We start from the raw sequence: 144,179 nt of genomic DNA on the forward strand, positions 1-144,179 counted from the left end.
AGACTGAGCCTTTAGGAACAGAAAAAGATACTGATAGGAGGGAAACCAAAAGCAGTTTTAAGAAAAGAAGAAGATCAGTGGTTGGCACTGGTCTCTGGACCGCTTTATGCTCTAAAAATTTTTTGAAGACCCCAAAGTGCTGTTGTCTTTGTGGGTTATCTCTATTGATATTTATTTATCAGAAGTTAAAGCAGAAAGAAATTAAATATTTATGTACTGATGTACTTAATATAACAGTAATAAACTTAATACATGTTAAAATAAATAAGAGTTTCATGAAAAAGTACTATATTTTCCCAATTATTGAGAAGTTATATTGTTATCTTTAATACCTGGCTTAATAGAACAGCTAAATTCTCATATTTGTTTTTGCATTCAATTAATTGATGTACATTTGTAAGAGAATGTGAGTGAAAGGCAAATATTATCTTGGTATTATTGTGAAAATAACGTTGACTACACAGACATCTTAAGTCTCTAAGGAACTCCCAGGAGTCTCTGGACCAGAGAGAGGTCAGGAGGAATAAGGATAGAAAAGGGGTTACTATTTGAGAGTTGGCAAGTATCAGAATTTGAGCAGGTAAAGAGCCATTGAACTGTAAATCAGATCATAACACATCCTCCCATTGTCCTTAGGGCAAAATCCAAAATCCTTATCAAGGCCCCTAAACCCTTGTATGATTTGACTCCTTCCTGCCTCTCCTTCCTCATCTTATGTCACTCTCCGCCACCCGCAACCCCCAGGACACTACTTATGTTCACTACACTCCAGATGCACAGGCTGTCCTTGTGTACCTTGACATTGCATATTTCTCATGTCGAATACCATAGTTTCTTTACTCGGTGCCTGGAATGCTAACTACTACTCTTTCATGCCTCAGATTAGTAGCCGCTGCCTCAGGGACGCCTACCTCAATCTAAATGGAGACTCTTCCGTTCTCTAGCCAATACTGTGTTCCTTTCTTTCAGAGCCCTCATCGTGGGATTGGTTTTGTCCATCTCCTGCCAGTGGACTGTAATCTCCACAAAGGCAGGAACAGATATGTTTTCTTTATCACTCTCTTCCCAGTACTTAGCACTGAGTAGGTACATAGTAGGTATTCTATAAATCTTTGCCTAATGAAAGTATGAATGAGAGAATGAAGATACGTATGGAGATCCTGTTTCCTTAATCTGAGAAGAAATTTTTCGTGTTTATTGTGTTGCATGGAAAATGATAGCATCTTAGTTCCCAATTTTCTTATAAAATGTGTTTAAAATCTGTTTATGATAGACTATCCTAATAATTGTTAGCATCTAATAGCAATTGTTAATGTATGTGGCTATAAAAGTCTTCTTATGGCCATGATTAAGCATGCATTTTAGAAGCACTAAATGCTTTAGTTATTTCAATACAAATTAATAGTTACCTGTACGTCAATCATGATAACAATTCACTTAAAAGGTTATGACGATGAGGTCAAAAGTTAGAGAGAAGTTCAAGTGCATTTAAATGCCAACAGAACAATCCTAATTGTTCTATACTCTTTTCAAATTCTTTTTCTGGAGCGTAATTTCATCTCTCAAACAGAAATCATGGTACATTTTGAAATCAGTATTTCCCCTTTTCAACAACTGTGATAGTTAAAGTGTGCCAAAAAGTAATATTCTTAAAAATATTTACGATAAAAAGGCAAACACTAGCATAAGGCCAGCTTTCAGATCTGCAAGGGAAGGTACTATGTCATCTTTATGAGGGTACAAATTATTGTTATTGCCATATTTTTATGTGTATGCATATCAAATATAAGTGAATTTCATATAAATTAAAGACCAAGGTGCCATTCTTTTAACTGTCTATAATTTTAAATTTAGGCAATTATTTGAATCCATTATATCAATAATACAAATGAATTGCCACTACACCCTATTGAGAAACCTTGGTTTCTGAAGGTTATGATTAATCTGTATTAGGGCTACATTTTATTTTGAGAGTAAGGTGCAGAGAGTAAGGTGCAGAAGCATTGATGGAGCCCTTCCAGTAAGGGATATTCTGTATGAATGTACACTTCCATGAACAGGACTTGCTATATGGAATACAAAGTGACTTGCTAAAGCCCAAAGTTAAAAAAAAAAGTATTTCACTTCTCCTTGGAACTCTAGCCAGAGAAGTGGATCCGGAGGATCCATTTGGGTACTAAATGGGGATAGGTAAAGAGAAGACTTGAATTGGTTTGTCTGTGGTTCTCCTGAGGCTTGAGAGTGAAAAAATGTGCCTATCTGCTCTGAACATATGGATGCAGAATCATGGCCACAACCTGTTCACATCCAGGCTCAAGTGAACTTCCTTCAATGTGGCTGCTTCCCCCAGAGGGGCCCATAGCTAACTGGAAATGGGCACTCTCTAGCAGCAAACTGGTGACTGCAATTTTACAACTCTGTTTATGAAAACTGTTTGGGTAGAAAATCATTAAGCTACCTTTCTTGCTTCCAATCATTGTAGCCAAAAGTTGAGGTGTCAGCACAATTCATAATCTCTGGTAGTTAATCTCTAGACGACACTGTTATCAGTTGCAATAGAAAATAATGGTTCAGCACAAGAAGTATGTATTGAAGGTGTGCCTTTGAAATCATCTTCCCATTAGACAAGCAACCAAACAAAACTCCTCCATTTCAGATGGTTCACATTGATTTTCTTTATGTAATTGTTATTGACTTCAGTCTTTTAATATTATTGTATTTACACTTTTACTTATGAGGGTACTTAGAAACAAGATTGAAATAAGTGATATTTTCCATTTTCCATTCTTTGCAGAGAATGCAACCTATGGATTAAACAAATACTTTAAAAAATCAAATCTAAATACTATTCTCTAGGACTGAATTGTTCTAGGTACATGGTAACATAGGTACATGGTAATTGTTCTAGGTACATGGCTTGTTGATTAGTGAATTGTTCAAAAATCTTTGAACATATCTTAGCTTCTGTAATTTCTTTACCTATTCTCAGTGCTGGCACTGTTCCTGGCACATAGTAGATGCTCCATAAGCATTTGCTGAATTGAATTATGGAATTACATTAGTTCTGGGAATAAATGTATAAGGGTGGGTATGCATGCGTGTGTGTGGTCTTTGTTAACGAAAAGGCAAATCTCTTTAACAATTCCTAGCAAATTATTTGAATAATATAACCCAGGCAACTGGGTAACTGTCTTACACAGACTGCATGCTCCATTACAATTGGTTATATTTTCCTTCACATTGGCCATTCTGAAACTAGCAATTTAGTGTGGCTTCTTCCTGATATCCACAGTTGAAATAGAAATTCTTGGTCCCATGAGCAAAACGACTTAAAAATTCTGCAATTTCCTGTTGCTTAAATGTGTCTAGGGAATCTCTAAAGTTGAATAAACGCTTTAGGAAATCCACCTACAGTTTCAGGCTATGGACCTCTAGAAGCAGTAAATCAGCTCTTTGGAAATGGAGAAAAGTCACCGAGCCCTCTGTACTTTGGAATTAGAAAGAGAAACAATGTTTTTGAAGGGACTAAAGGGAGACAGGCGCAGACCAAATGAATTAAGGACTCCAGGGAGCTGTGGAAGATGGATAAGGAAAATGAGAGGGAAGAACGTGAGAGAAAACAAAAGGAGGAGGCGGTAGAGGAGAGAGTTTTTAAAAAATGATCAAACAGACTGCCGAATCGCCAGGAGAGAAACAAGCTGAGTTTCCTTTCATGAAATCCCTGGGGATCAACTGTCCCTTCCTCCCTGTGTCTTCGAAAAGAGTAACAAAGAGGCAGCGAGTGTGAGCGTGATGATGATCATGGTTTTAAATCGTATATTCCATTTCCATGGCTGTTATGATTTGTCCAAGTCTCATTCTGCCAAAATTCCCTTTTCATTAATGAGGAGCTCTTTCTTTAATCATTGGTGACAGAGTTTCCTTAGACTCAGAGTGTTTCCAGTCACTGGAGAACTAACTGGCCAGATGTTTCTTTTTCCTCCTTCCAGAACTCTTAGATGGGAATTGGGGAGGTATCCTGAGTCTTTTCCCTCCACAGTTCATGTAGTTCTTAATGGGAAATCTTTATTTTATTTAGGAGATATATGTAAACATATCTCCTATAGCTCCTAAATATATGTTTTCGTTTTGTTTGGGAGGAGAGTAGGGGGTTTTAGGAAGGTTCGTTTACATATTGGTGGCTAGACACAGGTTTTATAGCCATCCCTTCCCCGCTGCTTTTTCAACCGCCCAACACAGAGATGGTTCTGGAAGCAGTTGCTATCCCCCTACAGAGTCGAGTTGTCATCTTTTGTTTCTTTGTCGGCAGAGCGATGGGGTGGGCGTGGGAGGGGTGATGGTGAGCGGCTGGGATCCAAACGATTCCTGCCCGAAGCTGAAGGCAGTGTTTAAAAAGGGACGATGGGAATAAACATGCTCTTTCTTCCCCGATTCTTACCCTGAGAGTGTTCAGCTCGCTATATTTCCTCCCCTCGTTAGTGTGCTGGGCTTACAATGCTCCCTCTTTGCAAATACCTGTATCAAAAACCAGGAAGATGGGAACACACGGTTCCGAGATCTATCCCTGGCGTCACCCTATACTCTCTCTTTTTAGGAAACTGAATCCGGTCCCCCTGCTAGGGAGCGCAGAGACCATCCAGCCCGGAAGCCGTTCTCACGCAGCTGCCACCACCCAGGGAGAAGAACAGCTGGAAGCTTTGGTGCGCGCCCACCGCGCCGCGTGCAACTCTTCCCGGTAATTAGCGCCAGCCAAGGCTCCAAGTGTGCCTCATCGCAACCCCTAGCGGGCTCTCAACTCAGCAGTAGCTTCTCGCTTTCCTGTCCCTGCTCTTGAGGAGAAAAATTACAAACATGCGTGCACACATACACATTCACACATGCCCTTCTTTCTTCACTCAAGAAAACCATCAGTAACGTCTGTCTCCTAAAGATTCAACTCTTCGCGCTCTCTTTTCTTTACCTAGAGGCTAGCAGTCCCTGCAAACACACACGAGGCTCTCTTTGCTGCTTTGCGCGCCCCCTACCTGCCTACGGCGGGGGTGGCGCTGGGGGGAAGGGGGTCTGGGAGTACGCTAGACTCCTGTTGGTGCCTCTCCCCTGGCTCGGCACTTGGTATCTCCCACGGTCTTCCTCTAGCTGGGAAGCCAGGAAGGAGAAGGCGACTGTGGGCGTCGCCGCCGCCCTTCACGGAACCGGAGCCAAACCCCAATCCCGGACCAACTTCTCCCACCTCAGACTCACATCTGGCCCAGCCGTGCAGATGTTGGCGGCTGGAGAGTTCCTCCACGCGAGGCGCCCCAAGTCCTGAGCATGCCCAGTAGGACTCCTTAGGCTCCCAAAGCGAGTTTCTGGGCATGCAGATTCCGCTTTTCCGCTTTTTCGAGGAAGCTGAAGACACTCGGGAAGGGAGGGATCCAGGGCTTGGGGCAGCGCGCTGGGTTCGTCCGGGTACTTGCCCTCGTGCCTGGCTGGGTGAGCGGTGGAGCGGGTTGGGGAGCCCAGGGACCTTGGCGGCCAGGCTGGGTCGAAGCTGGAGCGCAGGGCCCCTCTCCAGGGGGAGATTGTCAGCGCTGACCCGACGCGCCGCCAGGAGGCTGCTGCATGTGGCCGGCCGGCCTTGGCGCGCTGGGGTCACACTGTCAGCGGGAGGCAGTCGGCGGTGCTCTCACACGCACGCACGCTAGAAAGCTTGCGGGTCTCTTACGCACCGCACTCACGGGCTTGGCTTTTCTGGAAGGCGGGGAAGAGGGGGAAAGGAGGAATCCAAACAATTTTCTCTCTCTCTGTCTCTCTCTTTGCTTTCTTTCTTTCTTTCTTTTTTTTTTTTGCCAAAGTTATACTGGCAAGAGACTTTGCATTCTTTCTAAGTCAGTCCTCAGGCTTCACACATCGCGGTAGCGTTCGCGCTCCTGTGTGTGTGTGTGTGTGTGTGTGTGTGTGTGCAACAGCGCGCGCGTTTGTGTATGTCATGACTATAAAACACTGTTCCAGGTTGCTTTGGGGATGACAAACACTCCTCCGAACCACCCCCACCCCACCTAACCCTCCGGAAAAAATAGAATCTGGTCATGAGAGTACCCTGGCCGGGAACTCATTGTGGTACGAAATCTAAATTTTGTTGATCCTTATTTCCTTCCTCTGCTCCCACCCCCAGCTTTCTCCTTCCCTCTCTCCACCCTCTAACACCCTGATCTTTCTCATCTCGATTTCCCTTCCTTTGCCCGCTACCTGGTCCCTAAGCCCTCCTCCTCCGGAGCTCCCCCCCGCCCCCCCCATCTCAGCTGCGGCTAAAACCTGGAGTCTTAGTGGAAAAGGAAAAAAAAAAAAAAAAAAAAAAACCTTGGCTGTGGAGCTGTCAAACCGGGCATGCTCAGTAGACAGGGCAGGTTTTTTGGTCTCGAGTAGAAGAGAAACATTTTTTGCACCACCGCGACCAGCCTTAGAGCGCGGCGGCGGCGGCCACGGCAACATCAGCACAGCCATCAGCCGTGCAGAGGCCCCGCACCCGGGAGCGCGGCGGGCTCCGGCTTAGCCCGGAGTTCACCTCCGAGTGCCCCGGGGGCTGGGCTCACCCCTTCTGCTCGCACACACACGCACACTCTCTCTTTCACGGACACAAACGCGTATACACACTCTCGCACCCACGTACGACCCCGGGCGCAAGCACCCTCCTGGCAGCGATCGTCCGCTGGCGCGGTAGTAGCCAGGTTCGGTCCCTGCCCCCGGCGGCTGCCGGCTGAGAGCACCGCCGCCGCAAACCGGAGGAGAGCGATGCGGGGGCCCGAGCGGCAGCTCGAACAGTAATGAGGATTTACAGTCGTTTCCCGCAGGAACCGGCTGAGACGCCTGAGGTCCCGGGCACGGGCAGCGCCCGGCGGGGCTGAGCACCTGGTGAGGGGGCGGGGGACCGCACCTGGGGACGCCATCGAAACTTACGCCTGGACTAGGTAGGTGCGTTGCTGCCGGCTCCCACCTCCTTCCCTCTGGCTCGCGGCCCCCAACCCCCCACTTCCCACCCCAAGGACTCCCGGCGAACTTCGCCCCAAGGCTGCAGGCGGCGGATGGCGGTTCCCGGCCGTGAGTGGCGGGCAGCATCCGCTCTAGGAGTCCTGCCTGAGGTGGCATAACCTCGGCTCCTTCTTTTGCTCTTCGCCCGGCCCGGGGCTCTGGACCACCCGGGGGAGATGGGAGGTCGGCCTTGTTCTCAGTTCAAGCTTTCAGCGGGCCCTGGGGGCGCTGCCCTTCGAGGGCTCATTAGCCTTCTCAGGCGACACTTTTGCCAACCAACTCCTCCAGTTCTGAAAGGGGGGCCCTCTCCTCAGCTCTCGCTCAGAGCCCTGGCGCTCTAACAAGTGGACCTGGACGCTGGGAAGTGGGGGGTGGGCTCGGTCCGAGAAGAGACAAGGGGGCGCCTCTTCTCCAGCATCCTTCCCACCAGGAGCGTCCGCCAGGGGCTCGGCCACTCGGGTCCCGCTCCTGCCGTCTCTCTGAGAGAAGATGCTCAGGGGCTAGGAGGCACTTTAGTACCAGTTTGCTTTTGAATTTCTCTTTGAACCTCACTCGGGGAGCCCATGTTCCGGGGGGAACTGCAGGACCTCCTTCTAACCTACGCCGTCTGGGGCCCTACCCAATGCGTCCTTCCTACACCCCAATCTCTGTCATAAGAGACAGTCATTACGCAGCAGTAGGTGCTCTGGGAGCCGTCGGTGTTGGCTTTAACCACGCGCTTAAGCTGTGCGGGTTTGTGTGTTTTCGCATTTCATCCTGAGACGTGGTACCGGCAATCTAGCAGCGGCCAGCACCTCTGCGGACTGCCAATTACCCACTGGGCATGCCTGAGGAAATGTAACCTCACTTTCTTCCACTCCACAACGGGCGAATTGCCAGTTCAGTTTTAGGATGCTTTTCCTAGAGGTGGAGAAGGGGAGACTGTTAGCGCGACTTGGTGAGTGGATGTGTTTGCAGTCAGGAGTGTATTTAAAGATTTCAGCAAACCCAGTGCAGCCGGTTGTTTACAATTGCGGAGACAGACGATCTCACTCCACTAGTACAAGTCTTCTCGACATCAATTTCGCCACCGGGAGAGTAGGGGCGGGGGCGGGGGCTGGTTTGCAGCTCCTGCTTGCCGTCGGCAGCTTTGGGTTTAGCGGATCTGCATCACTGTTACGGGCGATATGATAATATGGGTAGGTCTTCAAAATGAAGCAATTGGTCAGGAGACGTCTTGAACTTTCCCGTTTTTTTTTTTTTTTCCCCTGGGTTGTTAATCCTGAGGAGTATTTGAGGTGGCCCGAAGAAATACAAAGAGAAGTTCCTAGTGCCATAGAAGGGAAATTAGTAGCCCCTCGGGTTTAGAAACCAAAAGGAAACGAAACACTCCAGCGGATCCTGTTAGGTACTGTTAGATTAGCACTTAATTGATCGCGTTCGTGGTGAGGGTCACAGACAGCTTCCTTGAATTTTAGATTGTTGTTCTATGATTATAATTAACAAACCAGGTACACTGTACTGTGAGAATCAATCGCTACTCTTAACCTGTTTGGGGAAAACATTGCAAATGTCTGCTCTATTATTATCTTTTGGCTGAAATATCCTTGTCCATCTTCTTAGTCCGAAGACTTCCGATTTGGAGCATAGGGTACTCCAGTGCTGCCAAGAAAGATGACAGTCTAAGAAGAAAGGGCTTATTATTATTATGATGATGATGATGAGATCCACAGCTTTACATTCTGCTCCATGGTTACCCAGCATTTGCTTGCTTGCTCACCGCCCCCTCACCCTTGCTCTTAATATTTTCAACGTGGGGAAAAATGAATTTTCATAAGGCATAGTATGACCCTTTAAGTAGTTAACTGGAAGAACAGAATCCTAGTTTTGCCATTTTTGTCCAAGTTCATAAGACTTTTTGTGTGTGTGATGCGTTAAATAATTTACCTTTGCAAAGTTTTTTTAAAAGGTAGTTAAAAGCTTGCAAGTATGCCAGTCATGTTGGAACCTTTTAATGATAATAAAAGAAAGTCACAAGATGCATTTTAAGGTGGTTTGGGTAATTTCTAAAATGAATCCATGCTCTAAATGTTATTTAAAAGTTTTCAGATTGTCCCCCAGAATGTTTTTGAAAAACAGGTGTTTCTGGGAAAACAACTCAACGAACAAATGTTAACATTTATATAATAAAACCAATAGAGTCTAGTCCCTAGAACCATGCCAGACACATAGTAGAAGACGAGTATTTTTTGAACACATGAATTAGTATTTACCATTAGTTCTAAGTCCCCATTATGAATTAAGAACCGTCATGTCATTTGACAAAATATACAATGGAGCTGAAGGAAAGAATGCTTTGTGGAATCATTGTGCTGTAAGATTAAGTGAGATTCCAAATATGCAAACAAATAGGTGTGTTAAAAAGTAAAATCAGATTGTATGTTAACTACCATCTCTTTCAAAGGCCTAATTAGAAATCTGAGTACTCTAAAGGTCTTGGTGTTTCATTTCAGCTATCATATGTGTAAATAATGCTGACATGATCATAGTTTCCCTTAGAGTCATTGCACCTTTCTGATGCTTTTAATACAAAGATTCTTGCTGAAGCACAACAGTACAACATTCAAGTTTATTCTGTACAATATGACTTTAAATTGTCAGACTGCAAAATATTCTTTAGATATGTTGCCTCTGAAAACAGAAGGCTTAGTGGAAATTTATTTTCCATGACAGCCTTAAAAACTTGGAAATGGTAAGAAGGTTCAGTATTAACAAAGATTTTTTCCATTTTATATTAGAGATAGCAATTAGAATCCATGTAAATTTTACTTGAAGCTTGCTTTTCTGGAAAGTCCATCAGTTTCAGTTTTCAGTATAGTTATCAAGTACTTGGTATAGATTATGGTTAATAAATTTCCTAAGGTTTCCCAAACAAGTGATTTATTTATCTATTTATTTACTTACATACTTACTGACCTGAGGTCAAAAGAAGACCAGTACTTTGAATACTTGACACAATGATTAATTATTTTAACGAAAACAGATTTTCTTATAATATTCACATATTTGTTCTAGCACTCTCACATACACACACACGTTTAGAAGCAATCTCATGAGAATGCCATGCATCAGATATGAGACATGTATGATAATTTTATTAATATTACATATATTTAAGTTCCTGTCGATTTACCCTTAAAAGTAGTAATCCATGCGTGCTTTTTTTTTTTTTTAAAGAAGCTTCCCATCCTTTACCAGAGTGGTTTGAATTGGATTACTAGCACAACTACAGGCAGATTAAATGATGAAGAATATTGTAAGGGATAGTATTTAGCAGTTATGATCAACAACATATATCAATAGCTAGAAATATAGCTGCTGATTATAAAAAAATAAAAGGAATCAGATTTCAGAACTATTTCCATATACAAAAACTGCTTTAAATCTTCTGCAGATTCTGAGTATTAGATTAAATCATTATTTTGAATTGAAATTAGTCTGTTTCCTTCCCCTAAATGGTAAAACATTCTGAATCCTGGCTTAATGTATTATTTCTTTTCCTTTCTGTTTTCCATCGATTTTTTTTTTTTTAGAACTGAGGAAAGTAAATATCAAATAGAACCAGCTAGAATTGTGCTTAGTTTGAGCAGGTGTATGCTATAAAAGCTTTCACACAGCTTTTGATTATTCCTAACAACCTTGATGGTCCAACCATATGTGTCTCTTCCAAATGTGGTACCCAGTTATGACAATTTATATAATGTATAGAGATTTTGTAGTTTGCTAGTTGTACTATGGTACAATTTAGCAAGACCAATGAAATTGCTTACATTTGGAACCCATGAAAAATGGGGCTGAGGAAATTGGAATATAATGGCCTAAACTGAAAATTGTTTTATAACAATATTTGTACTAATTGTACTGCTAACATTTCTATATATAATCAAAGCAAACTAGTTTTAATTGGAGCTAGTAAATATTTTTACAATTGATGTTGGATCACTAATGTTTTAAAAATAATAATTTAGAGTCTGATAAATAAAGCCTGTTAAATTCTTATGTAACTTCAGGACACATTTCTAGACCTGGGAGTATAATCTTGGATAATTTACAACTTAAAAAAAATTCTGACTTTTACTTCCTGTCCAGGTCTCCACTTTAGGTAAACAATAGCATATGGTGAAACATGCATATATGCCAACTAACCACTGTCTCTTGGATGATGTTTTCAATGTGATGTAATGATTCTGAAATATTGGGTTCTCCATTCCCACCTACTCTAAGTGGAGTGGAGAAGATAATTGGAAAGTGGACACAGGAAAATGTGTTAAATCATCTCTTTTTATATCAGTGAATTACGCCCTGTGAAGCTCTTACTCAGAGCCTTCATATCTGTGTTTATGGTAGGTATGTGCCAAGATTAATATTTTTTTCCTGGGTACTTATGACAGGTCTCTATGGCTGTATCTAGGTGACACCCAAATATGTGAGTGAAAAGTTCCGTCAACCATCCAGCTGTTTGAGGTGATGCAAACAAACATCTGGTTGGTTGAGAGAATTTTTTACTTAGTTTCTGGATGTTTTGGAGTCATTTAACAGGCTGATGAATCTTAATATCTATGTCAAAAAAGAAAGAAAAACATAAAATGAAACGCTTTAAAATACATGTAGAGACCCTTAAACATTCTTGGGTTACTATAAAATACATAATGAGCCAAATGCCATCCTGAATCTACAGTCTTCTATGAAATGTGTAAGGAGCTGTTGCTTGCATCCCTCAGCAGTGACAAAAACAGAAACACACTGGCCTTTTCAAAAAGCCAGGAAATAAAACACTTTAACTTCAGTTCTACCTCCCCGCCGCCACCCCCGGTACTGATTCATCAGCTTAAAGAAATCGACTTAAAGAGTTTGATATGTTGGCTTCTTACAGTTTCCTGCACCTCACTTTTCACCTATTCTTCTACTGCCATGGAAACTAGGTGGGACAGACAGCTGGGAGTCACTAATTCAGGATGGGAACCTGCTTGTTAATTTAATTTCATGCCAGCCTGTTGGTCCCTGAGAGTAACTGTAAAGGGCTGGGAGATTGAATTTGCGAGCAATAAATGATTAAGCAGAACAAAAATCAGTGCCATCTCTGTCATTTTCCTGAAGATTTTATGCAACCTACCTTGTCCCTACTCAAGCAGTTCTTTAAAAATAATCACAGAAATAGAGCTTTGATTTGTGCATTCCTATTGGTATTTATGTGTATGCTACAGAGAGTTTTTTGTTCTATGAGGACATTCACAGCTGTTAAATAGTTTCATAATAGCTATTACATTGAAAAAATATGTTCAGTCAAATTATGATTTTGTAGACTTTGAAGAAGCCTAGTTAGAGATCACAGTAAAGTTAAATATAAATCATGCTTGTATTTTCTGGTAAGATTAGTTATTTTTCCTTTTCAAGTATAAAAACAATTTTATTAAAATATCTGTGCCCCACTTTTTTTTTATTACAGAGACCAAATGGATTTGAATACATTTATTTGAAATCTGTAAAACACTCATTTTACCCATCACCATAAAGCATACTGATTGTTTTAATTTTAATTGACTAAGTTGTCAGTTGATAAGTAGTCAACAATGAGGAAATTGCCTTTTAATGTTTCTCATATTCTGTTGTAACATTTTTGTGGCTGATTATGACTTGCAAAATTGAACTTTGGGATCACAAACTCTAATATGAGCTGAATTTCAATCCATGTTAAGCCTTTTGCAATATTATCAGCTATTGGTTCTGATAAACTAATTTTTTTTGTCTGAATTTATAGCTGTAAACAAATTTCTGTATTATGGCTAAAAAGAGTGATTCCCAAAAAGGATTTTGGTAAGGAAAAAAAGAATGGAGATCTAAATCTATATCTATATTTATATGTCACCAGGTAATTTTCTGTTTTAAAGTGACTATAATTTCAAAATATAAATGTCCCAGACAGAATTATTAAAGATAGAATGAAGTAGGATTTAAAAGTTTAGGAAAAATTGGGAATTGCCTGGCAGTCCAGCGGTTAGGACTCTGTGCTTCCACTGCAGGGGGCCCAGGTTCAATCCGTGGTCGGGGAATTGAGATCCCGCATGCCGTGCTGTGTGGCCAAAAAAAAAAAAGTTTAGGCAAAATAATATTTTCATTTTTACATGTTAGAGAATATTCTTGATATCAGTATCCAGTTGTTGGGTATTGAATTGCATATATTTTGTTAACTGGTTTATTTTTGTTACTTGAGCTATATCTGAGTAAAAATACCAAAATATCTGAGTAAAACATGAAAAATTCAGTCAATCATCATTATTGAACATGTAGATTTCCTAGTATCTATCTATGTCATATCTTCTTTGTCATGTCGATTTCCTCTAACCTTTCAGCAGATGCTTGGCATTTGGATGTACAGTGAAAAAAAAAATTAGTCAATCATCTGAATAGTTCCAAAGATCTGATCAATGAATTTTAACTGTTCATCCAAATGATATTGTGAAGATACAGCCTCAGTTTCCCTTTAGAAATGACTGTATATTTACTTTTAAATTGTTTTCCTATTTAGATGAAAGGTACTGTAGATATTCAGAATGTTGATTGCATATATATATGTGTGTGTGTGTGCATGTATATGTGTGTGACTTTAAGTAGAACCCCTATATGGTTTTATCAAAGGAAATCCAGTTTCATTTTAATGTTTGGAATCACTGCTTAGTGTTTTTAACTGCCTGTCTGAATGAGGGTTTTTAAAGCAACCAAAATAAAAAATACGTTGCTATCAGTTTGCATACGTCAGGGAAAATATGATCGCAGGCTAAGGTCAAGGAGAAAATTTCCCAGTTCCAAGGTTTTGTATAATTGGTGGATTCTAAGTGTTTATATTACTTCTAATGCCTCTATCTGGTTTAGACACCTGTCAAAGAGAAGGTGCCAGATTAGCTGGACAATTGGTTTATTAGATATTGCCTTCCCTGTGTCCCAGATGTATATAGACATTTTAAGAAAACTCTTCAGTTGTTCAGGGAAATTAGAAAAAGATACTGCAGATGGCCTATCTCAGTAATCCAGGTTTTTTCAGGTACATTTAAAATTAAATGTCCTGAGAGATGATTAATTCAGGAAAGTTATTGATAATGAACTCATACTACACATCCTTTGCACCTATGATGATGCCTTATTAAAGGTGTCTCAATCTTGCTAATTACCACCTGTGTTTAAATATAGAGGTGTATAAATACACTACAACCACACAGTGGCTGGAAGCTTTCTAAACCCAAAGTGTTCCTAGCTAACTCAATTGCTATCAACAAAATGTTTCTTATCAACATTTTTAATTTATATCTGTGCATTACCCCCCTTTAGCATTAATGATTTTCTTTTTTTAAAGCTGCTCTGCTTAATTGCAGGCATTTCAGTGATATTGATGTGTGATCTCCTGCTCCATTAACTAGCCCCCAAATATACTTGTATTTATGTGTGTGGGGATGGGATTTTTTGACTAAAGGAATATTTATTAAAAATTATGTGTACATTTTTGATGTGGATTTTGCAAGCATCATTCACAGAAACATACATCACCTATTTGCTTACTGCGTGCTTGAAATGAATATATTTTTGTGATTGTGACTCATATCTTTAGAGCTTTAAGCGATGTAGGGAAACATTGACAGAATTGCTGTGCAAGTCAAATAAGAAACTCCTTTTATAAATTTCACTAATGAGATCTAGTGACCTCTAAGGGAGAAGGCTGTGCAGTTGGTTGGCCACTTGATACCTATTACTTCGACTTAAGAAGACTCTTGTACCTTGAAATACCAATAACATCACTCTCATTTCTTCCTCCCTCCTTCCCTTCCTTCCTTTCTTTTTCTTTTTCTTTCTTTCAGCTGTTTCCAAGAGTTGAGGTAGTATATAGATTTATGAGAAAAGAAACTCTGGGACATTCACTAAAGTTTTTGGAGTGATTAATCTTTTTATTCTTTTTCTAAATCTGACCAATTCCTTAGGTATATACTAGCGAATATAAGTATAAAGTGAAATATTATTTTTATATTGTTTTTGGCTCATACATTCTTTCAATTATCTTGGGTAGGAGCTAAAATAACATACCGATTTTCTGGATTGGTACCCTTTATTACAGATTTACTCTGTGCATGTATCCATTCATTGTGAGTGCATTTGTGATTGATCTTTCATGTTTAGTCTAATAAAATGTCAACCCTTAGGTGTGACATCATTATTTTTGGTTTCAAATACATGAAGTGTTAACACAAGAGTGCTACATTTTCTTTTTTGTTTTGTTCTTTTCCCCTATTTGAGCCATTGCCTTGATGAAACATTGGACAACTTGTGAAAGTGAGGTAATTTTAATACAAACAATTAGAATTCAGTGCAAGGGAAATATTTTAAGGGTAATTTAACACGGAATAGAGAAAAATTTAATGATATATTTCTGCTAAACATGGAGTAAAACATGTTGAAGAAAATGTGTAAAACAGCACTAGACTTAGTAAGAAGGGAACACTGGTCCTAGACATTTAGCAAAATGCTTGGGACTGTTTTGCTGTTGAAAAGGCAGAAGAAGAATCAATGTTTACCCAGAGCTCTAGGACAATGGGTCTTGAAATCTCAAGTGTTTTCCACAAAGACTCTCCAAGTCTCATGGACTGGCTTCTATTTTTACTGAAGACTTCAGTATTACAGGGTTTTGGTTATACATCATAAAACAATCTTCATGAAGAAAGAACTTCATCTGTTCAATCATTCATTCATTCATTCATCAAAACTTTTTAAATGTCTCTGTTTACCCAGTGCTGCAAAGACATAAAAAAAAACTTACCATCTAATGGGGGAGACAGACATTTGAATTGGCTCTTAAAGAATAGCTAAGAATTTTTCAGTCAGAGACTATGGAGACCCACAGTCCACAGGGCTAAAAGATCGTGAAAGGGTACATGGCTAAATTAGAATTGGGGAATACCAACCCAGGAAAATAGAGTGTCATTTTATTTCCTACCCAGATCTGGGGAACAGATGTTAGGGATAATGTCTTATTTTATTTCCTTACATGTGTCTGACACCCAGAGGGGGCTTAGTACATATTTATTGAATGACTGGATGTGTTAGGATTTTCCTGCATGGAGAATTATATTGGAGAATTGTGGTTTTTATGATGTTTATCCAAAATTACACAATGTAATGCATTGTAGCAGAATCTACTGAATTAGATGAAGGGCTTTAAAGTGAGGGGGGGCAGGTCACCAACTTTGAGTTTTAGAAAGATGGCACCTGTATGAAGGATGGATTAAAGTGCATTAAGAGTAGTAGCAGTGAGACATTAAGGGGCTATGTTGCAACGGTGAGCGGTTATGAAGGTGTGAACCATGGCAGTGACAGTAAAGATGGAGAGGAGGGGGAAAATTTGAAAGCCACTCATAAGGTAACATCAGTGGGACGTGGGAATTGATTACATTTAGAGGCTGAGGGAGAGAGAGGAAAGACACTGAGGCTTTTGGCTTGGAAAATTAGGTAATGCCATTAAGCAATACAGGGAACATAGAAGAAAAAGCCAGTTTGGGTGGGAATAATGAGGTCAGGTTTGGATTTATTTAATATGAGGCACTATCTTGACATCCAGATAGAGATGATTTGTCACAGATGGAAATTACAGATCTGAAGATCAGGTCTGGAAGTAGAGATTTGTGTGTCATCAGTCAATGTAGTAGTTGAAATCATAGGAAGGTGGGTTCACCTAGGGAGTATATGTAGAGGGAGAAGAGAAGTAAGGATGAAATCTCGAGACACACTGAACTAAAGAGGTTGGTGAAATAAGAGGAGACTTCAAGAGAGAGCAGGTCAAGAATAAGGTCAGAGACGTAGGAGGCAAACCAGGAAATAATGAAATAGAAGCTAAGGGAGGAAAGGATTTTGTAAGTGCCATCTGGGCAAAGGCGTGGAAAGCTAATTCATAAGAGGCAATTAAAATGGCTAATAAATGTGAAAAAAGCTCAGTCTTCAGTAATCAGAATAAATGCAAATTAGAAAAAATAAATACAAGGGTTGTTTTGTTTGTTTGTTTTGTAAGATAATGCTCGGTGTAATTGCTCAAGTCCCAAACCTTAGAGTTTTCTTGATTCCTTTTTTTTCACACCTGACATGACTCTACCTTCAAGCCATATCCTTTGAATCATTTGCCTCTCCTCTCATTCACCATTAGTGTTTTAGTCTAAACCACCATCACCGCTAGCAAATCTGGACTACTGAAATAGCCTTCTAATTGATGCCCTTACATACATTTTTGCCTCCACATAGTTTTCCACACAGCAGCTAGGGTGATCCTTTTAAAAAATAAATAAGATCTTCTGATTTTCCCACTCTGTCATCTGATGGCTGGCTTCTTATCACACATAAGATAAAATTTTTAAAATAAGTTAAAAAATCTTTACCATGTCCTACACAGTCCTACAGGATTTGTTCCCTATTTATCCAGTCTCATATCATTCCATTTTTCCCACCAAACCTTGCTCATAACATTCTAGCCAAACTGCCTTCCATTCTGTTCCGTAAACATGCCATGCATTTTTGTCTCTCAGGGCTTTTGCACTTGCTCTTTCGTCTGCCTGAAATGAATTCTCACTTCATTCAAATCTTTGATCAAATTTTCCTTCATCATAGAGGCCTTCCCGGACCATCTTATGTAAAGAGTCCTATCGTGGTTTATTTTCTATGCCTTTATCCGCTTCTGTTTTTCCTCATATTACTCATCACTACCTGGTATCACACTGTATGTTTGTTTATTTAGATTTATGAAATCTACTAACATACTAGCTCCCTGAGGGCATGGACTTGATGTCTGTTTTGTTCACTACTGCATCCATATCACCTAGCAAGCACAGTGCCTGGTACACAGTAGGTGTTTAATAAGAATTGGTTGAATAAATGAATGAATAATAAGGACATGATGAAATGTTAGTTGGTATAGATTTGGCAGTTTGCAGCAGAAGCATTAAAAATGCTCATACTATTTGACCCAATAATTCTACTTCTGGGAATTTGTCCTAAAGAAATAATGTGAAAGGCAGAAAAAGCATTATTTGCAAAGATTTTCACCAAGCATTATTTGTAATAGTGGAAAAAATGAAGGAACTTAAATGTTCAACAAGGGAATTGCTAAGTGATTTATAGTACGTTTAGACAATGTAATATTTTATGGCTGTTACAGATGATGTTTACAAATATTTTATGATAAAAGGAGAACGTTTATGTTATACTATCAAGGCAGGATACCAAATTATATATACCCAATAGGTAAGAAAAGAAAGACTGGAAAAAGATGCACAAAAGTGCCAAAAATAATTATCTCTGTTTGGAGGAGGTGGGTAATAGGTGATATTTTCCTTTCTGTATTTTTCAGGTTTTCTGTAATAAGTCCATATAACTTTCACTACAGAAAAAATACATTTATAAAACAAAGAGGAAACAAAAACACAAATATAAATATTGCCACCTTACAAGTGAGGTTTAGGTAATAAAAAACAAGGAGAATAAACCTATTCTCCTTGAGAGATGGTGCTGGAGGGAGAGGAATATACCAATTGTAATTGGGGCCAACTGTTCTGTGGCAGCTTTACTTTGAAGAGGTCCACAGCCAGGGAAAATAATTGAGATCCACTGATCCAATCTAGTCTTCACTCACTGGAGAACCAAGGAAGGTTGAGTTTATCATGTCAGGATTTAAACAGGATGTTCGAGGGAGATTAGGCAAGTTAAGTCTTCTTCATATTGCTGTGGAAAGCACTAGCAATTTGCTTCATGTAAAACAGAAGTGATTACTCACTATATTTCTTCATGTCATGTAGTAAAAACAATTAAGTGAAGTTAGACTATAGATTACTTGGCTATTCAGCCACAGTCACCTCTAATGGAAAAGAAGAAAAATAGCATTGACAAGTTTTGGCAGGTCTCATCATTAGAAATGCCCATATTGCCAGAAAAAAAAGAAGCTGCAGCCAATAATGTAAACCTAGATGTTCTCTAGGCCCTGAGGAAGAAAGTGACAATACAGAGTGTTGCAGCATTAATTGTCTGAGAGCACTGATCATTGTAATGGGGAAACTGTCTCTGTTATTAACACAATTATTTTCTACAAGGTCTTTGAGTAAACGTCCCATTAGAAAAATAGCATTAGGGGTGTCAAAGCATGTGTAGCAATATGTAAAGATACACTCATTAGTAAAATAAAGTGTGACCTGTATGCATCCCAAAGTCTTTTGAAAATATAGTGTTAATATAGGCGTTATAGTTATAATTAGTTTATAACTGAGTAATTATTGAAAAACAAGTTTAAAAAGTCCCATTTTCTAAATGAGTAGGAATTATACTTTTTAAATGCATCTGAGAAAGATATCTATCTATACACACATATATGCATGTTCATATATATGTATATATTTTTTGAACCAGAGTTTTAGACCTTTCTTCTGCTCACCTCCAGTTTATGCATTTTATCTCCATAGCCAGTTTCAGATGATAGTTTCATTTTAAGAAGCTGAGAACTGAAGGATGTAGTATATTATTCTCTAGGTGGGCCCAAACAAGAGGTAGTGGCACTAATGAAAGTTTGGGTTAGATGATCCCTTGATGAGCTTTTCCAATTTAGATTTAGGACTAGAGCTTGTTCTGTGAGATGCATCTCTAACATTTGTGGCCCCTGCTGCTTTTGCACTATTTGGTTGCGTTCAATGATGGGCCTGTCAAACATTCTAACTTGTGTTTACTCTAAGGGTAGCTAGCCCTCATGCAGTATTAAGACAGTCAACAGTTTCTTTTGTGGAAATGAATTCTTGAGTCAAACAAAGAGGTAAAAGGTGAGGGACGTGGTACATGTTGGGAACTGGTAAGTTATGGAAAGTAACCTGGGGTATCTTACATAGATCGTGTGAACTGGCCTTCTCTAATCATAAAGGGGGAGATAGACTCCTAAAGGCTTCAGTCAGAAGGCAATTGAGAAGTGAGCAGAGAAGAGCTATATGATTTTAAAGCCCTCTTGCTTCCCAGTCCTCTGTGGATCTCACCCAGGCAAAATGCTGCATATAGGGCAGTCTGTTTTTTAAAGCAATTTTGCTAGCTGCCTTGCAGAATCAGCCTGATGAGTATGAAGCCAATTTCTACAGAGTTGCTCTGGTGTATGTGGCAGAAGAGCCAGAAATACTTTTTGTAGTCTAGATCTAAGTACTTTCTGAAATGTCTTCCCTTAAAAGATTCTATCTTAGCACTGTTATGGAACTACATGAACACTTGAGCAGAACCATGTCTTTTCTGAGCAACATTAACAGTGATGAAAAATGCACATTGGGCAATTAGATTGCAACTAATCAAGAACACCACTTTAGTCTATTATGAATGATTTATATATAGTGTACTGGATATGGAGATCATTACTAATAATATTATACTCTATTATCATTGCAAGGTCACCTTGGTGATCTTTGTCAAAGGTGACAATGATGTTATTGACCTACATTTTTAAAAAATTGCATTTAGATATTGTCTTCTGTCTTGATTCACTGTGTAGAAATTTTAAATTGTTTGCCCTTATTACTAAGATTTTTGCCTCAAATATTAAAGAAATAGGTTTGGGAATTACTTGATTGATAAGTTGGGGCCATCAGGTTAATTGCCAGTCATAAAATATTGGAATGTTAATGTTTTCCTTTTTCTTTTGCTTTATAATTCATCACACTGCCTTTTCTTTTCTTTTTTAAAATTAATTTATTTATTTTTGACTGCGTTGGGCCTTCGTCGCTGCGTGCAGGCTTCCTCTAGCTGTGGCAAACGGGCTACTCTTCACAGAGGTGCGCAGGCTTCTTGTTGCGGTGGGCTCTAGGTGCGTGGGCTTCAGTAATTGTGGCACATGGGCTAAGTTGCCCCGAGGCATATGGGATCTTCCCAGACTAGGGCTCGAACCCATGTCCCTTGCATTGGCAGGCGGATTCTTAACCACTGCACCACCAGCGAAGTCCCCACACTGCCTTTTCTGAAATGGATTTTTGAAGAATTTAAAACATGTAGCTTTTTAATATATGGGTGATATAAGTTCATTTTAGAAAAATTAGAAAATAATGTGCTTTTTTGTTTATCAATATATTGTTAACATATTTCTATTTCAATAAAATATATATGTATACACACACACATACAGAGACAGAGAGACAGAGACACAGAGAGGTGAAAAAACAACCAAAAATGTAAAAAAATAATTGTAATTCTCCACTCCCCCCGCTCTTCCAGAGTATAGTTTAAAAGCAGCAAATTAAGCCATAGGTAGAGATGATATGGAATGACAATTAACATCCTGACAGTTCTCACATCATATTTAATGGCTTCGTAGTAAAACATCCTATGGTTGTTCCTTGATTTATTTAACCAAACTCCAATTATTGGGCATTTAGGTAATTTCCAGTATTTATGTAAAAAACATCAATGAAAAAATTCTTATACTTCTTTGTATACATCTCTGATAATTGCCTTATAAATATATAAACATGCAGTAAGTCGATTGAAGGGAGTGCATTTTTTTTTTTTTTTTTTTTTTTTTTTTTGTGCGGTACGAGGGCCTCTCACTGTTGTGGCGTCTCCCGTCGCGGAGCACAGGCTCCGGACGCACAGGCTCAGCGGCCATGGCTCACGGGCCCAGCTGCTCCGCGGCATGTGGGATCCTCCCGCACCGGGGCACGAACCCGTGTCCCCTGCATCGGCAGGCAGACTCAACCACGGCTCCACCAGGGAAGCCCGGGAGCGCATATTTTTAAGGCTTTGGGTACCTATTGACAAGTTCCCCTCCAAAAATACTGTACCAATTTATATTACTGCTGAAGGGTTTTTTAAAGTTCATATGTTAAACATCTATGTGACTTCATATTGGGCCCTATATAAATCAGAGGGAGAAGTATATCTGTCAGGTGGAATAAATTAATGGGGATCATTATAGGGTACACTTCCTGCCCTATTGCCCAGTACCAAGTGTGGCACATGGAGACATATGCTCCATTTTATAACTTGAATAAAGGAAGTCATGTGGGACTTGGGAAACCAAAGTGAGGAGACATGGATCCTAGTCCTGGCTCTGCCACTAACCACATTATGTGACTTTATGCAAGCCATTTAATCCCTCTGGGCCTCACTTTCCTGAGAATTAAATGAAATGTATATATGAAGGTTTTCTGTAAATTGTAAAGGACTATTTTAATATAAGAAATTACAATTATTATAAATTGTTTACATTGGTGAAAATTTCTTGAAATTGTGGGCATTTCATCTCAAAATGAGCGGTATATTGAGCAAAAATTGAATAGTATTAAGTTGGAAGAGTCTTTGTACGTGAGAATTCCATAGCCCTCCAGGTCTACTCATTCGTAATGAAGAAATTCTTTATTAGCAGCATAGTTAACATAATTGTTTGGAGTTTCAAGCAGATCTTTTAAGAAACTGACCCCTTTATCCTTTGTGAATTGCAAAATGAAGCCTAATATTCACAACTCCCATGCCCACTCCCACCCCCACCCCACGTGTCTCTTCCTTTCCCTCATATAAGGACTGCTTTGGACCTGCTTGTACATATGTTTGAAGGATAATTTGGCCTAATTTGTTTACAGGAATTACAAGGGTGACCTTTATTCAGCTGTCTCCTTTTTGATTCCCATAACTTCTGGATCTATCAAGGTATGTGCATTCTACACTGAAATTTACTTTGGAAATTGAACACATTGATATATAATGTGAAAAGAACAGAATGTTCCACCTTTATAATCAGTTATATTTATTGCGTGCCACGTGAATGAAATACATTGTTTTAAACTTTAAAAAACCCATCCGGCCATTGTATAGATAAGCTTGTATCTGTACTCCATAATTGCTTGAGTCTTTGCAAAACCAAATATGCAGGCTGCCCTCTGTATTTGAATGATTCTGTGACCTTTTCCACACACAGCTACTAAAACCAGGAGACTCTTTAACTAATGGGAATATCTGCAGAGTACAAGGGAACAGCAGTGGCCAACGAGGATGTTTGCTAAACCATTTAGTAGTTAACATTGACTGCAAATAAACATGGAATTTCTCCATAACAATGGCAAAAGTATTTCCATGCAGATAATTTTACTGACAAAACAAATATTTGCCTCCTGAAAAGAATGTTTTAATTTTTTAGGAAAGTCTGAAGTAAAATATCTGTATTGTCATGGTATTACATTAATTTATTTACCCTTCCATTTTTACTTCCTTTCATCTATCCATCTGTTGAACCATACTGGTTGCAAGTCATTGTGTCTTTTCCTTTGGTAAATATGCCAATGTAGATAGAATTCACCTGGAATATTGAGACAGTGACTGCTTCTATGTTCAGTCCTATGTTAGGTGAAATATGTGAGAAAATGTGGCAAGATGGGGGAGATTTTCAGATTAATCAAAATCTTCAGTTACTTAAAAGACTTCCCTCATTGGGCTTCATTCTTATTAGAAATATTCATCATTGTTAAGTTCTTAGTAAGTAGGGAATAGGAAGCATTGACTTTTTTTCTTTAATACCTGTATCTGGCACTGCTACGTATCGTTATTCAAATATGAATTCTCACCCATCAAAAGAATGACCTGAATTTGTGTTAAGTTTTTGGAATCACTTGATACTTCCTTTAAAGAACATTAAACAATGAAATTACATAAAAAATGAAATCTTTAAAATCTTGGAATTTGCATTGCCCTTCAAAAAATACACTACAAATACATTAAGGGTTTTTTTGTTTTTGTTTTTGTTTTTTAATTGGGCTCCAGTTAATTGAGATTAGTCTGTTAGGGAAATTTTAAATGGATTTGCCAGTTTTAACTCTGCGCTTAGTTCTATTTGCCATTCTTCTAGAGGTACTGCCTTTAAGGGGATACCATTGCCAAAAGTTCATTTCACTACAGGAAAAAAAAAAAGTAAGATCAGAAAATAAAATGACATTAAAAAAGAAACTTACTGGGAAGGAATAAGAGATTTTCGCATATTGTGTCATTTGTGAAAATAATTTTCTTAATTTGGGAATTGTGAGTCTGCCAGTTGTGTAATATTAACTGAAAGGTATTTTTTCATACTAAAAAGGTTTAAATGTGTGAAAAATGATGGTCTTGCAAAGAATGGGGGAAAAATGCCTAGCAGGCCAAAAGAACGCACACTTACGAAAATAATTGGCACTAAATATTTAAAAGGTTCAGAGAGCAGCTACTTTCCCTCCCTTAGAGAGACAACATGGTATAGCAGAAAAGCCCTTGCCTATCAATCAGAAAACATAGGATCTACTCCCAGTCTTATAAGAGCGATATGGTCCTCCTAGGTCACTTATCTGCTCTGAGCCTTGGTTTTCTCACATCTATAATAAAAACTTTCTTCCTGATAAAACAGTCCATGATTTTTAAAAAATTAAGGGCTCTTCTCAAGTATGCAAAATGGAGTCAAGATTGGCCATTAAGTTGGAATACACACACCAGTTGTTAAACTGGCCATTAAGTTGGAATACGCACACCAGTTGTTGACTGCTGCTTGTTTAAGTGGTTTAGTGCATTGGTAATAGAGCATTTATTTACTTTTTATCTTAAAGCAACTGTGTATGCTAACACCATTGCCCACCCCCCTACCCTCCACTGTGCACACCAGTAGTGGCATTATACTAAATAGATTCAAGTAGAAGTTTAGTTAGTAGTCTCATTTTCCTCCTTGATAAAAATGCTCAACTTTGGGGTGCTGTTGTGCCGCTCCTCTGTCAGTCTGTTGAAGTTCAGCAAAACTGTATGTTTTCTCCCTCTTGCAAGGTGGTCATTCAAGGTCAAGTATCTCTCTGAAACTTGGAACCAGCCAAGTGCATAACCCGATGACTTCAGACTCCAATGCTTTCAATCTGGCACCCTTCATAGCATTGAATTCATATTAAAGCACTTAAAATATATTCTCCTTCATCTACATATCACAGCAATAACACCCTGGGCACAGGACAGTGCCTGGGAGCAAATAACCACTTGGAGTTAATGATCTGAGGGGCAGCTGAAGGACCGTTGACTCTTCCTAGTCAGTCCTTCATCCCTATAAAATGCCTATTCCTGAGATGCCAAGCCTTCAATAATTTTTCTGTCTCACATCAGATTAAGTAGTAGCCATAAATAATAGCGTTTAATACATAATAATGAGATGTGGTAATGCAATAAAATGTCAACAATTCTAGTACTATATAAAGATGTCTATTCTGATCAAACCAAGAGAAGGAGCGGTAAATGAAGTTCATGAATCATAATATTTTAGAAGTGACTTTCCCCTTATTGGTTGAAATGAAATATAAATGAGAATTCATATGGTTTAGGGGAACAGTTCCCTTTCTTTTGCCTCTTATTCCACTGATGAATGATCCATTTTAGAAATAATTAAAAAATACCTCTGACGTCTATTTTAAATAGATTTTTTTAAATCGTGTATGTTCAGCTTCCTTCTCCCTTTTTAGCAGTAGATTCAGCTTTCGAGATACGTACAGCTCTGAAATAAGTAACAAATACAACTCTATGTTTTTTTTCGCCAGAGGAAGCATTTTTCATTTATTTATTACTGTGATAACAGTAAGTTTCTGCAATGTGCCAGGCATGGTGCTAGTTGCTGGGGAAACAAAAATCAGTGAGGGACACGGTCCCCAATCACAAGCTATTGATAGAGAGGTGAGGACTGACCTATATAGAAAGAAGTAAAATAATCAAGTGTTGTAGGTGTGGAATGCATATGAATTTATTTGCTCATGGCATTCATATTCTTTTTTCTAAATTAAAAAAACTTCACACATCAGAACCTAACCAGTAGCGCAGTGAGATGTATAGTCTCGATAACCCCCCACTCAAAAAATCTATAGGAATCACTGGTCATGGTAGGCAGAATGGCCCCCAAACGTGTCCATGCTCTAATCCCTGGAACCTGTGAATATGTTGCATCACATGGCAAAGGGGAATTAAGATTGCAGATGGATTTAAGGTTGCTATTCAGCTGACCTTAAAATAAGGAGATTATCCTGGTTAACTCGGCCTGATATCGCTGGCTTTGAAGACAGTGGCCATGAACCAAGGAATGGGGGGTAGCCTCTAGAATCTGGAGATAGTAAGGAAAAGGATTATCTCCTAGAGACTCTAGAAAGGAATGTAGTGCTGCTGACACCTTGATTTTAGCCCATCAAGACCCATTTATGACTTCTGACTTAGAGAACTGTAAGATAAATCTGTGTTGTTTTATGCCACCAAGTCTGTGGTAGTTTATTACAATGGTAATAGAGAACAAGTATATTGAGGTCTGCCCAATACAGAAAATCTGGGGAGAAGTCTCTAGTTGTTAGCAATTGCTGTGGCTGAAAGGTATGGTTTGTGCTGATCTTGGTACACAGAGATATTTGTCTAGTGATTATTTTTCCTGGATATCCATATCAGGCCCCTCTATTAGAAGTATGACCACTATGAGATCCCTGAAATACCTGGCAGTTCTCCTTTGCTCCCACCCCGAGTCTCAAGGAGAATGTAGCCCTCTTTCCCTCTTCTTCTGTAGACCACTTATGCCCTTTCCTCCCCTCCCCTTGCCCTTCCTCCCTCTGCCTTGAGGTCTAGGATGCAAGGTTTGTGGACAGGTGAAAAGTGGAAAATTATCTTGCTTTCATGGGGTACCTACAGCAGTGAGAAAGATGCAGGCACTACTATCTAATAAATTATCCTGGCAGGGGCTTTACGACAAGCATAAAGTTGGGAATTGAATATAGTATGAAACAGGAGTCTCAAGCTAGTGGCCTACTGCTCAGGATCATTCCTCAGATATATTTTGTTTGCATCCCAGGACTCTCCTCTTCCTCACTCCTTCCTCTCTGCTCCCCTTCCTTTTTAAAATGCTTATAGCTTGAGTGTGCCCTGTTCAATTCCATAGTGTCTGCCACCCCCCTACTGTCTTATTCCTTGCTTACCTGACTTGTGTGTTATGATCCTGGTCCCTGTGCTGTAGAGGTTAAGTGCAAATGCTTTGGAGTTTAAATAGGTGAGATGATTCAATTCTGCCACATATTGGCTGTACAACTTGGGCAAGTAGAATAAGCAGAGTCTTTCTAACTTTAGTCTTCTCACCTCTAAAATGGGATATAATTATACCTCACACCTCATAGACTTGTGAAGTTTAAAATAGCCTGCACGTGACACATAAAGCACTTTGCACATACAGCATAGTACATCCTCAATAAATATTAATTGTCACTCCCACTACTATTATCACCACTGTGAGGGCACAGAGGGGGGTTAATCAAGTCCATCTAGTAAAAGGATGAGAAGCAGGCATCTGAAAAGTTTTCATGGAGAAGGTAATGCTAGTACTGGAGCTGTTTCTGTAGGTATGCACTGGTGGGGGGTAGGGACTAGCAATTTGGTATTATCTGATGAACAAATGGTGGAGATAGGCAGATGTTCTATGCAAAAGAAGCAGTGGCACAAAAACACCAAATAGCCTGGTCTCTTAGAGGAACTGCAATCATCCTGTTCAGCTAAAGGGTGATGTAGAAGGTAGACATGAGAGAAGATGAGGCTGGAGAGGTAGGCTGGGGACAGATGAAGAGGGACTTCTCTGACCTAAGAACATCTCCTTTTTCCAGGAGGCCAGTGTTTTTTGTTTGGTTTTTTTTTTTTGACATCTTTATTGGAGTATAATTGCTTTACAATGGTGTGTTAGTTTCTGCTTCATAACAAAGTGAATCAGTTATACATATACATATGTTCCCATATCTCTTCCCTCTTGCGTCTCCCTCCCTCCCACCCTCCCTATCCCACCCCTGCATGTGGTCACAAAGCACCGAGCTGATCTCCCTGTGCTATGCGGCTGCTTCCCACTAGCCATCTACCTTACGTTTGTTAGTGTATATAAGTCCATGCCTCTCTCTCGCTTTGTCACAGCTTACCCTTACCCCTCCCCATATCCTCAAGTACATTCACTAGTAGGTCTGTGTCTTTATTCCTGTCTTACCCCTAGGTTCTTCATGACATTTTTTTTTCTTAAATTCCATATATATGTGTTAGCATACGGTATTTGTCTTTCTCTTTCTGACTTACTTCACTCTGTAGGACAGACTCTAGGTCTATCCACCTCATTACAAATAGCTCAATTTCGTCTCTTTTTATGGCTGAGTAATATTCCATTGTATATATGTGCCACATCTTCTTTATCCATTCATCCGATGATGGACACTTAGGTTGTTTCCATCTCTGGGCTATTGTAAATAGAGCTGCAGTGAACATTTTGGTACATGACTCTTTTTGAATTATGGTTTTCTCAGGGTATATGCCCAGTAGTGGGATTGCCGGGTCATATGGTAGTTCTATTTGTAGTTTTTTAAGGAACCTCCATACTGTTCTCCATCGTGGCTGTACCAATTCACATTCCCACCAGCAGTGCAAGAGGGTTCCCTTTTCTCCACACCCTCTCCAGCATTTATTGTTTCTAGATTTTTTGATGCTGGTCCAGGAGACCAGTGTTTTTTAACACTACTATGAACTTTGAAGTTTGGTGTACTGCCCACTGAGCTTTCGTCTTGTCTGTCAGGCAACCCTTGAAACAGGTTTACCTAGGAACACAGCTTAAAAGCCACTTCTATAGTCATAGAGGAACTAGGAAAGGACTTTAATAATCATATTCGTGATATAGAGGGTTCACCCTGGTGATAGTATGGAGAATGGATTGGAGGGGGCAGAACTTCTGATGGCCAGGAAACCAGTTAGGAAACTATTATTATAGGCCAGATGACAGATGACGAGGGCCAGGTGGCCGTTAGCAGTGGGAACAGTGATAAAGGGATAGGTTTGAACAGTGGTTCTCAAACTTGAGGGTTTGTTGGAGGGCTTGTTAAGTTGCAAATCTCTAGACCCTGCCTACTCTTGAGTTTCTGTTTCAGTTAGTCTGGGGTGGGGCCCAAGAATTTGCATTTCTAACAAGTTCTCAGGGGATGCTGATGCCACTGGTTCAGGGACTACAATTTGGGAATCTCGACATTTGAGATATGCTAACTGTAGAACTGACAGGCATGGGTCACTCAGTAGATATGGGGAGTAGGGGAAAGCTTTCTGGCTTGGGAGACTGAGTGGATGGTGATACCATTCAGTGTTACTGAGATCAAGTTTAGGCTGAGTTGAAAAATTCTTTTTCATGACCCTAGCAAGGGAACCTCAGCTAAAAATCTTTAAATAGGATTTAAAGGGCCCTCTTTTAGATATCTTGACCCTGTACTTTTGTACCAGTTTTTCCCAACCCTACCGCACCCCACCCCAATCCCATTTACCTGCCTTGGTGATAGAAGTGAAAGTAGAGGTCTAGGGGAGGTAGGTTAAGGAGTTCCATTTTATACCTGTTTGTTTAAGGAGCCTATGGGGCATCTAAATGAGGGAACCTCAAAAAAATAATTAAAGCTTTAGGGTTTTTTAGGTTTTTTGAATTTAAAATAAGTTAATCTCATTTCAGTTTGGTCATCATCTTTTCTTTATGTAAAAGCAGAATAGTCAAGGTATAGGTCCTGTAGTTAGATTGAGCTTTCATCTAGTGACTTCCTGTATATTTGCAGTCAGTCCTATAAGGATTTCTCAGTGCTAAATTTGCTCGTAGCTGACACTCATCCTTTTTATAGTATAGATCGGTGAATCCAAACATGTTCATTTTTAAATTCCCCTTGAACCCTCCTGTGACCTAGCTTTCTCTATATTGCCGCTTCACCTAAAAGAAAAATCAAAGTATGGCAGAATATCCATGCTGTTAAGTAGGGGAGAGTAAGAGAGTATCATTTAGGTTGCCCTTTTTTCTACTTTTCTTTTTTTGTGTGTGGCCTATTTCAGTAATGTTCAGATTTTTCACCAAAGCTACAAGCTATCTCTGTAAGGTTGAGAGTAGGCAAAGAAAAGATCTTACAATAGGATGAAGTACCTATGTGCAATGGTGAGATGAGGAATAAAACAGCCTATTAGACTTTGGAGAAGCAGAAGAAGTGGATACTAAGCAAGAAGAATTAAACCGATAGACTTGATTTTGTTGCAAGGGGGCAGTTGTACAGGTAAGTCGATCTTTTCTGGCATAGAGTATATCCTTACAGAGATAGATAGATAGGTAGACAGATAGCGACAGGTAGATAGAGATATATAGATATATATAGATTCCCAATTCACTTGTCAGCTTATAATTCCATGAAACTGTAGAATTATCTTAATTTGGGAGCAGAAATACTTAACTTGTAGATTCAATTCATTTTCTTATAGCATTTAGCTCTAATCTTTTTTTTTTTTTTTTTTTTTTTTTTTTTTTTTTTTGCGGTACGCGGGCCTCTCACTGTTGTGGCCTCTCCCGTTGCGGAGCACAGGCTCCGGACGCGCAGGCTCAGCGGCCATGGCTCACGGGCCCAGCCGCTCCGCGGCATGTGGGATCTTCCCGGACCGGGGCACGAACCCGCGTCCCCTGCATCGGCAGGCGGACTCTCAACCACTGCGCCACCAGGGGAGCCCTCTAATCTTTTTTATTTTATTTTATTTATTTGTTTATTTATGGCCGTGTTGGTCCTTCGTTTCTGTGCAAGGGCTTTCTCTAGTTGCGGCAAGTGGGGGCCACTCTTCATCGTGGTGCGCCGACCTCTCACTATCGCGGCCTCTCTTGTTGCGGAGCACAGGCTCCAGACGCGCAGGCTCAGTAATTGTGGCTCACGGGGCTAGTTGCTCCGCAGCATGTGGGATCCTCCCAGACCAGGGCTCGAACCTGTGTCCCCTGCATTGGCAGGCAGACTGTCAACCACTGCGCCACCAGGGAAGCCCTAGCTCTAATCTTTTAAGGAAAATGGAAGTATTGCTTAGTTGGTACTTATTCCTCTACTCCAGGAAACACACACACACCACACACACACACACACACACACACACACAATCACAAAACTGAAAACAAAGCCTTGGGCTTTTCCTAAGTGTTTCTAGATAAGCCAGAATCTGAAATGCATCCATTATTTCCCAACAGAAAGTCCAACATTGGATGTTTAGGATATGGAATCAGAGTTAATAGAAATGGCTCTTAGGGTTTCTGGAAAATCTCTCTGAGTAGATGATCTTCCTTAGGAGTGTTATTTCAGCCCCATAATATTGCTAACCTGACAGCCGAATGTGGCAAAGTGTCTTTTGGGTGAGGCAAAGTCCAGCCCTCCATCTCACCATTATAAATTTGAAATCACTATTTCTTCAGCCTAACATACTTACAAGGTATATTGAGAATCATTATATATTATTTTTTAAAAAGGTAAAAAAAATTGAAAAATCAATGACAAAAATTCTGAAATAAGTATAAAGGGGCAATGTAATCCCTTGCCGTGTGGTGCACTACCCGAAGTAGTCAGGGTCTTTTCTATAGGATAGGCATTGAATTGGTGACCTTCAAATATTGTTCTACTTTCGCTAGATGTCTGACATATGTCAGATGAAACTATTCAACTTATATGATTTTAAGTGGCTGTTTTCCGAGAACACATCAGCTACCTATTTTGTCCCAGACTCATCTGTACGACTGCATTTGAACTTTAATTTTGAAAGGTACACTTTAAGTGATATGGTTGACTATCACTGTGTGTAATAGATGACTGATTTGTTCTCTTCCTATTTGCAAAGTTCTCACCTGGTTAAGTGGGTTAGATATAATTCATAGTGTATGATGTAAACCTCCAATGATAAATTAATGTAAAGAATACAAGTTTTCAATGCCCTTCTTAATTTTATTTAATTTTACACACTGCTTTGTTCAAAAGCACTCTGATTCATGCTTGACTCTTTTGTATCCTGTGTATGAACACAAAATGAAAGATACACTTCTTTGCATGCCGTGATCTAAGCTTGCATCTACATACTGTATGATGTGAATGCTACCTATGAGTACTAATTTACATCAAGCTTATAGTTTTAATCATAAGAGAGCACATGAAGTTACTACTCATTTTATTGTTGACAGTAGTTTGAGGAGGTGGAGGAAGGAGCTGAAAGAAGACTGTTTGGTAATTCTAAGAAAGGCTGATTTTCAGTTAAGTACATTTTTGTAAGTCATTCTGTCATTTGGTAAACACACAATGATTATTCCTTCAGACAGATGAAATATTCATTAGAAAGAGTAGTGAGGAAATCACAGTACTATTAAAGAATAGCAAGGGAGTGGGAGGCCTGTCAAGAATACTCTGACCCTAGGAAAAAGAAATCAGAATTGCCATAGAGAGGGACCACAGAACGCAAACTTTCAAAAAGGTTATTTCCATAAAGTCTGAGGAAATCTTGGCCCCCATTAAGATTTTTGTCCCTGAGAGCCTGAACTGTAAGTATGGTATCTGCTTTGTCTGCAGAATAAAAAAGATCTTCACTTAATCATTATCCTGGGAGCTGAACATCCTGCTACATTTGAATAAAAATGCCTACTTCATTACTGATGGGAATACAGAGTTCAGTGTACCAAATGATCTACAGTAGAGCTTACTGACAGGGGTACCTTATAAATGAACGGGCTGTTTAAAGAATACTAGCTATTAATGTGTTTAGTATTAGATGAAGCCCACAAATTCTAAGAAATCTACCAAATGAGTGCTGTCTAGTAAAAAAGTAGTTCTATCATACCTTTAGGTAAAATGGAAAATGATGATGTAGAAAATAGATTTCTGATGCGTCAACAATGCCATCAGTTTTTTTCTCTAGTGAAATCTCTTAAAATGATGGAAAACATAGAGCTATGAAATAACTGAGCTGCAGAGGACCTTGAGAAATCATTTGCTCTAGGCTTCTGCTTTCAAGCATGTGAATGTCTATACAAAGGGTAAGGGAGTCATGTTGTCAGCGTTACGAGTATAGAATCCTTTATTTAGCAAATATGTGTATATATGTGTGTATATATATATATATATATATATATATATATATATATATATATATAGCATTTGTGTGTCAGGCACTGTTCTGAGCACTTAACAAACATTAACTGGACACATTTGTCATGGCATTGCTTTTCCCTCCTTCTAGTCTTTCTTTTTTCCCATAGTTTTTCTTAGTACATCTTTTTCTGCTTCCCTTTTCCACTGCTTGTTTCTTTGTTTTGCCACAGGCCTTCCTTAGCACTCTTCCAGGGTAATGAGGTTACTGAACTCTAGCGTAAGCCTCCTTTCTTCTCATTGCTTTTAAGAATGTCACGTAATTGAAGTTAAATTTCTTATAGAAATCAAAATAGATTATTTTATCATTTTGCCTTCATCTCTGTGACTTGTCATTTTATCTTGGAAAGGGATTAAATTGGCCTAGAATAATTTGATATCCAAATAGCATTGATAGTTACTTCCATTGTCTTAAGATCCTTTCTTTAATGATAGTACTTTTGGATAAGACTAGAATTGGAAAGGGGGCTGCATATAGACTATTCCTTAAATAATGATTTCCCATCTTAAATTTCCAGTTTGCCAAATCACATGAGAATCTTTTTTTCTCATTCTTGACATTTGGCAAAAGAGGGTGAATATACTTTCTTCATTTTATATTTTCTCTTCTCATTCTTGAGTTTGTGTTTTTTTTATTTTATAAACTTAGTAGGTCTTTATAAATAACTTTTCATCTTGTTCTCTCAGTTTTCTGCCTAGAAGATAGATAATCCTATGTGACTGACATACTTGTATTTTACATAATAGTAGAAAATTCAGTTTTTGACCTAGTATTTAAAAAATCATATAGAATTTTGTATGTGTTGCTTATTGACGGGTGTGATATAACAAATTATGAACAATTGCTTTACGCCAAGAACTATTCCATTCATTTTACACCTGTTATCTCATTTAATCCCCACAATAACTTTATGAAGCTGGTACTACTATCATCTCCAGTTATAAAGTTTAGAAGACAGAGGCCAAGAGAGGTTAAGTAATTTGGCTCAGGTTACAGAGAAACTAAGTGGTATGGCCAGTATACAAATATGGTTTCAGCTACTCTTATATCTCTATTTGTTACTAAATCAGTTAAGAAAAGAACTCTGGTTTTTAAAAATCTGACTTGTTTTTCTTGTTTTCTGACTTGTTTTCAAATTCCAAATTTTGGAATTCCTAAGTTAAGGCATCTGAATATTGGACTGGACCTTTGGATATGGCAGATGAATTTCAGACACCTGCCCAGAGAGTGCTTTTATTGTAGAATACCTCAACTAAAGGATCCTAATGTGATGCCTCCAAAGTATAATTCTAGTAGGTATATTCTGAAATATAGTCTTAAAAGTGTTTGCAGTAGTCTGAATAAAAAGAAAGGAAGAAAGAGAAAGAAAGAAAGGAAGAAAGAGAGGAAGGAAGGGAAGAAGAAGGAAGGAAGGAAGGAAGGAAGGAAAAGTGAATCAGAGTAACTTGGTTTTGTGGTGTCCCCTAATCTTTTGCCTACTCATATCACCATTCTGAGAAGAACTTGTTTGTCTTCTCTTTGCCTGATATCAGTGTTGTTCATTTCCCGTGAAGCTTTCTTGAGTAAAGAAAATGGAGATTTCTTCCTGGATTATTTTGTTTTTTATACTCAAACTATGGATATACTCAAGATCCATTATTTTTCTTCCTCTACCTTTTCTTCCTTGGAGATTTCATCTACCTTTATGAGTCTAACTACCATTTCTTATATAAATTATTTTTTAAAAATCTGTTTCCTGCACTATGGTCCCATAATCTCCAACTTCCTGCCACATATGTATGCTTGGATATTCTGCTGATGTGGGAAACGCATTGCGTTTCTAAAGGTGAGCACATCATGTTTCCGAGGTTGGAAACATAGAGGTTGGATCCCCTATTCACCTTCTCGCTTTCTGTCAGAAATTCCATTATTCTTCTAGCTACCCAGGCTTAAAACCTTGAGGCTTTCTTTGCCCCCTCCTTGTACTTTGCTTTCTGTATATAATCAGTCACTGTGTCCCATTGGTGGTTCGTAATGTCTTTCACTTCCCTCCTTTCTTTTTTATATCACTGCCATGAGATTTACCTCTAGTTTAGACAGTTTAGCATCTTGCTCATTAGTGCCCTACCAAAGCTTAGTGTGTTGCCTTGCCCGTAGCAGGAACTCAGTGTATTTTTGTTTTGTGATTGACTGAGGCACAAGTTCCCTCCTACCTCTAGCAACAATGAGCAAGTCACTTTTGGAACCAGATTTTTGGAAGTCCATCTTTTCCTGCACGTGCGCAATATTCCTTTTGTAGCCAAGTGTATATATTTTATCAGGGTCAGTATTATATATCTATCTTTTGTGAGCTGCTAGTGGGAAAGGGATTTAAATAGATCCTGAATTAATGAGTTCCAATGCTTTAGAAGGACAATCAGTACAAGACAAATCTTTAGAGCAGTTTAAAGTTCACAGCAAAATTGAGAGGAAGGTACAGAGATTTCCCATATGCCCCCTGCCCCCACCCCCCCCAGATGCACAGCCTCCCCCAGCATCAACATCCCCATAGTGTGGACATTTGTTACAAATAATGAACCTACACTGACATGCCATAATCACTTAAAGCCCACAGTTTACATCAGCATCATTCTGGGTATTGTATGTTCTGTGGGTTTGGACAAATGTAAAGTGACATGAATCCACCATAATAGTATCACACAGAATAGTTCCACTGCCCTAAAAATCCTCTGTGCACCCATCGCCCATATTCATCCCTCCCCTCCCTTCCCCAGGCCCTGGCACCACTGATCTTTTTACTTTCTCCATAGTTTTGCCTTTTCCAGAATGTCCTATAGTTGAAATACTCTTCAGATTGGCTTCTTTGACTTAGTAATATGTACTTAAGGTTTCTCCATAGTTTTTTCATGGCTTGATAGCTCATTTCTTTTTGGCCTTGAATAATATTCCATTGTCTGAATGTACCATAGTTTATTTATCCATCACTGAAGGACTGAAGGACATCTTTTGGTTGCTTCCGTTTGGCAATTATGAATAAAGCTGCTATACTCATCTCTGTGCAGGTTTTTGTGTGAACATAAGTTTCCATTTCCTTTGGATAAATACCAAGGAGTATGATTGCTGGATCGTCTGGTAAAACTATGTTTAATTTTTTAAGAAAGCACCAAAATGTCTTCCTAAGTGGCTGCACCATTTTTGCGTTCCTGCCAGCAATGCATGAGAGTTCCTGTTGACAATCAGTACGTTTTATCTAGTGAGGGTGAGATAATAATCTCCATGACGGTGGAAACTATCTAGACTTTATTCACTGCCAGATCCCCAGCACCTAGCTATGTACCTAGCATCTAGTAGGTATTTACAAATATATGTTGGATGAATTAATGAATAAATGCCAATGATAATGATAACTATGCTGTCCCCAAATGGGAGAACAAAAATCTCCTGATGACTTGCCTCATTTGCTCTAATATATTAGACTGAGGGGATTGTACCAAACATACTGAGATTTTTCCACACAGTCATATATTTAAGGCAATAATTGAATCTTTAAGTAAAATTTATGTCCATTCTAAATTATGCTTCTTGTGGGATATCATGGCATGATTCTGCTTGGGCACTACAAATTATACTGATGGGGTGAAATGTGTTTTCATGTCTGTTTGTGAAATGTGGAATGTTATTGAATTACTTTAAGTGTCATGTTTGAGATGAGTTTAGGCTGGTTTCTTTGAGTTTGACACATTTCAGTCTGTCATCCTGTGCTTAGAGATGCTGGAAATTAAATGGGGATACTTAAATAATTTAATTTATAAGCTTGCTTACAGCTATGTGGTTTATCAAGCCAGATGTCGGTAGCCTCAGTTTCTTGCAGCTCAGATGCTGCCAGAACATAAATTAAAATTGTTTCTGTGTGTCAGGGATTAGCATGTAAAAACAGAAGACACCTTCTATCAGAGGGCCAATAGTCTCTGCTGGGAAGTGCCATTTTTGTTAACCATTGGCTAATTTTGAAAAAAGAAAAAAGTATAATTCACTTATAATACAAGCTCAATTATATTTCTGGGGAACTCTTGTTTCCTATGTATGTGATGACGTAACTCATCTCTATAACACAAAGTCTATAATAGAAATGTTATTCTGGTTTTATGCCTCTCCCTCCCCAGAAGTCATTTTCTGTTGTTGTTTAAATGCAATAGATTTACTCAAGTTTTTATGGTTATATTGTCAACATTTCCAGGTTCTCTTTTAGAAATTGATCTAGACAATGTTTTAACAGGGCGTTTTTCCTAGCAAAAAAGTATGCATCTGAGACCTACTAGAGAATGGACTTGAGGATACGAGGAGGCGGGAGGGTAAGCTGCGACAAAGTGAGAGAGTGGCATGGACATATATACACTACCAAATGTAAAATAGATAGCTAGTGGGAAGCAGCCGCATAGCACAGGGAGATCAGCTCGGTGCTTTGTGACCACCTAGAGGGGTGGGATAGGGAGGGTGGGAGGGAGGGAGACGCAAGAGGGAAGAGATATGGGAACATATGTATATGTATAGCTGATTCACTTTGTTATGAAGCAGAAACTAACACACCATGGCAAAGCAATTATACTCCAATAAAGATGTTAAAGAAAAAAAAGTTTGCATCTGAGCACATCTTCCCCCACATAAATAGAAAACAAATAGCCTGTATGTAATTTAAGTGAGTTTGTAGGAGACTACTTGAGGTGATAGGAGCAATGAAGATTCTCTCCCAGCATTGCACACATCCACTTTGGGACCTTGGGTAAGTCATTTTCTCTATCTGGGTTTATTTCTTATATAAAATACGGAGTTTAGGAAGAATCGTCTCTTAATTTCCTTGCGTGGTCTAGAATTCTTTGAGATGTTTTTAAGTCTTAGGCAGCCTTTATTTCAACTCTCTTTGCATTATTAAATTCTTTCAGGCCCATGAAATATTCTAAGCTGCATGACTCTAACTTGACTTTCCCATTTTTTGAATGCGTACATCTTTTATATAGTCAGAATGCAGAATTTTGCATGTTTGTATAGTCACATTTTATCTAATTCTTTTTTGTGCATTAAAATGATCTCCCCCACTATATTGCAGGAGTTTTTAATATAAGAATATGTCTTATATTTCTCCTATTTCCTTCATTAAACCTGTTACATTACGAAGTACATAAAATTATTAATTGATTTGGATGAGATGTGAATCACTTATCGCCTGTATTGAAAGAATTTGGAGTATAAACAAAGATAGCCTCTTTTCATGGGCAGTTGATTCTCTGGTAGCTAAAAAAGGGTATAGAGGCCTCCTCTGAAATTACTGCTCTAGAGCCTTTAAATTGAAGTAATATTCCAACCAAAAAGAATGTTTCTGGTTCTTTAGATCTGGGGGATTCCATTTGTGAGAAACAAGTACCTGTTTGGCAAGAAAGAGCTATTTTGGTTACTTTTCTTCTCTGGACCTCTAATATCAATTTTCTAATCCAATCCGGCCAACATAAATTGAGCACACACTATGGCCATGTTCTGTTGTAGACACTGTGATGGGTTTGGAGGAAGACTGCTGTGTGTAAAGACTGATGGGACATAATTTTTAGCCTCAAGGCGTTCACAGTGTGGAAGTTGAGGTACAACTAACGTAAAAACAAACAAACAAAACCCCCTACAATATAATGTAAAATGAACAGTAATAGAGGTATATATGAAGTGATTTAGAATCACAGAGAAGGAAGTCTCTGACTGTATCTCATGTTTTATATCTGGGAATATACTATAGAAAGGTGACATTTATTTGGACTTTAGAAAATGACTAGGAACTTGGCTGTTAGAAAAGATAGAAAAGTGAATCTAACTTGGGTATATTATAATAAGTAAAAGCATAAAGGCATGCAATCTATGGTATGTCTGAGGGACCATCTGGTATGGCTAAATTATAGGATGTTTAGGGAAATCGTTTCAGAAGAATGGACTGGAGTAGCAGGCCTGCTTTCTAGCTTATCACTGATCTTCCAAGTACTTTTATTTAATTCCCTAAAGGATATATATCATTGAGCATTTTCTAAAAGTGATGAAGGCCATGCAGTGGGGGAGATAGTATACAAGAGGAATTTGTGGAAATATATTCCTTTCTGCCATAAAATTTTCAGTCAACTTCTTCAACTGTTCTATATATGCCACGCAGTAATTTTTTGTCCTTTTCCATTGCATTAGGAATGATGAGATTGTCTTAATTCATTTTAATGACTAATTAAAATGGAAAAAACAAGTATGCACCTGAAACTGAAATCTTACAACTCATAGCAGTAGGCAGCCACCCAGACAGCTGACACTACATCCCATTCAGGCTTGAATACAGAAAAATTCTTCAGGCAGTTTGGAATGCGGATCTCGCTTTCTTGGGTACTTTTTCAAGTCTCAGTGGTGGATGTCTCCTATTGCCTCAGGCAACCAGGGGATTTAAGTTTACCCTCTTCCTTTGTGTCTACTCCCTGGAAAACATAAAGCCTACTTTCAGAAAAGAAGCTGATAAACTGTCATTTGGAACCCTAAAGTGACTTAAGGCTCTGAGAGATGGTCTCCCAGTGCTGTTTGCATTTTAACAAGGGGATAAAGGCCTTGCTTAACTTAAATAACAGACTTTAGAATTCCCTGGTAGGTGCTACCTCAACATTAACAAGAAGTCACTGATAACACTTTATGTCCTTTCATCTTGTCCCATAATATTAAGCTGCTTGAGTTTTGATATTTCTTGCAACTGAAATAAGAATATATAGCTAGATTTCTATAATAAAAACTGTATGAAGGATTTGATTCTCCATACTATTTCCCACACTTATTGTTTCCCTTTATAGTAATGAATAAACAATATTTTAGTTGGAGAGAAAAAGAGAGTGAGAACAAAAGAAAAAAAACTAGACTGAATGAAGAAATCGTTTTCCGGGCCTTGGGTTCTTTCCTATAAGACCTTTACTTTGGCTTCTCCTACATGTTGCTGAGTTTAAGAAACTGATCTTTGATTGGCAAGGAGAGTGTTAAGGTTTTGAATAGAAACTTAGCTATTAAGAGAACTGCATTTTTTGTAGGGAAATTAGCATGGGCTCGGGGTGTTTAGTTTTAAGATAAAACTAAATCTCTTAAAAACTCTCCAAGGGTCAGATAGGAAATAGATACCTCCGTTACTTTAAAAGCAAAGCTGTAGCCCGACTGAGAAGCAAATTAAGAAAGAGGAAAATAATTCTGATTTATACCAGCCATGTGTGGCCACCATAGCCAGTTTGTTAGTCAGTTCATTGTAATTGGATTGCTGAATTATTTTTTTTCATCTTACATTATTGCCATCTTTAAAAGGAATGTGGTCATTTTTCAGCTTCATGCATTGATAAGTAGGTACACAGCTCCCACTGTTTTTCATGTGTGTCTAATTTTTGCCACTCTGCTGAAAAATATGTGACAAAACAGAAGTCAGTATATTGCGTTTCACTTCCTCAGTAGAAAACAGTTTCAGCAGAAAGTACAGTATAATACCTAGTGCTCACAAGTAGAAACGATTTATTTCAGCCTGCAAGTATGCCTGTGCTGTGTACTTGGCTGGGCACTTGGCACTGAGAGAGAGGGAAAGCAAAAGATGTGCTTTCTTCCCTCAAAGTGTTTATCCTCTAGGATGAGAAGTATGATCTGTACACACACAGCATGTACTGGTTTTCTATGGCCCTGTAACAAATCATCACAACCTGAGTGGCTGAAAACGACACCAATTTATTAGCTCACAATTTCTGTAAGTCAGACGTCTGGGCATGACTTCCACGATTTCTCTGCTCAGAGTCTCACAAGGGTGCACTCAGGTTGTTGGCTGGGCTTGTTCTCATCTGGAGGCTAGACTGGGGAAAAAATCCACTTCCAACTCCCTTATGTTGTTGTTGGAGTTAATTTCTTTCCAACTATAAAATTCATGGCAGGTTGGTTCTTCAAAGTCAGCCACAGAGAGAGAGAGAGAGAGAGAGAGAGAGAGAGAGAGAGACTCTGCTACTTCAAATCTCTAATTTCAGAGATGGCCTTAACAGTGTTTTAAAGGGCTCTCCTGTCCACATTAGGTCTACCCAGGATAATCTCTCTTTTGATTAAACTAAAGTCAACTCATTAGGGGGTCCTAATTATACCTGAAAAATCCTTTTGCCTTTTCCATATTCTATTGATTAGAAGCAAGTGACAGATTCTGTCCACACACAAGGGGCAGGGATTACATAAGGGCATGACTTATTGGGTGTTATCCTAGGATGTGTTTGCCACGTACAGCAGACACTAAATACAAGCAAAGGCTATACAAGTACCTTGGTCCAGACAACAAATCTAAGTGTAAAGTGTGCACAGGGACTGAGGGAACACAGAAAAAATGGGTAAACCCTGCATGGGGGTAGCTCATTTATTCAGCAAACGTTTACTGTATGCTTACCGTACACCAGGCCGTCTGTTAAGCTCTAAGGTTGAAGTAAATGCTGAGTGGCAAGTACCTTAGGTTACTCTTGAAGACAAACAATGTTCAGTTCCAGAACACTCCAGAACCCTATTAGATGTATTTGTCTGAAAAAGAAATACTAAATAAATAGATGATAATAATATGTTTACTTATAGCCATGAGTTCTTTATATCTTGCTGTGGAGGTACAATACAGACAGACACAGACACACACATAAGCATGTCAACAAAGCAACAGAAGTGAGTTTGACTGTATATAACAATCTGCAAATATATCCCCGGACACAAAATTGTGATTGCTTTATTCTGGCCTCTTTATTTAGCTTGTGAGGAAGGTGGGAAATTGTAATGATCCAGGCCAGGGTTTGAAGTTCTCACTATTGAGTCTATTCAGGTAATGTATGTGGTGAGCAAAGAAGCTTCTCAGATCAGTCAGGGCATTTAACATATCACTTACAATTTGTTTGACTCTCTTGGATCTGAATCCTATCACATACACAGAGCAAAGTTCCACTCCCACTTTACAGAGGAATTCTTTGTCCAGAATTACATAAGCGATATAGCAGAAAACAAGGGCAAAAACCTAGGTCTCTCTTATTCCATATCCAGAGTTTTCTGTAGGATACTTACAATTTAACAGGAAGGAAGGAAGGTGGAGAGAAAAAAATAGTATAGAAAACAAAAGTATCCAGCTTCTCTAGTTCTATTTTGTAATACAAGATTTCCCATTTTATTCTGTGTTTGGTGGGCCCTTTTTTAACCTTGTTCATTTTGAAGCCCCAAACCATGGAGGTTGGAGTTCTTTATGGAGTCAGAGTATTTATACTCAAGAGTTTATGAAAGTAAAAGTCATTGTCCCTAAAAAGTGTCCTCAGACACACCTAGAGAGACCACTTCTTACGATTAGGTTCTCCATGCTCCATAAGTTTCTTGATATTTCTACTGAGACTACAAACAAGTGTACCGTTTTCACAGTGATTGTAATGATGTGAATATCTGCCCCATTGGGAATGAGACTGAAATCACCAAATCATTTCATATAGGCTATTGCACAACTGACAGTGATGATAATAAATTTCAGGACACTGCTGTCTGCTTTTTCAAACCCACTTTGGGATGTTTGCAGTTCATCCAATTTTGCCCCAGATTTTATGTGCTAAATATTATTCAGACTACTTTAGGCCAAATGTTTAGTCAGTTTTTAATTTTGTATCCTTACTGTCTGCATGTAGACTTTACATGGTATACTGGAGTTACTGCTTAGTCACCTAGAGCTGCCTTGTCCTGTCAGTGGGAGAGTGTGCTGGGCACTAAATCCTGAGAGGAATGGGCATTTGCTTCATATAGGTATCTCGAAAGGTAATTGCAAAAGCCCTCTCAGGATTCTATTGCAATGTTTGTTTGTTTTCTGCAGGTGAAACTCAAAGATTAAACAACAGTGTCATATCTGGCTGAAGCTAACAGCCGCAAACCAAACTAGTTATGGGGATTTGATTATGGGGAAATGGAATTTATGATTCCATAGCCATTTAGATACCACCTAATATTCAATTTTATCTGTCTTCAATTATTTGTATCTCACTTCACAGACACATTAAAGTTATACCAACCCTTACAGCCAACCATTTTTGGTATCCTGTTTCTCTAAAAATCTCTTTAAGAAGAATAAATTTAAATGTTTCTAGTTTTTCAATATTTAATATGTTATAGTGTAAACATAATGAGCCTTTCATTTTACACTATAAGTACGTTAGATTAGTAATCTGGGTCCTTTAATTTCAATTGCTGACTTTATTACTAACTAGCTGTGTGACATTGAAGAATTCACATAACCTCTCTAGGCCTTGGTTTTCTAGTTTATTTCCCAAGGCTACTGTGATGAAAAATCAAGATAGTGTATGCAGAAATACTCTGCAGAAAATGAAGTGGAGTGGAAGGAGTAGCTATTAATAATAATAGCAAATGTTGATAACTTGGTTGGGGTTACTATTTAAATTCATATGGTAAATTCATATGGTAAAACTTTTGTAAATGGTGCTCATTCCCTAGTGTGAATATGAGCATTCTTAAGTTAGCTTTGCTTCATCTGAACTTCAATGTTGTTTCCTAAAGAGGTTATGATGTTTTAAAGTTATCAGGTGTAAATGAAAAGGGCCAAGTTTCTCAAAGATTCCTAATGATATGTTTTTTTTAAAGAAGGCATTATATGTTACTAGGTTCTACTTCCTAACAAGTAGGGTACAGAATGAGGAACAGATATTGGGTTGTTCTGCTTGCAATGCTATTGTGCATCCATATGCATTTCAAAAAATGCTCTATGTCAGTATATATCACACGTGCAAAACTTGAATGTCATCAGCACCAAGTCATTTGATTCATTCTTTACTAAAATTGTTTTTCTCTCTAATGGCAAGACTTGTGGCTCTTGAAGCGCCCAGAAAGTACCTCAGACCAACCATGATGGCTTAAAAATGTGACTACTTTGTTAATTATAGTAGTGATAAAATATTTGGTGAACAGGGAGAAGACAAAATGTTTTCCCAGAAAAAAAAGTCCATGTAATTTTCACTACCTGTGTCCTCTGTTGAAACAAGCTTAAGGAGTTAGCATAATTCTCTTCCTGAATTGTGGACCTGGTACCACCAGTCTCTCAAAAGTTGAACAGAAAAGTAGTTCAGCTTTTGTCTTCCTACTGTCATTAAAAGCGTCTCTGCTTCTCCTCCCCCACCTGTATCCATGGGAGTCTCACCACATCAAGGAATATTACCTGTCATTGTGATGCCTTTATGATGCAGATGTCTAAATATTTCTTTTTCCACTTTTTATTTCATGCAGTGTAGTAAATTTAGTCTTCCTATGGAGAGGATGTCTTATAAATAAAATAATGTCTCAGATCTGCATGCACATTTCTCTATGTTAGTGTCTGATGATTTTGTTTTGAACCATTGGTGTATTGTCTATTAATAGAGCCAGAGAATATGGCAAAAATCCAACTTCCTCCACATTTCTGTTTAATATGCAAAACCAATCCTTCTCCATCCTGTTCTTTCCCGCCTTCTCCTCCTGTGTCTCTTCTATCCTCATAATGTTAAGAATTGGTATAATTTCATTAAATAGAGGTTGTGCAAATTAATACAGAAGGTTTCTTTTGATGGCCCAGATAATGTGAATGAGAATCGCTTTCTCACTGTAAACTAATCTGTAATGATACTCAGTGTCATTTGTGTCACTGACAGCTTTTTATGCCAGCTTTAGCAACCCTTGTCCTACTGAATCAAGTCTGTTTTCTAGTCATAAACATGATATTCAGTCATGAATACCTCTTTGGTAGAAGTTGAATGGAGGAGGTGATTGGTATTGGAAGTAAGCCCTAACTCCTTCTCCAGAAACCTACTGCCCATTGCAGGCTGACCCACTCTGTTATGTCTTCAGTGATAGAACAGTGCCTACAACTATGGTATACTTATGCAAATTAACATTGATTCAGTGGAGAATTAAAGGCACAAAGGAAAGGAGATTTTCCCTGTTATTTACTAAGTGAAGTATAATTTGGAAGGTTGTTATCACACCTTAGGTGCATTCTTATTCCATTGGTAGAAGTCGATGAGACAAGTTTACAGGTGTCCATGGAGTATCTACTATGTGCTAGGTACTCTGTTAGGTACTCTGCCAGGTACAGAGCAATAATTTTGACACGTGTTTTTCACATGTTAACTTTCTGTTCTTTAGATTTTCAGTGCAATACATACTCAGAGAAGAGAAACTTAGTGCACACTGTAGTAGTTATGGTTGCTTTTGTAGAGGAGTTGAGACACTGGGGCTTGAGGAGAATCTATAATCTGGAGAGATTGAGAAGAAGATTGAAAATTTTCCATTTGGGCAGAATGACATAATCAAAGGCTCAGACTTTATTTGTAGGCAAGAAAAAATTACTTGAGGATTTTAAGCAGGTAGGTGACATGATAAATGATAGTATTGGAGGGATTGAAAGTGGCTTGGGAGGATGGGGGTTCATCCTTTAAAAGGGTATCACAGTAAGCTATGTTTGTACATTACTTAAACAAATGGCCAGTTCAGGCTTTGTGTGTGACTGCAATAAGTCAAAGACCTAGTTGTTTTGAAATTAAGTGACTTGAAACTGTTGTGAAAACAACCAGTTTGAATTCAGTTGGTTCTCTCCAAATCAGCTCATTATTATAGCAGCACTATGTGTTAATTACACTCAGAAAAAAAATCACTTAAGCTTGTTGTTTCATGGCTCACAAGCAAACCAGCTTGTAGATTACCTAAAAATTTGGCTTTTCAGCTGGAAGTTTCAGTGTTGTGTCCATACAGCCTTTTAAGAGTTACATAAGATATTGGCAGGCAGTACTGAGATATGTTAGAATTTCTAGGTGTTAGGAAAGACTTAAGTTATCTCCCGTAGCAAAATAAATCCTTGAGCAAAGAAATTACAAAAACCCATATGGTATATTAAATTACTTTCAGTGGTTTAGAATTTGCTAACTTATAAATTAAAATTTACAGAATGGAGACTGGTTGAGGAGAAAAAGGTGACTTAAAAGCACTTTATTTTATATATCATGTTGAAAATAATCCATATTGAAGAATACGCTATTGCAAGGAAACAGTCTTTTCTGAAGAGAAGGAGTTCATTTGTCAAAACCATATTCCAAAGGGTTAGTACCATGCTAAACATTCAGCAGGGGTCATGAATATTTTTTTAAACACTCATTTTCTCAGATCTGAATGATGTTTCAAACTTACTTTTCCTGAAGGAATACCAACCAACTGCTCTATCTTTAATGATATCCTGGGACATCTTTATTTTTGCTTCTCATAGCCAATCTACATAGAATAGTTAGTTATATCAATCTCTCTTGAACATTAGCTATCAATGCTTTCTAGATAGCTATTATGATGACATTGTCAATGCTGAGTAAGTTAATCTGGTTGTGACAACCAGTGGCAAGGGTTACTCACTGACTAATGGCATGTGCCCTAGGGTAAGTGGGGCAATATGAAGCAAGAAAATCCCTTTGAGAAAAGAAGCACTTCTCTGTGGCAGTTCTTGCCCAATAACCACATGCTGCCACTACTAATTTATTTCCAGCTTCCAATTTATAGCTATATCAGTAATACAGCATCCAGAGAGACTAGAGGCAGGAATACTATTTAAGAGGCCATTGGCACAGTCCAGGAAAGAGTTGACATTTGTCCAAATTAAAGTATTGGCAGTGCGGGTAGTTAAGAGATGGACATACGATTGAGACATTCAAACTTTGGTAACTCTGGGAATATGCAATGTTAAGAGTGAGAGGGAAGGTGAAATGACTCCAAAGTTTCAATCTTGGGCAACTGGGAGTGTGGGTACCATTAAATGAAATTGGATATTTAGGAGGTGGAGTAGGTTTGTGATGGGGAAAGATGTTCCATCCTGGACATGTCTTTGAGGTGCCCAAGGGGGTAAAAGTCAACTGACTGTTGGGATTGTGAGATTGGGGTTTAGGTAAGAGATTAGGGCTGGAGATGTAGATATGAATTCATCAGTATATTCAGAGTTTGGGTGTTAACTAAAGCTGTGGCAATGGATACAATTGCCCATGGAGAGAATATAGAGAGCAAAGAAAACAAAGCAAAATAAAATGGACTGAGGAAAAGACCTTGAGGTGCTGGTGGAGGAAGAGTAGCCAATCAAAGAGTTAGTGAAGGGGCAGTCAAAGAGATAGAATGAGGGCTTCCCTGGTGGCGCAGTGGTTGAGAGTTCGCCTGCCGATGCAGGGGATGCGGGTTCGTGCCCTGGTCCGGGAGGATCCCACATGCCGCGGAGCGGCTGGACCTGTGATCCATGGCCGCTGAGCCTGTGCGTCCGAAGCCTGTGCTCCGCAACGGGAGAGGCCAAAACAGTGAGAGGCCCGCGTACCGCAAAAAAAAAAAAAAAAAAAAAAAAAAGAGATAGAATGAGAACCATGATAATGTAGTGTTTTGGAGTCTAAGGGAAAAGAGGGAATCAAGAGGTGTGAGGGTGGTCAGCACTATGAAATGTTGCAGAAAAGTTGAAGAGACTGAGGACTGAAAAAGGCACTTGGCACTTTGACACTTTGGTGACCTTTATTTCAGGAGCAATTTCAGTGGAGTGGAAAGAGCAGATATCAGATTGCAATGAGTTACTGAAGAAGCAGAAGTAGGAAATACATGCTAGGGCACGTATCATCAGTGATAGGAACTATGGTGATAAAGCAAAACGAAATATGAAAACTGCCTTAAGGTTATGGATTTTAATTCTGACAGTGCACAAATGCTTCCTTAGGTATAGCCCCAAGTCCATATGCTTATCTCCCATGAATCCAGTATAGCACTGTGAAATTCTGTCAACAGCCATTGTAATTTTCACAGCCAAAACAGGGAGCAACAGAGATGAAGTCAAGGAAGTCATTCCCTTAGTGAATCCTTTTCTGAGTTCCTCTGGGTCTCCCAGCACCTGGCACATAGTAGGCACTCAACAACTGTTAGTTGAATTGAATCGACTCCCTTGAGAATCTCTGTCTTAACACACTGATTGCCTCAGGGAAAAACAACCAAATAAAAGCTTTTCCACTGGCAAGGGCTCACACGTGCTCCCATGTCTTTTGAGAAAGGAGAAGTTGACATTTTTATTCTTCAGTGCCAGTGTTTGGTACTGGGCTTGTGGTGAAATGCCCCTAGTTTCTTTGTCTGTTTTTCAAAGCAGTTGTAATAACTAGGGACTTCATGTATATTAGCAAATGATCTTAACAGAAACTCCAGAAACTCCCTAACCTAAATAGACATGCACACACACTGACTTAAAGTCTATTGTGAAATGGAGGCTTTTCTGTCTAGAACCGAGAATGATTTAGAGTTTTGTTTCATTAAACATTTGTCATGATTCTCAGACAAAACATTGCTGACATTCTTTCATCTAATTGGTTTATCATCCAGACTTAAGCATCTGCATCAAATCTACTTAACCTGGTTATTATGTTTAGAACTACTTGTTAACTTACAAATTCTAAACATCTGTAGTGCCTAAAATTTATACTACCAGTGGTTTTGCATGTTTCTATATAATGTTAAGATTTTTCACATCAGGTTATATACAAGGAAGAACTTTCCAGGAGATCTGTTAAACACTGAAAAGTGATGGAGAGAGAGGAATGCATTCATTCTCTAAAAGTCTACTAGTGATTTAAATAATTATCATCTCTTCAATAATGGGGTGCAGGGTTCACTGTCAGATAGGGTTGATGGACATGGTAATATGAACTCCTAAAGACTTTTATAATGCTTAATTTTAAACGATTATTTAGGTACTTCAAGGGATTTTGGTATAAGATGGAATATAAATAATTTTTTTTTATTATTTAGGATGTTCTCAACTACAAATTGAAAAAAATGCAACTCAGAGTGGCTTTAACAATGAAGAGATTTATTATCTCACCATAACAAGAACTCCAAAGGTAGTGTTTGTCACTTCTGTAGCATAAAGACATCATTTTATTTCCTGCTCTTCCATCCACAATATGTAGAGTAATTTGCCCCTTGTAATATCAATATGGCTGCAACAGCTCCAGGTATCACATCGTCATACAACAATGCAGAAAGGGGCAGAAAAAAGAATTATTTGTTTCTTGTAAGTCTCTAAGTGCTAAGAAATCTTTCTCATCCTTTTATCCTCAAGAAACCATTCCCTTACATCCTATTGGCTAAAATTGGGTCGCATGAGTTTTCCTTAGCCAATTGCTGACCAAAGAAAGTGGAGTTACCATAATCTACGTACACTAATCAAGAGTGACACTCTGTGATTGAGTCTGGGTCTGAGTCTGGGCTTGCAGCCTTAGCTGGGACTGAGGACGGGGCTGTGGATGGACTTTTTAAAACAGCTTTACTGAGATATAACTCACAATACAATTCACACATTTAATGTGTAAAATTCAATGGTTTTGGTCTATTCACAGAGTAGTGCAACCATTACCACAGTCAATTTTAGAACATTTAAATCACCCCTAAAGGAAATCCTATACCCTTTAAGTAGTCACTCTCTAGTCCCCCTTCAACTTCATATTCTATACATTTCTTTGAATTCTCAGAATTTCTCAGTTACTGACTCGAGAAAGATTCAGTATAATAAGCAAACATATCTGGATATAATCATCCTTTTTTAAAACTGAAGTATAGTTGATTTACAATGTTATATTAATTTCAGGTATACAACATAGTGATTCAATATTTTTATAGACTATATTCCATTTAAAGTTATTATCAAATATTGGTTATATTGTCTGTGCTATACATTACATCCTTGTGTCTTATTTATTTTATACCTAGTAATTTGTACCGCTTAATCCCATTCCCCAATCTTGCCCCTCTCCCCACCCCCTCCCCCCGGCAACCACTAGTTTGTTCTCTGTATCTATGAGTCTTCCTGTTTTGTTATATTCATTCATTTGTTTTATTTTTTAGATTCCACATAAAAGTGATAACATACAGTATTTGTCTTTCTCTGTCTGACTTACTTCACTGAGCATAATACCTTCGAGGTCCATCCATGTTGTTGCAAATGGCAAAATTTCATGCTTTTCTATACAATAATAATGAACTACCAGAAAGAGAAAGCAAGAAAACAATACCACTTATAATTGCATCAAAAGAATAAAATACCTAGGAATAAACTTAACCAAGGAGGTGAAAGACCTATACTCTGAAAACTATAAGACATTGATGAAGGAAATTGAAGATGATACAAATAAATGGAAAGATATACCATGTTCATGGATTGGAAGAATTAATATTGTTAAAATGTCCATACTACCCAAGGCAATCTACAGATTTAGTGCAATCCCTATGAAAATACCCAAGACATTTTTCACAGAACCAGAACAAATAATGCTAAAACTTGTGTAGAACCACAAAAGGTCCCAAATAGCTAAAGCAATCTTAAGAAAAAAGAACAAAACTGGATGTATCAAGCTCCCTGACTTCAGACTATACTACAAAGCTACAGAAATCAAAACAGCATGGTACTGGCATGAAAACAGACACATAGGTCCATGGAACAGAATAGAGAGCCCAAAATTAAACTCACGCATATATGGTCAATTAACCTATGACAAAGGAAGCAAAAATATGCAATGGGGAAAAGACAGTCTCTTCAATAAGTAGTGTTGGGAAAACTGGATGGCTACATGTAAAAGAATGTAGTTAGAACATCTTCTCACAACATGTACAAAAATAAACTCAAAATGGATTAAAGACCTAAATGTAAGACCATGAATAATCAATTCTATAACTAAAATATGGTATGAAAAATATAACTCTTCAAATTCATTTGGGCTGATGTATTAATTACCCCCAGTAGATGGTATGAATGATACAAGAAATAATCAATGTTATAACATCAATTCCCAGAAGACCAGAATACTTGTCAGGTCCATTTATCCCAGGACTGGGAGTTGGGTTTGGTGAAGAATGGCAAAGTTAAATTTTTTTAGAAACATGATCATGCACATAGGAAGACTTATTCAGGAGATGGGGGTGTGAGTCCTGTAAATCCATAGGCCAAAGCTAAATTCAGTCTGAGAATGTCAAGGGGGCTAACATGAGAAGTTAAGGGGCTTAAAACCAAATGAGAGTCTATAGCTTCTTTCTTGTGATTAGCAATTATATGCCCACAGTGCTTTATGTTACCTCCCTGATTATTTATGGGTCATTGTACAATTTCTTTTTTGACTGAACTTGGTTTCCTACTGGTTAGTTCTGCCCTTTTTGGATCTCAAAATCTCACCTCTTCATGTGTTTATGGACTGTTTCTGCCTTGGCTCTCCTACACAACTTGGATCTCTGGAGATGACTCTAACTCTCCTTGTTTGAATAAGCGCATAAGTAAGATCAGATACCACTACTTGCCTATCCAACAACCATCTGCTCTTCCTTTTTTGTTAACATAATATCAGATATTTTTCAGGAATCCTAGAATCCTAGAGTCATAATCATACTTGATATTTTATACATGGAGGGAACTTAAAAGTCGTTTAGTCCTCATTTTCTAACTGTAGGAACTACATTCAAGCCAATAGGCTTGGCATCTCAAACACTAACCTCTATTAGTAGTCAGGTTCACACTTATACAGTGGTTCCTTGAAACAGGTCTGAGCATCATATTTTGCCTACTAATACCATATGGGCCCTTGCTCTCTCTTGGGAACCTATTATCAGAATCTCTAGGAGTGGAACCCAAAATTGGTGCTTTACGAGTTCCCAAGAGTAATTAAAATGTGCGTCTATTCTAACTTCCTAAAAAATTGCTTTGAGAAGTATGCATATTAATGCCATAAAGGGCTATGCTCGGATACTACCCTAAATTTTTCTGGTTGATATCATGTAGACACTCACAACCCTTTATCCCTACTCCAAAATGCTCCTTGATACCTCTACAAAGACCATCTTGCCTGGGAAGGACCCTATTGATTCAGTTTGGTATTTTCTGTGATTTTTTAAAAATATATTTGTTATCTATGTCAGGATGTAGGTAAGAACACATCCAAAAAAATACTCCTTCCCATCCATAAATTCGATGTCTTTATTTTTGGTTTAGGGATGTGTATCATAGAAAGTTCAGTTTCTTCACATTAGTGTGATATATGCTGTATGCATTCAGTTGAAAAGATGGGTTTTAGGAATACTGAAGCATATTGAGTATTCTGCTCTTTTACTTTTTATCAGCTAGTGAGTTTGTTCAAATGATGACCCTTTTCCCCTGATTTAGTGAGATTATTGCTCAGATATATGTCCCAGTGTAGTGTGCTGGGGAACATATTTCGACATTTCTAGGTTTTCTTTTGTGAATTGTAATCTAATTAAGCTCTGAATAACATGATTTTATTTTTATACCTTGGTTGTGGATTCCTTTCACTTTAGAAATGCATTCCAAACACGGCCATCAGTGTTGAATTCATAATGCAAAGTTATTTGGAAATTGCAGCATGTTTGTTCACACCAGATAGACTTGTTAGGAGGTCAGCCATTCTTGGAAATTACTCCCAGAGAAAACAATCATCATCAAGTTTTATTACATGTGCATAGTGTAAAGTGCTCCAAAATCTATAAGAGCAACAAAAACATGATATCAGTCGATGGATACAAAAGTATATGTAATATATAAAAGTGTCTATCTGCATGCAGCCTTGTGCTGAGTACTTGGATTGTGACCTGGTGCTGCTATTTTCAAACTGTATTGCATATTGGGGTGATTGCTATAACAAGCTAGTTAAACAGAAGTATAACATTGTCCTAGTGCTTCTAATATAAGGCAAACAGCCTATGTCTACATGTATGACTACCTCAACTCTGCCAGCATATTAGGATCCGCTAGGGAAATTTTTAAAAAATAATGACACTCACTCTCTGCTCTCACCAATTCTGATTTAATTGGTCTGGAGTGGGGCCCAGGCATCAGTATTTTTTTTAAGTCCCCGAGATGATTGTAATGTTGAACCAAAGTTGAGAATTGCTGGGCTTAACTGTATGCCTTGTGAGAATAGGCCAGTGCCTGACACAATAAATACTTGTTAAATGCAAAGTTATCAGCAGTTGAGTTGGTAGAAACATGAACATTTAGATTCAGTTTTTTAGGCATTCAAATAGCAACATTTGCTAAATGTTTAATGAGAGCTGTGAGTGGTTACAAAGAATATAATCTCACAAAAGCCCTCATTAGGAGGGTTTCTTAACTAATGGCCCATTATGTTTGTGTCTTGCCTAAAATGCAAAAGTGTCAAAAACAAAAATATAGCAGGCTTTGACCTCAAGGTGTTTGTAACCTACATAGTTTTACTAATTTTCCATGTTCTCCATTTTGTGTGCTCTCCTTCCTGGTCTTTACTCCCTTAAGAAATGGGAACAAATACTACTTCAGGTGGGTCTGCTTTTTCTTTTCATAATAATATAAAGAGGAGGAAGGTGAAAATATGTTGAGTAAACAGAGCAAGAGACCTCTGTAGAATTTTCAAGGTAGTTTCTAAGTCTGGTAGCACAGTAATGTCTCTGGTTTATATTCTTGGTGTAACTTCCTACTTTGAGATCTGGCTTACTCTTAATTGCATCTCAGAAACTTTTCCAAACAGAAAATTTTCAAACTAGTTTCCATCTCTTACTCTGTCATAACTTCAATGACTTCAGAGTTTATCCCATACCCCAGGGTTATGACTCCTATTTAAATATGTAAATTTAAGAAATGTAATGCCAGTGCCCTTTCTTTTTAGTGTAGATTGGCTCCAAATGCTGGCATAGCTGGGATTTGATAATTACTTTGGCCTATAGTAAATCTAGTTGGGTAGTGAATCAGGTAACATTTAACTAATTGATTGTATTTTCTTTTTATTAATTCCATGTTTGCAATTGAGTTATGTATGAAGCAGTAAAAACATCCCGCTGTTCTTTGAGAATGGTGTTATATTTTATCACACAGTGTCTTGAGAATACTAATGTTTAAGGAGACGACGTGAGGATTAAAATGCAGTTTTAGCTTATGGTATGGAAGAAATACCGCTCAACAATAATCAATACAACTTACATGCAGTGAAAATGACAATCAACCAATCTATTAAGTGTGGAGACAGATGTCTTGTGTAAAAGATTTCCGTGTCATTGCTGGATGACGTGAGTGTGCATTATTCATCTCTGCTCAGACACTACATTCAAATCCTTTCCAAGTGTTCCCTTTTGAAGCACTTTCATGCTGAATTGCTGTCTGTGAATTTGTGCCTTACATTTAACACCCAATTTGACTTTTAGCAGAATCACAGTACCAGAGTAGGGAGAAACTAAGGGTCAAAGAATAGCTTAATCTGAAAATCCCAGCTTTATGTAGATACAGTTGGTATAAGAGGACTCCAGTGAGGAAGTGCTTTGTGAAAATGAAAGCTTCAGAATGTTAGATGGGGTTATTGTACTCAAGTATGCTTGGCATTAAACACCCTCTTTTTTGCTGATTAGTAAACTTTCTCTGATTACCCATCAAGAAACAGGGGGAAAAAAAGAAGTAACTTTCACTTCTGTTTTAGTAGACTCACCTGAGGAATTTAAGCCAGTTAGGCTTTCTTTATTATTATTTTTCACTCAGGAGATTAATTCAGTTTACATCTAAAAGCGGAAAAGACCTTTTTCTCCAAAGGATTGAACTAGTGTAGAAAGGCCTATAATTAATGCAGTAAGTGATTCTGGAAACTGCGTTTGAATAGAATCCCTGTCCCCCGTCCCCCATCCCCTGTCCACCCCCCACCCCGCCCCACCCAAGGGCATTCTAACAGTTGAAACTCGGAGAACTCAGCTTGTTTTACCTTTCCAGTGTTAAAAAAGAACACTTGGTGGCAGTCCTTCTTAAGCACCAAATTTCCTTGATTTAGCTCCTTCTTGGGGAAACAAGAGTCTCCCTCAAGCTTTTCCTGGGCTCCTGACAGATTCCTTTCTCCTTTAAGCGGTAACTGAATTACTAAGACATTTCCTCCAGTGAGGAAACAGCAGTTGGGGGACTCTAGCCTTATGATTTGCTTTTTCATTTGAGACTCAGCTTGCTCAGGAAGGAATTGTTTCTTTGGGATTTTAAGACACACCTCCATTTTTTGCATTATCACTGACTTAATGGTTCTCTATTCCTTCCCTCTTTTCCCTTTTCTGAAGAAACATTTCCAGTGTGTATACTTTGGATTAGCCTTGTCATACTGTCCTTTTTAATAACATCTACCAGCTTCTTGACCATATAACACATCTTGAATCCAGAAGGTATTTTGGGGTGGCAGTAATCTTGGTCTTCACAAGCTTCCTTCTTCACAATATCAGTTTGCACAAACTGGTCAGGCAAATCTGCTTCTGTGTATTCCTAGAACTATATGGCTGTAGCTCTCTTCTTCGAAATTTTTTTATGTAATGATGGCTCCTAAGTCATATGGAAAGCTTCCTTTGAATATTGTGAACAGAGATTCAAAGTGCATGTGTTGTTTTTGACCAAATGAACAAAAATAATCATTTTTCTGTTGTATAATTCATGTCCTCTCCTTTAATTACAACTAAGTAGTATTCCATACTTGTGACTATTTTCTCTTCCTCAACCATATCTGCATTGTGTGGGAGAGGAAAAATAATTTCCCCTGTACCTTTCTGGGTTCCTGGCTGAGACCTCCCTTAATAAAAGACACATTAACAGGAACAAACAGAAGTGGAATACCATGTATACCTCCTGTATACATGGGGGATACCCAGGAAAACTGAATAACTCCAGGCCCAAGCCAGCATCTTAAATCCATCTCCAGCTAAAGACAAAAGAAGATTTGGGTGGGGGGCAGTCATGGGAGGTTACCAGGAAAAGCACAGTAAACAAGGATATGGTTGTTATGCAGATTTAAGTCCTTGCCTTCTCCATTGATAAGAGTTTCTAGAGATTTAGAGTCATGTTTCTCTTCCTTATACAGAGACAGAGACACCCTTACAAATGGAGATTTCCCTTGTAAATATCTCTTACAAAAGGGGTTTTCAAGCTTTCCCTTTGTCTATTTCATTTATTTATTTAAATTTTTTATTGAAGTATAATTGACTTACAATATTATTTTAGTTTCAGATGTACAACATAGTGATTTGATATTTTTATACATTACAAAATGATCAGTTATGGGGAGGGGGAAGGGTGAGCTGTGACAGGGCGAGAGAGAGTCATGGACATATACACACTAACAAACGTAGTAAGGTAGATAGCTAGTTGGAAGCAGCCGCATGGCACAGGGATATTGGCTTGGTGCTTTGTGACAGCCTGGAGGGGTGGGATAGGGAGGGTGGGAGGGAGGGAGACGCAAGAGGGAAGAGATATGGAAACATATGTACATGTATAATTGATTCACTTTGTTATAAAGCAGAAACTAACACACCATTGTAAAGCAATTATACCCCAATAAAGATGTTAAAAAAAAAAAACAAAATGATCACCACAATAAGTCTAGTTACCATCTGTCATCATACAAAATTATTACAATAGTATTGACTATATTCACTGTGCTGTACATCACATCCCCTTGACTTATTTATTCTGTATCTGGAAGTTTGTACCTCTTAATTTCCCTCACCTATTTCACTTATCCCCCCACTTCCCTCCTCTCTGGCAACCACCTGTTTGTTCTCTGTGAGTCTGTTTTGTTATGTTTGTTTCTTAGATTTCACATATAAGTGAAATCATACTGTATTTGTCTTTCTCTGTCTGACTTATTTCACTTAGCACAGTACCCTCTAGGTCCATCCGTGTTATCACAGATGGGAAGGTTTCATTCTTTTTTATGGCTGAGTAATATTCCACTGTGTGTGTGTGTGTGTGTGTGTGTGTGTGTGTGTGTGTGTGATGTATATAGCACATCTTCATACATCTATCGATGCACACGGATTTCTTCCATATCTTGGCTATTGTAAATAATGCTGCAATGAACATTGGGGTGCATATATCTTTTCAAATTGGTGTTTTTGTTTCCTTTGTGGAAATACCCAGAAGTGGAATTCCTGGATCATATGGTAGTTCTATTTTTAATTTTTTGAAGAAACTCCATACTGTTCTCCATCGTGGCTGCACCAATTTCAATCCCACTAACAGTGCACAAGTGTTCCGTTTTCTCCACATCCTCACCAACACTTTGTTATTTGTGGTCTTTTCAATGATAGCCATTCTGACAGGTGTGAGGTGATATCTCATGGTGCTTTTGATTTGCATTTCCCTGATAATGAGTGATGTTGAACACCTTTTCGTGTGTCTGTTGGCCATCTGTATATCTTATTTGGAAAATGTCTATTCAGGTCCTCTGCCCACTTTTTAACTGGGTTGTCTGTTTTTCTGATGTTAATTTGTATGCGTTCTTCGTATATTTTAGGTATCAACCCCTTATCAGATGTACCACTTGCAAATATTTTCTTGCAGTTAGTCGGCTGCACTGTAGTTCTGTTGATAGTTTCCTTTACTGTGCAAAAGCTTTTTAGTTTGATGTAGTCCCATTGGTTTATTCTTATTTTGTTTCCCTTGCCTGAAGAGCCTATATCTGCTGTTTCTTAAAAATAATCAGCCTAGAATAATTCTTACGCCAAAGAGGCACATTTTGGGATGGTGTATTCTGCTCCCCTTCAATTGTTCAAGTCATCTTTTATCTTCTTAAAGCCACTCACATTCACACACATATTCCTCTGCACATTCACAGTACTTCTGACTCTTCACTGCCTTCCATGGAGTGTATAGCCCTACTAGATGAAAACACAGAGTAGATTTATTATAATGCTTTCTAGGAAGACACACATATTAAAAGTGAAATCAACTCCTAGGTAAAAATATCTTTTAATATGTTTTGTACAGTGCTTGGACATGAGATCTAAGATGGTATTCTTTGTGACAAATTTCAGTTGATGTTATCTAAGGTTTGTGAGGTCTCGGTATAGTCACTTAGGAGAGGGTTTCTCTGCAGAGGCACTATTGATATTTGGGGTTGGCAGTCCTTTGTTGTGAGGAAGTTGTCCTCTGTGTTGTAGGATGTTTAGCAATATCCCTGGCCTCTACTTGCTACATGCCAGTAGCATATCCCCCACTAACTGTGACAATCGAAATTTCTCCAGACATTGTCAAATGTCCCCATGCGGGGGGTGGGGGGTGATGGGGACAAAATTTCCTCCAGTTGATACCTACTGGGTTTGAGTATCTTGGGCCTGGCCTTTCATTAAAAAGATACAATCACTTTCCAATATAAACTATATATACAATACCCTCATGACTCTGAATATACTTCCTATATTTGAAGAGTTAAAAATAGCCTCATCGCTTTTCTATGACTGTGACATGATTATCAAAGTAATTTATAATATCCTTACCCAAGCCCCATTGTCAAGCATTTTCTCTTACAAAGCAATAATCTATAATATACCACAAACAGTTCATCTGTGTCGTTTCCTGCATTGGTCTCTGATCCGTGTGTTATGCTGACTTGCCATTATTTTTAAAGCAGTGATGCTAAACTATTTTGGATAAATACTTTCATTGCTTTGTAACTTTGCTGGAAAGATTAAAGACACTTTATTTTAATATTTTAGGGGATTTCTTTTCTACTAAGGATTTTTAGCCAGCATTGCTTTTTAAGATATCATATTCTGATGATTTATTTGTTAAGTGTACCCTTTCAACATAACTGCTGCTATAAGCTTGAGATGCATCATACATTTTCAAGACCAGTCAGCCCACTAGAATTTCGATTTTTTTCCCGTCACATTTGCAGGAATTTTATACAGACAGATTTCCTATTTAAAGATAACTTTGATTTTGTATAAACCTCACTGTGCTATTTAAGTAATAAATATTGGTGCATAAACTGGTTTGACTTTCTGCTAAGAACTGCTAAAAGCCTTTTAATAGAAAACAATAGGGAATGTCAAACATTGAATCACGATCTCACTGAAACAATTTTTCTTAGAAAGACTTTCATCACTCAGAAGTTTTCTCCGTGCTCAAATTTTGCTAGAAATTATGTCTGGTTAAAAATCTATTGTGATGCTTTGTCCTGCTTGTTTACCCATATTTTTATGAATAAAAAGCATACTTTTAATATGTTGATAGCTTTTAATTTATTAAATCTTTATCTGTAGATATATTTAGAGACAAAACAAGATTACAACTTTATTTTAGGTTAAATATTCACTAGGAGATGTGGTAGAATAGCCACATGTATGTTTAATAGTATATGACTGGTTGCTTTGAAGCAAGCTAGAATTCCCCCAAATGAGCCACCTATTTTCACTCTGTGTTCTTGCCAGTCTGTGCCCTCTTATCCAGGCCAGCTGTCACAACAGAGACCATGTGAAAGGAATGTAGACTCGGCAGAGTTCAGTCACCATAGAGAAAATTTGCTAGAATCATATAAAGTACTAGGTTTATTTACTTTAGTATTTTTCAACTACAGTATGCTTTCTGTGACTTTTGACTAGGCCTTAATTTTTACAGCTCATGTAGATCTATTTAGAACAGTTGAGAGGAGGAAATAGAAGTGAAAACCAAATAATAACTCAGATTATTCATTCCGGCTTTACGTAAACAGAGTCTGTGTTTGCTATGTGCAAAGTCCCTTTTCACAGCTAACCACCATTTTGGACTTTTCCTTATCTCCCTCCCTCTCTTCCTTCCTTCCATTTCTTATAGAAATATTTAGCTAGTGATGATCCTCATTACACATTTTACAAACATGTGTTCATTGCTGAAATAATGGTATAATTAGGCTAAAAAATAAGGATGTTGCCTGTGTTGGACCCTAGAGGAAGTGGGTCCTCAGATACCTAAAAGATGTAAGTTGTGGTTAGATTGTATGTTATATTCCCTCACTGTACACTTCCATCCTAGTTCAGTGCCTCACATATGAAAGGTACTTTTATTTCCTTTGATTAGGGTATTCTTAGATTAGAAGTGAAAAATGATTCTGTTTTCTTCTCCATTTACTTCCTTCAATGATCACAGTTAACTCCTCTTCCCAGATGGGGACAGAAAAATGTTTTATATAGCATTACAGTACAATTGCTTAGATATACTCGATTCCATAGCACTCGAAGTATAATAGAATTTATCCTTTGTTGCATGGAAGTACATGACTTGTTTGACATCTGTGTCATATGTTCCAGTGTTGCATTGGGACAATTTAATGTATATAATACTAGAAAGATAGAACCTCGAATGCCAATTAATGAATTTGGACTTTATTTTGTAGGCATAGAGAGCCATTGGAAGTGCTTTAAGCAGGATTCTGGCATGATCTCCATTTTATAGAGAGAATTTTGGTAGCAGTATTGAAGATGCATTAGAGGGAAAGGATATGGGATGTAATGGAATCAGTTAGGAGTTCACTGCAATTATACAGGTGATAGATAATGAGTGTCTGAATTAGTTCATGGGCAATGTAAATGGAAAGGAAGAAATATTTTGTAAATATGATAGACAGAACTTAGTAACTAATTACATTTGGGGCATAAGGAACAATAGGGAAGCATGACCCAAAGGCTTCAGCTACCAGCTAGAGGAATACAGGAGGGGGAGGAGGGGGGAGAAGGAGGAGGCGGAGGAGGGGGAGGAGGGGGGGAGGGGAGGAGGGGGAGGGGAGGAGGGGGAGGAGGGGAGGAGGTTTGATTGGGGAAGGGGAAGCTGGATGTGTTTGTTATAAGATTACTGTAGAACGCTAGGCATGCAGAACATTCAGAACAATGGAACTGGAGTTCGAGAATTTAGAGCCAGACACAGATTTGAGAGTCATCAGCATATACGGGGTAGTTAAAACCATGACCTGAGTGAAATTGCTCAGTGAGAGCATATAGAATTGTGAAGAGTACAGGGAAGAGGACAAAACTCAGGGGAAAGACAGGTTTTAAGAAGCTGGTAGAGAAAAAGAAGCAGGTAAAGCTAGAGGTGTCGTGATCAGACTAGAGGAGATCTAGGATAGAGTGCTGCTGAGAAACTTGAAAGAAGAGAATGAGAAAAAATAGAAGGAATGAGAAGAGAGAAATTAAGAAAGGGAGAAAGATTGAGAGAGAAATTGAGACAGAGTGATTGAGAAAGATATTGAATGCTGGAGGGAGAGAGAGAGAGCAAGAGAATGAGCAAGAGAGAGAAAGATAGATAGATAGATAGATATACACACACACAGTTTGAGACAGAATTTTGAAAGGAAATATAACTGACAGAGCAAATTTTCAGAAAAGACCATACAGGTGAGATGGAATTAAAAGCACAGATGTGGGAAGATTCTTGGAAAATAAGGAGGACATTTCTTCCTCTGATGCAGAAAAGAGTAAGAATAGATGAAAATACATTTTGAAGGTATAAGTAAGGGAATTTGAGAGTTCAGACCTGATGACCCTTGATTTCTGTAAGAATAAGGGAAAAAGTCATCCATGACCAAGAGAGTGAGTTGGCCTGAATGAAGTAGGGCTGAGTAAAAGCATCAATGTTAGATTTTTAAGGACCAACGGTTGTTAAAAAAAAATTCCAGCTCTACAGTGGAACCAATCAGCAAGGACATGTGGGTTTTCTCTTGCTTTCAGCTGCCTGTGAGCTTGAAGAGTTAAAAAAAAGAAGAAAACAAAAAACGAAGGAGGGATGGGTACAGGGTTGTGAATTGGCAGGTCCCATGTGTTGGCAGGTCAGGGGCACAAGGGAACTGTGATTACTGATGAGGGTCAGGTGGGCATGTAAGGGTAGTCAGGAAGAGGCTGATAGACTAGGATGTAATTGGAGGTTTCATTGAGGTTGAAAAACAGATTTAGCGGGAGTGAAAAAGTATATTTTAACATCTAATTATAATGTTAGAGTCTTGCAGGTGTAAACAGAGAGTCTATTATGGCTTAACTAATTTTTATAACTAAAAAGTAATGTTGAGTAAAACATGAAAAGAATCTTTAGACTCCCATGAAGTGTGTGTGCCTGTGATTTGAGTTGCACAAGTTTATAGGAATAAAATCAGAAAAACTGAAGCTGGAAATGGAATACTCTTTCTCTCTCTGTATATATATTGTGTGTGTTTATATATACACAAACATATATACATTGTTATATATATTAATATTTACTATATATGATATATATTATATATTTTTATTTCAGCCTATTTGAAACAAGAAAAGCTTGAAAAAATAGATGAATCTGTGTTTAACTGAAAAGGGAAAGATTGGACCTGAGAGAAGCTAACAGAAACTATTAGGGGCTATGCTTAGATTCTTGGTAGGTGGGCTTAGAATTCAAAAATGACTTTTACATATTGAAGAAATGGTTAGAAATCAACCAAATTCAATTATGGCATATTTTGGGTTAACTGGGAGGCAAAAATGAACCATGGATGAGGAAGGTCTGGCTTGCTAATCATGAACCTTTTAAGTTTTTTTACACCTCACTAAATATGTGAATAAATTTTTAAGTTTTTTTACATCTCACTAAAATGTGAATAAATTTTCCTTATTAATATGAAAAAACTGCCAATTAACTCTACCCTTCACTCTATTTACCATTAACTCTCTCTCATCCCCTATCTAGTTGGTCCCTAATTATGGTTGGTTCTACCTCAGAAATGTCTTCTTGAATTGATCTTTATACCTCTATGTTGATGTATTGACTTTGTGTTTGTGTAAAATTCACATATGTTGCCTAGTAAATTTTGCTGATCATTTGTGCTGATTAAAAGGTGTAAAGGCTCTCTCTGAAAAGGGACAGCATTCTAGTTAGTTTTGCTATCATAGTGTCCTGAATCAATATGGTTTCCGTGATTAAGAAAGTTAGAAAGCAAGTTGTAAAAATTTAACTTTGTCCTATGCCAGTGAACCCAACCTTGATCAAACCAAACTCGAGTTCTCAGATCTAAGAGGGCATTTGTTCTCAGTGTTTTCTGCTTGATTTCCCTCAGTGGAAGTGAAATGGATGAGGAATTTTAATTTGTCTTTTTTGCATTCAAATATAAAAAGTCATTGAGTGTTAGTTGAAAATTTATGAAGTGACAGTCTTGTTAATAAAGATAAATGAGATGGCTTGTTTTATTAATATTAAAGTTGCACATAATGTAGCTTTGCTAAATAAATACAAGGTTACATTTTGCAAATTTTGCAAACTAAGAATCTATAGCAATTATAGAGCTTAAGGCTAAGTTGTAATTTTCAGGTGCATTTTATTTGTTGGTAAATTTTTAAAAATTGGAGAATCACTTGGATTTATTTGAAATATTTATGAGAAAATCTGGTTATAGCTTTAATGATTTCCAGTATTTGTAGTGATGTCTCAATCATCATACTTCCCTGGTGGCGCAGTGGTTGAGAGTCCGCCTGCCGACGCAGGGGAGGCGGGTTCGTGCCCCGGTCCGGGAAGATCCCACGTGCCGCCGGAGCGGCTGGGCCCGTGAGCCATGGCCACTGAGCCTGCGCGTCCGGAGCCTGTGCTCCGCAACGGGAGAGGCCACAACAGTGAGAGGCCCGCGTACCGCAAAAAAACAAAAACAAAAACAAAAACAAATGAGGACTAATGCAAAACATATAGGTATCTGGTAATTGAAAAGCAGAAACCTCCATGCTCTAATACAAGTCAGTCCCACCACTATGAACCCCGTAAGGGAGTCACATGTTCTGGCTGCAGTGAAATGCTTACAGCCTCAAAGAAAAAGTCAGGCCCAGATTTTCTGTGGGAGATGGGAGTTAAAATAATAGTTAGGGGGGAAATGGAAAATGGGAAAGGAGAAAGCCTTGGACATGTCTTCATTTCACTCATTCATTCATTAAATATTTGTGAGTACATTTATTATGAGTCAGGTCTATGATGGGTCCTGTGAATAAGACAGTTCTTGCCCTCATGGATATTCATCGCTTTACTTCTCAAATGTGGTGCTCATGTGCTTCTTTGGTATTGTTAGTTGTTTGGGGAATTTGGCTGGATCTTTCTGGTCAAAGTCCTAACTTAATAAAGATGATTAAGATTTAGAGGTGGAGAGAAGGGAGGAGAGTTATTGCTGAACAAAACTGATGTGAAGAACTTAGCTGTTCTCTCCTTACCTCTTTCCCTTTTTGACTGCCTGCCTAAACTTTCACAATGGATTAGCAAATAGGATGTGTTCTATAGGCAGCACAGGACTCCATTTCAAGTTTTTCATGATTGTTTTGGAAAGTGACAGGAATTAGAAGCCCAGTTTGGCTACACAGGAGGTAGAAGTGACATTTATTCCAGACCATTTTTTTTCTTATTTTAGTTTTATGATGTAAGCTGTGATTATGAATGCAACTGTTTTATTCAGTGTTTACATTTTTATATATTGTCAGAACAAGTATTAATGTATAAGAGAGGAACAATGTAAAAAGTGAGCTACATCTTTGGATTTATTGGAAGGTTAGTTTTCCTAACTTATAAATGACTCAGGATCGCTAACAATGCTAATGAATTTGACCAAAAGTTATCATCAGAATGATCCTCAGACATCGTGTACATTTGGATGTAGTAACATACCATTCTGTACTTTACTAGGGAACAAAAACATTTCAAAATCATTCTGTTTTGAGGAATTTAGTTACTTCTTGCTCTCTTAAATAAAAGGATTTGCATTATGCCTCAGAATTCCTCAGTGTCAATAAGACATCAGAAATATCTCTGACAAACTTATGGTTACCGGGGGGGAAAGGTTGGAGGAAGGGATAAACTGGGAGTTTGGGATTGACATGTACACCACACTACTGTATTTAAAATAGATAACCAACAAGGACCTACTGTCTAGCACAGGGAACTCTGCTCAATATTCTATAATGCCCTAAATGGGAAAAGAATTTGAAAAAGAATAGATATATGTATACGTATAACTGAATCACTTTGCTGTACACTGAAACTAACACAACATTGTTAATCAACTATGCTCCAGCATAAAATAAATTTTTTTTTAAAACTCTGAAAAATAAAAGTGTATAAGTTATCCATATGTTTTTTGAGACATCCAGGTGTTTAATTTCATGGTCTAGGAAAATTAACCTCTACATTGACTATTTTTCCCAAATCTGCTATTGATACTTTAGATAATGTAAAGGGAGAAAAAGTAAATGCTATATTAGTCTCTTTTCCAAGAAGACTTATGGCTTTTTTTCTGATTTTTTTCTTCATGGGATTAATCATTACAGTATTAGAAAAATTCTTGTTTCACAATCTAGACTGTTATGTGCCTTTGCTTTGTGTAGAGGATAGTTAATTTCTCTTTGACAGAATTTCAGATTTCTAATACCGCTATGTTAGCATGTAGGTATTTTGGTGATAGGTACTTTAAAGAAAGTTACAAATGGTTGCACTACTTTTACCTAGTAGCGAACATTAGTTTCCATGGCAGAAGATACATAAGCTATTGTCAGTCTTGACAATATAGAAATAAGATCAGCTTTGCTCAAGAAAGTTTTCATTTAGGTTAATAATATTAGAGTAACATCCCAGCTGAGTCTATATCGGGAAATCTTTTAGCTCTGGTATCATTACACATTCAGGAATAACAACCTTTCCTTTAAATAAAATTAGAGGGAGTTGGTTTGAGACTGAGTAAAAAAATATATTGGAATACTGTGTACAGTGGAGATACATACCCTTGCTCTGTTGGGAACCCATTTATCTGTGACTCTGAGACTAATCATGTTATTAATAGTCATACACTCTCTGGGCAACTTAAAAAAAATCAGTTTGTTCAGTTCCAGAAGGACCCTCTGAGATAGCTTCTCTTGCCTGAAAAACCCTGTTTGACTCTCTTTCTGAGATTATTATTTTTTACATTTTTTGCTTGTGTATGTATCCCATGATGATGCTTCATACTTGAACTGTCTTCAGTGTTCATATTCTTTTATCTCCTTCTTTTTTCTCCTTTGGTAGACCCTGTCAAGTATTACTGATCATTAACAGACATTTTCTTGGAGAGTCAGTTGAGGGGCCTACATATTATTTCCAAAGGGTTCTTGCATGCCACTGGTCTGGTGAATCCAAACCCCTACTGCTATTTCCTTTGTATAAGTTTGTTCATGACTGTGTTTGGGCAGCATACACTTATACAAGTATACTTAGAATAGGTTATATTTTCAGATAGCGATTCTGATCCATGTTAGAATGACCTGAAGCCTTATGGTTATAGCTGTACTAGAATGAGATGGCTAGAAATGTGGAAGAGTTAGACTCAAGTGGAATTGCAGACCAGGCTTGACTGTCCATGCCAAGGGAAAGAGGCCATGTTGTATAGCAGTGGGGTTTTACAGCTTTTTTCCTTAAAGAAATACAACCATCTTTTTAAGTAAAATCCTATGTGGAACTCCAATATCTAAAATAATTAAGAAAATGAACTTGCCTGGATTAGAGCAGTCTCCCGTCTGCTCTGCCTTCTGCATGACCTCTTCGTTATCCCATACCTCTTTGGAGTCCTGAGTGCTCTGAAAAATGAGATTGAAAACCACTGGGGTAATAATAAAATTTTTTGGAAAATCATTGATCATTGACTTTGGAATATTTAAAAGGTTTTTTTTACATTTTAAAATTGGAGTGTCAGCTGTTTAGGAAAGTCATATCGGTTCACGTAAAAATAATAGTCCTGCTATGCAAACTGGATGCAGGAAGAATTAAAAACCTGTCCATCTTTACCATCTTAACAAAAGATTAAGTAAATATATGAAACGTGATGAAGTTTCATGTAGTTTGAAAACTGGATTCCACACCTACCCCCATATCCACCCCGCTGGCAGGAGGGGAACTAATTTTTGTTGAGCATCTACGGCCTGCCAGGTGCCCTGCCGTGTGTATTATATTCTCTAATTTAATTCTCACAACAACCCTGGGAGATAGCCATTATTCTTATTTAACAAATAATGAAAATTTGGCTTGTAGAGATAAAGAAACTTATCTAAGGTCGCACAGCTAGGAAGTGAAGAATCTGGATTCTGAACCCTAAACTGGCTGGCTGACGCCCATACCCTCTCCCCAGTGTTATGCTACCTTCCCAATAATATAATGAGGGGAGGCAAGGATATCATGAAAGGGAAATACAAGAGAGTTCTGGAAAATCTGCATAGGGACGCCTTTGACCACAAATGCAGTCTTTTTCATTTACTGCCTGTGTACTACTATGCTAGTACCTCTTCCTTTCATCTGCAATATATTTAGTATATTCTTTCTCCTTACTCCTTTCCCTTCTCTCTCAGTAGGGAGAGAGTTGCACAGTCTTAAGGGGGCTAGGTCCTCCTCTCCTCTAGTCAAGGTTCTTTTTGATTACAAAAAATGGATATTCACTTAAGATAGTAAAGTGGGGAGGTTATTGAAAAAAACATAGAGCTAGCTCACAGAATGCAAAGGCAAGACGCGAATACTAGGGACTTCCCTGGCAGTCCAGTGGTTAGGACTTCCCGCTTCCACTGCAGGGGACATGGGTTCGATCTCTGGCCGGGGAACTAAGATCCCACATGCCGCGTGGCATGACCAAAAAACAAACAAACAAAAAACCCACGAATACTATATTAGAAACTTAGGCATCTCTTTCCACCTCTCTGCAAGTGCATGGTTTTTCTTATGCCCGCTACTTTCTCCCGGATTCTCATGGAACATCTGCTCTTTCTCCCCTCACACCTCTACTCCCCTTAATTGGATTCCTCTTCTTAGTCCTCTGAAGCATTGGTCACTATGGATGTCCAAGCCCTAACTTGGCATGACCTTTCAGATCCAGTACCTGGACTTTTCCTCCACATGTCTAGGTTTAAATTCCTGATGGCTTATGATTGGCTCGGCCCAGCTCCGGAAGAGTCCCTCCTTCTTGCATTAGGTATTCATCCCTGGTCCAGTCAGCTATATTGGTGAGGCTCACAGGTTCAGATATAGTCCTTTCGGTAGAGACTCTAGGTAGGGCCTAAACCCCAAGACATGTCATGTATACTTTCCTTTATATTGGACTTTGCTTCCACGTGTACTCTTCTCCCCTGTACCCGAATTACTCTAGGATAGGAGGGCAGGAGGGACTGTGGTAGCTAGCAGGACTTTCTCCTACAAAGGAGGTCACATTGTTCCATGCAGGACTCGTAGTAGGAGACATGTTTAGATCAATTAGATCTGGGCATCCCAGAGAGTGGCAGAGGGCTCAGAAACCTTTGTAGGAAAATAAATGGAAAACAATGTTCTTGGGTATTTGTTTTTGTATGGAGTCAATCCTTATAAAACTACTTTTTGAATTAGAATGAACAACATAAAAAGCCTTTACCATGTTGAAGAGTTGCTTTAGACATGGGTAAGAAACATGAATGTAGTCCACCTTGCCTGGGGTTGTCTTACTTGTGCAAATAGTAGGAAACGTATTTCTGTGAATAAGATGTACTGGATGCTTTGTTTCTCGTAGGTTCATGCATACATGAAAGAGAAGTATCTATAATGCTGCTGCCGTTTAAGGCCCAGGACTTCAAAGAACATCCTCAAACTACAGTGCAGCCCTTTTATACTCGTGTGTGTGTGTGTGTGTGTGTGTGTGTGTGTGTGTGTGTGTGTGTCTATGATGAGAATGGAGAATTGCAGTGTGAGGCTGGAGTAATGCTTTCATTATAGGCTAATAAGGTTATATCAAACTTTGGCCCTTATGATTTAACTAGATGATAAGAGTTGTGATATATAAGGAAGTGGTTAAGATAATTCTAGGGTACATGAGTCTAGTCTTGATGTATCATGTTGTGAGTTTGCAACTCTTTAATTTTCTAAAAAGCCTAAAAAGGCTTCCTTGGTACTCCTCGGGCATCTTTCACTATGAACGTTTAACTGAGGAAGTAAAGAAGATGGTCATAATCAACAACTCCTCAAACTTGGCAGCATATCACTTTCAGGTTTGAGAGTTTTTCCTGGAGATGCTTTGCTTCTAGATACTACCTCTTGCCTTCCCCACAGTGTCAGCAGGTTTAGTGCTAGCTTAGAGAGGGCTAGCCACTCTGTGGTTGCTCAAGCTTTTCTACCTCAGGGCCTTCATATGTGATGAGTCCCCTAGACTTCATGGATGATGACTTGTCACTTCAGGGAGGCCCTCCCCAGCTATCCTGTCTACAACAGCCTCCTCATCCCTCCTATTATCTCACTTTACACTCTGTTTAATTTTCTACATTTTCTTTATCACAATCTACAGTTATTTAATCATTTTATGCTTTATTGAATGTTTTCCTATCAGACTGTAAGCTCTGAGAGGGCAAGGACCATATCTATGTCAGTCACCATTGGTATCCCCAGTGCTTTACACAGTGCCTCACACATAAAAGGTGCTCAGTAAGTATTTGATGGATGGATGAATGAAGAAAGCAGTGGAACACTATCACCCATGATTACAAAGGAGACGCATAAGCCATTGTTTCACTCTAGAAAACATATAAGAAATCTATTGCCACACTGGCTGTGTCTCTCATATTCACTTGGTTAGTATTAGTGGCATCCATGCAGAAAGGGTTGAGGAGTTTGAGCAAATCTTACTACATGAAAAGTCCTCACGCCTACCTTTTAAAAATAATATTTATTGGGGCTTCCCTGGTGGCGCAGTGGTTGAGAGTCCGCCTGCCGATGCAGGGGACACGGGTTTGTGCCCTGGTCTGGGAAGATCCCACGTGCCGCAGAGCGGCTGGGCCCGTGCGCCACAACTACTGAGCCTGCGCTCTAGAGCCCTTGCTCCGCAACGGGAGAGGCCACAACAGTGAGAGGCCCGCATACCGCAAAAAATAAAATAAAAATATTTATCAAAGTTTAATATAAATATAGGAAGTCTCCCTTATTATAAATGTGCAGGCCAATGTTTTTCATACATTGAACATGTAACCAACACACAGATCAAGAAACTGAATATCCCCAATACCCTGGAAGCTCCCCTCATGCCTTCTTCCAGTTATTATCCCTTCAGGGTTAACCACCATCTTGTCTTCTAACAGCATACATTAGTTGTCCATTTTAACTTTATATAAATGGAATCATAGTCTGTACCCTTTCAATATCGTGTTTGTGAGATTCATCCATCAGCCATATTGTTGCATGTCCACACTTAATCTTTTTAAATAGTGGAAGTGAATCCCAAGACATAGTGAGAGGCCAAGGTAATGGGAGAAGGAGGTTAGTCATACAGAGTGAAGATTGGAGATTTATGTGCTGAGGTGAGCCATGTTCTATTAAATTCATTTGGCCTTCTTTGCTTCCTCTACCCTTGCTTCCCAAATCTTAGACATGTAGCTTACAAATATTTTCCCTTGGGAAAAATACTTACCGATCCACTGAAGTCCATCTCTGCTACTGCAAAAAAATAAAAAGTCTTTTGAGCCCATGCTCTCTCCCTGAGGTGTGTCAGTAGTACCACTTCTTTATACCAGGGGCAGCATTTAATTATTGATTCTTAATGCATATGTCCTGAAGGTGTTTATTAAACTGAGTTTTGGAACATTGTTCTTTCCTTCTCAATGCATGAGGTTATGAGAAGACCTACGGGGGGGGAGGGGCGATGAAAAAACTGATTAAGTTTCTGGACTTTAACACAGAGACAGATAAAAATAGGATACTATGTGTGATTTAAAATTGGCAAGGACAGGCCTTCGGGATGAAGAAATCTCTTCGAGTTATTAATCATGAGTTATATGTTTTTGTGACAGTGAAAGGTAGAAGCTTTAATTAAATACACCTTAATAACCTTCCCTTAGAAAATCTCTTTTTAAAAATACATGTGGCAGCAAATAATCTATGGAAGGTGAGGAGTAACTCTTCTAGAGTCCAATATAATGAGGAAGCACTCCCTGACAGACAAGGTTGCCAAACACTTGCACAAATTACTGAAGACAGCTGGGGAATCGGTGGCCATGTGTTCAGCATGAGTCTCAGGCAAGTGTGCCTGGAGCCAGGGGGCTGGTTGACATGATCTTAGAAGGAAAAGGCCTTTCGCTTTACATTTGATCGTGATCAGGGTTCTTCAAGCCTTAAAAATGCTTTAAAACTTAAGGAATGAAATAAGATGTGCCTTTGGCTCATGCAGTGTGTCTGTCTCCCTCTCAAGCATTTTCTGACTTTATGCCAGAGACCACTTGGAGGCAAAAGACACCATTTATTTTCCTCCTTCCACTCTTAGTACCACACATTAAAAAAAAAAAAAAAAAAAAGGTGTTGTGCTGTTGCTTGAATAAAGAGCTATTATTTGCTGGGCCTCATTTTAAAATGTTTTTATTGCCTTTTAAAGTGGTCAAAATGACACTTTTAAAACCCACAATTTTGTGTGACCTGCATATTGAACCAGGCCAGATACCACTTGAGAGGTCTTTGCAGGCCACTATGGCTCCATACACAATAGTAATCAATACCACTTAGACTACTTATTGGGTGTATACTAGGTGCCAGGAACTGGTAGGCACTTTACATATATTATCTCATTTAATTCTCTCAGTGATCCAGCAAAGCAGGTATTATTATTACTTCCCTTATAAATGAGGGAAGTATGTCTTGGCCAAGTCAGATAACTAGCCCTCAGTCACATAGCTGGTTTTTCCAAGCACTGAATTATGAACTCAGGTCTATCTGATTCCAAGGCCCACATTTCTTTTCTGCATTATATTTTCCTAATACTTTGAGAACCCTGGCGTATTTAAAATAAGTCTCTGAAACAAACACAACTGCTGATTTGGATATATTTATACGCTCAACTGATTTGTTTCCCAGTCATTTTTGACATATTGGTAAGACTGGGTTTTAGAATTGGATAGTCCTAGGTTTGAAGCCTGCCTTTTCCTCCTGTCACCTATGTGACCTGTATGTAGCAAGTTAATTAACCTCTTTGAACTTCAGCTTCCTCTTCTGTGAAGTAGATCAAATAATAGAACCAACCTCACAGAGCTAGTTTAAGGATTAAATGAGATGATGCAAGTGAAAGCATATATCAAAATAATAAAGAGCACATAGTAAGCACAAGAAATATTAATAACAGTGATACTAGGAATGGTTTTTGAACTTATAGGACCTTGGCAGTCTCTCTTCCCCTGCTCAATATTTAACTTGGTTGCCTCCCTCAGAAGGCTTTCTTGTTCCAACAGGGCCAGAAAATGTTTCTTATCACCCAGCGTTTAGGTTCACCGGTTCAATGGAGGCTGTCATTGCAAAAGAATCTTGTTTCTCAAACTTAGATTTTTTAGGAGCCTGTCTTCCCATCCTTAAGGTCCAAAGAATAACCACAAAAATACAAACTAACCCCAATCAAATCAAATCATATGTGTTCTAGCATTATAAACCTTTAAAATGTTGTAAGAGCAGAATTCATGCCTATTTACCTGGCCCTGTGATTCTTATATATTCCAAAACAAAGATTGGGACACATGGTCTAACAAAGAATTTTTTTTTTCAGATTTTTAGTCTGATATATAGGCTAAGATTTATGGAGGCGTAACAACTAAGTTGCGCTTATACATTTTATGCATCACTTTTATGGGAAAAAATATAGGAATTCCGTAGAGTTGAACTCTTCCGAAGATCAGGGACATGTGCTACTCCACCTCCTTCTTTCCCATAAAAGCCTATCAGTGATCTTTCGAATCTCCTTGAAAAGTAGAAGGTAGAAGGTGATTAACATCTATTGCAATGTTAATAACTTCATTCTAGAGTTTCCTTGGATTTCTGGTGTATAGCTTCACTTGTAGAACTCTTATTAATGCAATGCTCAGTTTACAGAAACACATGCTTTGCCTAAATTTTGGTGTTGATAAAAGTGATATATATTCAGAGGGGGGAAAAAGATAATTAGCCCCAGGGTTTGATAGACATCATTTAGTAGTCATCCAGTGAATCCAAAATCCTGCATATAACCAATTACCATTGTAATGAGAACTTTAATTTTTAAACTTCCTATCCAATTTCTTTCAATCATTGCTGCAAAACATTTGAGAGCCAACAATGCAGAATTTGCTTTATAGGCCTGTGTTAGAAACAGTCAGATCCCCAGGGAGCTAAAACACAGATCACACATGTAGAATGATCTTCTTTTTACTCTGAATGTTATATAATTTAGGCTTTTGAAAAAGTTGTATTAATGAGGAGGAAACCCAGCAACTTTCAGTGATAAAAAAACACTTTGCAATCACGTTCATAGAATACCCACCCAACACCATTGTTTCTCCTGATTTTTCTAAAGAAATTGCACTAACTGAAGTGAATCTAGATAAAGGATGTTGAAGGCAGTGGGTGTTAGTAAGATTCTTGTTTGGTTTCTGCAGGTCTCTGTGTGTCTTTTGCTATTCAGAGCCTTTTCTGCTTCTCCTCCCCCATCAACTTTCCTTTTCTACCTGTTCATAAAGACATTGCCCTGTTAGTTGAGGGTGATTCATTTCTACTGGTGGTGAAAAGGCATTTTCTTCCACCACTCTGAGGTAGTATTAATCTGCTAAGCCTTCATAAATTTCATTGTGAAGGGACTTAATTTGTTTCCATTATGAGAACTTCTGAGCACATTCAGTTATCATAATCAAAAAGCACTTAAGTGCGTGTGTGCTATGCCAAGAGAATTACAGAGACACATTTTCTGCCCTCTGAGTGTTCAAGTTTAAGAGTACGTGCCAGGTTTGGTGGATCACTGTGCAGAAGGACGAGGTGATGCGTGATCTTGGTGAGCAAACTTGGGGTCAGGCTGTCCGTTCAAACCAGAGGACCTGTGTCACAATTGGGAATGTCAGGGGAGCTGGGAGGCCATATAAGAAGTCCAGCCATGATAGGGACACAAATGGAAGCCTGGTTAGTTTGTGTAGATGGGAGAAAGAACTGCATCCAGAGGATCAAGCACAGCTAGAGGGTACAGGCAGGAATGGAGTCCAAGTACATTCATGTCAGATAAGAAGAAACAGGTGATAAGAGTTTTGACCCAGATTCAAAACAGATAGGCATGTCTACTTAATAACACAGCCATGGTGGGAATCTATATTCCTCCCCTTGCCCTGATTTTAAACAACTTTTCTGATATATTTGGTTTAGGTATACTGGTTTGGGCTACTTCCTCAGGTGAGGCAGGCTGCTACTGATCCTGGGTATTGCAACACAGACTGGGATCCTGGAGTGAGCTCTTGTAATTTTACCTTTGACACCATATTAATATGAATAAACATTCATTTGAAGGTCAAATGATACCTAGTGTCTGAGGGCTACAGTGAATCGGACCTTTTCTTACAATTCCTTCTTTCTTGGCAATGAAATACAGAATATAGGCTGACTCCTATCAAAGCAGCTTTTAACATTTAGAACAGAGGAAACCAATTGGTATCTGAATAGAACTTTTTTTCCCATCTCTTAGTCCCTAAGGACAGTAGATTTCCCAGAAAGGGTTCTTAGATTGTGGTAAATTCCAGGTGATCAGTGAATCTGTTAAGTACAGTGGTAAGTACCAAATTAGTCCCTGTTTAAAAATTTATTTCAATTTTTATTTTAAAATATTCAACTTGTACTTCTAGTCATTTAGTTTGATGCACGTTGGCTACTATACTGGTTTCAACTTAGACAGTGATGTATATTATTTCTTCATAGTGTCAACTGTGATTTGATAAACAGATACTAGTGCCCTTTCTGGAATAAAGGCAAACGTAAGCCCTTGGATGAGTGAGAGGGGAAGGAGGCAAGGTCTTTAAGGGGATGCTTAACAAGCTGCTAATTACTTTTGATGGCATTATGCCATGATGTTGAAGCAATGAACCAGAGAGTATCACTTGGAACCCTGAGGGCAGGAAAGATGATAGGGGAGACTGCCCTAAAGAATTCTGGGGCAATAAGTCCAAGAAAGTTAGGGCTCCATTTGAGTCTGACAAAAATAAGTTCTCAGTGATACCTGAAGAATTGAAGCTTCTCCTGGGTTCCTAAGAAATGGAGAGGGAGAAATGGGAGAGAAAACCACCCACCATTTGTGCATTTGATCTTCATAATAACATTATGAGTTGGTATATATTATCATCCTTGTTTGAGTAAACTGGATGCTCAGTTTACAGTTGAGTAAACTGAAGCTCAGAGATGTTAAGTAACTCGGTTAAACATTGTGGTTAAGAATTAGGGCCCTGGAGGCAGAGGAAGCTGAGTTTGAATTCTAGCTGCCCCTAATTTCTAGCAGTATGACCTTGGGACAGATCATTAAACTTTCTCTGTACCTTGTTTTCACCATCTCTGAAATAGACATTTTAATAGCACCTATAATCAAAGGCATTTTGTGGATATTTAATGACATACGTGTATAAGTCACTTAGCACTGTCCCATACTGTTAGTAACTGCTCAGAAAGGATATCTATTTGTAGTCATCATCGTTGTCATCGTCATCGTCATCATCACCACCCTTTTACCACCCAAACATGTCAGGCACTAAAGCTCTTGCTATTTCCACAACAGTATAGTGCTTCCAAGTGGTAAGAATGTTGGTAAGGAGAGACACGGTAAGTCAGTGTGTACAAGCAGGAGATGAAAAGATAAGGCAGTGAGAAAAAAATAAGGGCAAAATTTAAAAACAAAGATAAATGGAACTTTATACTAAGAGGCATGGTCACTAGAAAGCCACTGGCTAGCAATTGTCTCAGGTGCCACACTCAGTGTGTCCTACACTAAAACAACCCTTCCTTTCTAAACCCCTAAGGGCATTAGATTGTAGAGGAAAAAAAAACAACAACATGTGATCAATCAATGAGATTGATCGATCGGCTTTCATTAAGCTCTGTTTGAGAAACCCACTACGTAAAATTCATCTAATATTCTGGCCTGTAACTCAAAGAGGGTTCAAAACTAGTTATAAGGCCATGCACATGCAATGGAAAATAATGGTCAACCAAACATGTTTATCTGTCTTAATGACTGAATTAAATCAGTTCCATTACCTGTGAGATATAAGGAATAATCATTAAGTATTAAATTGATCAATTAAATCTATTGAACTTTCAAAGCCATGGATTTTTTGTGTGCCAAATATTATTCAAATTGTACAAAAGCTATGTGAAACTATTAGGTTGGGCCACTTTAACTCAATTTCAAATCATTTGCCTGAATGTCCATGTTTCTTCTTACAGCACTCAACAAAGTAACCAGCTGTGTGCAGATGGAGCTAAATTAGCCTGATTCCTGCCATTGCTGGTTTGACCTTCATTTTAATATAAAAGTGAGAATAAATAGGATCCTTTTCACTTGTTCCTCTAGTAATTGATCACCATTTCTACTAATTCATTCTTAGTCTCTACACCATTTTCCAAGGGTATTCAGCCAGATGCCTTCCACCTGAGAAATTCCTGGTTCCAAGCTTGAGTTACTTTCATGAGTATTGAAGTTCAACATACAAACTTATTGGACAATAGCTGATGAAGAGTTAACCATTTTTGGTTAAGTGGGACTTTTAAGTTCTGAGTAGAAATTTCCCACATTCTGAGACTTGGGACTTTTGACCTGTGGGGCAGTTGATACCGTAATCAAAGTAGTGTTCTCTTTATTCACTAGGTGGCAGGAGATCCTTAATATAAATGTAAGGGATTTCTATAAATGCATGTTTAGACCAATGCATCAATAAAGCTGTCATTTTAGAGAAAGGAGAATACATGAAGATGTGAGCCCATGAAATATTGAAACAGAGCCTATGAGGAAAGAAATCCTTTTTGTTAAGCACAGCAGTCTAGGATTTAATAATAATAAAACAAGGTTACTGTTCCTTTACATAATGCCATTTTGAAGAAATTTCAGTAGTAAGTTAACCAAAATGGAGTGATAACACTACAATTTACTAGCATTTTACTATTTAATTTCAGTTTTTATTTCTGTTTTGAGCAGTTGTGTAGCATTTTCTGGTGTCTCTTTTTATAAGGACATCAGTCCTATTGGATCAGCACCTGCCCTTATGATCTTATTTAACCTTAATTATTTCCTTAGAGGCCCTATCTCCAAATATAGCCACACTGGGGGTTAGGGCTTCAACATAAGAATTTGAGAGGGGGGGCTTCCCTGGTGGCGCACTGGTTGAGAGTCCGCCTGCCGATGAAGGGGACATGGGTTCGTGCCCCGGTCCGGGAAGATCCCACATGCTGTGGAGTGGCTGGGCCCGTGAGCCATGGCCACTGAGCCTGTGCGTCCGGAGCCTGTGCTCCGCAACGGGAGAGGCCACAACAGTGAGAGGCCCGCATACTGCAAAAAAAAAAAAAAAAAAAAGAATCTGAGGCAGGGCACAAACATTGAATCCATAACAAACTGCAAGAGCATCACCACAGTAATGTTTAGAGTAACTTTTATCAAGCACTTTTTTGGATGTGCCAGGTACTGTAATAGGCACTTTAAATGAATTATCTCATTGTAGTAGTCAAATATTTTGGTAACTCCCCACAATAAATATTTATTTGGCATTCACATCACAATCCCATGAGGGTCAGTGAGAGGAGCTCTTTTCCATGTAATTATTTAAAACACAAACTCTTTCCATCACATGGCTCTGGTTTCCTCTAAGTCCTAGGAGTCTAGCCAGTGGATGATTAAAAAAGTGAGGATTGCAAAAGGTAGGATTTTATGGTCTGTGCCTGAAAATGATACTTTACCACTTTTCATTAGCAAGAACTTAATCACATGGTTATACCTAACAGCTGAGAGATGCAGTCTACCTGTGTGTTGAGGAAGAGGACAACAAAGAAATACAGATCTTGGTGAGCTTTAGCAATCTCTAGCATACTCATTTATCTTCACAGTAACCCACTGAGGTAGGTACCATCGTTGTGCTTATTTTACCAATGAAGAAAGGATGAGTAACTTGCTGAAAGTAACACAACTAGTAATTTGGTGTTGAACTCAGTCTAACTTCAGAGGTTTGCTTTTAAACGCTATGCTGTTCTTTCTGAACTAGGGATAAAAGTATTATTTCATTACTATAGGGAATGTTTGAAATGTTTCAACCATCCCTCAAAGATGTTTTAGCAAGTTGCTATGTTTGGATAATAGATCAGTTTGTTTAGTTTTAATTTGTTTTGTTGCTGAAGGAAGGAAGGAAGGAAGGAAACAAAACAGGAAAGAAGAAATAAAGGAAGGAGAGAGGGAGACCAAACGAGAATAACAAGCTTTTGGTGGAAGTGTTGGATGCTGTTCATTATATTCAATCTTATGTGTACTTGTTAATAGAAGCTTATTCACCATTAGGGTCTTTTCCTCATTGGCATAAATTAATAGAGTTACTTTGAATGTGTTTAGGGTATGATGGTTATATCAAAGTATATGAAGTCTTTTGTCTGTCCACCCATAACTACCTCTTCAACAAAAGAGGTTGTACTGTCCAAAGAGACCATGCAAACTCATCTTGGAATCTGAATCCATTTGTCTGTGTTGACCAGAAGTTGAAAGGTCAAGAACTAGGGTACTGCTTCCCACTGAGCTAAGAGGTTCCTGAAGTGATCCAAGACAGGGCGGGGATAAGAGACTCCCCCATCCCTTTTATCTAAGTGAATACAGTACTGAATATAAATGACAATAGGCTGCCACTTGTTTTTTGTATCTGGGGTGACTTACAGCCACTTGGATTGGGCTTCCTTTCCACTGTACCACATTAAATGGTGCATTGGTTGATTTGCAATATTCAACAAACATCTATTTTTTCCATTCTTATATTGTAGTTGAGAGTTAAAAAAAATTTTTTTATTGAAGTATAGGTGATTTACAGTATTATACTAGTTTCAGGTGTACAACATAGAGATTCAAATTTTTATGGAGTATACTCATTTAAAGTTATTATATAAAATATTAGCTATATTCCCTGTGCTGTACAATATATCATTGTAGCTTATTTACTTTATACATATTAGTTTGTACCTGTTAATCCCCTACACCTATCTTTTCCCTCTCCACTTCCCTCTCCCCACTGGTAACAACTAATTTTTTCTCTATATTTATGAGTCTATTTCTGTTTTGCTACATTCATTCGTTTTATTTTTTAGATTTCACATATAAGTGAAAACATACCATATTTGTCTTTCTCTGTCCTAATTATTTCACTTAGTATAATACCCTTCAGGTCCATCCATGTTGTTGCAAATGGCAAAATTTCATTCTTTTTTATGAATGAGTAGTATTCCATTGTATATATATACTATTGATACATTTCCTTTATCCATTCATCTGTTGATGGACACATGGGTTGCTTCCATATATTGGCTATTGTAAATAATACTGCTGTGAACATTTGGGTGCATGTATCTTTTTGAATTAGTGTTTTCATTTTTCCCAGATATATACAAAAGAGTGGAATTTTTGGATCATATGGTAGTTCTATTTTTAGTTTTTTGAGGAACTTCCATACGTTTTCCATAGTGGCTGCACCAATTTACATCCCCACCAACAGTGCACAAGGGTTCCCTCTTATCCACATCTTTGCCAGCATTTGTTATTTGTGGTCTTTTTGATGATAGCCATTCTGACAGGTGTGAGGTGATATCTAATTGTGGTTATGATTTGCGTTTCCCTGATAATTAGTGATGCTGAGCATCTTTTCATGTGCCTGTTGATCATCTGTATGTCTTCTATGGAAAAATGTCTATTCAGATCTTCTGCCCACTTTTTAATTGCATCGTTTGTTTTTTTGATATTGAGTTGTATGGGCTGTTAGTAAATTTTGGATTTTAACCCCAATCAGTCACATTATTTGCAAATATTTTCTCCCATTCAATAGGTTGTCTGTTTTGTTGATGGTTTCCTTTGCAGTGCAAAAGCTTTCAAGTTTAATTAGGTCTCATTTATTTTTGCTTTTATTTCTTTTCCCTTAAGAGACAGATCCAAAAATATATTGCTACAATTCATGTCAAAGAGTGTTCTGCCTATGTTCTCTTCTAGAAGTTTTATGGTTTCCGATCTTACGTTTAGGTCTATAATCCATTTTGACTTTATTTTTGTATGTGGTGTGAGAAAATGTTCTAATTCATTCTCTTACATGTAGCTGTCCAGTTTTCCTAGCACCAGTTATTGAAGAGAGTGCCTTTGCCCCATTGTATATGCTTGCTTCCTTTGTTGTAGATTAATTCACCATAAGTGAGTGGGTTTATTTCTGGGCTGTCTATTCTGTTCCACTGATCTATGTGTTTGTTTTTGTGCCAGTACTATACTATTTTAACTACTGTAGCTTTGTAATCTAGTCTGAAGTCAGGAAGCATGATATCTCCAGCTCTGTTCTTCTTTCTCAGGATTGCTTTGGCAATTCAGGGTTTTTTGTGTTTTCATACAAATTTTAGAATCATTAGTTCTATTTCTGTGAAAAAAACGCCATTGGTATTTTGATAGGGATTGCATTGAACCTGTAGATTGCCTTGGGTAGTATGATCATTTTAACAATATTCTTCCAGTCTATGAAGAGAGTTCATTTTCTTTTGATGGATAGTTCCATACTATCCTAATTCTAGCTAAGTTGCACTAAGAAACTATAGAATATGAAATTCTAAGCTCCTAAAAAAGTTATTTTTCTACCATTCAGATGGTATGTTTCTTAAAAATGCCAACATATCTCAAAGACAATTTAATTCAGCCTTCTTGAAGCACAAGAAGGAAGTATTGCTCTAGTAAAGCTGTTCTCCTACCATATTAAGTGAAATCTCTCCAATACTATAATAGTTCTGGTAGCTTTTGAAGGTGGAGGGAGATAAAGTGTTTAGACAGTGTGAAAGAGCTTAAATGTTTCCTTCCTATATTAAGGAGAGTAGCACACTGGGATACTTTCATCTTAAAATAAATTTGTGTTCTGTGGTTGTTGGTAACGAGATAGGGAAGTGCGCTGGACTGACCTGTTCCATTATTAAAAGCTAAGTCCAGATTGTTGCCTGTGCATATATATGTGGTCAAATGAGAGTTCATAGACAATGACATTACAACATTAGGCTTTCATCTGGTGCTGTTGATAGTAGCAATAATATGGATCAGACCTGTCTTACCAATTCTGAAACACTTTATAATCTGAGAAAACATTGAAACCAGACTTGTAGAACTGAATTAGAGATGTGTGGATATTAAAATACTCCATCCAACCCATTTCCACATGTACCATCTGTTGTTTCCAGATGTACTGCTTCCTAGAGGCAGTATTCATGGGCATGGTATTATAACAACAACAAATCGGCATTCCTAGTTCTGGGACTTAATTCCCAGAAATACAAGTTTTCATGGGCTGCACTTCAGGGAATTAGACTCCTCTGTGGCTAGGGACATGCCATTACAACCATGGTAATGGAAATAGACCAATTCAGAGCCTATAAGGCATTAGGGAGCCTTCAAGTTGGGAGCAGTACAAAGTTTCTCTTATGTGTCTGTAACTCAAAGTAAGTTGAGCAACACTATTAACGCTCCCCCCTTGGTGATTAGATATGCCTAGCTCATTGTAGATAAGGTGTCGGAGGTATCTCTTCTATGTTAAGTTTGATAAGGAAAGTTATAAAACGCTCCAAAGGCTCTAGAGTATATGTTGAAATCCTCGTATGTTGTCCAGCACCTTAATCTGGTGCTGTCTGTAAAGCAATGGGCTGTCACCTCCCTCAAGACCACTGCTTGCCTCATTAATACCACTGGAACAAATTATCACTTCACAGCCCAGAAATCTTCTATAGCAGTTGTGGTGATTGATGTAACAAGGCTAAAAAATAATGATGAAATGCATGTTCCAGAAGACAGATTCAAATGGCAGGAGCTTCAAAGGCAATTAAATGTGACACAGAAGGAGTCTTCCTGGAATAAAGTATTTTCAATAAATGGTAAGATAAGTGTGATAATCTCCTAGACTCACATTACACATAAATTGGCTTGCTATGAATAATTATTTCTGAAGGCTTAGTGTACATTAAAGTAAAAGTTTAGAAACAGCCAGTTTGAACTATTTTTAAAATATATTTTTGAGTTTAAGATGGGGAAAAAAAAGCAATGCTTTGGGACTGGCATATAGGCTCATAGGCTCGTGATGGGATTTATTTATTTGTAGCCATAGTATTTGAATAGCATCTTTTGATAGGCTTTAAAGCTTCCTGTTGGTTGGAAAGAATCATGACTACAGATGTCAAGTTTACCTGCCTTCCTCCAAAGTGAGTCAAACGATTCTTATGATGTATTGATTCTGTACCACTAAGTTACTAACTATGCTGTGGGAGGAACCTGCCTACTCAAGAGAGTGCAGCTGTACATTAGACAGGCACATTAAGGTCGCAGTGAAGGGGAAATTTAAGACATGTGGAAGTAACTGGAACAGCTGGGCAATGTTAAAGCACTCTGGCATCTAAAGCCTTGGAAAAGGTAAACCTCAAACTGCCATTTTGGCTCTGTAAGTGCCCTTGTTTTCTTGAAATTTGAACATAGGACAAATAGGTGAGCACTGGCTCAGATGTAGCAAGAGAGAGGTTATTTTTATAGGAATTCTCCACTGAAAGGTTAGTTAATCATAGGACTGGACTTCCAAAGAGAATTTTAAGAATAACTTCTAAATAGTAAATTTAAAAAATCATGTTGTTTGAGTTTGGTGTAAACTTATCTGGGGTTGCATTGGATACTTGTTTAAAGTTATTTCTTCACTAGTCTATTATTAGCCAAACCCGATGAGGTCATTTGTTGATTTCTTGGCAGGATCAAAGGAACACATTTATTTAAGGTAGATTATGTGTCGCTCTCACTCAGAATTATCTAGATATGAGTCAATGCAAGTCAACAGCCATTCATTGCACTTTAACTAATCAGTTTGACATTTACTTTTTTTAATGATATCTTGACCATCCTTTTCAGTGAAATGATCAAATGATTCAGAAATGTTTTTCTAATTGTATAGGCCATCATTAACACTGTTATTTACTCTTGGTGGGGGGTTGAAGTGTCCTTTTGAAATAAAAATTAAGGACTATTTTGACCTAGTTCTTTAAAATAAGTAACACTTTTATGCCAGGACACTGGTTGATATGTAGACCACAGACAGAAATATTCACCAACTGTCAAAAGAGGCTTAGAGGTTATTTCCACTTTAAGATGTCTACAGTTCACTAGGTTAGACAAAGATATATAAACATGAAGCAAGTGACTTTTTCCCTTAAAATGCTTTAAAAATTGCTTTAGCTTTAAAAAATTGCATTCGCCTCTTAAAAACTTTGAGTTTGGACTTAGGAAATTCTGCCTTTTACTTACCTGTCTTGTTAACTGGTCAGAAATATTGAAAATACATACTTATGTATCATGGATGGCAGAAAACACATATGACTAAAATGACAGCTGCTTGAAATAGAAAAGGCAATAAAATGACTTTGTACTTTTATGACACATTTATAGGCTGGTAATAAAGCTCCTTCCTAATCTCATTCTCTCATCACAGCACCCAAATGATTTGTGTAATAATTATTTAATCTATCTTTTTAAACAATGGAAAAGCCAGAAGATGAACCTAATGACCCAGCATTCATTTTTATTGTTACCTGAATGCATACTCATAGTCATTTTGAAGAAAACCCTGGGTTTTTTAGTCCAATCCAAAACGCATGTCACTAAGTTCTCAGATCTTGTGACAATTGACAAAGAATAGCTAGAGTGTATTTTTTATACTAACTGATTTTAAACAATGCTGAGAATTGGTTGCTTATGTAGGGTAGTTAAATTAAAACACAGAGATAAGCCTTTTTAACTGAATACTTGGAAGCACCCCATTCCAAATTAGTCATGTAATATTTTGAGAAAGGAAATATACTTACGTGCACTGAGTGCCTGCTCTGGGCCAAACACTGTCATGTATGTAAACTTATTTAACAGCAACTTCACAACAACATTGTGCGGTAGTTATTTTTATCACTCTTTTTATAGAGGAAGAAACCCAACCTCAGAGATGTTAAGGAGCTTCTCCAGTGACACACCAGCTACTCAGTGGCAGAGCCAATATTCAAATGTACATCTGCCTGGTTCTAACTACCACATTACATAGCTTTTAAATAAACGTGGAGAATATGTTGGATAATAGTGGTTATATTGTAATACATTGGAGTAAATCTGTATAATACCATTCATCAAGGTAAAGTATGTGTTTAGTTTGTTAAATTGCTTTATTTAAGCTGCTGGAATAAATTAAATGCATGAATCATATCAGAATGTACAGAATCGAGTTTATTATATTCATGCTATTTTATAAATTATAGTAATGATTTTCATATAGGAACAATCTACACAACTAATGGAAAAAATAAAGTTATTTGCATTCACACATTGATAAAATTATGGGTTTTAAAGCTGGAATTTCTATCTTCTACAACCTCATATATAAAATAAGCCAACTACCAAAACTGAAAAATGATATTGCTTCAGATTTGAACTATCTGTTGCTAGGTGTGAGGATTGTTAAAGATATTCTGATGCAAATTACTTTTTAAAAAGAGGACTTAAATTAAATATGTTTAATTGTATAATATACTTTTAGCTTTAGGGTGTAATACAATTATTTCACTGCAATTTAATATTGACATATTTCTGCTGGAGAAAGAGGCCAATTACTATGGAAAGCAATTGTATCATTCTACATGTATAGAAATCTTACAATGTAACTGCATTCCTGTTATTTTGCTACTAATCATTTATGAATGTTTTTATTTTTTTCACTTTCAATTTAAATGACACTTTTTTTGCAGACTTATAGAAAGAATAACCTAAACTTAGGAATGTATTTATTAGAAATAGTAACTATGCCAGAAAGTGCAGCAAAATAAGTTCCTATTTCTTTACCAGATGAATCAGTGCTAAGTACCTATGATAACCCTTGAAGTCCATATGACCTTGTAGTTCTGTAACCTCTCTGAGGCCATAGCTTTCCTTTCTTATCTATGAAATGGGATAATAACTACGACTCTGGGCTGCTATGATAACTACACAATATAGTGTACAAGAGGGTAATGAACAGTGCCTAGCAATGAGTAGCTATCAAATTATTATGGAATCAATTAATGTTTGTGCATATAATTTAGCATTTTTGAAATATGATTTAGGAATGTCTTAAAATCTGATGCAGAAATTGATCTTTAAAATGAATGAACCCTCAATTACACTGCAGCTGCTTATCAGATCCCTTTGATAGCTTCCCCAACATTGATAAAAATGACATAGACCTCTTAAGAGCATGCCTCCTTTACCGCATCTTACCCTATACTTTCCCTCTTGTGTTTCACTAGTTTCCCTCTCAAAGCAGAGCGTTTTGATATGGCTCTTTGACATGACTTTTTTGATGGAGCATATTGACATAACCACATCTAAATAATACTTTCAAATATAAAATCACTGTTTTTTTTTCCTTCCAAGGATTGTATATCATATCAAACATTACTGAACCTAGTTCTATCTCTACCACTCAGACTGCATGGCTCTTTCTCTTCCTGCTTTACTCGTATTTAAATTGTTTGATTTTTTTTCATTAAAATATATTGCTTTTATAGTCATAAAAAAGAGAAGTATTTTAAAAATGCATACAATTGAGTTAGCCTCCAAGGGAGAGGGGTGGTTTTGTCTTCCAAAACCATGATTATAAGAGTGCTACCATATAATGTATGTATACCACTGTGGAAATTGTTAGAAGAATTATTCTCATCCATCATCCCCAGTGTCTTATGGGGTTAGTGAAATCAAGAAACCTACCAAAAAACAAATAGCCATTTAAAAAACATATTCTACTGGAAAACAGGACAAATTCCATGATTACAAGGCTAAATCTGTATATCACTAGAGATTAAGTATGACCATTGTAACTTTAAGAGATCATCCAATTTGAAATGGTGACCATTCAGCAAACAAAATGAATTATGACTGATACTCCGTTGTGAGAAGAGCATGTGTGATAAGCACGTGGCTCCTAGTTTTATGTCATGTGGATGCCCGATGGTGCCAAAGGCCAACCTCATCTTTTACTCTATTTGTGAGCTTCTTGTCATTTAATACTCTTCCGGCATGTAGATCAGGGATGGGGTGAGGCTCAAAGACAGGCTGAGGATGACTGCTTCACATATTGCTTGCTTTCAAATAATCTGAATATTTAATAATTTTGTTGGTTAATTTTGTTGGTTAAACCTTGTCACATTATTAAAATATAAGGTACCCACTTCTTTTCTTTTCAATATTCTTGTCTCCTCTCTCTACCAAAGTAGCAAGTGGTTGATAGTTGTGCTACAGGTCGGGGTTGGTAGGTGGGGATGGAGTGGAGAATGATGTATGCAGTTGGTATAAAAGGCTGGGCATCATTTTCCTTGATTTTTTAAAAATTTTGATTCCCTGCTTCTGTGTCATAAAACAAGTAAAAATTCTAAAATTGTATAGCTAAAGAACTGTAAGATATTGCTAAATAATAAAGAATATTAAAATGTGCTTTCAAAGTAAAAATTAATCTCTATTCAAAGTGAATGCCTTGGAAAATGCAGTGGAAAGGCCAGAACATCTGCAAGAAATACAGATGAGAGAGATTTGGAGAGATATTTGTGTTAAAAAACAGGCCCTATTTTTGCAAGCAACCTGCATGACTATAGTTATATAGTAACAGACAAAGATTTGAGTGAGTAGAATGATAATAGAAAATACCAATACATGTATATGTATAACTGAATCACTTTGATGTGCACCTGAAGTTAACACAACATTGTAAATCAACTATACTCCAATAAAAAGAAAGAAAAGAAAATACCGATATGGAACAAGCTGGTGATATACTTTATAAGGCTACGTTGGCCGTGGCATATCCCGTACAACAGGCAGATGTTAAAATAGTGTCAATAATTATGCATTTGTTGAGGATCTATGAGCAGTGTGTTTTTATAATATAATGGATGCAGGCATTTTGGTTCTTGCCTTTAGACAACTTTCAGCCTAGAGGGGACCATATGACACTGTAAAGAAGAACAATTTTTTAAACGTTGCTCAGACAGATATTTAAATATTGTTAGTGCATAGAATTGTTATTATCCAGATTAATCCAGAAAAGATCTCTGATCCAAGTGAACCTTAAGAGGAAATTTCTAGGAAAGGGTTTTGTTACTCGTACTTTTGAATCAGAGGTATTGAAGACTGCTCAAGGAACCCTGCAATCTATATTATCTTCTAAGTCCAGAGTGAAAGAGTGCTATCATAAGAAGAAGTTCATGAAGAAAGACTGTTGGAGGCTTTGGTTGGGTTTAGTACATGCTGATTTTATGGTAACAGTATGTCATCAACTGGTGCTATAAAGATTATTACTCACTACTCACACAATTAGAAGATAGCAACCATTCATTTCCATTTTGATCATCTTCATTTTTTTCTAGGATATTTATAGCTTGTAAAATAGGATAACCTGATTAAATTTAGTCCCTTGAATCACAAGGAATTCTAGATTATTTCCTTTTTAATTCTGGGAGAACTTAAGCCATCTGTTGCCTTGAAGCAGAGAGATTTAGTAATCAGGCACAGCAGTAAGACGGTATTTGTCTAGGGATGCTATTAATTAACAAACTTGGAAAGCATTCTGCATTTCTTACCTTAAAGTCAAAGCACCCCTAACAAGTACTTTGGACACTTAGATGAGAAAATCTGTCTTGGGTCAGATGCTCTTTATGTTCTGCTTTGGGTAGTGCAGGAGAAAATGTGAATAGAAGGTGTTAGATCCATTACCATGAAGAGAAAAAGCATTAAATGACAAAAATTGTTGATTCTGAGATCCCAGAGAAGTGTGCATTTAGAAAACCCCAATATTTCTAAATAAGCATTATGATATTTTCATATAATCCTTTTTCACGTAAAAGTAACTCTCCTGGTGTTCCTTCTAATTAACTACTAAATTTAAATTGGAAAATTTGTGCAAAAAATTTTGAGGGAATTAGAGAACATTTTTTGTTCCTTTTAAAATCAACTTTATTTAGGTATAATTACCATACAATAAAATGCACTCATCTTAAGTACATACATTAATGAGTTTTGATAAATATATATACCCATAAAATCACCACCACTGCTCAAGACTTAGGATAGATTTCTTTCTTTCTTTTTTTTTTTTCCCCCTTCCTGGTCAATTCTGCGCTATCCCCAGTCTCAGAGAATCACTGATTTGCCTTCTGTCACCATAGATTAAATTTGCCTTTTCTAGAATTTCACATTAGTGTAATCATATAGTATTTACTCTTCTGTATATGACTTCTTTCACTTAGAAAGAGGGGTTTTTTGGGTTTGTTTTTCCATCTTTACTGAGGTATAATTGACAGATAAAAAATTGTGTATGTTTAAGGTGTACACCTTGATGTTTTGATACATGTCTACATTGTGAAATAGTCAAAACAGTCAAGCTATTTAACATACCTATCACCTCACAAAGTTACCGTTTTCCCTCCCCTCCTTCCTTTCTCCCTCCTCCCTTCCCTTCCTTCCTTCCTTTCTGTGAGAATACTTAAGAGCTTCCCTCTAGGCAAATTTCAAGTATTCATTACAGTATTGTTAACTATATTCACCTTGCTGCATGTTAGATCTTGAGACCTTATTCATTTTCCATAACTGAAACTTTGTACCTTTTGACCAACATCACCCATTTCCTCCTCCCCCTAGCCCCTGACAACCACCATTCTACTCTTTGCTTCTATGAGTTCAACTATTCAGATTCCAAGTAAGTGCAATTATGCAGTATTTGTCTTTCTGTGGCTGGCTTGTTTCACTTAGCCAAAAGTCCTCCAGGTTCATCCGTGTTGTTGCAAATGGCAGAATTTTCTTCTTTTTAAAAGCAGAATAATATTCCACTGTATATATATGTTTTATATACCACATTTTCTTTATCCATTCATCCATCAACACTTACGTTGTTTCCATATTTTTGAATAGCATGAACAATGCTGCAGTGAACATAGGAGTGCAGGTATCTCTTTGAGATCCTGATTTCTTTTCTTTGGATTTATACCCAGAAGTGGGATTGTTGGATCACAGAGTAGTTCTATTTTTAATATTTTGAGGAACCTTCACACTATCTTCAAAAATGGTCGTACCAATTTACATTCCTATCAGCAGAGTACAAGGGTTCTGTTCCGTTTTCTCCACATCCTTGCCGGTACTTATCCCTTGTTTTTTTTGATAATAGCCATCCTAAGAGGTGTGAGGTGATATGTTATTGAGATTTAGATTTAGATTTCCCTGGTGATTAGTGATGTTGAGCACTTTTTCGTGTAACTGTTGGCCATTTGTATATCTTCTCTGGAGAAGTGTCTATACTCAGATCCTTTTCCCATTTTTCAGTCAGGTTTTTGTTTTTGCTATTGAGCTGTATGAGTTTTTGTATATATTTTGGATACTAACCCCTTATCAGATAGATGGTTTGCAAATACCTTCTCCCATTCCGTAGGTTGCCTTTTCATTTTTTTGAGTTTCTGTCCTCAAATGCCTCCAGGGTACATAAGTCAATCGAGAATATCCAGTCTAGACTTTGACATCAAGCAGACTAGCATTTGAGTCCAAGCTCTTCCATTTACTACCTTGTTACTTTTGCAATTTATTTAACCGCTCTAAAGCATTGCTTTATTAACTCAGAATTAATGATAGTACTTCATGGATATATTATTATTGCTAGGATTGAATGAGTTAATGTATATAAAGTGCTTTTACAATAATGACTGCCACATAGACGTTTCCCACAAATGTTAGTCCTCCTCTTCTGTTCCCCTAAGAATTGACTTTATTCTTGAATAAACTTCTATACATCCCATCCTTCCCCAGTCCAAACTATCCTGTATACTACAACCATAGCAATCTCCTAAAAACAGCTTTTGGATCCTGTTGTGCCCTGCCACACAGTGTCCAATGGTGTTGTATTATCTACTGGGTAAAGTTCAAACTTCTTAGCTCAAAATTCAAGGTCCTCCACAATCTGACCCCAGCTGTTTCCTCCCTACCACTCTACGTGAACATTTCACTCAAGCTCAATTAGTAGACCCCAGGGTTTCTTCAGTAGGTCAGAGCGCTTGTTGTTTAAGGATAGGGAGGTTTGGTATTGCAGGGGTGGATGGTGGTGTGATGATGGAAGTGCTGATAGCATTTCAAAGAGGGGAGGGCAGGATTGAAAAAATTTTTCTCTTTTTCTCTCTGCTCCCCTCTCCCAGTAAAATATCCTTTTATGAAGTACGTCCAGGTTATCTCAGCTAGGGAGTGTTACTTTAAAAGACCAGGTACTGAGCACCAACTCTGTGTGTAAGATATTACCTTAGAAATGAGGACCAAAGTGACCTGAGAGTTCATCACAAACAGGAGACACACATGAAAACAATTTTTACAAATTTTACAAATTGTAATATGATGTGGTACTACCCTTCTGTGTGTGCGTGTGTGTGTGTGTGTGTGTGTGTGTGTGTGTGTGTGTGTATCCTTGTGTATGTCTTCTATGGAAACACAGAGGGAGATGTGGCAAATGGATGTAGGTAATCATTCACTAAGAAAGTAACATTTGAGTGTGAACTTGAGGTATGTAAAATTTCAAGGTGAACAAGAGCACTGAGGACATTTGAGACAGAGGGAACAGAAGATGCAGAAGGATTGAGCATGTGAAAGGGTTCTGTGTGTCCAGGGAATCACAGAGTCTAATGAGGTTTCAGTATAGAATTGGGGTGAGGAGGGAGTGGAAAATAATGAGAAATGAGGCTCTGAAGGTAGATTAGAGCCAGTTTGTGGATCATATTACAGTAATAATTGCAATTATAATTTATTGAACACCTGCTGTGTGTTAAATGCTGTATATACATTGCCTTTTCCAAAGATTTCTATCAGCCATATGAGATATAAGGAATATTATTATCCCCATTTTATAGTTGAGGAAACTGAGGCAGAAAATAAGTAGTTGCCCAAGATTACCAACTGGAAAAGGCAGAGCTAAGACTCAAACCTAGGTGTGAATGACTGCAGAGTCCATGAACATGAATGAATGAGGCAGTGACGTTAGCAACATGGATATAGAGCAGTCCTCTGCGTCCTCTGAGGCATCCTATGAGGTAGAAAGATAGTGTTGATGTGGCTTGGTAATTGGCTTGATGTAGAGGGATGAAGTAGAGTGAGGCATTCAGGATGATTCTAAGGTTTCTACCTGGGGAGATGTGGTTTGGGGGACATGGTAAACCCATTTGCATTAGGAGGGAGAGGAGTGGTGGGAAGTATTCATGAATTTGGATTTGGATGTTTCATAAACTTCAGGATCTTCCAGGGGATTGAAGCTGGTCACTAGAGATTTATAAATACACATGGAGAGATCTGGACTGGATATACAGATCTAGAACCATCAGTATATTGGCAATAATAGGAGTTTAGTGTAAAAGAGTGGAGCACCAAGGATAGAATGCTCCTTCCTTTGAAAATTGTTTACATTTTCCTTGCTAAATAGCATAAGCTTCCTAGTGTTTTATAGAGTTTTGTTTTAAATCTGTCTGATGTCTGTGGATTATCAGCTACTTGAGGACCGAGACTGTTCTGATTAATTTCTGCACGCATTTAGCAGAGAGCCTTGTGCATAGTGTGAATTCATTATAGTGGATTGCCTTGGAACATGAGATGGTGTTGCAGATAGGACTCTGAGAAACCATAAATGAGGGGCTTTGGGTGAGAGCTGTGCATCGGGAGCAATGGAATCGAGGAGAAAGTGTCTACTGCTTCAGTCTTACCAAGGGTTGGGCTACTTCCCTCATTTAAAGGTGGAAATATAGTCATTTCCAAAAGTATTAATTTTGTGTTTTGTTAAGTAAATATTCTCAGGCTTGATGTTTGATAGAATTTAATGGAGGCAGAGAGAAGTCTTCATTTTGAATTTTCACATTGCGAAGAAAACTTCCGTAAAATTTTGACAAACTGAGTAAATGGCAAACTGAGTTTTTTTTTTAAATTGAAGTATAGTTGACTTAAAATATTGTGTTAGTTTCAGGTGTACAACAAAGTGATTCGTATATATATATATATATATATATATATATATATTCTTTTTTTTATTCGTTTCCATTATAGGTTATTACAAGATATTGAACAAACTGAGTTTTTGTTTTAAAATTTAGGAATAATATTTCAACTATGCCTCACAATGCAACTGTTTAAATGAACTATTCACTGGTTATTCTGGGATTTGAGAAGACTCAGGGCACCGAATAAAAGCCGACTATTGTTATTTCATTGTTGCTAAAAGACAAAATCAATACTTGATTACTCTGAATTAGTACATGCAGCCATGCAAATCTTTAACCTCAGATTAACTAAATGTAGGACCATGACCCAACCTACAACAGTAACATTTAGAAATAGAGAATTAACTGATGCAGAGCCCATTTGGAAAGCGTGCAGCTGCACTGATGCCGAAGCTCTTAATAGTTTTCTATCATTCTGTCTGAAGCAGAACGTTAACTAATTGGCATTTCCGTGCTCCTTCCCCTTCTCCCTGTCCCTACTACCCATTTTATTTTTTTAAGATATTTTTTGGTGTAGACCAATTTTAAAGTCTTTATTGAATTTGTTACAATATTGCTTCTGTTTCATGTTTTGGTTTTTTGGCCGCGAGGCGTGTGGGATCTTAGCTCCCCGACCAAGGATGGAAACCACACCCTGTGCATTGGAAGGCGAAGCCTTAACCACTGGACCGCCAGGGTAGTCCCCACTACTACCCATTTTATAACACAGCTCATAAATGAGATCTTCCTATCCCCAGTGGTATTTTGCATCATAGTAAAGGTTGTTTCCTTTCTTAATATCCCAGATAGTTTTACAAATAGCCATTTCTCATGTCCTGAAATATTCATTAAATCATTCAAACTTTAACAATTGTGTATTGAGTACCTGCTATGTGTCAGGTACTATAGTAGTACGCTAGGCATTGGAGCTGTCATGGTGAGCAAAACTGGCAAGGATCCTGACTGTACATTCTGTAATGAGACAGAAAGGTAATAGACAAACAAATACGTAAGTAAACAAGGTAATTTCAGATTAGTGTCGTGTAGACAATAGAACAAGATAACGGGATAGAATGATTTGGTGGTGGTGGTATTGGAGAGCTGGGAAACATCAACTAAGATTGTTGTCAGAGAAGCCCCCCCACCCCCGAGGAGGTGACATTTGGGCTGAAACCTGAATGGGGGGAAGGACTCGGCCAGGCAAAGATATAGGACATATAGGAGAAGAGGGTCGCAGACAGGAGGAAGAGCAGGTGCACAGACTCCAGGCTGGGAATGAGTTGGCAGGTCTAAATAACCTAAAGAAGGTCAGTGTGGACAGAGCTAGTGATGGGGTAGGGGGGGAGTGAGTATATGAGGTGATGTTGGAGAAGCAGGTGGAGTCTGGGTCACTTGGGGCCTCAAGGGCTATGCAGCTTGGGTATGATTCCAAGGACAGTGGGGAGTCCACACTGGGTTTACCAGTCCGGCTTCTGAGATTTGCCTTTGGGCCCCTTGTGTCCCCTCATCCTGCTTCTTGCTATAGTGAATGATACCTGTTTTTCAGTGTCCCAGAGGAATGCTCAGATCTCCGGTATTCTAGAACCATCCATTCTATGCTGTCACTGCCCCTCCCCAATTTCACCCCTGCCCTGGCTCAGAGTGGGAACCCCTCATTGTTCTCAACAGAAGGGCACAGCCAGAACTGGGGGACCAGATCAGAAAAAGAACCCCCCCCCAAGATGGAAGGCAACATGAATCTTCCTGGAGTAGGTCAGTGCCACTTCTTGCAGCTGAACCTCAAGACAGAGGAGTGAAGGTGCAGCTGTGGCGGGGAGAGACCCTGCAGCCAGCATCAGTCATTTCAGCATGTGCTTCGTGAGGAGACAGCAGGAGGATGGAAGCTTTGGGTGTCTAATAAGGAATTTGGAAAAAGGTGTTAGAGACTGAGATTTCTCTACATGTCCAAGGCACAGAGACTACGTGTGGTGGCTTTGAGTCCTTAGAAAAGCTGTCTCTATAGTGCAGTAAGGACTTTTTTTTTTTGGTTCCACCAGAGTGGGGATAATATTGCCTGCTGAATTCTCCAAGCCCCTTTCTCAGATTCTATGCCCAGCAAACTGCCTTCTTATTGTTAAAAGCAACTTCTATTTGTACCATGCTCACAAATATTGCCATATATGCAATCTAGTTTAGTCATCAAACCAATCCTATAAGGTAGGGTTTATGATATGTCAAAGATTATGAAGTTAAAGCTCATAGAAAGTGCCCCCAAGAAAATATCAATCTTTACATAAAATGTAGGGAAATGAACAAAAATTGTGGTGAATATCCTGGAAATAGAGCCAAGAGGATATTTTTTATGGATTAGATGTGGAAGACGAATAATATAGCTGCTTTGCCATTGTTACAGACAGAGAAATTGAATTAGTTAGGGTTAGTCTATAGTTCTTGCTAGAAAGCAGTTATTAATTCTTCCAACACATTGTTGTGTTTAGGTTTCCGACAATTAAAATAAAAACTTTTAGGAAGGCTTTTCTCTTTTTTTTCCTTTCTAGTTATTTCATCCTTGGGGTAGCTCTAGATTAAGTCGTCCAATTGTAAGTATTCTGCTTGCTTATAAGTACTCTGTTTACTAATGTAAAACTTTCTTTTTTAATGTGAGGAAATTGGTTGTTCCCTTATGGTTGAGGATGGAGGGAACTGGATCTTTGAAGAAGCTCTTACTAATGAAGAGCACACTTCAGCTATACAGTGACAAATTGGGTCCAACGAGGTCCGGAATTTTGTGAAGGACATTTGACAATATCTTAAATGAAGGATGGAGTTAGAGATAGATCTTAGTTTCCCTAGGCTTTTGTAATCAGTGATGTGCTACATGTAAATCACTTCCCTTTCAGAGTCGTTGGTCTTAGGGAAAAGTTTTGGAAGTAACTGAGAAAGAGCAATTGAACTCAGATTTACAGACCTCCTACAATGTGCCAGGAACTGTTACAAGATTTTTCTAAATATTATCCCATCCACTTTCCACAAAAACACTGGGAGGAAATGTAAAGCCCTCTTAACAGGTGAAAGGATGCCACTCACCCTTAAAGAGTTTAAGTAACTTGCTCAAGGGACAAAGCTGGTAAGTGGCAGATTCCTGATTCAGACCACAGCCTACCTTCTCTTTACACTACAGCCCTTGTGATGACATGAATGAACTGCCTTATTTAAAATTGCTGGTTTATTTGTAGTTTTAAATGTGCATCATAACGAAGCTTCTGACTGTAAGTAAGTCTTAATTTTACATTAAGCAAGCAAGATTGACCTCCCTAACTCTGGAAATAATTAGATGGTTGAATTATGGAAAGATACTTTATGGAACCACTCTCTATGATACTTAATTTTGCTGTCAAGTTTAGGAGAGCAATCCCTCTTAATATCACAGTTTTGGGCTATGTGATTAGCTTTTTCTTGGGATTGTCAAAAATATCTAAAGGGTTGTATGAAAACAGAGCCCTAAAAATATGAACAATTGCACCATGGGCCAAAGAGAACTCCAAACACTAGCCAGCATGGGAACCATGGCACCTGATTATGTACTGAGGTATCATTAAGACCTGAAGTGTTAGCTCCAAATGAGAACAAAATGGGACTAGAAATGTTCACAGCTTTCATGCTGAATTTATAATATTGAAACCGAACTAACTTGGGGTACCATTTTACAATACGTATGTCAAAAAGAAAATTACTAGAGCTGGGAGAATCTAAGAAAAACAATAAGAACTAAAATGGAGGGCTTCCCTGGTGGTGCAGTGGTTAAGAATCTGCCTGCCAATGCAGGGGACGCGGGTTCGAGCCCTGGTCCGGGAAGATCCCACATGTGGCAGAGCAAATAAGCCCTTGTGCCACAACTACTAAGCCTGTGCTCTAGAACCTGTGAGCCACAACTACTGAAGCCTGCACGCCTAGAGCCCGTGCTCCGCAACAAGAGAAGCCACCGCAAGGAGAAGCCCGTGCACCACAATGAAGAGTAGTCCCCGCTCGCCACAACTAGAGAAAGCCCGCGTGCAGCAACAAAGGACCCAGTGCATGTGGTGTGATGAATTGGGAGATTGGGATTGACATGTATACACTGATGTGTATAAAATGGATGACTAATAAGAAAATAAATAAACATTAAAAAAGTAATAAAAAAATAAATAAAATATGACACACCCAAGACCCAATGCAGCCAAAAAATAAAATAAATAAATTAAAAATAACTAAAATGGAAAATCTTTATATTTGGATTTTTAAAAATTAAGAGTATATAAATTCAACACACACACTTACCTTTTGCATTATAGTTTAAAAATTTTTGATTACAAAGGAAAATATGTGTGCAATGTCAAGTCTGCTACCTCAACAAGAATAATTTATTGAGAGTCAAAATGTGGGATTTAAAAATCATTTCAGATTAGAATTATTTTCATCATGACATTTGTTAGTTTGTTTCTTATACTTCAGCAGAAACTTCCTCACTGTTTTGGCTTAAGTTTCCATCTCCAGGACATGATCTTGCAAGATCAGCTGTCACCCTTATCTCTTGGAGACTGGGTACTGAGATGGGACATTATGAACTTGATCTGACAACTTAATAAGATGTAATAAGACCTGAAATAGGGGCAGTGCCCTCTCAGCTGAGAAGATCTAGATAGGTACAGAATCTTTTCAAGGGTATGTCTAACTAAATTCCCTTTAAGACTTCCCTTTAAAGCATTAAATGTCTTTTCCTGTTTCAAACTAGAATGTGATCAGTTGGAATATTGGCGAGGAACAGGTCATTAGCAAAAACTCCAATGAAGACAGTTGGCTTTGGGTTTGATTTTCCTGTTTTTGCGGTTAGCTTAGCACCAGATGGTGCCCTCGTGAGTTCTGTATAAATAATACAATCATAGGGTTGAGTGATTCTCTACCAGTCACAGACTCAAGCAGAAAATAGCACTCGTCTTTCCACACAAGCCCGTGTAGATTCTCTTATTGCAGAATTGTTCTTACGCAGCTCTAACCCTCAAGTTGTTGTTATGGTTGATGTTTTTTTTTTCCTATTTCTTTATTGGACAAGCAAGCAGCCAAATCCTCACTGTGACCCAGAGGGAAGGGCTACTGATTTGAGGCTCTTTAGCTCTCCGTTGCAGAGAGGAGGAGAGGCAAAGAAGCAAAAATCTCTGCATTTCCTCTATTGTTCCTGAAAAGGAAGAGTGGCCCCAATACTCCCTTGACAGTTGGTGCACATTAGGGGGTGAACTGGCTTTGCTTACAGAAGCCCTGTGGCAACCCCCTTACAGGCTTTCAAGGTCCAGCTCAAGTGCCAACTCCAGCCCGTGATGCTCAGTGATCTTTCCTCTTTCTCTAGGTTCATATGACAGTTACAGTTTGTTCCTGAAGATCTAGCTCTTCATTAGGTACTCTTTGGTATACTTTCCCTGCACTTCTCCTTTTGGATATGTCATATCTCACCTGCAGGATTCTAAGTTGCTCAAATCTATTTTCTTACAACCTGAACTACTTAGCACAGAATTGGGCATTTAATAAACTGTTGTTGAATTGATGACACATATGTGGGTCACAGCTCCCACGCACTGGAGCACAGTTTTAATGGTCAGTACCCCACTCAATGAGCAGAGTTCATCCATTGTGACACAAAGGATTCTAGTTAATTAAGAGTGATAGAGAAAAAATGAAAAACCTCCCCCACTTTTCCCATTTCACTTTACTGTCCTGAAGATTTGACCCGTATAGTAACAAACCACAGAAAAGGTGATGTAGCACACTGGGGGAAATAGGCAGAATCACTAAGAACCTTTCTTCTTTTGAAAGCTGCCTGTATTTTTACTTTGGAAGCACAAATAACCATACAATGTGTCCAACATTCACAGAGACCTGCAATAAAATTGACACACTCAAGTGTTTTCCTGAGCTTGGGGCTCCATTTCCTGGTCTTTGTTACTTCCTGTGTATTAGATGTTTTGGGTGACCTCAAAAAGGTGCTTAGGAATTCAGATCAGACTATTTAAACCATTAATTTATTAATTACATACCTAAATAACTTATTTCACATATTTCCCAAAATATTTTATGGTCTGCAGCAGAGTTTTCAAAGTGTGTCCTATGGAATATTAGTATTTCATGAGATATGAATAGATGCTTCCTGAAAAAATAACTGCTCGCTTGGTTGCTAGGAGAAATGTGACATACTCTGCCTCTTGGAGCATCACATAGCATATTAAAGGCTCCAAAGAGTCTTGCAGCAAAAAGATCTGTTTAATTTGTTTAACTTGGCATTTAGCAAACATATTTGATCTTAGGAAGAGAAATAACATTTAGTGAGTATTCTGTGTCAGGTATATATTAGCTTATCGAATTTTCACAATAAGACTCTAAATTAGGTATTACTATCTATATTTAAAGATAGGGAACTGAGGTTCCGCTATATTAAATGATTTGTTCCAGATCAAACAGTGACAGAGTCTTGTATAGTGGGTTTTCATGTTTGACTCTGCCAGCAATTAGCTATGTACGACCGTTTTGGACAAATCAGTCAATCTTGCCTTAATTTCCTTATCTATGAGTCACATCAAAATAATGATGTTGGTTTAAAGATGAAAGGGATTGAATTTATATTACCATATTTTGACAAAAAAGTGCCACACAAGTAGCATTTGTACTTTACAAAAATAGGAGGAGAAGGAGGAAGAAGAGGGCAACAACTAGTCCCAGGAAACATGTTCACTCATAACATATAATGCTAAGTGCTGACTTTTAAGAACAAACACACACACACACACACACACACACACACACACACACACACACACAATAGTTGCATCTGCCCTGAATGTTTACCAGAGCGCATATATTTCCATTTTGTAAATGCTGTAAATTTTTGGTATAGATTCTCAGATTCACGGATTGATCAAATTGAGTAGTACAGCATTAAAGCACCCAGTGGTACCGTTTTGAAATGTTAAGACTAGAAATACATTATGACTAGATATTGGAACTTTGATCCTTAACTGCAACTTTCTTTGCTTCTATGGCTTTAAGCCTCACTCTACCAATTCTACCGAATGGTACCTGATTCCTAGGACTCTATTGTCTCTCTTAATTTGTCAAGTTCACCATATGAGGTAAACTCATTTCTACTCAGCCTCTTGCAAGAGTTTTGAATAATTTGGATGTAGATACATTTTCCCCCTAAATTTCGAGAGACTTTAAAAATGTGTTCCACCTGTAAATTCTACAGATAAATAAATAACACAATGTAACACATAATTCCAGTTCTCTCCAAACGTACTCCACATACTGACCTGAATGTGGTGATGGGTTTATGACAAAGAGGAAGGAGACTGCTAATTAGATGTCTACCTTGCCAAATTGGAAACTGATTTCCTTGTTACCTAAGTTGAACTGAATCCCGTTTCCAATCTAGAAGTAATTACCAAGGCAGCGCACAACTGAACTGAGGCAGACTGAATTTTGCATTCTGTATCCCTAAACTATCGTTAGCTGGTATCATAAATATTGATATATAGTATAATACTCCACCAAGTTTATTAAAAGAATAATTTAAAAGTCCATGGTGGTTTTATCATCCGGGGTTCTACCATTCTCAAAAGTGTGGTGTTTCCGTGGTTTTCCTAGATTTTTGTATTTATGAGTTGTTTATGGCTCTGACATTACTTTATGCCAGAATTCATTAACCTTTAAAAAGTTTCTGATATGATTAGGCACTATTGTCACCTCTGGTTTCTAGACACAGAGAATACATCCTGAAAAGAGGAGATGGAACTGATAGCATTCAGATTCACTGAAAGCTGCTTTCTTTGGCCACTTGGTCTCTGAGGTGTAGTGCCAGATGTACTGGAGAGGGCAGAACTGCCTTTGATGTGATGACATTCCAGGTCCTTTGTTAGAGCCTCAAATTACAAGCTTCATTCTCTGATAACTGTGATTTCTTGAAAGGTGTGCATCCGTATCTTTACTGTAAATAATAGAAGAAAAATAATGGCACTGTTTAAAGAATGGTTTCAATATATAAAAAAGGGTAATTGCCATGGAATCTGTACATAGCCTAAACGAGCTTATACTCTGCTAAAAGCATTTCTCTAAAGGCAGCCGCATGGGTAGGGTAGATTAATGCTACCGTCTGGGTTCTGCTCAATAGAGCTTATGGGACTGAATGGGATGGACAATAAAAAACAAACAGACAGACATAAAAACAAAAACCTCTTTCACTCTTTTCTAAACCCTTTGGTCTTTGTGCAGCTCAAAAGATGAAGCAAGTATCAGAAGTACTTCTTAACACTCATTAAATACTGAGCCTTCTGCTGCTAAGCAGTGACTTAGGAAGGACTGAGGTTGAAGTAAGATCTATGCTAATATTGATTCTGGCCTGAAATAAATGTTTATGTCCTTGAAGTAATTTGCTGGTGGTTGTTTATTCATTATTTTCTTTATATATTAAATAGAAAGTCCTTTGGTCTCCTTCAAGTTCTGGATGGGCTAATTAGCCATTTTGTAAACCAATATAGTACAGTATTTCATCTGGATAAATTAATTTATAGTCTTGCATTGAAATGTAATTAAAATGTTGCAACTAGTTTTTAGTCCCTAATCAGCAATTGCTGTTACTCTTTACATGAATTGGATGGTAAATTTCATTAGCTTGTTTTCCTGGGCAAAAGATAGTGTCTAATCACAGTCTCTGATCCACAGAGCTGCAGAACAAAACCTTGGCTTCAGCTTGCTAAGCAAAAGTTTTCCATGCCCTGTAAAGATATAGAGATGAAGATGCTCCTTTTTGCTTTGATAATATGTTTTTCATTTCCTTGATGCTTTCTTTAGGCTTGATAATCCCTACTTATGAACTTGAAAAGAAATAAGGCTATTTTTGGCCGCAATTTAAGCCAATATTCACTTATTTTGTTCTTTCTACATAAGTGTCAAGTACAATTACAATCAATCCATCAGTTTGTCTGCCAGTGCGATTTAAAAGTAAATTTCAACATTGAAACTTATCCATTCACTCATTTATTCTCATTTATTTATTCACTCATTTATTATAAACTTATCCATTCACTCATTTATTCACTCATTTATTCATTTATTACTCATTTATCCATTCACTCATTTATTCATTTATTCACTCATTCATTCATTTATTCACTCATTTATTGATCACATTGTTCAAGGCATTGTGCTAAATATACCTTATGATGCTTTTTGCGAACATAGCAGGACAATTTCTTAAGTTTAAAATTTGTAGTTAATAAAATTAAAAATTTTAAATATCAGATTTTTAGCAGAATGAGGCCAAATTGGTGGCAATATTTATCAGTAAGCATGGTATATTTTCAAAACTTTAATACTTAGTAACTGTGCAAAGAGCAACATATTTGCTGAATTAGTGACTTTTTTGGAAATTTAAATTGCTTGACTGGTAGCCTTTTAAGAAAACACTGACAGACTTTTCTGTAATGGTCTGTGTAATCATGTGATTTACATTGCTAAGCTTTTTTCCCAGGAAGGCACATTACCTCAGGATCAAAATAAGAAATACTGTACTATGTTTGTGTCACAGACCTCAATTTTAATACATTTAGTAAATAAAATTGAACAAATTAAAAATCAGTGAGGCTTTTGGGGTGTGAGAAGGTTATTTGGAATTTTTGGTAACAGGTCTTTGCACCTTAGGTGAGATTTTAAAAAATGCTTTTTGTTACTTCACAACATTGTTTGAATTTGTAGAAATGGGGCTTTGTGATTGTTTCTACACACACACACACACACACACACACACACACACACACCAGTTGAGACCCCAGTTGAGAAAAGAAGGTTGGATTCAGTCAAAACTGGTAGACACAACATAGTTAATGAATCCACTTGTCTAATTCAATGTATACCTTCCTGATTGGTTATGGTGTAGGCCAGCAAAATATTCTGGAGTTTGAGCTAGTTTACATTATACTGAAGCGGGTAAAGAAGGAACAGAAAATACCCTCTCACGTCAACTTGTTCTCAGGTATTAGGTCACAACTACCACTCGGTACCAGAAACCCAGTCTTCAGTAGGTAGGCCCAGATGAGGAACCAGCTTTCTAGTAGGAGGGTCGGGTAGTGGTGTTTGGTGAATGTGGAGACTGGACAGCCCTGGAGCACAGGGCCGCACTCTTCTATGGTGGCTGAGCACACGAAACACAGTGCCACTCTTTGTCCAGCTTTTCTGTGACTTACCGGGCTCTTGTTTTCACACTGCTGTCTCTTTTCACCAATCTTAATAATCCTTCTCCTAATATTTTACCATTAAGATAGTTGAAAAGTTAGCCTTTTTTTCCCTAAATGTCAGTGTGTATTTGTGCACGTGTGTTTATCATGCAGCCTGAGTGATTGCATCTTAAATGTATTTTCTTTTAAGATTTTTTTTTTGATGTAGACCATTTTTAAAGTCTGTATTGAATTTGTTACAATATTGCTTCTGTTTTTTATGTTTTGGTTTTTTGGCCACGAGGCATGTGGGATTTTAGCTCCCCGACCAGGGATCAAACCCACACCCCCTGCATTGGTAGGTGAAGTCTTAACCACTGGACGGCCAGGGAAGTCCCAAGATAGCCTTTCTGAAGCATGTGCTTGCTGGAGAAACTGTTTTTCCCATCACTCTGCTACTGTGGTAGTTCTCCAGAGAAATTTTCCTCACTAGATACTGTGCTCCAGGTGTCATAGGGAATTAGTGCTATGTATTAGGTCTAGTTAATCAGGTATCACAGACTTCCACGGTAGGAGGCAACCTTCTGGTCTTTAGGCCAACATTCATCTGATGTTTGGTTGTCTTCTGTTTTTAAAAAGAATCTAACAAGGAACTCATTGCCTCCTGAGACAGCCCTTATTCAGTGTTTCCTCAGGGGTATCTTCTTTAGTGGCAGTCCCAAGAGGTACTTTACAAAAAGAAGTGTTCCATGGTCAAATAAGTTTGAGAAGTAATGGTCACCATTTAGGCTCTGAGTATTCCTACAGAAAATAGACTTGTTTAAATTAACCTAGAGCTTCCCTCAACTGATTTGGTCATGAAACCTCTTTCTCCCATATAACATATTTTAATATCCATTCTACAGAAAATGCTTCAGTATATGTCTTTCTAGATAATACATATTTATTAAAGCAACTTAAAATTGCATTGACTTTTTGGACTCATATCAAGCTGATCTTAGACTCCTTGAGTCTTATTCTCTACTACAACTTGCTGTTCAGTCACATCTTCCTGTTTTGCTGCACTTGGCTTTTTGGATTCAAGTATTGGTCTTCTTTTTTACATTTCATCTTATTGGATCCAGCCCACCTCTCCAGCTTGCCTTTTTGGATCCTGACTGTGTCATCCCGTACATTCATCAGCAGTCTGAGATCTGTGCTATTCACTGATGTCATGAGTATGCCATCTACATCTTTATTCAAACTGTTGATTAGAAATGATGAACAGGACTGGGCAAGGTTGGTATCATTCCATAAACCATCACCCTTTGGTTCTGATTGCTAATTTCCCTAATCAGTAACAAATCCTTGAGAAGAGAATTTCCAGTTGCCCGGGCCTCTGGTCTTTGTGGTTTGCAAACCTTTTTTTTTTCAAGAGGCAAATCATCTTTTCCTATTATTAGCTCTCCCAATTTTTTCCAGAGCAAAACTGGTAATAATTTTGTTTCTAAATATAGTGGCTCATCAACTCTTCATAAAGCCAATGCCACCTCTTTTCAGGAAGTAATGTTGGTCAAAATCCTGCTTTATTTTTGCAGAAAATATTTTTGGGATGTCTTATAACACTGGGGTGTCTTTCTGTGCCTAGATAATTTAGTTGGTGTGGTTTCAGTATACTTGTATTGTAATTTTCTATCTGGAGGAATAGTCGTTTGAAATTGTATACACTAATTAGTGTAGTTTGTAAAATAATAGATATTTTTGAATGTGTGGGAGGTAAGGCTTTCAAATGCAGCATTTAAAAATAATTGCTCTTTAAATATCATTTCACTTAAAAGACATGTATTAATTAATTTTTCTTATAGCTGCAGGTTTGGGGTGGTCTATTGTTATATTTATTTATTCATTTATTTTTGGCTGTGTCGGGTCTTAGTTGCGGCACGTGGGATCTTTCGTCGTAGCATGCGGGCTTAGTTGCCCTGCAGCATGTGGGATCTTGGTTCCCCCACCAGGGATCGAACCCGCGTCTCCTGCATCGGAAGGTGGATTCTTAACCGCTGGACCACCGGGGAAGTCCCTGGGGGGGGGGTCTACTTTAATTAATCTCTGCACAAAGCAAAAAAAAAAAAAAAAATCCAATGATTTCCCAAACTTGCCCCAAATATCCTATTTTTAATATAGTTTATTTATATTTGTGCAAGTATATTTGCAAAAGTTTAGCCCCAACTATTTATTTCCACCAAATCGAATCCTGGAGAAGAATTTTAGCATTGTGTGCAAATCACTAGGGTAGTAGTATTGAGATTTTGAATCTACTTTTCAATATCAGAGCATCTTTATATTTTCACTGTTAAGGTTGACTTAGAAAGGAGTGTGTTAGAAGCAGTAGAAACCTCAAGTTCTGAGACTGAAAACACGTGAGTTCATAATTGACACCATGCAATTTTCTAGCTGAGGTACCTGTAGTAAATTATTTAATGTGTCTGAACCTCAGTTCTTCATTTATGAGATGAGGATGATGATGGATACTTACCTCATAGGATTGCTTTAAAGATTACATGAGGAGTATTTATAGAAAGCACTTACCACATTGCTTTACACACACTGAGAATTGGATGAGTGATAATCAATCTGTTAAGTTTCATCTATAAGCAAAACTCTTAAAATGTCCAGAAAAATTTGGCATATTATGTCAAAGTTTTATTTCCACAGCGCTCTGGCAATCAAAATGGTTATATTTCTCAAAAGTCTTCAATTTTCATGATGACTGTGGATTTATATTATCTGACTCACAGTCATACAACATGGCAGCATAGTTGGAATTCAGACTGTTCTAGACAGTCTATTTCATATAGCCACCATCCAATAATATCCAAAACATATCTCAATCACAGCACTTACCACAGTGCACTATTCAGTCTGTAGGAAAAAACAAAACAAAACAAAACGACAGGCCCTTTCCATGGGGCATCTGACTAGTCTGAATTTGTCAAAGTGCAAATGGGCTTTTTTAAGTTAATTGAAGTTTAGAACATGGTTCTGGATATTTTGTTTCCCTATCAAAGCAAGCTAGTTTGATTAAAATTTTTTCTGGGTATTTTTCATTTCTTAGGAACAGCCTAAGTTACAAAAATACAGCAGGGTGCATCATGGCTCAGAGTAAAATGTCTTTGGATAGAGTAGACCCCTATTTAATATTAAAAGGACAATGAGGTTTGTCGATTGAAAAAAAAAGCACAACCTAAAAGTTGAGAATGATGTTTTATTTGGGGCATTACTGAGGACTGTAAGCCTGGGATACAGCCATGTAGAGAGCCCTGAGAAACTGTTCAATGAGGTGAGGGAGGAGCCAGAATTCATAGGAGTTTTTGCTGAAAAAAAAGCAACAACAAACAAACCATATAGTTGGACATCAAAAGATTACTGCTAATCACAAAAAACAGACATCTCAAGTTAATAATTTTAGTGCTTTTCTACGGATGGGAAGAGGCAAGAGTCTGGGCTAATTGAAATTATTCCTTTGATATAAACCTTAACTATCTAGCACCAGTATCCTGTCTTTTTCCATCTTGAATTCCCTTCAGGGTGCACCAGGGGCAGGTGGCTTTATGGCCACATCTTTTGTTTACTGAAGTGGCTGGCGATATACAGGTTTATTGATCACCAATCCTGTGAGGACGTGAAGATCTAAGGTGAAAATACCAGCCAACAGCCCAAGTCCTCTGGAGTGATAGCTCCAGAGAACAAATCCAATAGATGATTTTAGGCAGTCAGCAGGGCCTCACAGATGCTTGTGCGATTTGTTTTGTGTACAAGGATGCCCTACTGAGGGGACATGAATTTGGGTTGAAATTTAGTCTGCGCTCCACTCACTGTGGGCCCTTTGTAGTTGTTCTGCCTGGAGATGGTACCCTGTGGTAATTCCTCCAACTCGAGGGACTGTCTTGTTCTATTTTGCACAAAGATATTTCTACTCTCATGTGCCTCTGACTGTACCTTAAAGGTACAGAACACTTTCATGGAGAACTTGTGCTATGGTAAGGGCTGAAAAGGCATAACCTGGTCCCTCTTGGTTTCTGTGATATTGTGATTTATAAGAAAAAAATATATTTGGTCATTTAGATGACCAAAATATATTTCTCATATATATTTGGCCATTATCCATGGTGTCTGGATCTCAGCTCCCCAAACCCTTGGAATTTCAAGTGTTGACAGAGATTAAGGTGTTTTTTGTTGTGTTAATAATTGCTTTTGGAAAAAGCCTAAGGGTGGGGGCTGGTTGCTGGTAGAGCCAACCTAGTGATTGAGGGTTGGAACTTTTATTTCCACCCCACCCTCCAACCTCCGGAGAGGGGAGAGGAGCTTGAGGTTGAATCAATGGACAATAGCCAATTATCTAACAGAACATTACTACTTTACGAAGCCTCCATAAAACCCGAACAGGCACTCTTCTGGTTTGGTGAACACGTGGAGATTGGGGAGAATGGCGAGCTCCGAGAGGGAATGCAGGCTTCCTCGCCGTTTTCCACATACCTTGCCCTATGCATCTCTTGCATCTGGCTGTTCCTGAGCTATATCCTTTCATAAGGAACCGGTAACATGGTAAGTAAAATGTTTCTCTGAGTTCTGTGAGCCGCTCTAGCAAATTAATCAAACCTGAGGAGGTGGTCATGGGAACCTCTGATTTATAACCAGTTGGTCAGAAGTACAGGTAAATAACCTGAACTTGCAACTTCACTCTGAAGTTGGGGGAGGGGGCGGCAGGGGAACAGTCTTGTGGGACTGAGCCTTTTACCTGTGTGGAATCTGATTCTGATCTCGGGTGGCCTCGGCCTGCAGCAGCTTGAAGCAGGATTTTGGTTCCCAGCCAGAGATTGAGTCAGGCCGTGGCAGTGAGAGCGCTGAATCCTAGCCACTAGATCAACAGGGACCAGTGGCCAGTGACAAGGCCCTGGCCCATCAGCTGTGTAGAAATGAATTTCAACATACAGATGGAAAGTAGTGAAACAAGTGTTTATTAGGAGGAAAAAGGGTACAAGTTGATAGACACTCGGGTGGACTCAGAGAGTCAAGCCCTTGTGGTAGTTTGAATCACTTTTATGGGGCATTTCTCTCGGGTTTCCTTTGGTCAGTCATCTTGCTTTGCCTGGTTCTGAGTCCATATTTGGTTTATCTCAGAGTCCTCCCATGTGTGTGCGTGTGCATCATTTAGCCAAGATGGATTCTAGTGAAGAGGCCTATGGGTAGGTTGACATCACCTACTTTGGGTGGCGTCCCCTCCCTTTTTGACGTTCTGGGCAGGGCTTAGCTTCTCCTGCCTCCTGTTATTGTCTTCATCTTGGAGTCTATCCACAGGGGATGAACTCCAGCTGCACAGCCTGGGGCCCATCGAGCTCCTGTCTCAATTATGTCTCCAGGTGGATAGTGTCAGAATTGAGTTAAATTGTAGGACACCCAGCTGGTGTTCCCCCACTCACCCACCCCCGCCCATTGGAAATTGAGTCTCAGAATACCAAAAGAGTTCCATAATATTTCTAGAAATCATACAAGGATCACGTTAGTGTTATAATAGAAAGAGCTGAGACTTTGTAGTCAGAAAGCCCAGGGTTTTAATCCTAATTTCAACAGTTACTGCTTTGTGACCTTGGTCAAGTTAATGAAAAATTTGGGATGTACATCATCTCTATAACATTTTAAATGATCATATATGCTGTGAATTTTACTACATTTTGGTGAAATTTGGTACATAAATAGAAAGGAATGATTTTTGAGACAAAGAAATGACTAGATTGCTATTTTAAAGCGAGCTAGTCATCCTGCCTACAATATTTGCTATAGGTAAAAATCACCTGTGGTTCACGTTGACTGATAGAATATATGTATGATTCTTACAACTGTGTGAATTCTGGAATTCAGGGAACCATCTCGTATATAATGACTACCTCTAGGATTTAGAGGGAGTGACTCCCCATGCTGTTATCTGGCCCACTGGGGTCTGAGCTGCAGAGGGGTGATGCCCTACACTAATACATTTTGAATAGCTTGAGATTCAAGAGCAGCAAACCAGGTCACATTTCAACGTCCACTGTGTCAGCCTTACAAGTATATTTCAGAAATGGATAGGTGACCTACAAAAATCCTATTCTGTTAACAAAGTTTTTTGTGTTTTCCTTTAATTTTCCAAGTAGAGATAGTTCTCTGGGGGAAGAGCCTATTACATATAGAATATACTTATAAGCAACAATATCCCAAGGTTCTTGTTTACACAGGAATGGGAAAAACCAACTGAAGGTTCTAGGTAGTTTTCATCATTTGAATATGCAGTGTATATAGATTCTGCAGTTGTTAGTCAGGCACAAGATGTTCAGCAGGAATCCTGAGGTGTAACCTAAGAAATACATAACTAAAAATATCAAGCTCCAATAATATCCCCATAATTCTTACTAGCTCTAGGAATATGGGAAGAAGCCTTACGAAAAATGATTTCCTTTCATGTAAATACTTTTAGTAAACAACATTGAATCATAGAGAATGTTCTGTGTGTTGTTTGCTAGTTGTTTTTATAATTTGATGTGATTCATATATTTAGTTCTGTTCCATATATGATCCTTGTTATTTTCTGGTGGTACTTGGGTCAGAACCCATATTAACTTGTAGTTTCCCTGGTTCACAAATTTCTACTTTTCTGGAGCACCTTACTCCCATATTAGACCATAGAATTAAGCTTCATCCAAAAATTGGTTTTCGTAGCAACTACATTCCTTGAAATCACATCTGCAGTTGGGTTTTATGTTCCTGAAGAATATTGTCTTTCATATGACTACTTTTAATGTGTCTTTGATTTTTTATTGTTGCCTGTATTGACAGCATTTTTGGGAGAAACGTTAAATTAGTTCTGCAATTTTTTGGCTGCTATAAAGTCTACAAACGTTTAACTGAAAAGTAATATTGGCAAAAATAGTAATTTTATAATGCATAAAACACTTAAATTTAATTTGAACTTTCCCTTTCGTTTTCTTTTTTTTTTGAGTTTTTTTTTCAGTTTTTTTTTTAACATCTTCATTGGAGCATAATTGCTTTACAATGTTGTGTTAGTTTCTGCTGTATAACAAAGTGAATCAGCTATATGCATACATATATCCCCATATCCCCTCCCTCTTGTGTCTCCCTCCCCCCCCCCAACTCTTGTAGGTGGTCACAGAGCACCTAGCTGATCTCCCTGTGCTATGCAGCTGCTTCCCACTAGCTAGCTATTTTACATTTGGTAGTGTATATATCTCAGTGCCACTCTCACTTTGTCCCAGCTTCCCCTTCCCCTTCCACTTGTCCTCAGGTCCATTCTCTACGTCTGCATCTTTATTCCTGTCCTGCCCCTAGGTTCATCAGAACAATTTTTTTTTTAGAGTCCATATATATGTGTCAGTATACGGTACTTGGTTTTCTCTTTCTAACTTACTTCACTCTGTATGACAGACTCTAGGTCCATCCACCTCACTACAAATAACTCAATTTTGTTTCTTTTTATGGCTGCATAGCATTCCATTGTATATATGTGCCACATCTTCTTTATCCATTCATCTGTTGATGGACACTTAGGTTGCTTCCATATCCTGGCTATTGTAAATAGAGCTGCAATGAACATTCTGGTACATGACTTTTTGAATTATGGTTTTCTCAGGGTATATGCTGAGTAGTGAGATTTCTGGATCGTATGGTAGTTCTATTTTCAGCTTTTTCAGGAAGCTCCATACTGTTCTCCATAGTGGCTGTACCAATTTACATTCCTACCAACAGTGCAAGAGGGTTCCCTTTTCTCCACACCCTCTCCAGTATTTATCGTTTCTAGATTTTTTGATGATGGCCATTCTGACTGGTGTGAGATGACATCTCATTGTAGTTTTGATTTGCATTTCTCTAATGATTAATGATGTTGAGCATTCTTTCATATGTTTGTAGGCAGTCTGTATATCTTCCTTGGAGAAATGTCTATTTAAGTCTTCTGCCCATTTTTGGATTGGGTTGTTTTGTTTTTTTGATATGAGCTACATGAGCTGCTTGTATATTTTGGAGATTAATCCATTGTCAGTTGCTTCATTTGCAAATATTTTATCCCACTCTGAGGGCTGTCTTTTCATCTTGTTTATGTTTTCCTTTGCTGTGCAAAAGCTTTTAAGTTTCATTCGGTCCTATTTGTTTATTTTTGTTTTTATTTCCATTTCTCTAGGAGGTGGGTCAAAAAGGATCTTGCTGTGATTTATGTCATAAAGGGTTCTGCCTATGTTTTCCTCTAAGAGTTTGATAGTGTCTGGCCTTACATTTAGGTCTTTAATCCATTTTGAGTTTATTTTGTGTATGGTGTTAGGAAGTGTTTTAATTTCATTCTTTTACATGTAGCTGTCCAGTTTTCCCAGCACCACTTATTGAAGAGGCTGTCTTTTCTCCATTGTATACTCTTGCTTTCTTTATCAAAGACAAGGTGACCGTATGTGCATGGGTTTATCTCTGGGCTTTCTATCTTGTTCCATTCACCTGTATTTCTTTTTTTGTACCAGTACCATACAGTCTTTAGTACTGTAGCTTTTTAGTAGAGTCTGCATACGGGAACCTGATTCCTCCAGCTCCATTCTGCTTTCTCAGGATTGCTCTGGGTATCGGGGTCTTTTGTGTTTCCATACAAATTGTGAAATTTTTTGTTCTAGTACGGTGAAAAGTGCCATTGGTAGTTTGATAGGGATTGCACTGAATCTGTAGATTGCTTTGGGTAGTATAGTCATTTTCACAATGTTGATTCTTCCAATCCAAGAACATGGTATATCTCTCCATCTGTTTGCATTATCCTTAATTTCTTTCATCAGTGTCTTATAGTTTTCTGCATACAGGTCTTTTGTCTCCTGAGGTAGGTTTATTCCTAGGTATTTTATTCTTTTTGTTACAGTGGTAAGTGGGAGTGTTTCCTTAATTTCTCGTTCAGATTTTTCATCATTGTATATAGGAATGCCAGAGATTTCTGTGCATTAATTTTGTGTCCTGCTACTTTACCAAATTCATTGATTAGCTCTAGTAGTTTTCTGGTAGCACCTTTAGGATTCTCTATGTATAGTATCATGTCATCTGCAAACAGTGACAGCTTTACTTCTTCTTTTCCAATTTGGATTTCTTCGATTTCTTTTTCTTCCCTGATTGCTGTGGCTAAAACTTCCAAAACTATGTTGAATAATAGTAGTGAGAGTGGGCAACCTTGTCTTATTCCTGATCTTAGAGGAAATGGTTTCAGTTTTTCACCATTGAGAATGACATTGGCTGTGGGTTTGTCATATATGGCCTTTATTATGTGGAGGTAGATTCCCTCCATGCCTACTTTCTGGAGCGTTTTTATCATAAATGGGTGTTGAATTTTGTCAAAAGCTTTTTCTGCATCTATTGAGATGACCATATGGTTTTTCTCCTTCAGTTTGTTAATATGGTGTATCACATTGATTGATTTGCATATATTGAAGAATCCTTGCATTCCTGGGATAAACCAAACTTGATCATGGTGTATGAACCTTTTAATGTGCTGTTGGATTCTGTTTGCTAGTATTTTGTTGAGGATTTTTGCATCTATGTTCATCAGTGATATTGGCCTGTAGTTTGCTTTCTTTGTGACATCCTTGTCTGGTTTTGGTATCAAGGTGATGTTGGCCTCGTAGAATGAGTTTGGGAGTGTTCCTCCCTCTGCTATATTTTGGAACAGTTTGAGAAGGATAGGAGTTAGCTCTTCTCTAACTGTTTGATAGAATTCTCCTGTGAAGCCATTTGGTCCTGGGCTTTTGTTTGTTGGAAGATTTTTTTTTTTTTTTTTTGTGGTACACGGGCCTCTCACTGCTGTGGCCTCTCCCACTGTGGAGCACAGGCTCCGGACGCGCAGGCTCAGCGGCCATGGCTCACGGGCCCAGCTGCTCCACAGCATGTGGGATCTTCCCGGACTGGGGCACGAACCCGTGTCTCCTGCATCGGCAGGCGGACCCTCAACCACTGCGCCACCAGGGAAGCCCTGTTGGAGGATTTTTAATCACAGTTTCAGTTTCAGTGCTTGTGATTGGTCTGTTTATATTTTCTGTTTCTTCCTGGTTCAGTCTCGGAAGGTTGTGCATTTCTAAGCATTTGTTCATTTCTTCAAGGTTGTCCATTTTATTGGCATAGAGGTGCTTGTAGTAATCTCTCATGATCTTTTGTATTTCTGCAGTGTCAGTTGTTACTTCTCCTTTTTCATTTCTAATTCTATTGATTTGAGTCTTCTCCCTGTCCTTCTTGATGAGTCTGGCTAATGGTTTATCAATTTGGTTTATCTTCTCAAAGGACCAGCTTTTAGTTTTACAGATCTTTGCTATTGTTTCCTTCATTTCTTTTTCATTTATTTCTGATCTGATTTTTATGATTTCTTTCCTTCTGCTAACTTTGTGGGGTTTTTGTTCTTTTTTCTCTAATCACTTTGGGTATCAGGTTAGGTTGTTTATTTGAGGTGTTTCTTGTTTCTTGAGGTAGGATTTTATTGGTATAAACTTACCTCTTAGAACTGCTTTTGCTGCATCCCATAGGTTTTGGGTTGTCGTGTTTTCATTGTCATTTGTTTCTAGCTATTTTTTGATTTCCCCTTTGATTTCTTCAGTGATATCTTGGTTATTTAGTAATGTATTGTTTAGCATCCATGTGTTTGTATTTTTTACAGTTTTTTTCCTGTTAATGATATCTAGTCTCATAGCATTGTGGTCAGAAAAGATAATTGATATGATTTCAATTTTCTTTAATTTACCAAGGCTTAATTTGTGACCGAAGATATGGTCTATCCTGGAGAATGTTCCATGAGCACTTGAGAACAAAGTGTATTCTGTTGTTTGTGGATGGAATGTCCTATAAATATCAATTAATTCCATCTTGTTTAATGTGTCTTTTAAAGCTTGTGTTTCCTTATTTATCTTCATTTTGGATGATCTGTCCATTGGTCAAAGTGGGGTGTTAAAGTCCCCTACTCTGATTATGTTACTGTTGATTTCCCCTTTTATGGCTGTTAGCATTTGCCTTATGTATAGAGGTGCTCCTATGTTGGGTGCGTACAACTGTTATATCTTCTTCTTGGATTGATCCCTTGATCTTTATGTAGTGTCCTTCTTTGTCTCTTGTAATAGTCTTTATTTTAAAGTCTATTTTGTCTGATATGAGAATTGCTACTCCAGCTTTCTTTTGATTTCCATTTGCATGGAATATCTTTTTCCATCCCCTCACTTTCTGTCTGTTTGTGTCCCTAGGTCTGAAGTGGGTCTCTTGTAGACAGCATATATATGGGTCTTGTTTTTGTATCCATTCAGCCAGTCTGTGTCTTTTGGTTGGAGCATTTAATCCATTTTCATTTAAGGTAATTATCGATATGATTACTATTTTCTTGTTTTGGGATTGTTTTTGTAGGTGTTTTCCTTCTCTTGTGTTTCTTGCCTAGAGAAGTTCCTGTAGCATTTGTTGTAAAGCTGGTTTGGTGGTGCTGAATTCTCTTAGCTTTTGCTTGTCTGTAAAGGTTTTAATTTCTCCATCAAATCTGAATGAGATCTTTGCTGGGTAGAGTAATCTTGGCTGTAGGTTTTTCCCTTTCATCACTTTAAATATGTCCTGCCACTCCCTTCTGGCTTGCAGAGTTTCTGCTGAGAGTTCAGCTGTTAACCTTATGGGGGATTCCCTTGTATGTTATTTGTTGCTTTTCCCTTGTTGCTCTTTATATTTTGTCTTTGTATTTAACTTTTGATAGTTTGATTAATATGTGTCTCGGGTTGTTTCTCTTTGGATTTATCCTTTGTGGGACTCTCTGCCCTTCCTGGAGTTGATTGTTTCCTTTCCCATGTTAGGGAAGTTTTCGACTATAGTCTCTTCAAATATTTTCTCAGACCCTTTCTCTGTTCTTCTTCTTCTTCTGGGACCCCTATAATTCAAATATTGGTGCGTGTAATGTTGTCCCTGAGTTCTCTGAGACTGTTCTCAATTCTTTTCATTGTTTTTTCTCTATTCTGCTCCCTGGCAGTTATTTCCACCATTTTATCTTGCAGCTCACTTATCCATTCTTCTGCCTCAGTTATTCTGCTATTGATTCCTTCTAGAGTATTTTTAATTTCAGTTATTGTGTTGTTCATCTCTGTTTGATTGCTCTTTAGTTCTTCTAGATCCTTGTTAAATGTTTCTTGTACTTTCTCCATTCTGTTTCCGAGATTTTGGATCATCTTTACTATCGTTACTCTGAATTATTTTTTAGGTAGGTAGCCTATTTCGTCTTCATTTATTTGGTCTTGTAGGGTTTTACGTGTTCCTTTGTCTGTAATGTGTTTTTTTGTTGTTTCTTTTTTTTTTTTTAATGGGTGGGGCTGTATTCCTTTCTTACTGGTTGTTTGGCCTGAGGCATCCAGCACTGGAGTTTGCAGGCAGTTGGATAGAGCTGGATCTTCATGCTGAGTTAAGACCTCCAGGAGGCCTCACTCCAATTAGTAGTCCCTGGGGTCTGAGGTTCTCTGTTAGTTCAGTGGTTTGGACTCGGAGCTCCCACCACAGGAGCTTGGGTCAACCTCCGGCCTGGGAACCAAGATCCCGCCAGCTGCGTAGCATGGCAAAAAAAGAAAAAAAAGAGCAGTACAATATCAAAGAATAAAAAACAATAAAATTAGAAAGATAAAAATATAGTTGGAAAAAACAAAATTATAATTAAAACACCTGCAACAAGTTAAAATAAAACCACAACAGAGAAAAGAAAAAAAAAATAGGGGGTGTGGGCGGAACAAGCCAAAAGGAAAGAAAAATAAGGAAGTATAAAGAATAAAATAAAATTAGAATAATAAAAGATTTATTAGGAGAAATAAAAATATAAATGAATCAAGAACAATGAATCAATGAGGTAAAACAGAACCCCAGTGTAAAAGAGGAACAAAAAAAAAAAGCCTTGTCTATTGGGGTGGAGTTCAGGCGGGGGTGGAACTTAGGCAGGGGTGGGGTTTAGGGTGGGGCGGGACCTAGGCTCAGGACCCATGCAGCCGGAAAAGGCCTTGGGGGCGGGGCTTAGGCAGGGCAACGTTCAAGTTCAAGCATGGGGCAGGGCCTCTCCTTAGGACCTGAGTGGAAGGGGAGAGGCAGCACATGGAAAGGAGGGTCTCGGGAGTGTGGGGTTCCGGAGTTTGGAGGTAGGGCCCTGAATGAGAGTGTGTGGGTGGGGTTTAGGCCCGGCCCGTTGGAGGGGGTCTCTAAGTGTAGAGGTGGGGCCCTGGGTGGGGGTGTAGGGGCGGGGCTTGGGCTCTGCGAGGCAGGAGGGAGGCTCCAAGGGCAGAGGATTAGGCCTGGGAGCTCAACAGGCTCCCTGGTGCTTAAGTGGACAGGGAAAGTGCTGGCGGCGTTCCCTTCTGTTGCTCCGTGCCGCCCGCATCATCTCCCTCAGGGTCTCCCCGTCCCTGCTGGACCCCTAACCGTGGGTGGGTGCCGCTGGGTGTATGAACTCTTCCCCTCCCCCAGCCACCCCTCAGGGGTGCCGGTCCTGTAGGTCCAGCCTTTACTTTTGCTCCCCCTTCCGTCCCTCCTGCTCCCTCAGGACCCGTTCCATTGGAGGGGGCCTCGGTGGGCAGAGGATCAGGCCCCAGATCTCAGCAGGTTCCTGGGGGTCCAAGTGGGCAGGGGAAAACTGGCCACACTCCCTTTTGATCCTCTTCCCTCCCAGTGGTCCCCCAATTTCCCCCTTTTGGCGTGGGATCCTGTCCCCTCCCCCAGCCACCCTCAGGGGCCCAGTCCCATCCCACCTCCACTTCCCCTCCCCCTTCACTTCCCCCATGGCCCACATCCTACCCGGTCACTGGGGGTTCCTCCCATCCCTTTAGGTGTCCGTGGTCCCCCACTGATGCCTGATAGGTGCCCTAGTTGTGTGGAGATGCGAATTCCACGTCCTCCTAGTCCGCCATCTTGACTCTGCCCCCCCCTTTGTTTTCTTGATTGAATAGCTTCCGTCTGTTGGGATCCTTAGATTGATAAGCTATTTAAGCAAGGCATGTGTTTGTTTGGTAGATTGTTTTGAGTTGTCACATTCTAGAGAGTTTCATTTGATGTGTGCTTTGATTGAAAGAATTTATATACAAGGGTGGGACAAGATTTCTGCCATTGGTAGGGATTATTTGGACATTTTCTTTTCCTACTTTCATGTGGATATCTTTCTTTTCAAAACATCACTTTGGCAGATAATGGTGTAAATATCCCAAGCCAAAAAAAAAAACTTTTAACAATCCTTTGTCCTAATTACCACAAAATCATCCATTTCTCCCCTTAGAAATACTACTCATGGTTTGAATTATAGGTCCACATTAGATGCAAAGGAAACACTTTCTCTTCTTTCCTATGTTCCCTAGCTGATAGATTTGGATCTTAGGACTCTTTATTGTGAATGAACATTGGGCTAGCCCTCCTGACCCCTAGATGGCCTTCTTGGTATTCTGTCTGCTCGGGAGCAGGTTTCTGGCCACCTGTCTTTATGCTCCCCCATGGATCAATTCTCCTGACACCCTGTGTCATTTACTTAACACACTTAACCTACCTGGTCTCCTGTGAGTTGACTGTACTACCATTTAACACTTCCCAACTTAGCTGAGCTCTCTGCATTTCTTTTATAAGACAAGCTTCTTTTTCCATTCCTTTCAATAGCTGTCTCCAGCCGTGTCTGCCTCACAGTAGATGATTAGGCCTTCTAATTTCACCAAGAAAATGGAGGTTGTCAAGCATGAACGCCCTCAACTTTCCTCACCTCTATCTTCAAAATAGGCTTCAAAATAGGCTTAAAAATATGCTCAAAGCATTTTTCCTCTTTCCCTGTTTTTGAGTAACAAACCTGTTTTGCCAGTATTTGCTCATTTGTCCTTTTGCTTTCTACTTTCTTGCTACAATCTGATAATTCAGACTGTCATCATCTGTCATCTTATAACTAACATTGTCTCCAGTCTTGTCCCCCAGCCCACTGATCCATTCTCTTCAGTGTAGCCAGAGCGATTTGCCACTCGAGTGGTAATTTTATATCTCTGTGCTTTGCTCATGAAGCTATCTCTATTCCCTTTTCCTACAATATCTTCTGGACATAGTAAGTTCCTACTCATCCTACAAGACCTCGTTGAAATATTGCCTCCATGTGAAGCCTTTTCAAGACCACCTCTAGGCAGCATTCAATTTCTATACATTTCCATGGCTCCGTTTGCATATTTCTGTACAGGGTCTCCACATTGCCTTCGATTATGTGTTTACATGCCTTTCTATCCTTACTAGCCTTGTGAGCATCGAGTCCTAATCATGTTTGTTTCTCAGTTTTCTAGCAGAGTGCCTGACGTGCATTAGATACTCCATATTATTGAATGAGCAAGTAGAAGAAATACAAGCGAGCAGAACAGATTTCATTTTGGATAGTCAAGCATAACTTGAAGCCTCAAACTCCAGACACTTGAAAAGATAAACAGCATTACAACAAAATTGGCAAAGTCAAAGTTGGAGATGACATGGATAGTGGCAGAGATAGTTATGGGATTGCTAAAGCCGTACACAAGCTGAGTCTTTTGTGTTGGTGGTGGGGGCGTAGGGGTGCAGGGATAGAAAGAGAAACAGGGAGGCAGAATGGCCGACAATGATGGGTCCCCTCTCCATCCCATGACTTCCACACACACTTCTAGATTTTCTATCTGGCACTTCCTGTAGTCCTCCTAGATGGATATAGGAAGTCCGTATCTTTCATTTCTCTCCAGAAATACTTTCCCAAAGGGTCATGTCTACCGCTTGACTGTGGTGTTCCTGAATGTCCTTCCTTGTGCTTCTCCATGGTAGAAACACCAAAAGAAGGATGCTTCAACTTACTCCCTTCCTCACCTGCTACCATCATCGGACTCCTCCCATTTGGCTTTATCCCATACAGCATGCCTAATATTTTTATTGACTTCTGTCTCAAAAGACTAAATAGATCTAACCGCCCACTAAGAGGCATAACATGAGTTTAAATTATGAGCTTCTAAACCAAATGTGTTGAGAGACTGCCCTATTTATTCATTAATTCAACAGTCAGATTAAGAGTACCTACTGTGTGCCAAACCACAGAGTACTCAGAAAAATGTTCATCATGCCCTATGTGGATGTCATATTCTCATATACTAGTTTGAAATGATGCATTCCTCTTGCTTTTAAATTTTTAAGTAGTTTTTTGGAATTTAGTTACCAGTCATTTATAAGGGTGATTAAAGTTAGGTGGTACTAATCAATAATCTTAGAGCCAACAGTCTTAAAAGTATCTTAGTGCAGGTAACTCCAAGAAAAGTTTGACAAAATAGGGTGTTACAAAGTAATTGCTAAAACCATAACAGAGGGATCTTTAACTGTGAGGATGACCCTGATAATTTATGAACCTTCTCTGGAGATCTTTATAAAAGATCAACACCCCAGTAAAATGTTACAGACAATAATAAACTTGGAGGTCCTTTGAGGTCTAAGATCCTATGGTTAGAATGCATGCTTGATATCATACATTCTAGGACAAACCTCTATTCAGCTCTCTTATCCCTTTTTTGGCATCCCATTTAGGAAAGTGAACAGTCTTTGGGCTAATTTGGAATACAGTGAGCCCTCTTTACGTCACTGGTGATGGGGGAGAACTGTTTTATATCTAGATTTTACTGTGTATAGGGATTTTTGAAGCTATGATTTGACTCATGATATATGAATTTATTCATATTGTAATTTATCCTACCGTAATGAGCTATGTTATGACATTGACATTTAGATGAAGTGGATTTGATGTTAGGAAAAGCTTGTCTGGTGTTGTCTTTATACCCATTTTCCTCCAAGAGGTCCAGGAGTTCAGTTTTTTCCTCTTTCTTCACTATAATCTCCTAATTTTTCTGACCACTGCTGTTTTACAAAATGAAGTAAAAAAATTAATAGGCTATGTTTAGAATAGTTTTAGGTTTACAGAAAAATTAAGCAGATAGTACAGAGATTTGCCATTATACCCCCCCCCACACACACACACAGAATTTCCCCTCTTATTAACGTCTTGCATTATTATGGAACATTTGTTACAATTAGTGAAATTTACATTGATTCATTAACTAAAGTCCATAGTTTATTCAGATTTCCTTAGTTTTTACCTGATGTCTTTTTTCTGTTCCAGGATCCCATCCAGGTTACCACATTAGAGTTACTTGTCATGTCTCCCTATATTCCTCTTAGCTCTGACAGTTTCTTAGATTTTTTGTTTTTTGATGATTTGGACAGTTTTGAGGAGTATAGGTCAGACATTTTGTAGAATGGCCTTCTATTGGAATGTGTATTATGTTTTCCTCATGATTAGACTGGGGTCATGGGTGTTTGGTAGGAAGACCACAGAGGCAAATAAAATCTTCTTCACAAATTATCACAGGTACATATTATCGACAAGAATTATTGTTGATATTGGCCTTGCATCACCTTACTGGGATAGTGTTTGTTAGGGTTCTCCACCGTAAGCTTACTCTTCTTCCTCCTTTCTATAGTATACTCCCTGGAAAGAAATCATTAAGTGCAGCCCACACCTAATGAGTAGAGTTAGAGTCTACCTCCTTGAAGGTAGAATATCTATACAAGTTATTTGCAATACTGCACAGGATATTTGTCTCTTCTCCCCCATTCATTTATTTATTCAATCATTTATTTATATCAGTAGGGACTCTTGGATATTTATTTTATACTTTGGGTTATAGTACAATACTATTTTTTTTGTTGCTCAAATTGTTCCAACTTAGGAGATCTTTCACTTGGTTCCTGTGACCCTCTGACATACTCCCATCAATGTCGGTTATTTTTTTTTTAAGCATTTACTTATTTTTTGGAACAATGGGATGCTCCTGTTTTTCATTTCCATTTCATTTTGTACATTCAGCTCTTTGCTTTTAATCTTACTGATTTTTGTGAAGCTGTTAGATGATCACAGATGACCAGAACAAGCTGATTAATAGTTTAGAAAAGTGGGATGACTTAAGCCTTTACTAGTCTCTCATCTATGACTTCAGATTGCAGTTAATAAGAATTCTTCTCATGCTTTATATTGATCTCCCAAAAAATTAAACTGTTTTTTATACTACTAAACTGGAATTTGTGGGTGATGACTTTCATAAATTTACAAAGCCTTCTGTGGATTTTAGATTCACTGAATCAACCTTAGTCTTTAGAAAAAAGTAGTTGATATGTTTGTGCCCAGACATCATAGGCATTAGTTATAATTAATGAGTTAGAAGAAGACATTTTTCAGTATAAAATATTGAAAATATGATATATTGTCTAAATAATTGAAAGGCTATGTAGATTGATTATGTCCTAATAGTAACTTTAAGGGAGACAATGGACACTAGATATGATAAATAAGAAAATGATTTTCAGGAAAAAAAAAAACCTTATCAGTTTACATATACTGCCTATGTATACAGAGATTGCCACTTACACATAAGTGACATTAGAGGTGCTCACGATACTACAGTCTTCTCTCATAAGGTCTGTCAGCATTTTCATTGTAAACTTGCTTTTCAAGGGCATATAACATCTCTAAAATTTCATTTGGGATTTAAACTTGCCAAACACAATTGCAAACTGTGAAAATTTCCTTTGAAAATTTAATCAGAATCATTGTTATTGTCCCAGTGCTTTGACTTGTGGATAGCTACTTTCTTCCTGTGTCTTGATAAATGGTTTCTCTCTCATCTGAGAATGATGACTGTGGAATGAGAACATGGCCTTAAATTCTCTGAGTTTGATGGGTGATGTGTAATATCATAACTCTTTGATTCTACAGAAGGCAACTTCCAGCAGAGAATGTTTCTGAAATGACAGTGTTCCGTCTTCCTTTTTTTTTTATGCCTATTAATGTAGTCCCTATGGGCTGTGCTATATTTCTCTGTTGATGTAGCCACAATAACCAGTTAGAAATTATAAATATGAAAAAAGAGTTTATTGGCAATACTTAAAAATAAATATCTTCAAATTCTAAGGACAGTTTTAACAAGAAAACTATAAGGCCTATATTTTCTTCAAAATTACCAAAATTTCTGGAGAAACTAAAGTAAAATTTGATTAAATGGAAAGATGCATCATGTTCTTGGCTAGGATATCTGAATATCTAAAATATGTAAGTTTTTCCAATTTAATTAATTTATAGGTTTGCAAGTATAGAAAATTAAAAATTAATTTGTAAGTTTCATATAAATTCAACAAAAATTTCTGTTTACTTTTTGGACAAAGTTTCTAAAGTTCATTTTGGAAGAATAAGCAGATTTTAATAGTTAAAATGTGTTTTAAAAACATCAATAAAAGATATTAAAATGTATCACAGAGTTATAATTATTAGCGTGGTAAGGTTGTAAGAATGGAAAGGTGAATAAAATGAACCAGATAGCCTTGAAAAAGTATTATTTTTATAATAAAAAACATGAAAAATGGGGAAAAGAATAATTCAATAAATAGTTCTTTGAAAATTGGCTGTTTGAGAGGTGAGGGAATTTACTGTAGAATCTCAGGTTAGAGCCTCACTTCACACTATATGCCTAAATAAATTTTTGAAACATTTGAGTTAAATGTTTTAAAAGTTTAAAAATAAAAACAAATACAGTTGGCTATTAACTAACTTTATGATGAGAAGAAATCCCAGAAGAAAAGGTTGATGGGTTTAAATCTATAACAACCAATATTTTTTCTTAAAAAACATAATTAACAAAATGAAAAGGCAAACAATAACATGCAAAATATATGCAATGTATATAACAAAGGCCTAATAATATATAAATATGTCTCATAAATCATTAAGAAAAAGGTGAACACCCCTGTAGGAAAAAGGCAAAGATCTGAGTAGGAAATGCAAAGAAATGCACATGGACAACAAACATTTGGAAAAGCAGATTTTTTTTTTTTTTTTTTTGCCAATGATATTCACAGAGATTAGTTCTTGTGAAGTTCTTGTGAAGGTACTGTGAGACAGGCAATCTCCTGTACTTCTGGAAGAGTGTAAATTAATATATTTTTTCTGGAAAGCAAATGGTAATATGTACAAAGAACTTTACAAAGCTATTAAGCTTTAATCCAGGAATCTTGTACCTAGAAAACAATCAAGAGAAAATGATCAGGATGTGGACAGATATTTGCAAGGTCAGTCATTTTATTATTATTACCAGTGGTGAAAGACTGGGGAAAATCTAAATACCTACAAGATGGAAATATTAAAAGAAAATTATAGTACACCCATTAGCATAATGTGCAGGCATTTACAACCATGTGGCTTACATGATTTGAATTGTCATTTGAGTAGGTAACTTTTTCTCATCCTGCACTTTTCATCCCTGAGCCTTATCAAATTAAAAGATTGATATTTGAATCAAGGAAACTTTATAGAATTTCCAAAACTATACACAGGTGCTATTCACTGTTTCCAGTTGGATTTTTTGGCCTGGGTCAGGACCTTGCTCTTTTGCTGTTTTGCAGTATCAAATTACACTTGTACTTGCGACCTGCTTAGATCACCTAACTCTGAAAAGATTTCAGAAACTATGTCCCAGTAAAGAACTCAGTTTCTGCTCCCAAGTAGGTACATCAAAAGGTTGATCATTCACTTTCCTGAAACTCTCTTTTCCTTACCAATGGGTCGCTACTCTTTCTGGTTGTTCACCCATATTTCAAATTTGTCCTCTACTGTCTCCCTAGTATGAAGGGGGAGATACCATGTAGGTCTCCCAGACAACCCTCTGCCATTGAAAATGACTGTGCTTTGGGTTAAGACACTTAATCTATCATGAAACAGAATGACGAGCATAGAATTTGGGGTCAGATATACCTAGCTTTTCTACCAGCTAGGTAGTGACTTCAGGCAAATGGCTTAACCTCTCTGAGCCTTAGTTTGTTATGGAATAAAAGATAAAATATATATAAAACACTTAGTTCATTGCCTGAGATATAGTAGGCGATTAAAATGGTAGCTATTGTTACTACTATTGTGTATCAGGGACTGCAGGAGACAATGAATGTCTAAAGAAAATACTGAGGTTTTTAGGAAAAGGTACTTTATTGTTATCATTAACAGCTAATGCTACCAGAAGGACAGAATATCAGCTGAGCTGCCAGTCTAAGTACTTAAGTTAAAAAGGAAAGAAGTAGCTCTCAGGAAATGTTCTGAGCAAGTAGCTCTTACAGACTTCATCCATTTCTTCCATTTCTCTATCCCCAGCACCTAGCACAGTTCCCAGCAGGTAGTAGTACACAAAGATTTGTTGAATAGATAGATGGATGGATGGCTCACTGGCTGGCTGGCTGGCCGAGGTGTGACAAATCAAAGCCCCTGGTAGCCAGGGAGTAGTGTGAAGGAATACAGTGCATGTGTGCCTGGAGAAGAGAGGACATACGTAACTGGGAAGAGACGGGAAAGGTAAGATAAAGGGAGATGCAAGGGTGTGAAAACATCTTCAACTTTTTGAATTACGATCCTCATGTCCTTTTTTTTTTTTTTTTTTTTCCCCGTTACGCGGGCCTCTCACTGCTGTGGCCTCTCCCGTTGCGGAGCACAGGCTCCGGACGCCCAGGCTCAGCGGCCATGGCTCACAGGCCCAGCCGCTCCGCGGCATGTGGGATCTTCCCGGACCGGGGCACGAACCCGTGTCCCCTGAATCGGCAGGCGGACTCTCAACCACTGCGCCACCAGGGAAGCCCCTCATGTCCTTTATGTTGTTTTCACACCCAACTGAAATAGCAGGGAACATACTGTAAGAAAGGCAAACTCTTATGGCCTTACTGATGGACTTGAGAATCCCCTTCTTCACTTCCACCCTCCTAGTGAAAATTAGTGACAAGATGACAAGGCAGAGACTACTCCAGGGAGCTATTTCTGAAGTCTGTGGGGATCCAGAATCTAGGCTAACAGAGCAAAAGGACCATGGCCAGAGTGACCTATTTTCTGAGCCTTAAATTGGGACACATGGTCTGACCAAAGATTTTTTTTTAATATGTGAATGCATTCATGGTGATAATCTCAAAAGATATATATGTCATATATCCTTTAATAAATTACCATTATTGGAAATAATAAAATTCTCTGAAATTAGGGCTGTCCTAAAAAGTTGGAAGCACGGGCTTCCCTGGTGGCGCAGTGGTTGAGAGTCCGCCTGCCGATTCAGGGGACACGGGTTCGTGCCCCGGTCCGGGAAGATCCCACATGCCGCGGAGCGGCTGGGCCTGTGAGCCATGGCCGCTGAGCCTGGGCGTCCGGAGCCTGTGCTCCGCCACGGGAGAGGCCACAACAGTGAGAGGCCCGCGTACCGCAAAAAAAAAAAAAAAAAAAAGTTGGAAGCATATGGTTGCCATGGTTTTTGGAATGTTTTAAAATACAAGGATTCTGAGGGGCTTTCAAAAAATACAGTAATCTCCCAGATTACACACGCACACACACACACACACACACACACACACACATTTCTTTATTGTAGGAAGTCCTATGAGGATTTCAGACTGGTAGATTTTTCCATAGTCATGACCAGGGTACAAAAGCCCAGGTAGGACACGTTCAGCTTCAGAAGTGGTGGAGGAGTGGGTGCCAATAGATGTGATGTTAAGCGGACTTGGCTGATAAGGGTACCATAATAGAATCTAGACCCCAGGAATTCAGGAATAAAAATGGGACTCGAAGGGAGGATTAAGCATTTATTGGGATTGGAGTATGATAATTATGTATGCTTTGTAAATAAACCAAAAAGTACATACACTTGTTCAAAGAGAAAGTGAATCTTTGTGGAAAGACCACAAGAGATGTCAGGCTTTATGAAAGAGGAAAAGGGCACAGACTTAGTTGGCTTGAAAAGAGAATACTAGAATGAGAAAGGTTTCAAAGACAAAGGTGGTGTCTGCCAGTATTCATTCAGTTACCAGATATTTTTGGCGTGCCTTCCATGTGCCAGATAGTGTTCTAGGCACCAGGGATACAACAGTAAGCAAGATCTACCAAGTTCCTGCTTTCATGGAACTTGCGTTCTAATGGGAAGACAAACAATAAATGAATAAACAAATAACATGTATAATGTGTTAGCTAGGGATAAATGTTATAAAGAAAATAAACCAAGACAAGGGGATAAAGAATGGTATAGTGCAGTTGGAGTGTTATTTTGGCTATCATGGTCATCAGGGGCCTTCTTCCTGAGGAGGTGACACTTGAACAGAGACATGAATGAAGTGCAGGAGGCAGCCATGCAAAGCCTAGCAGGGAAGGGACCAGCACTGCAAACAGATTGATCAATAAATGAATATGCCCTGGGGTGGTGTTAAGCTTGGAGTGTTAGAAGAACAGAAACAAGCCGGTGAGGTTGGAGCTGAGTGATTTTGAAGGAGGCAGGGGCAGTTTGTGTGGGACCCTGTAGGCCATGATGGGGAATTCACTTCAAGTTTGATGGAAAACCATTGGAGGCCTTTGAGCAGAGGAGTTAGGTGATCTGATTTATGTTTTAAAAAGATTACCCTGGTTGCTGGGTAGGAAGAGACTTTAGGGAGGCAAGAATTGAAACAGTGAGGCCAGTTAAGAGGTTATTGCCATAGTCTAGGTGCAGGCTAATGGTGGTGTGGATGAGAGTGGGTGGATGAGAGTGGGTGTGGTGAGGACTGACTAGATTCAGATGTTTTGAAGGTCAACTTGATACAATTTGCTGATTGATTGGCTGTGCGATGGAAGGGAGAGAGGAACCAGGGAGGGCACCAAGGTTTTTGGTCTGAGTAACTGGGTAAGTAGTGATGCCATTTATAGAGGTGGGGTTATAAAGGTGGGGAAGGTTTGGGACGCAAATCAAGGGACAGATTTTGAACATGTTAAATTTGAGATGTCTGTACTGTTACCAAGTGGCCATTAGGAGTAAGTAGTTGGATACATGAGTTCAGGGTATAGTCATGATTGAAGTTACAGTTTGAGGAGTGGATACATAGTATTTAAACTGTGGGACTGGATGTAATAATCTAGGGAATGGGTGTAGATAGAGAAGAGCTCCAACAGATACGCATTCCACAGAAATTGCTCTCACTGAGATTTATTTGTTCAGTCAGCAAATGTTTCTGAGTGCTTATTACAGGTTAGGCACTGTTCTAAACTCTGGGAATGTAGTGGAGAACCAAATAGAGCTTCTGTCCTTACAGAGCTTAGAATGAAAAGCTGCATGGCTGATAAAAGGATTAGGAGAAAAGTGTCGCCCAGAAAGATAGATTAAAACGTTGAGCTTTACAAAGAGTAAAACAAACATAACAATTGCTAAGTCAATATCCTCCAGTTAAACCAGGAGACAGAGAAAATGAGTATTCAGGATATGTGTGGGGAAGCAGAAGAGGATCAGAGTCAGGGACCCCTCCAGAAGTGAGGTTAGGTATCTCTGGAGAACATACAGGCAGAGGAAGCCTTGGATAGAAGTTTTTGAGTCTATGGGAAAATACCTTTCTTACTCAGGGTAGATATGGAATAGAAGTACATTCACATTGTGCCAGCAAAGGCATCCTAGAGTCACAAGTAGAGAAAAGATCAAAAAGGCAGTAACTGGTTATGAGCTCAGGTTCCAAAGTCATGTGTGGATTAAAGTGAAAAGTGTGGAAAAGTATGGAAAGTATCTAAGAAGTTGCCTGGTATATAGTAAGTACACAGTGAATAAATGTTATCTTATAATAGTACTGCTTCTGATGATAATAAAGTTTGAGAATCTTCTACAGCTGAGCTAGTATTGCTTTCCATCAGTCTGATATTTCCTCCCAACAAACTGAGGGAAGAAACCGGGTTAATTGAGGCTCATAGGTAATCGATGTCAATGCTTGGTAAATATGTCTGGTTTTGTACTTTAAAATTTTTTTCTTAATTTCATCCTTTCATTTTTCACTGTGTGTGGGTCAAGATCTTTTCATATGTCCCCTCTCAGCTATCTCAGAGAGAAAGAAAATATTTTCTTCAACTGGGCATCTTACTATCTCTAGAGCAGTGCTTCTTCAATGTGCTCAGGAATCACCATGGGATCTTGTTGCAATGCCGATCTCAATTCAGTAGGTCTAGGGTGGGGCTTGAGGTTCTGCATTTCTAACAAGTTCCCAGGAGTTGCTGATGCTGGTTCTGCTTTCCATGAACCAAACTTTGAGTAACATTGAGCTAGGAAACCTATCTGGAGAACACTAGAAAATACAGAGCTGGGACAATCAGTGATTTGAGTCCCAAGTAAGTGAGGCACACTTGCCATGATTACTTCTGCTTCTCATCTCAGCCTCAAGTGGTTCTCTCACATTACACCCCATGTAAGGAGAGCATTTCGGGGTGGGGAACCCTGGTAACAAAAACAAGAACGCTGCATGTGATCCCTTACTACCTCCATGTTGTCCTGAAACAGATGTGAGTGCACAGCTGTCTACTACAGAGAGAGCTTCTGAGGAAAGTCTCCATGGAGTAATATATCTTGCTTTTATCATTTTCCTCCTTATGATGTTTTCTCAATTCCATGAAAAATCACATAATGGGATTTTATTGTAACCTGTTTGAATGGATAGGACAATGGAGAAATAATGTAGCCAAGAAAGTGTTCCCACAACTAAAAGAAGTTTATCTGAGAAGTGTTTGTGGCAGAACATGAGCAACCATTAAAAATGAAATTCGGGCAAAGTTGAAAAATCATTCAATATAAATTGCATATTGTTTATCAGAAATATTTGTAACATACAGAAAGACTTTCATTATGATTATTGGGATAAAAAATGTGGCTTTCAAATATATTGTTCCAATATGACCAGCATATTTTCTTGCAAAAATAGTCCTTCCTCAAGAAAGGCCTCTGATAAATGGAGATTGAAATAGACAGTATATTCAGATACCGCTAAATATCCTCAGATATCTTGGCCTTTTCAACATGATCCACCCTTTTAATGAATAAAACATTGAGTTTTATCCCATTACTTTAGAGGCATTTATTATCTTTGTATATTGTTCAGTCTTTCTTTGTTGTTTAAAATTGTTTAGTTTTCAATCCACAGCCCTTTAGGAATTTTTTCTGTACTTGATTGATTGATACGAGAGGCAGTATAGTGAAGTGTTTAAGAGCATAGCCTTTAGAGACCGATTCAAATCCTGCCATTGCCACTTATTACCTGTGTGACTTTGGAGAGCTAACTTAAGGTCCTGATGTCAGTTTCTTCATCTGTGAAATGATGAATAATAATAGTCATAGGAATAATAATAGTCCTTAATTTATAGAGTTGTTGTAAGTAATAAATGAGTTAATACTTTAAACCAGCCTAAACTATGACCAGTGTGCTTGTGAACACTTACTAAGCATTCAAAATATTTTGGATAATCTGATTAATGATGTTAAATGGTAAACCATTTCCTATCAGTGCTCATGTTTTATCTCCCCAGCCAGACTACAAATACATTTTAATTATGGGAGCAATATCTTTTATTTTCTGTTTATTTCCTTCAATGCATTATTATTTCTATATGTTTGCCATCATCACTTTAGATTTGGTTTGCAGATGCAACTACCATGAAGTAAATTATACATAAAAAATTAGAAACTGCAGGGCTTCTCTGGTGGCGCAGCGGTTGAGAGTCCACCTGCCGATGCAGGGGACACGGGTTCGTGCCCCGGTCCGGGAAGATCCCACATGCCACGGAGCGGCTGGGCCCGTGAGCCATGGCCGCTGAGCCTGCGCGTCCGGAGCCTGTGCTCCGCAAGGGGAGAGGCCACAACAGTGAGAGGCCCGCGTACTGCAAAAAAAAAAAAAAAATTAGAAACTGCAATTAGGAAACGCTTCCATCAATAAGCAAGTAATGAGGTGGGGTAAATGGAAAACATTTTCTCACTAATAATTAATACTAATTATAATAATCCTATTTATCAAGTACCTGCTTTACTTTGTTAGACACTATGTCATATCCTTTATTCTTCACATTAATTACATGAATTAGAAAACTGAAACTCACAGAAATTTAATAGCAAGTTTCAGGCCACTCAAATAGGATTCAAACTGATTACTTACGAGTTGCAAATACTCCCTTGCCTTATCCCTTAAAAAAAATTTTGAGATATGATTCTTGGTTAAAACAGCTGAATTGAGTTCACATAACAGTTCTGCTTCTCACTAACCACGTGACAACTTGGAATTCAGAACCCATGTTTGTACAGAAGGACTCTCTAAATCTAAGGCTTCTGTGTAAAAGACTTCATCCTTTGCCATTTCCCTGCTAGGCTGCTGCTCTTGCCTCCAGAACCACATGAGTTGACCATTTCCTCCAAATTCCCTAGTTACTGCCAACCCAAGACGGCGCATCCTCTGTTATTATGCCCCAGGATTTGTCTTCTTTTTCTTCGTAGGTATGAGTTATGATAATGCATTTCTGATTTTCCATTCAGTGAGAATAATCCAAATGTGAAAACTTTGTATTTCTCCATCTATTTCAATACTTGGGCTAGCGATCACATTTTAATTAGTAAGTACTACTCTGAAGCAGTGGTCTGGAACAGGAAGAGAATGCTCAATACTGCTGGTTCAAGTGCTGTTGTACTATAATGAGTATCTTGGCTATAAATAGGATTACTTCGGTTGACTTATAGTCTTGGCATTGGCAGATTATTAAACCACTAATAATCTCCTAGTTCTACTTTGCCTGGGGCCAATAATTTCAAGAGTTTTTCCTTTCTCTCCTGATCACTTCTATTTCTTACTATTCTTATGGAGTGTGTGTTCAGTGGGGGAGTTGGTCAAGGCTAGGTATAGAGATGGTGATAGATCAGAGAGTAGGAAGATCCCGAATGTACTTTTTTATGCCCGAATATCCTTAATGTGAGAATATACTTTGCCTTATATTGATTCAGTCACCTGAATAATATGTGTCTTTAAGGTTTTGATTACAGTTCCTTCATCATTTGCTTTTCTTCCAATTTGAGTATGATTTGCAAACTAGGAAATGTTTTCAATATCCTCATTCAAATAATTACATTCATATAAAAAATCTGTTAATGAAACATTAGCGCTAAGGGCTTAATTGCTGAAAAATCAACTCTCAGAGCTAGAAAATTCAGTTAAGGTTCCATGGCAACAAGATCTATTATTAACTGTATGAATGTTATCTAATAACATTTGGAAATTAACATGCTAGTTTAGGTACTTTCAAGACTATATATAAAGGTAAGGTGCTGTTAAAAAAATAAAATAGTCTGTTTAAATGGTTTCTCTGGATGAAAATTTTGGAAAACTTCCAGTTTCTCTCAATTATTTTATTCCTTATCAAATTTTATGCTCGTTTTTCTATCAGTTAATGAGAAAAGGCTCCATTTCTTTTGAAATACGACAGCATTTAATGTCCAAGTCTTATTTCTGTCTCAGTTTTTTCTAAAGAAGAAAACTAGCAGAAAAGAAAAATGCAAACACAAGCATAATGACGTGGGAAAGTTGCTATAGGATGTGTCTAAGAAGGGAATTCAGGAGAGCAGATTGTCCTTTGAAGGAAAGAATTTTAGACATGAGAAAATATTTTTGCAATTTGAAAGTATGATAAGGATACAAAAGTATCTCAAGTTGAGTGAAAGATATTACATACTTATTTGCCACAAAGAAGTGAAAACTGGCCCGGGTTAATAAAAATGAATTTAGGAAGGCGGTAAGAGTTTTTAGTTACCACATCATTAATGTAAGGCAAAAATGATTGAATATTGAAACTATTGAATGTATAACTGAGGACTTCTAGTAAGCATATTGAACATATGATTCAGGAGTGGGAAGCACTGCTGAGATTTTTCTCATTCAAACGATGCCCATGCTACAGATGGCAAAACAGGGGCCCAGGGCTGGGCAGCAATTTTTCCAAAGGCCCACAGTGAAATAGTAGCAGCCTCAGCATATAGAAGAATGCCAAGCTCCACTCTTCTAGAGAAAAATAACACATCCTCATGAGAGATGATGGTAGTATGCAAACACAGGAAGAAGCATTTATTAGAAACATGCTGTTTATTCATCACTATGCTGGTTAACACAGGGGATCCGAAACAAAAAGACATGGTATTTGCCCATGAGAAGCTTTTTATCAATTAGGGAAGACAAGGGTCTAACATATTTACAGCAACACCTAGAGGACAAGTCCAAGTTCAGGTAAAACATAAGTCTCTAAAAGACTACCTGGAGCAGACTAAATACATGCTGTTGGAGCAATTCCGAGTAAAGGTAGATTGTTATGGGGTGACGTGACGAAATATGATGGTGCTTCAGCTGCTGGTGCCATACTGACACTAAAGGAAACGACGGAATATTGACCTTAATACGAGTAAGATTTAGGTTAATATTAGGGAATAACTTTCATTAATTAAAAAAAAATACTGAGCTCTGTTTATGCTACTTTCTGGGACTGAGGAGAAGTCAAAGGAAATATAGTAAGTGGTTCTGCCTTAGCCACGGTTTCACTTTTCATGGTTTCAGTTACCTGCAGTCAACTGTGGTCTGAAAATATTACATGGAAAATTCCAGAAATAAACAATTCATGTTTTAAATTACGTGCCATTTTGAGTAGTGTGACGAAATCTCGTGCTGCCTTTGGCCCTTGTCCGCCGTAACCCGCTGTCTGCCTTTCAGTAGCCACCTCGGGTATCAGATCAACAGGTAACCCTTATTTTACTTGATAATGGCCTCAAAGCGCGAGTGGAGTGATGCTGGCAATTCTGATGTGCTAAAGAGAATCTGTAGAGTGCTTCCTTTAAGTGAAAAGGTGAAAGTTCTTGACTTCATAAGGAAAGAAAAAAAATTGCATGCTGAGGTTGGTAAGTTCTATGGTAAGAACAAACCTCTCCACAAAACTGAAGAAAGAAAAAGAAATTCGTGCTAGTTTTGCTGTTGCACCTCAAACTGCTAAAGTTATGGCCACAGTGCATGATAAGCGGTTAGTTAAGATGGAAAAGACATTAAATCTGTACAAGAAGATATTTTGAGAGAGGGATCACATTCACATAACTTTTATTACAGTATATTGTTATAATTGTTCTATTTATTATTAGTTGTTGTTAATCTCTCACTGTGCCTAATTTATAGATTAAACTTTATCATAGGTATGTATGTATAGAAGAAAAGGTATATATAGGGTTTGGTGCTATTCGAGATTTCAGGCATCCACTTGGACTTTTGGAACATATCCCCCCATCACCCCCACAAGGATAAGGGGCGGGCTACTGTACATACTTCTTGCTCTTCATAAACTTATGGTTTGATCGTAGATACAAGGCATTTGTTTTGAAGTGTAAGACATAGATAAGGAAGTTGATGATTAAATACTAAAAGATGTAAACAGGAAATCAAGTGAATATCCTAGAGTGATCTCAAAGAAGAGGATTAGTGACTACATGGTGATGTGGAAATATCGTGAACTATGGAGTCATACAGATTGTGTTCAAATGCAGGCTCTGATGCTTAGAGGGTGTGTGACTTTGCTGATCCTCTGTGTCTTTATCTGTAAAACTAGGGGTGTAATACCTAACTTGTAGGGGATCCTGTGAAGATTGTCAATAATGGATGCATTGGTTTGGGACTTCATTTTGGGGTAGTGAAAATGTCCAGAAGTTGATTGTGGTGATGGTTGCACAGCTCTGTTAATATATTAAAATCCATTGAATTGTATACTTTAAATGGGTGAATTATAAGGTGATATATATATATATCTCCAAAAAGTTAAACATAAATTTACCAAGTTGTAAAAATTTACCATATGATCCAATAATTCTACTCCTAGGTATAGAGACAAGAATAATAAAAACATATTTGAATGTTCATAACAGTGTCATTACTAATAGCCCCAAAGCAGGCACACCCCAAATGTCTATCAACTGGTGAATTGATGAGTAAAATGTAAAATATCCATACAATGGAATATTATTCAGCCATAAAAAGGAATGAAGTTCTGATGGATAAATCTCAAAAGTGTCATGGTAAGTGAAAGAAGTCACATGCAAAAGACCACATATCGTATGATTCCATTCATAGGCAATGTCCTGAAAAGGCAAATCTGTAGAGACAAATAATAGATTAGTCGTTGCCAGGGGCTGGGGGTGGGAACAGGGAGTGACCGCTAATGGGCACAAAGGATATTTGGGGGGTAATATAAGTATTGTAAAATTGGTTTGTGGTGATGTTTGCACAACTCAGTAAGTTAACTAAAAACCTTTGAATCGTACATTCTAAATAGGTGCATTTTATGGTATATAAATTATACCTCAATAAAACTGTAATGGATTCAAAGTGTCAAGTAATATATGCTTAATATATTATAATATAATTGCTTTTATCTTTGTTGAAGCAATCAGGGAAGGCCTTCTGAAGAAAGGGACCTTTGATGATGGGTGGTGGGTAGGTTTTGGCTAGATAATGGGGAAGGAAAGAAGGAAGGAAAAGGAAATAGTGTGGGTAGTGGCCTGGAGTGAGAAATAGGCCTAATGTAATGAGTATTGCTTTAGAGCTAACTAGAGTATGGAGTCTACTAGGGGCTATTGGTAGATAAGGAACTGCTGCAATCACACTGAAGACTGGTAGTGCACAGCTGACACATACCGGTGATGAGTAGGTAGAAATGAAGAGGTCTGAGTGATAGAGGACCCAGGTGATAGTGACAGTTTGTCAGCTGGCTGGTGCTGATCCAAACCATTTAGAGGCCGATTTCGTTCGGAAGAGCTTAGGTGATAGGATGTGATACTGGTGGGGTGTGATGTGGTGTGACAGGTGTCTAAGCAGTAACTTGCATAGTAAGATCAGTTTTATGTCTGATCAAGTATGCTAGAAGGGCCAGCCTGAGGAGTCAGGCCCAGAGTGACTAGCTTGGGAGCAGGTAAGGTAAAGATAGAGTTGTGGAGACATGTAGGTAAAAAAAAGTGGTGATCCAGCTGGCTATCTTTTCTCTGGCTGCTCCAGAATTAGGTAAGAAGCGCTGACTACACTACCTTCCAGTCTTATGAGTTAATTACGTAAGCAGCCCTGTCAACCTTATGGCTTTCCAACAAATTCAGTGAGGTCTCTGGGGGAGAAGTCTCCACATGTCTTCTAGAAGTTGTCTAGAATTTTAAAGATTTCCCACCCAACTTGAAGCAAATCCTTACAGTGCTTAATCTAAGCGATGTGATAAGATCATGACATTTTCAGAAATGCCCTTGCTGTCAATCCTAATTCCGCTAAATTTTACGTGACAGGGGAAGAATGAAACATTATAAGCTAGTTTGTCAAGCATCTCAGTAATCTACTGTGGCAATAATCTGCTGCAACTCAGCTCTGCAATGATGGGGTCTGGTGAGTGATGTTCTTTAACTTGGAAGGAAATTATTAAGTATTTGGCCATTGATTAATGAAGTAAAAATGCACTAAGTAGACCTTGAAGTGATAAACTAAATAGAAACCTTGACAGCCATTAGTCCCTCCTGCCCACTAGCCATACTGTGATTTATTTTGAAAATGATGACTGTTCATTTTCTTACCCACATACCTACAATGACTCAGAAAAACCAGTGTTGACAATCAACAGATACAGAAATGAAAAATACTGCGGGTAACTCCTATCTTGAGTTTTAATCACCATTATAAAAGTGAAAAAAAGTGCCTATAAAGGATTAGAGTTGTGAAAGCCCATCTTTCCTCAAACGGCTGTTCTGATGTATAAATTAAAGAGCTATGCTATCATTTTTTGATAATATAAACATAAAAGATCAAGGAAATTGAAATCGCATCTTTATTTTTTCAGGTACACTTTATGATTGGTCATAACAACAAAGTAAGTGTGTGATATTTTTGAGTTGATCATCCATTAAGTTTTAGAATGCTTTTAATCTCTTCTTCATCAATGTGTCCCATTTCCCCAAAGACCATAGATACTACAGTTCACAAACTGAAGAAATGGGATTATTTTGGTCATTATTGCTTTTCTTAATATTTTCATGAGTTATCAAGTTTCTTTCTGTTAAAATTTCCCTCTGTATCCACAAAGATTATTGAGTGCTTAGAGGATTGACAGCATACAGCATATTCGTTTTTCTGCCTCCTGCTTTTGTGCCTCAATGTGATACATAGGGTACAGTCTGAAATATTTGATACTCTTATAGACTAGCAACTCTTGAATCCCTATTGAGGCTTGTTTGCCATGAGTAACTCTTTTTTTTTTTTGTCCAGGTTAGATTTTAGCATGTCATTCCAGACTATATATAGTTTTTGAAACTTCTTTCTAGAGCTATTCTCTCGATGTGATCATAAGGCAAATGAATGAAAACCTCCCCCTTCATCATAAAAAGGCTTTACCGAATATGAACATAATGTAACATTCATAATGGTCAAAACCAAATGAGATATAAAACCAAGGTGGCATGGAAGATTCCACTAGAGATGGAAGGCTTACCAGTGTTGCCTTGAAGTTTCTTCCCTAGACTTCGAACGTTTTTTGTTCATTACAGACCCTCAAATTTGAATACTACAGCCCCAAACCTTGCTTCATGACAGTCCCTGTGTGGGCAACTCATTTACTAAGAATTATAATTTCTTAAAAAGAAAGGGAGAAGATACTAGTTTGATAACACAAATCAATTCTTCATATCGTGGTGCTCAACAGGTATGCTTATGAATTACTGATATATAATAGTAGATGGCAGTTCCTGCATTATTGCCACTAAAAGATAAATCTATGACTTATTATTACAGCTTTTATTGTCTCTTAAAACATCATCAGATTGATTTTTAGAGTAGCAAGAATATAATATTAAATACACAAGATACCCTTCTCATAAAGGAGAGGAAAACCAGCCTTCTTTGTGCTTGAGCACTCTAGTGTCAAAATGGAATGACATTTCTGAGAAACTTCTTGTTTCAGCACAAAAAAATGTATACCTATTTCATACTTGGCTTTAAAAAATGCAGAGCCAGTTTGTTGTAGAAGAAAAATCACAGGACCAAGAGAAAGAAAATCCAATGTTTCAGTCCTACTGCTATCACTAACAAGCTGTATGACCTTTAACAAGCCACTTAAGTTCTCTGCACCTTAGTTTCCACCTCTGTACAATTTTATGGTTAAATTAGATGACCTTCAGGTTCCCTTTTGGTTTTAATATCTTATAGTCTAAAATGATGAATGTACATAATACATATGTACCTTATTTATAATTATGTACCTTAGTTGTATGACGTGACGGCAATATAGAAGTGAAAATGAAATAGTCCCTTTCCCTTCACACATAATAGTGAAGGACATGGTTCTATAATATAGAAAATTCTTGACTAACTAGATACTTAGGGAAAGGGATGTTAATTGAGGCTTTTAAAAAATTAAGTAGTACAGCTATCTTTTATTTCAGTCTTTGTGTTTAAAACATTTTATAAAACTGTAGTCCATTTTACTACCTTAATAAGTACAGTTTAGTGAACATAATTGAGTTTTACTTTAGTATTTGGAATATTTTTTCAGGGTCTCAAGTTCATAATTCTGAAATCAGTCCTTATTGTACAGGAAAAGCAAGAGATTGTGATGAATTTATATTGGACCACACCATTTCTTAGGAGATGAGTTTGGTTTTCTTTAAGTACATTCAAGATATCTGCTTACTTAGTCACCATGTTTCTTTTTCTCATAAAAGTTGAGTATAGAACATGAAATAAAATGTTTCATCAGTTTGGCTTCAGTTAATTAAGGTTTTACTGTACATAAAATCCTAATTAGTAACATGGGAATCTGGTTGGGTTTTTGGGAATTAGTACATTCAGCTTTCAGTGCCAGATTTGGTTAGGAACATGGGCTGACTACATCATGGTATCCAGAAGAGATCAACCAGAAAGTAAAGGTAAAGCATGCGGAAGTTGCTATTTTTTTACCCAGCTTTATTGAGATATAATTGGCATATAAGATTGTGTAAGTTTAAGATGTATTATGCAAAATGGATAAAGAAATTTAAAATATTTGTGTTGAGGGAATTCCCTGGCAGTCCAGTGGTTAGGACTTGGTGCTCTCACTGCCGTGGCCTGGATTCAATCCCTGATTGGGGAACTGAGATCCTGCAAGCTGCATGGCGCGGCCAAAAAAAAAAAATATATATATATATATATCTCTCTCTCTCTATCTATCTATCTATATATGTGTATATATATATATATATACACACACACACATACATACATACACATATATACACACACACATATATATGTATATATATATTCGGGTTGAAGAAAAAAGAACAGGAGATAGATCTATCTTTCATCTCTTTGAAGAGCTCTCTTATGGAAGAGTGAGTAGAATTCCACTTGGAAGGGATCTGAAAAATTGCCTATTCCAATACCTCCTCTTATACATATCTATATAATATTTGAATCCCTTCTACAGCATTCCATTAAGTGACTGAGATCATCTGGAGAACTTCTGACACAGCCCATTCCACCCATGTCTGCCCTTGTTAGCTTTTCATTATGTTGATCTCAAATATGTCCATCTGCTTGCTGGTTTAAGATGTACAGAATACGGCTTTCATACCATACCCCTTTCATACCATAACCCCTCAGATACTTGAATAACAGTTAATCATGTCCTCTTATTGGATCTGATTTTTGCCCCAGAATCTTAACAAGTAGACTGGTTCTCCAGAGGGTGGAGGTAGCACCAAGAACACTCCACTGCTTAAAATCTGCTGTTGGCTCTGTTGCCCAAGATATTGTACCAAGTTCCTTATCATGGCATTTAAGGATCTGCCTACCTTTGGCCTTAATTCCCATTATTTCTCCCATGCCGACTTTACTCCAACCTCCTTTGACCTTTCTCTGTTTTATTAATGAGTTATTTATTTTGTTTTAATTCATGCCCGTCTTCTAGAATAGCCTTCTTTCGCTTCTGAGACCAGTGAACTTTCAAGTTCAAGGTCCAGGTCAAATGTCCTCTCTTTTGTCAAATCTTCCTATGCTTCTCTTCATTCCCATCTCCTTCCATCAGAAAACTATTCCCTAATATGTTCTTTAAAAAAAAAAATTTGTTCTTTTTTATGGCTGAGTTATATTCCATTGTATATATGTACAACATCTTTTTTTTGTTTTGTTTTGTTTATTTGGCCATGCTGCATGTGGGATCTTAGTTCCCTGACCGGGGATTGAACCCATGCCCCCTGCATTGGAAGCACGGAGTCTTAACCACTGGACCGCCAGGGAAGTCCCCTAATATGTTCTTATACTCACAGCCCATAACTCTTTTAAATCATTTATAACATTTTATCATGTTTAGGTTTTATGTATTTGCCCAACTGGTATGTGAACTCTTGAGGTTAAATACCATATCTTGTTCATATTTCTTTCCCATAGATTTAACATATTTGAAAAAATTTAATGTATAAATGATATATAAAGTAGTATTTCATTTCATTGGTCATAAACTTCATTCATCAGTTTCATAGGATGTTACCTAATTTTACCTTTCTGCAATGTGATTCATTCAATCTGTAACTTCTTTTGTTAGATTTCTATCATATACTTCTCTTCTTAACCTTTGTCTTTCCAGATTGAAGAACCTTCTTTTGTTCCCCATTCCTTTAATTGAGGTTTTTTCTGGATCTTTTCCATAACTGTTGTGGAGCAGAACACTGAGCAGGAATAATTGGGGTAGGGGTGGGGAGAGAGGCACCATGGCAACTGATAGCACCATTCATCCTAGGTGAAAATTCTCAGCATTGTTCTACTACCATCACTACTTCTTTCATTCTTGCTTGCTTCCCCCAGGACAGCTTCTGATTCTCACTGAATCACATAACGGTTGTGATTATTTCCAAGTCAGTGGCTTATTATTAGTTTGTCTTTTTTTGCTCAATAATGCAAATCCAGAGAGTGTCGTCCTTAAAATTATGTGCATTTTAGTGTGTGGTACTAGAATGTTAGTTCTTACTCTTCCTTTGAACATGCATCTTCCAAAGCATTGCAGATCAATTCTAAATCAACTTTTCACTGGAATTTATATAAAATTACAGGATATTTCAAAGCCAACTTTTATTCTCTCAAAAAAGGAGAGGAAGGATGAGAAGCAAAAGTATAAAGGTTGAATGGGAGCCTGAAGTTAGTTTCTTTAGGTGAAAGCTTGAAAACAGAAACAGTCTCCTTCTGAAACAAAAAACAGAACAAAAGCAAGAAACAACCACCTAGAGAGGCCATTTCAAAATTTGGCAGCAGTAAGAAAGCTGTGGCCTGCTATGTAGATCAGACATGATAGAAGTTTGCCTGCCTCACCAATCTTTGAATAGCAATTCCTTTTAATGACTGAACTTGAGTTACTGAAAGCCCAGATAAGTGATAATAGTCGATCAACTGGAACCCAAGAAGTGATGAGCAAAGTTGAATGGTTTTTAAAATACAGGGGAGCAATAGGAAAAGCTTTCATTAGATAAACTATATTTTCCCTTCCCTGTCAACAAATAGTATTTCAAATTCTTTAACCTCTGGCAAAACGTCCCTTACCCAGAAGGCTCCAACATGATAAACTGAAATCTATTTGAACCCCAATGTTATTTTGGGAATAAATGCCCTAAAATGCTTGGGAAGCTCTCCACGTCATTGGATTTTTTATGAGACTGGATTTTCCCCCAGATCCCTTGACTTGAATTCTAAGGAGAATGAACCCTTTCTTTGGGGGTGTTGAGGCAAGAATGAGCTGTTAACATTTGGTGTGCATCTCTGCAAACCGATGTATTATTATGGTGAGAAGTGAAAATTGGTCTCTGAGCTGCCATTTCTATTTCTGAGAAAAATTACATTTGAAAGTCACTGAAAATGAAGCATTTATGCTTTAAATTCTATATCTATAAATACTGTATGTTTAGGCCTTTTACTTTTTCCTAATGTGAGATATTTCTGCCTTTAAATAAATGACACATTTAAGTTCAAATATGTAACCTGAATCAAAAACTAGAAGGAGCTATTCCAATTTGAAGAAACCCTGCTTGGGAAAATTCATAGCAGGCTCACTTTTCTTCTGTGGCCTTTTAGGGCTTCTGACCTTCTGTCTCAAGCATAGAATTTTGGCTCCAAGTTCCTTTTTGGCTTGTCCTGGCATTTGCTCTGCTAAGAGGCAGCTCTTTAAAGAAGGATAGTGTGAATTTCTACCAGATTAAACTAATGTTGTAAAAAATGGACCTGAGTTTAAACCAACCAACCAAACAACAAACAAGAGACCATTTAAAGCAATTAGAACTGGAAATAAAACTATGTTTGCCTGAATCACTGACCTTAAAGTTCTTAGCATTCTCTGAACTGAATATGTAGTGTGGAGTTATTTCATTCAGTTTAATTCACTAAGTCAAATGATGGCTTATTTTCATGCTTTGTTACTGCCTTTGAAAAATATCATAAGATATTCTTTAAAAATTAACACAATAGTGATAGAATTATAGTATATTTTCAATTTGAAAATGACCTTAGAGACTAATCTGACTGCCTCCTTTCTCAGATGACAAAATTGAGACCCAGAGAAAATGAACTAAGGGCAGGTCTTATGTAACCTTGGTATCCTCTCAGTTCAGTGATCTTTCCAATACTGCAAGTTGTTCCCTCTGTAGTCAACACTTTGGGGATTGTAACTTGAAGAGAACAATAATGAAGGGCGTGAAAAGTTGCCACTAAGTTTCTGTTCCTCTTCATTAGCATAAGTAGCTAGGCTCAGAATCAGGCTTATTGGAGGGAGGGACTCTGGGCTAGAAGCCGGTAGTAGATGGAACTGGGGAAGGTTGTCACAGACCCTCTGAGTTTCAGAGAAAAGCTGACCCAGACAGAAACTTATCTGTGAAATACCCTTAATTCTGTACCAATCTTGTGTGCCTTAGTTCCCAGCTTCCCACCAGTTTGCCTCTTTAAGGCACAGACTTAGGCTTGGCAAAATCCTTATAGGTATGTAAGTCATCTATTCCTGTTGTTTGAGTCCTTTCCACAACTTTCTTGACAACTTTCTTGACAACTTTCTTGGCAATTAAAAACATGCAGGGATGACATATCTTCATGCTGTTCAGCTATCCTCGTCACTCTCTTCTGAACATGCTCTATTTGGTCCATGGCCTTTTAAAGACGGGGAACCCATAGTTGAATACAACACTAGGTATAGTTTGGGCTGCCCAAATTAGATCAAGAATATCATATTTCTCTTCCTAGAGTCTACGTTTCCATTCACACAGCCTATGCTCACGTCAGCCACATCATCCTGCCAACTCATTGTGCTTACAGTCAACTAAAATCTCTTAGTCTCTATACACACACTATTTTAAAGCCAGTTTCTCCCACGAGGTACTTATGTAGTATTGATATTTTTTAATGCAAATGCAAGATTTTATATATCTGTGTATGAAATTATAACATGTCATATTTGGCTTATAGTTCCATCCTGGCATGAATTTGGGGCATCACGATAGTATTATTCAACATGTTAGCTATTCTGGCTAGCTGTGTGTCACCTAAAAACTACTTCCTCACCCATGGCATGGATTTAAAAAAATGTTAAATAGGATGAAGGAAAGGAGATCGCTAGAGACAAATTAACCAAATTAAACCTTGGTATGGTTGTTCGTTCATTTATGTGTTAATTGGCACCGTCATTTGTCTCATATATTGTTTAAACTCATCTAATAGTATACCACGAAAGACTTTGCAGAATGCTTTGCTGAATATGAAACACATCTACCTATTTCCCTGTTCTGTCAATGAGTCAGCCTGCTCAGAAGGAAAGTGAAGTTAGTCTGTCAAGACATATTCGGAGTTGCCTAGGCTGGCTACTCGTTCTGGATGCATCCTAGTCTCAGAGCTAAGTCAGTACTCTCAGAAGTCTCTCATGCGGGCCAAGAAACATAAGTGCTTTTAACAGTACTTCCTCATGAATCCTGGGCTTCAATTTATTCTTACTAATGATTCTGTTATTCTTTCGAGTTCAAAAATCTCTTTGATAGAAAAGACAGATGCAAAGTAGGGGTTATCTACTTAGTGATTCCAGGGTTTGCTTGACGACTATCATCATTACGCCACTGACTCGAGCAGGGTTCATATTCACTCATTTTTCGTCATGCCCTGGATATACCTTAAAAACCCTCCACCCCTGAATTTTTGGGCCTCCACATCTTTCCTAGATTATATTAGGCTTAGCTAATCAGACCCTGTTCTTGATGATATGCTATTATCCTCATCTTTTAGCATCATCTTTAAAAAAAAATCTGACTTTGTGAAAAAGTTCCCAGTTGTAGCCATATCTTAATCTTAAGGAAATTTCCCTTTGGTCTCCTGTCAATAGTACTCTCCTGTCAATAGTACTAAGATAATGATGATGAAGGTTATGAAAATGGCAGTGACAGCAACAAAAGTATTCTAGGAGCTAACAGCTATTAAGCACTTCCTAGGTGCCAAGAGCTATTCTGTTTTAGTCTGTTCAGACTGCTGTAACAAAGTACCATAGACTGGATGGCTTATAAACAACAAGCATGTATTTCTCACAGTTCTGGAGGCTGCGAAGTCCAATATCAAGGTGCCTGCTGACCCAGGTTCTGGTGAGGGCCCACTTCTTTCTGTGCCTTCGCATGGTGGAAGGGGCAAGAGAGCTCTCTGGGGTCTCTTTTATAAGGGTCCTAATCCTGTTTAGGAGGATTCCACCCAAATGACCTAATCTCCTTCCAAAGGCCCCACCTCCTAACATTGTCCCATTGGGGGTTGGGATTTCAACATGAGTTTTGGGTGGATGCAAACATTCAATCCATAACATATTCCTAGTGCTTTTCCCTTGTTAATTCTTAATTTTTACAACAACCCTTTGAGATAAATCCTATCATCTCCATTTCACATATGAGCATATGAGGGCATAGAGCTTGCCCCAAATCCCATGGTTAGTAAGTCTCAGAGCTGGAAGCCCTGCATTCTGATTCCATAGCCTGGGATCTAAACTTTTACTCTACTGCTTGAGAACACAGGTCAGACACTGAAAGGCTGAATTGTCAGGGCAATCATGATGCAGTCTCAGAACATCTTACAGGCAAACCTGTGGGGTGTACAGAATTAGTTTTTGGCATGCCTCATCTCCTCTTCTGCACATTTAACTACCCTACTGCTTCTTGCTGCCAGCCTCTAGGTTTTCTCTACTTGTAAGCTATCCTTAGATCTTCAGCTAAATTGTAAAGTTCTAGAGGGTATGGTTTATGTTTCCCACATACTATAGCCAAGCACGATGTTAAATGTGGGGTGTATGTGAAATCCTTGTGGAATTAAATAAGTGACAAACTTTGGAATTCATTGTTCAAAAAAATATAATGGGCTGTTTTCTAGAGGAGGTGTGTGCGCATGTGCACACTCAGGAGCTCAAACACATTCTCAAATGAACTGTGAGTAGTGAGGGGAAACACAATACCTGGCATAGAGCAATGCTCAGTGACTGCTAAATGAATAAATGAGTGAGTCAGAGAGGCAGAGAGAGTTTCCTTGGATTAAGATCCGTATCAGTGGCCCCCCTGCCTTATTTCTGAAAAATATACACTCTTTTGAACCATTAACTAATTGATCCAGTGTGTTAAAGTCTCTTATTCAGATCTGAGTCATAGTAATTATGCCAGCAGTTTACTATGCTGTCTCATCACAAGTTCAATTAAAAACACAAGTGTGTATCTGTATGGGATGTGTGTTTATATAATCTCCAAAGACAGATAAGAATATTATGTGTTTTTTGTTTGGGTAAACAGATGAACTCGTAGTGTGTTTCAGGTAGGTGAATACAGTTTATTATCTTAGTATCCGGGTAAATCTTGAGGTAAAAATTGACTCAGACCTATTCAAATTTTAATATCAGACTTTAGACAAATCTTTTCATAACAAAAAGTAAATGGAGAACATATGACGGCTTAGGTCTTTTATATATAATTATATGGTTCCCAGAGGGGAGTTATAATTGAATTATAAGCTGCCTCATGAGTATTCTAGCCAGTGTTTAGAGAACCACGAAGCAGAGCTGAGCAATTTTTTTTTCACCAGCTAGAATGTGAACAAGGCACCCTATAATTCAATTATAACTAGCCTCCAGGAACTAT

General features: G+C 38.2%; 1 long non-coding RNA gene across 9 annotated transcripts; it reads right to left on the reverse strand.

The window, feature by feature from the left end:
- Positions 1-20,764: 20,764 nt before the first annotated feature.
- On the reverse strand, positions 20,765-83,817 carry LOC132512862 (uncharacterized). 9 transcript variants are annotated; one of them, XR_009538367.1, is made up of 7 exons: positions 57,670-58,235; positions 52,372-52,581; positions 48,923-49,049; positions 45,213-45,302; positions 41,441-41,568; positions 40,759-40,953; positions 20,765-21,043 (listed from the first exon to the last, which is right to left on the reverse strand). It is a non-coding gene; the product is annotated as an uncharacterized LOC132512862 (long non-coding RNA). The 9 variants fall into 9 exon arrangements; XR_009538368.1 differs by lacking the exons at positions 52,372-52,581; positions 57,670-58,235 and adding an exon at positions 39,265-39,479 and having other exon boundaries at positions 48,923-49,786; XR_009538370.1 differs by lacking the exons at positions 45,213-45,302; positions 48,923-49,049 and having other exon boundaries at positions 57,670-58,183.
- Between the last annotated feature and the right edge of the window lie 60,362 nt (positions 83,818-144,179).

Source organism: Lagenorhynchus albirostris, chromosome X (genome assembly GCF_949774975.1).
Source record: "Lagenorhynchus albirostris chromosome X, mLagAlb1.1, whole genome shotgun sequence".
Classification (NCBI taxonomy): Eukaryota; Metazoa; Chordata; class Mammalia; order Artiodactyla; family Delphinidae; genus Lagenorhynchus; species Lagenorhynchus albirostris.